Source organism: Xenopus tropicalis, chromosome 7, assembly GCF_000004195.4.
Source record: "Xenopus tropicalis strain Nigerian chromosome 7, UCB_Xtro_10.0, whole genome shotgun sequence".
In the NCBI taxonomy this organism is placed as follows: Eukaryota; Metazoa; Chordata; class Amphibia; order Anura; family Pipidae; genus Xenopus; species Xenopus tropicalis.
The window spans coordinates 96,608,947-96,753,125 of record NC_030683.2 but is presented as its reverse complement, the minus strand read 5'-3'; the positions used below and the strand labels follow the sequence as shown (position 1 = coordinate 96,753,125).

General features: G+C 39.9%; 3 protein-coding genes across 5 annotated transcripts in view; 1 reads left to right on the top strand and 2 right to left on the bottom strand.

Annotated features, from left to right (window-relative positions):
• Positions 1-7,341, bottom strand: part of smim1 (small integral membrane protein 1 (Vel blood group)) — a 9,649-nt gene extending 2,308 nt beyond the window's left edge. Inside the window, exons 1-2 of the mRNA XM_002937455.5 lie at positions 7,057-7,341; positions 2,008-2,141 (exon numbers count right to left, since the gene is read on the bottom strand). Coding sequence (XP_002937501.1) covers positions 2,008-2,114 — 107 coding nt within the window. The 5' untranslated portion in view covers positions 2,115-2,141; positions 7,057-7,341. The remainder of the gene's footprint in view (positions 1-2,007; positions 2,142-7,056) is intronic.
• Positions 7,342-11,509: 4,168 nt separating this feature from the next.
• ccdc27 (coiled-coil domain containing 27) lies at positions 11,510-32,819 on the bottom strand. Its single transcript, XM_031906379.1, has 13 exons — positions 32,697-32,819; positions 25,301-25,340; positions 24,309-24,470; positions 22,412-22,475; positions 21,326-21,492; positions 20,517-20,678; positions 18,511-18,684; positions 18,083-18,251; positions 17,456-17,586; positions 15,867-15,944; positions 15,027-15,239; positions 14,003-14,107; positions 11,510-11,880 (listed from the first exon to the last, which is right to left on the bottom strand). The coding sequence occupies exons 3-13, from the start codon at positions 24,444-24,446 to the stop codon at positions 11,749-11,751; spliced, it is 1,533 nt and encodes a 510-aa protein (XP_031762239.1). The 5' UTR covers positions 24,447-24,470; positions 25,301-25,340; positions 32,697-32,819; the 3' UTR covers positions 11,510-11,748.
• Positions 32,820-61,970: 29,151 nt separating this feature from the next.
• On the top strand, positions 61,971-133,303 carry LOC100145446 (uncharacterized loc100145446). Of its 3 annotated transcripts, none has more exons than NM_001126900.1 (13): positions 61,971-61,981; positions 78,133-78,248; positions 93,268-93,330; positions 95,695-95,824; positions 99,837-99,927; positions 117,172-117,238; positions 118,060-118,680; positions 121,706-121,842; positions 124,656-124,718; positions 124,913-125,044; positions 125,615-125,736; positions 129,793-129,887; positions 132,036-133,058. In NM_001126900.1, the coding sequence occupies exons 2-13, from the start codon at positions 78,200-78,202 to the stop codon at positions 132,200-132,202; spliced, it is 1,737 nt and encodes a 578-aa protein (NP_001120372.1). In that variant the 5' UTR covers positions 61,971-61,981; positions 78,133-78,199; the 3' UTR covers positions 132,203-133,058. The 3 variants fall into 3 exon arrangements, with proteins under 3 accessions (NP_001120372.1, XP_012821524.1, XP_012821523.1); XM_012966070.3 differs by lacking the exon at positions 61,971-61,981 and adding an exon at positions 71,035-71,115 and having other exon boundaries at positions 132,036-133,303; XM_012966069.3 differs by lacking the exon at positions 61,971-61,981 and adding an exon at positions 71,629-72,148 and having other exon boundaries at positions 132,036-133,303.
• Positions 133,304-144,179: the final 10,876 nt, after the last annotated feature.

Sequence of the window (144,179 nt, the reverse complement as noted above, 5' to 3'; positions counted from 1 at the left end):
ATTTTGGCCCACTCATCTTTGCAGAATTGTTGTAATTCAGCTTTATTTGAGGGTTTTCTAGCATGAACCGCCTTTTTAAGGTCATGCCACAACATCTCAATAGGATTCAGGTCAGGACTTTGACTAGGTCACTCCAAAGTCTTCATTTTGTTTTTCTTCAGCCATTCAGAGGTGGATTTGCTGGTGTGTTGTGGGTCATAGTCCTGCTGCAGCACCCAAGATCGCTTCAGCTTGAGTTGACGAACAGATGGCCGGATATTCTCCTTCAGGATTTTTTGGTAGACAGTAGAATTCATGGTTCCATCTATCACAGCAAGCCTTCCAGGTCCTGAAGCAGCAAAACAACCCCAGACCATCACACTACCACCACCATATTTTACTGTTGGTATGATGTTCTTTTTCTGAAATGCTGTGTTACTTTTACGCCAGATGTAACGGGACACGCACCTTCCAAAAAGTTCAACTTTTGTCTCGTCGATCCACAAGGTATTTTCTCAAAAGTCTTGGCAATCATTGAGATGTTTTTTAGCAAAATTGAGACAAGCCTTAATGTTCTTTTTGCTTAAAAGTGGTTTGCGCCTTGGAAATCTGCCATGCAGGCTGTTTTTGCCCAGTCTCTTTCTTATGGTGGAGTCGTGAACACTGACCTTAATTGAGGCAAGTGAGGCCTGCAGTTCTTTAGATGTTGTCCTGGGGTCTTTTGTGGCCTCTCGGATGAGTTGTCTCTGCGCTCTTGGGGTAATTTTGGTCGGCCGGCCACTCCTGGGAAGGTTCACCACTGTTCCATGTTTTTGCCATTTGTGGATAATGGCTCTCACTGTGGTTCGCTGGAGTCCCAAAGCTTTAGAAATGGCTTTATAACCTTTACCAGACTGATAGATCTCAATTACTTTTGTTCTCATTTGTTCCTGAATTTCTTTGGATCTTGGCATGATGTCTAGCTTTTGAGGTGCTTTTGGTCTACTTCTCTGTGTCAGGTAGCTCCTATTTAAGTGATTTCTTGATTGAAACAGGTGTGGCAGTAATCAGGCCTGGGGGTGACTACAGAAATTGATATTGAAATTGAAAATTGAAATTGATAAACCACAGTTAAGTTATTTTTTAACAAGGGGGGCAATCACTTTTTCACACAGGGCCATGTAGATTTGGAGTTTTTTTTCTCCCTTAATAACGTAAACCTTCATTTAAAAACTGCATTTTGTGTTCAATTATGTTATCTTTGACTAATAGTTAACGGTTTTTGATGAGCAGAAACATTTAAGTGTGACAAACATGCAAAAGAATAAGAAATCAGGAAGGGGGCAAATAGTTTTTCACACCACTGTATATATATATTCCAGTTTGGTAAGATTCTTTCTGGGGTTAAGTTTTCCTTTAAGGCTCATTCACATTGGTGACGTGAGTGTATGCCCCTTTACATAATGACCTTGTTCCCTGTAGCCCTAATGTTACAATATGAATTTGCCCATGCTTGCTAAATTGGATGTACAGAGTGCTTATTACACTGATTTCCCCAGCTTATCAAACAAGCAGCACTCCAAGCGCTCCGGACACTAAAAGCAGGTCTTTATTGATCCATTTAAAAACAGAACGCCTAACTCGTTTCGTGAGCGTGCGCACTTAATCATAGGCTTGGATAACTGCATCCTTTTTTCAATGGACTCTTGGACTGCACTATTTTTTCCCAATACTAAATTTCCGCAGTGGAGCCACCAGTGTGATCATCAAAGCAGCTTTCTTTTCAAATCGCCTACTAAAGTCCATATGTGATTAGTGAAGTTACTGTTCCTTAATATCCCAGGGGAGATGGGTACCCTGCACCAAACAGCTAATGGGGTTCTCCTGTAGCACAGGATGAAACAGCAGTACTTTCTCTGTAATTGGGACTGTCCCTACATCATTTGTAGAAGGAATTAAAGAATCTATTTGGCTGCTCTGATAACAGTTCATATATCTATGTTACTCATTCTTTACTCATTCTCACATATCTTCACATATCTGTATCACCTTCTCCATGCTGGCGCATCTGTCGTAGAGGTGTTTACACTGACTTGGTCTTGGTTGTTCTCATTCCACCTGCTGTACTGCACACCAGTGGCTTCTTGTGGCTGCATAGCGAACACTCAATACTCCCCCAAGATCTGTAACAAGGAGATTGAAAGATCTGTAAATACTGGGTAAGGATCAATAAAGTAACTATATGTACCAGTGCCCAGGTACAGGCTGTGCAGCTGCCCCCACCCTGGAGACATGAGCATCTGGCGGGACCTGAGGGCGTGCGGGCCCCTGGACTGGGGGGTGCAGGGCCCACCGGGGCTCCCGCCCCAGGGGCCCTGCAGGTGCCCCAGCCGCGTCCCCTAACCCCCCCGAAGGGCCCCCGCCTGACGTCCTCCCCGAGCGCGTATAAATTGAACGTGTCGGGGAGGAACAGTCAGTAGCGGGGAGCGCCGGCAAAGGTCGGACTGGGCCGCTGGGGCCCACTAGGGCCGGGGCCCACCGGGATTTTTCCCGGTGTCCCGGCGGCCCAGTCCGACCCTGCCTGTAGCTCAGCCCCTGGTAAGGATATCAACTCTTGAATCATAAAGTAGTTGTTCACCTTCAAGTTAACTTTTAGTATGTTATAGAATGGCCAATTCTTAGCAACTTTTCAGATGGTCTGCATTCTTTTTTTTTTTGTAGTTTTTACATCATATTATATCATTACCCTTTTCTATTCATATACCTGTCTCTCATTCAAACCACTGCCTGGTTGCTAGGGTAATTTGGACCCTAGCAACCAGATAGCTGCCAAAATTCCAAACTGCAGATCTGCTGAACAAAAAGCTAAATAATAACACAAATGATTAAACAGAATACCAACTGTAAAATGTCTCAGAATATCACCCTCTACACATCAAGGATCCCCAACCTTTTTTACCTGTGAGCCACATTTAAGTGTAAAAAGACTTGGGGAGCAACACGAGCATGAAACATGTACCTGGGGGTGCCAAATAAGGACTGTTATTGGCTATTTGGCAGCCCCTATATGGACTGCCAGCCTATAGGAGACTCTGTTTGGCAGTACACCTGGTTTTTATGCCTCCAAAACTTGCCACCAAACCAAGAATTCAAAAATAAGCACTTTATTTGAGGCCACTGAGAGCAACATCCAAAGGGTTGGGGAGCAATATGTTGCTCATGAGCCACTGGTTGGGGACCACTGCTCTACATTATGGGTCCCCAACCTTTCTTTCTTGTGAGCCACAATTAAATGTAAAAAGACTTGGAGAGCAACACAAGCATCATAAAAGTTATTGGAGGTGCCAAATAAGGGCTAAGATTGGCTATTAGGCAGCCTCTATGCACCCTATCAGCTTACAGGAGGCTTTATTTGGTAGTAAATTTTGGTTTTGTTCAACCAAAAACCAAGTCAGGAATTCAAAAATAACTACCTGGTTTGGGGGCACTGAGAGCAACATCCAAGGGGTTGGGGAGCAACATGTTGCCCCAGAGCCACTGGTTGGGGATCACTGCTCTACATTATACTAAAAGTTAATGGTGAACAACCCCTTTAAAGAAGCTATTTGTAACATTTCCAACAGAGAGCAAGTCAATAAATGTAAATTAATTAATTTTTTATGCTGAACAAATGCAAAATAATATACAAAATTCTAGGCATTTGTCTGTCTCTTATAGGGAGGAGGGCTCATTTACTAATAGAGTATAAAGTCCAATCCACTGCCATCATTTTTCAATATTTACATCAGTTATTAGATTGGTCACTAATGATTGTAACTTGTGCCTCTCCTTTTATGTATGTGTGATTCAGCTGGTGTCACAGAAAGCGTGTATAGGTGCCATACACAAAGGGAGGGATGTACTTACAGCCTGGTCAAGCCGCTAATGCTTTATGCCTCATGTACTAAAGGAAATGCAACAAGCAAATTGTCTGCCACCACTTTGTAGACCCACATATGTTGTGTATAGTGATTAAATGTGTGACTATTTTTGTGCTTAGGCTGCACCCAGTGATTGTAAAAGACTCATCTTACAATTACTTTACATACAGGGTCGGACTGGGCTGGCGGGGCTCTGGGAAAAAACGCAGTGGGCCCAGACCCTCATAGGACCTGCAGCCTCTGCCAACCCAGGCCTGATCCCCCCGTGCACCCCCTCCCATCGCGGCTGCAAGGAGGAAGTGTGGTACGTGGTTGGGGGGAAGAGGGTTGACATCAAAAGTGTAGTAGCTCCCAACTGGGGTATGGGGGCCCCCAGGCAGCAGCCCCAGTGGGCCCTAGACACCCCAGTCTGATACTGCAAACATTAGTAGTTAATGACAGACAGTTGGTAAATGGCTATAAGAATGGCAATGCTTCGTGACAGCAATCTTATCTTTTACACTAGGGGGCACATTTACTAATCCACGAACGTCCGAAAAGCGTCCGAATGCGTTTTTTTCGTTATGATCGGTATTTTGCGATTTTTTTCGGAAATTGTCGCCACTTTTTCGTAGCCATTACGCAAAATGTTGCGACTTTTTCGTAACGTTACGACTTGCGCGAATTGTCGTGAATTTTTCATAGCCTTCGCACCGAGTACGAAAGTTTCGGATTCATTCAAGCTTCAGTATCGTGACTTTTCTTGGGCCAGGTTGGAGCTGCAGAGTGCCATTGAGTCCTATGGGAGGCTTCCAAAATCATGCTAAGTCTGAAAGTTTTGCCCGCAGTTTATGAGCGCTCAATACGAAAAAGTTGCGACAAGATACGAGCAAATCGTAACGGCTACGAAAAATTTGCAACAATTCACGCAAGTCGTAATGGTTACAACAAAGTCGCGACGATTTACGAAAAAGTCGTAACGGCTACGAAAAAAAATCGCAAAAATACGAAAAAGTCGCAAAATGTTCGTTTTCCAATCGGAATTTTTGCCATTCGGATTCAAATTCGTGTCTTAGTAAATCAGCCCCTAGGGGTTAAAAATACACAAAATCTTGTATTTATAAGAATAATGTGCACAAAATGCAGTACTAGTATAGCAGGAGACATGTAAGTATCACATATATATATATTGCACTAAAGCCTAATTCAAATATAAATTGGACTTTAATCACATATTTCTAGACACATCTATAATCAATGACAGCGAGTGAGGCTGGATTTATCATAAACACTTGTTTCAAAGATTAAAGTCAAAGATTATCCTAAGGAATGCAGGAATGTGGGATAAACTGCTGGAATTTATCTGCCGAATGATCCCAGAGTATAAACTTGTGTCTGTAAGGGGCTGCTGAACTGAAGTACAATGATAAAATGTTCAATGCTGATAATAAGAACAGATTAGACCTGCAATTGTGGTCACACTAAAATAGAAGCAAATATTGTGCTCATTGGCGCCATTCATTAATAGTACTTGTGTCCAAACATGCTTCCTGCACAGAATAGTTGTGAAATACGCCATTGCGTCTATCCTGCCTCTTCTGTTGACTCGTGACCAAGTGCTCCTCTTGGCACTGTGGAACCCTGGGTGCACCGGCACAATGGCAGTAGGTGTAACTCCTCGCTGGACAGCAATTTTATTTTTGGAAAAAATGCTGCATTGTGGGTAATAAACATGGAAATTTGTGCATAAAGATGTGCTTAATACCGCACCAGGATAAATAAAGTAAAAAAAGGGGTGATTTACAAGGTGGCATGTAGTGTGCAAAGTGCAACAAACAGGCACAATCTGCGCACTTTGCATGTTGTCTTCCAGCCACAATAAATTGCCTCGGGTTTTATATGACTATTTCAGAGACCTGTGCCCCCCCCATGGATAGAATGCTGCTTGTGTTTGCCACATAGGCTTCCCACTTCCTATCCCCTACCTGTCCGCTAATTGTTCATCATTCAGACTTGCAAGTTAGAGAGTGGTGAGGATTTTTTGTCAATGTTGCACAAGGTGCAGAGCACAGCCGGCTCCCAGGTACAAGGGTTTTTTGCAAGGGGTGTTCTGTTGTAAGTCTTAATGCGCTTGCACTTTTGCCCAGGGTTTTAGTAAATGCCCCCATTTATTAAAGCTGGGCAAGTTTGCACCAGTGCTAATCAGAAACGTGATTATTCATCTGGCAGAAGACTTTTCATGGTTATTACTGATTGACTGCAATGGGTTAACTTCACTGGCCCAAATTTCCCCCTCCCTTAGTATACTGGTACCAGTGTTTTTAACTGATTATAAAATTGACCAAGTGATAGGGAGAACAGAGCTGATTGGCTGATTTAAAAGACGCGTAAAGTCTATTTCATTGGTGGGGGCCAAAACATTATGCACCCCCCAGTGAAAAAGATCACTTTTTTTCCCTTCAGGTTGGTGCTCCTGGACCAGTCTGTGGGAAAAACTGTATCAGAACTGCTTCAGCACTATACTATGAATTACCTATAACCATTGCTATATTAGACATATATATATATATATATGTATATGTATGGCTCCAAGAATATCTAGAATAGCCAAAGCAGTTAACCCCTTAACATTCAAGCTGGCTTCCAAGAATTACTCAAAGAGCCACAAAGCATTGCCATTTGTCTCATGTCAGCATAATGGTGCGCACATAAGTTGTTGTTTTTTGAACACTTTAACACACGGGGGCTCATTTACAAATGGAGTGCCAATTGCTTCTTCCATTAACCATTAATATTTACCTAGCAGGTCAAAAATGAGAGGAAGTCAGTGGCTGAGCACATCTGTGTAACACGCCACACTTTGTACACAAACAGCTACAGGCATTCCTTGGGCAGATTTCCTTGAACACCTGGCCTGCTCCTTATTCCTTATGTGCACGGCCAAAGGCACCCACTCTGATCAGGGCACCCGGTAACTAATGCCTGCCATGGGGGCGGTGACAGTAACAAAATCCTACACACAGTTTGCTCACCATATTGGGCACAAGAGGGGTAACCTGAGCACTCTAAGCAAAGAGGGCACAGCAGTATGGCAGCAAGGCACTATTACACAGTATATGTGTCTAAGAGACAGATCTGTGTGCAGGAAGTGACAACTTTGTCTAAAAGAGTTGAGAAAACAGTTAAAGTAACTTCTTACCTTACAATTCTTCAGTGGAATTGGTGCAACGGAGCAGGGACGAGGCACAGGGGAAAGATTCTAACGTTCTGACTATGCAGGGCAGATAAACACTACAGCATATGACTGACTTCCATGCACTGCCAAGCTGACTGCCCGCAGTTCCTTTCTGGATATTTACCAAAAAAAAAACCCTTCCAATTCACAGTTTAAACCAATGGTGACCCTGAGAGCAGCAGCAGCATGTGTTGTGTAATAATGGGAGGATATTATGAGGAGAAGGGGGGTGGGGAAGAGCAGAGAATGGAATGAAGAGAAGGAGGCTGAGAGGGGGCTCCCTGAAAGGGCCAGATATCTGTGCCAGTCCCTCAGTGCAGCAGGGAGCAGCTGGCAGCACACGGAAAGCTTTAACCCTTCCACCGACACAGAGATCTCCTGGGATCCGTAGTGCAGCACAGTGAAGCTTCAGCGCTGTAATCCTGGAACAAACATGATGGATAATTATTTGCAGCATGGCCTGGGGTTGTGTAACCCAGCGATAACTTTTATTGAGTGTATTATAAAGCTAAGAGATAAATCATCTGGATAATGAGGACTACAGTTATAAATGCCATTTATAAAGCACCATAACATGGATAGAGATGCTGATAACAGCCACCTTACATAAATTGTGAAGTGTTTACTATAATGGTTTGAGAAAATATACACAGCAATGGCTGGGTATGCCAATAACATGGAATACACAGGTTTCATGGGTCTGTATGGCATGTTTGGTGCCTCAAAGAAGACTTAAAAATGAATATTCCCTTAATCTTGTAGGCAGTAATGAATAATATATGGTGCTGGTTTCACTCAGGGCTAAAAATTGTCATTAACTTTAAAAATGGTGCCTGTATTGGAGTTCCCCGTAGATCTGCTACTATCTCTATTGTGTTTTAAATGAAGGATGGGTGTGTAATAACAGTCCTTGTCAAAAGTACAATAGGAGGGGGATAGCCAGTCACAGCCCAGCAGTCACACAAGCAAAGACAGGCTTCAGTTCCCTATCAGGTCAGCCTAGCTACTGATTGGTTCCTATTTTACAATGCAGTGTGGTGAGTACCGCCACTCCCCCTGTACAGCCTGGGAGAGGAGGCAGCAGGAAGTGGGTGGGGCTAGTAGGGTTTTTGCAGAAATTTTCAATACATCAAACAAAACTTTTTTTTAGCACATTCCTTCTATATTCAAATGTGGGGGTAAAGTTGTTACTTAATAAAGTGCCCCCAAGTTATGGGCAAGGACCTTACTGGCTTCAATATTACCTGACATGGCTTTATCTGTTGAGATAATCTCGAAACTATTGAAATACTGATACCCCAATATTTTTCTAAGTGGTGTCTTGACCAAAGGTAGGACCTCAGATGGAGCTCTAGCTTAAGAACCATAGTGGCAGAGATTGTCCCATGCAAGGGGAAACATACAGTTCAGTCACTGCTGTGCTGTTTAGTTGAGTTGGGTGGACAGAGCAGTTGTAGAGGCGCACCAATTCTGTAACCATATACCTGCATGAACAAGTAGAAGGATTGTCCTGTTTAATACAATGTTCTCCCTACAAAGACATATTGTGTTTCTGATTCTGCCCTGTGGGAATTATATCTCACTCAAGTAAGATGTTTGCATCAAGTGGCCATATATAACTTTCCTACATTGAGATGGATCTGGTTTCTGAGTGAATTCTTAAACTATAATTCAAACTGGATCTAAGCAGTTGCCAGATGATTTGATCTCCATGAGACTCCATAGAGATAATTGAAGATATAAATATTAACACAACTAACTTTATAAAAGCTAGATTACTTGTTAGACACAATAGTCGTAGGTGCTATCTATCTATCTATCTATCTATCTATCTATCTATCTATCTATCTATCATCTATCTATCTATCTATCTACCTATCTATCTATCTATCTATCTATCTATCTATCTATCTATCTATCATCTATCTATCTATCTATCTACACAATGAAGGTGGTCCTTAATTTCATGGCACCAAGCTGTAGTGATTTATATTACAGAGCCGTGCAGCACACAAATGGGGTGTTCACCTTTAAATAAACATTAGCATGTTATAGAAAGTGATATTCTGAGAAAAATTGCAATTGGTCTTTGTTTTTTATTATTTGTGGATTTATAATTATTTAAATTTTTGTTCAGCAACTCTACAGTTTGGAATGGTTACTATGGTCTAAATTACCTTGGCAATGAGGGAGTAATTTTACTGAGAGACTGGAATATTAATAGGAGGGGGGCAGAATAGAAAAATAAATTATAAAAAGCAAAAATAACAATAAAACTGGAGCCTCACATAGCAATATTTTTTTGGCTGCTGGGGTCAGTGACCCCCATTTAAAAACTGGAAGGGTCAGGAGAAAAGGGCATATAACTAAAAAATGATACCAACTGAAAATGAATGAAGACCAACTGAAAAGTTGCTTAGAATTGGCCATTCTATAATGTACTAAACGTTATCTGAAAAGTTAACCACCCCTTTGAGTCACAACATTTTCTAGTGTGACAGACGGAACTTAGTCCACATTGCTCTCCAGTTTCTGCTTTAATCTCTGTTGCTCTGCTGGTAGTGATTCTTTAAGTATACCAAACAGTCTGTTTTATGTTTAGCTTCTCTTTAAAACATCTCTATCCATTAATTCAGTTACTCTTGGTGTGCTTTATTACTAATTCAATTAACTCCTGTGTTAGCTTGTATTTCTCTGGCGCATTCTAGCAGATATATTTTTTTCTGCCAAATTAATTAAATTATTTAAACAACTGACTAATGAACAAGAGCTACTGTATGTTATCAGATATATGAATAAACTCTTGGGCCATATCAGATGACTGTCAGTATCCTGCAGCTCTATCATGTGACATTGCTTTATAAACACAGAAGAATGAATCCAATAGTTATATAAACCAGAGAGGATTATACAGACCCCGCCATGTATATAACATAGTTACATAGGAAGCACCAGGGTTACATAGAGGAATGCTGTAATAAGCTGCTTAGCAGGGGGACCTTTCTAGCTTTGATTTGAACTTTCAGAGCATAGCGTTTTTGCTGTTAAAATGTTGGCTTTGAGATTTCTCTTTTTAAATGAGTGGTAATTGTCACCGGAGGAGATATGCTACAATTGTGCAATGTGCCCACCCTGGTTACCCCCTTTCATCAAGACTCCTCAACATATTCTGTATACTATTGGCAAGAGAAGTATGGGAAGTAAAGATAAAATCTAATCAGGGCGGTAACTAGGAATAGGCAGAAGAGGCGCCTACCACAGTGATTAGGGGTGGGTAAGCACGTACCTCTTCTGCCTACCCCTACTCCACACTATTTTGCCCTATGGCCCCACCATTGCTTGACAGAGTGTGCTGCCCCCCCATAATGTAATTGCACATGCACGGTTCTTGTGTGTATGTGTGAATGGGGGTGGGGGACTGGGGTTGGGCAAAGTGCCTGGTTGCTTTAGTCTGCCCCTGGAGCAGGGCTGTCTCGCTAGAGGGCTGCAGGCTGGATGTGGACCTCCAAAGGATTTTTATGGCCCCCAGTTTGGCTCCATAGACTTAAAGGAGAAATAAAGCTTAACTAAAGAAGTAGGCTAAAAATGTTGGACATTATACTTTGGGCAACCACAGCCCTTTAGCAGGGAAGATCTTTGCCTGAAGATGCCCCAGTAGCTTCCTATCTTCTTTTCTGCTGATTCCCTGCACATTCTCTGTGCTGCTGTCAGTTACTGAACTTAGGGACCGACACACAATATACTGATTATATAGAATAGAAATGTCACAGTATAAGGCCGATAAGTAATTTATTCAGATTCACATTAATTAGTAGCTCTGAAACCAGTGTAATTAGCATCAGAATTTAATAATCAGCCCTTTAATATCAACTTCTAGCGAACTACTAGCGAACCTCATTTTCTGCTTGCCAACCCCTAAGCTTAGCTTCTCAACAGCTTATGAATGCACACTGAGCATGTGAGTGTCACTGACACTTTCCAAATCGGGGAGCCCTTGTAACAACTGTAAAGACCTGGATCATTGCTGCTATTCACATGCTGAAACTTTAGGCTGGTGCAGTAAGTTCTCTATATAAAATATACATTTTTTTTAGGGTTCCGTTCTCCTTTAACTGTATGACATTATCATTTTAATTTAATCCAGCCCTCCAAGATGCTGTATGAGAAATAATCGGGCCACTACATGTAATAAGTTGGACAGCACTGTTATAGAGCAGTCTTTCCCAAACTCTTGTGGCTCTGAGAGGTTGGGGCATTCCTATATATAATATTAATTTCTAAATATAATGCAAACGATAGGACATTTCATAGCTAAAGCAACTCACTTGGTAGGATGCAACCCCTTTAACCTATTTCTATTTCAGTATTTCCTGTGGAGTGAGGAAGCTGAGATACAATAACTTCACAGCACGGGGGCTATCAAAAAATAAAAGTTCATTTATTTAAAAAATGTACATGTTAAAATAAACCCCTAGACCTTGTGATTTGATTTGTAGGTACATGAAATTGCAGTTCAGAACATCACAGATAAAAGATTAACAAATTGAACCAAATAATGTACAAGAGCCTAGATCACAAAGCAACAAAGCAGAATTTACTAGGAATGACACCCAGAGCTGTGGGGACCCGAGTCAGAGGGTTACAAGGACATTTGTATCACTGAAGTTTTCTCCTTGTGTTTGAGGCCGACTGCTTTGGGGAAGTGGTCTCATTCATGTAAAGAGAAGGGACTTTAACTCCTTTCTGCTTCAGTTGTTGATGGAAATCTGATCGTTCTGTTATAATCCTCTGCAAACACAAAGAGGGGGTTAAATTTCTATAATATAAAACAGTTCTATCCAACTTCTGTGGTGCCGAGGGCTGGAATTTCTCTAGCATACAAAGTGGAGGGCCACTAATGGAAGCCATTTTTGACCACTCCCCCCTTTTAAACCGCACCCACTTCAAACCACACCCATGTTATCACAAGACCATACCCACATTATTGGTGGTAGTGCAGCAAAAACCCAAATGCTTGGTGATCACTACGAGGATATCATTCATATGTGAAAGAATTATATTATGACATATTAAGACATGCCCTTAAATTCCTCCTCCCCTGTGGATAGTACAGCAACCCCCAGCACATAATTACACACCTTAGGGACCATTTAATGGCTATTTCCAACTGCTAACAAACTCTCAGAAAAAAAGCCCTGCCAGGTTCACCTCCCACAGGCAGCATAGGGCAGGCAGAGTATGGCACATACAGGCAGCATAGGGCAGGCAGAGTATGGGACATACAGGCAGCATAGGGCAGACAGAGTATGGCACACACAGGCAGGGTAGGGCAGGCAGAGTATGGCACACACAGGCAGGGTAGGGCAGGCAGAGTATGGCACACACAGGCAGGGTAGGGCAGGCAGAGTATGGCACACACACAGCGTAGTGCAGGCAGAGTATGGCAAGCACAGGCAGCATAGGGCAGGCAGAGTATGGCACACACACAGCATAGTTCAGGCAGAGTATGGCACGCACAGGCAGCATAGGGCAGGCAGAGTATGGCACACTCAGGCTGCCTGTGTGTGCAACCCATATACAAGGAGGTTTTATCTCCGCTCAGGTTAGGGTTGCCATCTGGCCAGTATGTAGCTGAGTAGTAGCACACAGAGTAGATCATTTAAAGAATGGGTTGAATGCCTTTTTAGTAGCCGAAGAAAATCAAAGGCTTCCAATGTTGAAATTAGTAAGGGTTTTGTAATACTTCATTGTACAAAGGTCTGCCAATCTGTGCATGCATTTGCACACTGGCTCTTTAAAGTTACACAAAAGAATTTCTTTGCAGTCTCAGCATTAAAATAATTTGAGGGAACATTGCCCCTGAATAGACTACCTGGCAGAAAATGTATCAAGGTAACAGTACAAGTGATATACAGTATAAAGACACTGTTTTGAATAAATCTATCAGCACGCAGCAGTTCTGGGTATGGTGATGTAGGGAGTTTTAGTAACAACTAAAAGACCCCAGTTTGCTTGGGCACCTTTGATTTTCATTTTTAATCAAGTTTCATTTTTAATCAAGATTACTGCAATCTCCTACTAACCGGCCTCCCAGACTCCCACCTCTCTCCCCTGCAATCAGTCTTAAACTCTGCTGCCAGGATCCTCCTGCTCTCTCCAAAGAAGGAACCTGTTCAGCCTCACTTAAGCTCTCTGGCATGGCTGCCTGTTAAGCAATGGGCAATTCAAAGCCCTCACTCCTCTGCTCCTCACTACATTTCTTCACTGGTCTCCCTGCATGTTCCTGGTCGTCTTCTCCGCTCCTCTCAGAGCCTCCGTCTTTTTACACCATCCACTCCCACTGCGCTCTCTCGTCTTAAAGCTTTCTATCTTGCTGCTCCTTACCTCTGGAACTCTATCCCTGAATCCCTCCGTAGGGAACACTCACTCTCTTTAAGATTAAACTCAGCTGTTACCTTCTCAAGCACTAAAACATTATTTTGCCCAGTCCTGCGCTTAAGGGCAAACGCCCATACCTATTGCACTCTTACCTTCCAATTTGTGCCTGTATGTTACCCAACCACTTAGTCTGTAAGCTCTACGGGGCAGGGACCTCCTTCCTACTGTGTCTCTTACCACATGGCACTTACTCCCTGTGTATTTATACTTATTTATTGTATTTATTATAACACTTTTCCTCCCTGTGTGTAATTCTGTATATTGTAAGATTGTACAGCGCTGCATACTCTTGTGGCGCTTTATAAATAAAGTTATACATACATTCAAGTTTGGGGCCCTAGCCTTCCTACGCTGTATATTTCCTTGGCCTCCCAGCAGTAACTCCAGCCCTGCCCCTTTCAGGTCATTACTGAACTAAAATCAAAATAGCATCTATCAATAAATACATAATGCTTAATGCTGCTATTGTTACCTGCATGCCTTCTAGGATTTCATTATCTGTCATTTCCAACTGCGAACATTTAACTCCCGGAGCGCTGTATGTAGCTTGAATTATTTTGGTACGAAATCTCTCAAACTGTTATTCAGGGAAAAAAAGAAATCAAATCATTCAGTTTGTTCTGATTCTGTTCTTGAATGTCTGGTTGATATTGATTTTTTTAAATTAGACCCTTTACAAGTTTTGATAATTTTGTTATAAATGTCCCTATTAGGAATGTTATAGAGATTGAATGCCATTGCAGTGGTCCTTTAAATGGTCCCTGTTGGATATACAGTATGTAACTTATTGGCTTTTGTAATCCAAAACAAAGTGTGTCTATTAGGTTTGGTAAACCCTGCCAGAATTCTCAAAGCAAATTCTCAAAGCTCAATATCACTCAATAGCATATCAAAGTGTGTTTTCTCCATACTAGCACCCCACGCTAATCATGTGAATTTTGAATGAACACTATTCCATAGTTTTGGACATTATTTGTGGGCACCTCGAAAAAAACTCAGCACTACTGAAACAAGGAGCAGTATGGCCACATCTCTGGGTTACGCTAATAGAAATTTTTTAAAACTTGGATATTCAGCTTCCCTAATTGTATCCAAATGGTGCACTCAATACTCCACCCTCCAAAGCTATTTCTTTATCTTGTTTTACGTCTTCCTGATCTCTCTATTTATTCTCCTATCTCCTCTCGCTCCCACTTGCCAAGATTCTCAATATTATGAAACTTGGAAAAACAAGGTGCTTTCCCTATACTTGGTCCAAGGTTCTCTGTACTTCATTCCAAGTTTTATTCTCTCTCATTTGTTCTGTGTTACAAATGAAGGAAAACTGTCAGTTATATGGCAGGGCACCAGATAACATTGGCATGCGGCCTGCATCCAATTCATATCCAAGACAGAAGTCCAGTCAGGGAAACTGTGCGTTAGATTAAATGTAAGCACTACTACTATGTATTCATGACTGCAGCAATGGGTCACAGAGAGAGTAATGTTGTATTTACCCTAGACTGGAGACATTCCAGGGACACTTTTATCTGCTGATTCGAGCACAACAAATCCTCCGACTTCCTCTGAATGTCGGCTTTTTCTTCCTCGCTTTTTTTCAGTCGCATCTGGAAATCTGTGCTCTGCCTCTGTAGTCTCTGAACTTCATGCTTTAAATCAGTAATCATGTCGTTTCTTTTGCTCATCTCCGACTTTAATTCTGCCACAAGCTGCAACAAAAAATCAGTTCATAACATGCAATGTTATGTGACAGTAATTCACTGTGGTCTTACTTATTTCTGCAGCTTCAGTGCTGATACAGATTAACCTTTCAGTATATTTCCATAGAGCCTGCCACATATGTACAGTAATTCTTGGCCAATCCCTTTGGATATTGCATTGGAAATACATATAGTTGGCCAACATTTACCAATCTAAATTTCCAGTTTTACCACATTTGGTAATTCAAACCAAGATGTTCTACAGATTCAGCAGAACTGGGAAATTTTATTACAAGGTACAGTAATCACCAGCTATACTGAGATCCCTGTCTTTCATCAGTTTATCCAATTTAATTCTGAGTCACACAGCAGACCATTAATTTTGGCAACAAAAACTCATTGCATACACATATTTGGGCCACGCCATGCCCCGCACTCCCGTCAGTTCCAGACCCTTGCTACCCTTATTATAGGGTTTGGGTAAGGGATCACTGGTGGTGATCTACAAATTTGCACTTCATTATGTGTAAGGTTTTTCTGTTCACACACCATTTCATGGGCATATAAGCCAATTGATGTGTGTATATAGAGCACATTTGGGGAGTTTTTTAATGCTTGAATGGAATTCTGGGTTACCTCTCTTATGTTGTAGTTTTCCTTTGACATGGTGGCCATCATTTCTTCATGCTTTCGTTCCTCTCTCAGGCTGGAAAACTTCCAAGAGAAGTTCACATTTACAAATCAAGCAGAATTATATTGTCTCAAATTAATAGAAGAAACAAAGAATAAATACACCATATGGCCAAAAGTATCCAGACACCTGCCTGCCCAACATCTCATTTAATAGGACGTTGGTCTTCTTTTTGGTGCTATAATAGTTTCTACTATCATTAGATGTTGGTGGATCTGATTCCATTCAAGCTTACAGTGTTGCTCTGGGATGCCAAAGGCCCTCCAGAGAACCTGATATCAAGGGACCAGCTGGGACCCTAAAACCTTGTTTTTTATTTTTAAATTGAGAATACCCAGGGTATCTCCATTTGAGATTGGTCATTGTACAAATATAAGTGATTAATATAGCCTAAAAGCAACTATTTTTTTACCTTCTAGATGCTAAATTCTATGGTAAACATTTTATTCATGGAGATATCAGAGCAACCAGAGTCTCTGATTCAAATTAAATACATTCAGGACTAATTCATTGCAGCTATGCTTTCCTGTGTGCACTGTTGGTTGCATTATTGCCAGTACAAGCTATGTGAGAGCACAGAGCAATGCAGTGAATACAGACAGACTGCAGAGAATAACACTGACAGAGAGACAATGTGCAGGATGAACATCTCTATTTCTGTGCTGTTTTAGCTCTTGCTCTGCCATTTACACTGTGCAAATTCTTTCCTAGGAACTCCCTTGGCAGCTCTATGGAATTAACAGCCTCCCCAGATTCTCCTGCTTATCGGTGGCAATAAATCTGGCTTCAGTCACTTCCCTGACTCCCTGACCTCATAGCTTACAGACTGCTAAGCTAACTCTTTCCTGGGAATAAATGTAACACAAACAGAACCTGAAAAAAAGTAAAAAAAGAGTTATTGACAGGAGTAGGCCAAGCCGACCAGGTGCCCTAGGCAACCGCATCAGCCCGGGATACTTTTGCTTGAGCACCATGGAGCAATCCTCTTCTTCTGCTTCTTCTTTCTTCAAAATTCTGGGGCCAACGCATATGCAGCTGGGTGAAAAAGTTGGCTTTTTTCTTTGTTATGCGCATGTGTACCCACGCCAAGAAAGAGGAAGCAAGAAAAGGATTACTTGCACAGAAGTGCCCAGGGCGAGTGCAGTTTTCTGCTAACAGGAGCACCAACCCAGGGTATCAGGTAAGTGATTCTAATCACTGGGGGTGCTTAACATTTAGCATGCCCCAGAGATTCAAGCTTTCCTTCTCCTTGAAATAGCCAAATCCAATCATAAAAAGGCGTGTCAAACTAATGGCTGTACAGCGCATTCTAATTAAAATAGCCTACCTTGACATATTGGTGAATATGTTTTATTTGTACAGTGCACTAATTACTTCTTACAAATGGTATCTCCCGACTAATATTAGTAAATAAGAAACTAAAAACAAGTTAGAGAGCTCAGTGTGAAAAATGTCCCATGCATTTACAGGTTTACAGGTTTACAAGTAAACTGCATCTACAAAAATACAAAAAACTATATTTTCCCTTTAATACCTTTAAGGACATGGCTTGAAGTTGCATTTCCCTCTCTTTTGCTTCTTTCCGGAAAATTTCTTGTTCATCTAGAGCTTTGCGGAGCTGGGACTCCTGATGGGACAGAAGTTTCTGCAGAGACATATTAGCACCTACAAGAATAAACATGTAGAACGGTGAGGGGTTTTGCTTTTTATTTTTTAGTAAAAGCCAAATGTGTTTTTTGGGGGGGCAGATTTGTTATGGTTTCTCAGGTCAGTGCCTAAAAGCAATATCAGAAATTATATCCATTATTATTGTGATTTTTAGCACTTAGTTATCGCTGGGTATAGAGTAGCCCAGTACCCAAGATACTGTACCCCCATTCCCCTTTCTAGGAGGGATTCTGTGCAAAATATTAAGAATGGGACATATGGAGCTGCAGCAAAAACTGACCTTAAATTAAGACCAGAAATAACCAAATATGGGAGCAAAGGACTAGGGAAGCACTATTATTAGTCTTTTTTTTGCTAATTTCTTTTTATCATTTAATTTATTTTTGGCTAATCTCAGCAGGTGATTAATGATATATATATATATATATCTCATAGCAAACCTTTTATTATAGTAGATTTTTTTATACATATAGTTTTGTAGGCATCTACCTACCTTTAGCCATTTCATAGTCTTTCTTAACAGTGTCCAGCTCATCCATTAATCTATTTATCAGCGGTTGGTTATCTGAGCCAATAGAATATTCTTCACCACAATCATGGACTTGCTGGGTAACTTCAGATTGAAACATATGTTCTTCAGGACTGCTCTTCTTATCTAAGCTCTGCAAATGTTCAGTATAAGAACAAACATGAGCCTATGTACTCCACCGGAACCCTTGGTGTAAGCAAAGGAGATGGAATAACTCAGTTTAATAGGAAACCTGCCAATACTAGTGTTTGTATTTGGGAAAAGCTTGCAAACTTTCTCCCTACATGATAACTTACTGACCTGACTTGTAATGATGGTGACATTGCTATGCTACAACACATTACTTGTACTTTGAAATAATCTGAACCTTTGAATAAACACTTTGTTCTTACCTCTGTATCTAGCTGTGTCAATAGCATTGCTGTTTGTTGTGTGTCAGTCATACAAACTGATAATGACGTTGAATGGGCATTTTCTCTTGGACTAATGATTACATCTTTTTTTCTTGATGCCGAAAGTACCAGTTCATCTGTTACTTCATTGTGTTGCTCTCCGACTCCATCTTCCTGGAAGATATTAAATGTATTTACCATTTATACTGTATTTACAGTATATTCAGTTTAGTATTTAGTTACTAGATGTACTTTCCTGTTATTGTCTGCCATTGAACCCTACTGCCATGCCATGGTATCCCCATCTCTCTCACTCCCACTCATTACTTTGTCATCTGTTTTGATGTTTTTGTTTCTTTAAACAATTCATTATGTCCTTTGTGCTGTCACTCTGTTTACATCCCTGCTAATCATACCTGTCACCTTTCCCCACAGTCCCATCATCTGACAGCACAGTGACCGGGGTTATGGAAGCAAATTCAACAAGATCTATGCATGTGTACGTGAGTATATATACCCATTTGTGTGTATATATATTCATATCTTTATATATATTTTTACATAAATAGTAATGGGACATGTTATGCAGAATGCTCCAGACCTGTGGTTTTCCATATAAGGCATCTTTCTGTAATTTGGATCTATAAAAATGTACTTAAACTTTCATTAAAACAATAGGATTGTTATGCCTCCTATAAGGATTCATTATATCCTAGCAGGCATCAAGTACGAGATACTTTTTTTATAATTACAGAGAAAAAGGAAATCATTTTTAAAAACGTGAATTATTCAATTCAAATGAAAAATGGAGTGTTTTGGAGACAGCCTTTTGGGCTAACGGGTTCCCATAATAGATCCCATACCTATATATATATATATATATATATATATATCTTGACAGACTACCACATGCACCAGGATTATGTACAAAAAATTTATTTTATATATAATATACAGTATTTTTTCATTTTTGTTTAGAATTCATTAAAGCTACAAAACACATTGGTAAAACAGATTCTAGTTCATTATTTACAGCATTGTTATCCCCTGATTCTGTCTAACAGCTTTCACTTCTCTCATCCTTTGATAAAACACAATCATCTTTATCTAAATAATAAGCAAAGGTACAGTGCCCTCTACAGGCAATGTAGTAGTAGTAGTAACCAGTGCCTATTTTGTATCTATCATGGAAAGGTGAATATGATGTTAAAGACTGTCAGTTGTTTAACTTTATATTAACAATTTAAGATTGAAGCCAAATTCTACTTGATTTTTTTTTTTTAGCATAATACAATAAAAATTAAACTTTCCAACATACATTCATTCCAGAATGCCATGCTTTACCAAGATGATGCTAAATATACATTCAATGTAACCAAAGAGTTCTTTAAGCAAAATGGAAACATTGATTAAGTGGCCACTTGTACAGCAGGAGGATGAAATCCGATTGAAAACTGTAACAGACAGCAACAAAAGGGCCAAATGTATTTCCATTTGAAAAAAAATCACTGAATTTCCCCATGATTTCCCTGTGAAAAACAAAGTGTAATAATTGTTATAATTTACTCTCAACAGAAAATTTGCCATAGAATATTGTCCTTTGGTGCACCGTAAAAAAAAAAACCAATTTTGTCCTGAACCCTGAACCATAAATACAGTAGGACCCCCATTTTATGTTTTTCAGGGGACTCAGAATATACTCAGAAGTACTCAGAATATATAAGCACAGGTGTCAGTTTCACTTTGAAGTACAATATTTACAATATTTATAAATTCCAGTTCACACATAAATAAGAGAGAACCCCAGCAAGATAAAAAAAAAACGTTTACGTTCATAGGAATAGGAAAAATGTTCTGATTTCCACTCCAGTACAAAAACTCAATTTTTTTCCACAATATCCCATCCCTTCATATTCATTTATATGCATGAGAAAAGGCGTTAAAGTCAAAGTGTTCCCTGGAAGCCAAACAAAACAATAATGTGGGGATTTGCAGCCCTACAGTACCTTTTCCATTCGGTCCTGTGGAGGATTTGTCAGGCCCAGTTCATGCTGGAGTTGCTGTACTTCATTCTTCAAGATAGAAATAATCTCTTCCTTCCTTTTGCATTCCACTTCATATGTTGATAGTCGACTAACCTCGGAGCCCAGCTTTAACAGGTAATTTTCCTGGAAAAAGATAACATTTTCATTCCATCATATCATATGTAGACCACCAACCAACATTAGACCTGCGCCAACACCTAGGGGCACATTTAGTAATCCACGAATCCGAATCACGAATGGGAAAAAATCGTATTGGAAACGAAAATTTCGTAAGATCGCAAATATCACGAAAATGCTTCCGAAAAAATCGTATTAGTCACGACATCGTATTGGCGATCTGAAAGTCACGAAATTTTCATACCGAACAATTGTAAACAGCGGTAAAATCTTTCCGATTTTTTCGTGCAAACGTCCGAAAAAGTTGTGCGTCGTACGAAAAAGTTGTGCGGACGCCCGAAAAAATCGCTCGTGCGTTCGTGCTTTTGTAAATGTGCCCCTAGAGTGCCTATGCCTAAACAGTCTATTTTATTCATATAGAGTCAATATAACCGGAATCAAAGCAGAGCTTGGACTAAAGTAGGCAGGGTAACCCAATGCTCTAAAAGCAGAAGACAGGCCAGGATAGGGCATTTTTTCTAATTGGTCAAATAGAGGCTTCAGAGGGAAGAAACTTTTATTGAACTAACATGATTTCACACACACTGCGACATAATAAGAATGGCATTCCCTTTTCCTGTAGAACATATGTGGAACAGATAATCTTGCCTTACCTTTTCATGCAGCATTTCAATATACCATGGTGTCTTCAGCTCTACAGAGGTGAGGTAGGTTGGACCCCTAGGAATTACATTGCTATGTACATCTACTGAAGAAACATCTAATGACTTGCTAGGCTTAAGGTGGTCTCTGGGGCTATGAGTGCATGGAAGACTTCCATCTGAAACAGAGAAAATACATGGAAAGGTGTTTATCTAAAATAATGCTCCATAAACAGACTCTGTGCTTTTAAATAGGCAACGCTGTGGTCAAAAACCACAGACAATCCAAGCAAAAAGAGTGTATATTCCCCTTTCTGTGTATAAACTGGGTAGAGTTTTTTTTCAGTTCTTCTACAAAACAGATACATAATGCTATTATATTATCACTATAAGTATATAATATAAGGGGTTCATTTGGATGGGATGAACTTGATGGCTTTGGTGTTTTTTCAACCCAAATTAACTATGTAACTAAGTAATATGGTAGAGATCCGTATAGCTGTAGACATGTCTGACCTATGTAAACATGTTCACTGAATCCGCAATTCATTTGCAAATTCACATTTCAGCTTTGTTATATCTATTTTAGCAAGTGGCAATAAGGATGGCTATTAGATGGCGTTATGCTTTTACTCAGAAGCCTTTACTCATAATTCCTACACATTGGTATAAGGTGTATGTAAAGCAACTTCTCCCTCCCAGATAGAGGTATATTCACATATATACTCAATACATAATTTAAAAACATCACTGCATGCCAAAAACATGTAGCCATCATAATAAATTCCTATTTTACCTTTATAATGCAACGTTATGCTTCTATCTTTATTCTTCATCTATATTTTGGTGGCATACCTTGAGCTGACTGGGCCTCCCACAAAACATCTTTGAGGGGACCCAGTGCACATATCACCATAGAGGGCTGGGGGCTGGGAGAGGGAAATACTGTACATTAGAACTTGCCTCGTCCCTGCATAACCCTGGGGTCTGCTGTACAGTATATGGTAGTTATACCACTGCTATTTTTGGTAGCCAGAGTTGAGATACAGGGAACTGTGCCTGGTTTTTAATAAAGAAATAACTGAATAACAACTTTACCTGTTGGTTTAAATGCTGGAGAGTCATTGAATTGAAAGCTGTTGGAGGAGGATCTGCTGGACATCTGTAAATCAATAAGATCAAATAAAGTGCTGATGCCAGGCAAAAATAATAACTGGAGGAAAAGCTATGGGACTGCAAGAATGTAAAAAAACCAGTAACAAGGACTGGTTGAAATAAGAATCAAATATTTGTAAACAAAAATATATTTTTGTCAAAAGAGGATTTTTAATTTATAGTCATACAAAGGAAAATAGGTTCATTTGAACATATTTTACAGTTACTATGTAGGTTTAAACAAAGTAGTGATGCACTGATTCCAGGAATTGGTGTGGGAAGCACAGGGCTGTGTTTTGCGGCGCTTAGTACAGGTATGGGATCCCTTATCTGGAAACCCCTTATCCAGAACATTCCCATTTACGGAAAGGCCATCTCCCATAGACTCCATTATAACCAAATAATTCTAATTTTTAAAAAATTTTAAAAGTACCTTGTACTTGATCCCAACTAAGATATATTTAATCCTTATTGGAGGCAAAACAAGCCTGTTGGGTTTATTCAATATTTAAATGATTTTTAGTAGACTTAAGTTATGGAGATCTAAATTACAGAAAGATCCCGGGTCCCAAACATTCTGGAAAACAGGTCCTATATCTGTGTTCAGCAGAACCAAGTTTTAAGTGCAAATTGCTTTTATAAAACTCCTAAATGATTGATTTATTTAAAAAAGTAAAATAAACAAATGAATCAGATAAAAGTGAGTGTAGAACTGGCCAGACCGGGGATAACGTTGACGTAGTTGGCCAGCTTAAAGGGATTCTGCCACGGTTTTTAAGGTGTCGTTTTTATTACTGAATTACAGGTCATTGTGCCTGATTCTGAGCTTTCAGAAAGAGCCAGCATTGCGCAAAGGAACTGCTTTCAGGTAACTATTGTTTCTCCTACTCCCATGTACAGTAACTGGAGGAGTCATAGCTGAACTATTACTAAAACTATTGAGTGCTATTCTCATATCTACCACTAGGTGAGGCATTGGAGCATTTTTAGCAATGCTGGTATTGGGGAACTGTTATCTGGTTACCTGCCCCTTGTTCTGCTGATCGGCTGCTTGGGGGGAAAGTCGGGGGGGGGGTGATATCACTCCAACTTGCAGCTCAGCAGTAAAGTGTGACTGAAGTTTATGAGAGCACAGGTTACAGGGCTGGGGGCACCTGGGACACTAAGAACATGTCTAGCCCCACATCAGATTTCGAATGCAATAAAAAAAATCTGTTTGCTTTTTTGAAAAGATTTCAATGCAGGATTCTGCAGGAGAAGCTCAATTAACTGATGTGTTTTGTAAAAAAAAATATTGAGAAAGTCAACATCAATCAACATGAAATCAGAATCTCTCTGATAGCACATACTCGGGCAAATTTTTAAAGGCCACTGAAGTTAACTTTTAGTATGTTACAGAATGTCCTATTCTTAGCAGCTTTTCAAATAGTATTTGAATTATTTTCCTCACTCTTCTGCTTCTCTCCAGCTTTCAAAGGGGTGCACTGACCCCGGAATCCAAACAAAATGATTGCTCTTTGAGGCTACAATGTTATTGTTACTGTTTATTATTTATCTTGCTAATTAGGCCTTTAGTATTCATTTGCCTGGTTCAAAATTGCTGAAGTTCAAAATTTGAGAGATGCTGAAAAAATAATGTAAAACAATTCAAATACTACAAAAAATAAAAAAATAAAGACCAGTTGCAAATTGTATCTCCGTCTTCATTATACTAAAAGGTAATTTAACGTGGTAATACCCTTCTAAATAAAGTATGAAGGAACCAGCAAAATTAAAACATGTATACTCCAACTTTCACCTAAAAAAAACGAAGGAGCACAAAGTGTTATAAAAATATTACTTCATTTTGAATGAATTTCCCATTGTCTCCAGCTGATCGACTGTATTTTTCCCTTCTGGTATCGGACTTTGGGATTTTCCATACTGCAGTCTGGGGTCTTCGCCTTCCCGACCAGTTTAGGTCTTGAATACTTTGCATTTTCAAACCAACCTAGGTTACAGCCTGTCAGGAAACAATGAGTTGAATGAAACTACAATAAGGATATTTGCCAAACAAATGTAAATTACACCAAAAACATTGGAGCAACAGTGTGTTCAGGTATAAGTAGGGTTTCTACCTTTGGCTTTAGCAACTCTGGTTAGGGGGGTGTGGTATTACATTACAGGTTCGAGTGATGTCGAGGATGGGCTGTGACGTTGAGGGCGCTATTGTGTGGTGATTGGTCCTGTCTGGTTTTCCTAATCTAGAAAACCGGGCAGGCAGTTTTGACATGGACACCAGGCAGGTGACAACCCTAGGTATAAGATCTGTTATCCAGAATGCTTGAGATCTTTCTGTAATATGGATCACCATACCTTAGGTCTGCTAAAAATCATTTAATCCTTAAATAACCCCAATAGGACTCTTTTGCCACCATATGGATTCATGCAGCTTATTTACCATCACTTACCCTAGTACTGTTTTCTTATGATGATGACATAAAATGAGGCGTGGAGCCCATGGAAAGTGGGGCTATAAAATGAGGGCTACATTATATCATGGGCCTTCGATGGTTTTATTACCTCTTGCTTTCTCCTGTTCTCTAATATATGTAAACATTTGGGGGGAGTATTTATTAACATTGAAGACAAACATCACCAGTGATGTGACCCATAGCAACCAATCAGATATTTGCCTTTGTTTTCTAACTTGTAGGTGACCACTTAAATCTAATTGCTGATTGGTTGCTATAGGCAACATCACTGGTGATGTTTGTCTCCAGTGTTAATAAATACTCCCCTTAGAGTAGTTCTATGTTTCTCTCGAGAGCCATATAAGCTTGTGCTGCTTACCTGCCATCAGCTTTTCTATCACTTGAATGTCCTCATTGCTCTAAGTAAATATAAGAAAATACAGTATTATTACCACATAAACAACTCTAAAATAAAAAAGAAGCAGTAATCATTGTGAAGGAATGAGAGACCAGAATGCCTGACTACTGCCTGATACTTATATAAAGGCCATGTTACGTAGCCTTTTCACAAGGAAAAATACATTGTTGCAAGAAATATGGTCGGGGAGGATAAAAGGAAAGAATTACCTTTTATTTGAAGCCGAATTACCAGTTCCATTTTAGTGTTTACTCTGTGAGTCTTACAACTAAGTATACTGTATACTGTTATTCCAGATTAGTGCCAAGGAGACTTGTCATGTAAACAGTTGCACAGGTATCCGTATCTAGGAAGCAGACAAGTACTGTAATCTGAACAAATTGTGCTAAGAAGCGTTCATGTCATTAGCTGCAAACGGATATGAATGCAGCTAGGACTGGCCATTGTCAGCATTGTGCTCTGTAGACTTGGGTAGACAATGAAAAGGTTGCTATTATACAAATTGTTTAATGTAAGTTCCACTGATGTAACAAGGCATAACAATAGCACTGAGGATTAAATATTACGTTTAATTGTATGAAACAAGCAATTTGTCCTGGTTTTGTTTGGATTTTGAACACGGTTTTATTTGCATGTCATTCCAAATGCAGTGCAGTCTTGCATCTAGAGCAGAGATTTCAGATATTTTTATTTTAAGCCTATCTTTGTGGTTAATCTTAGGCCGCATGGCTCATAACATGGTTACAGATATATAAATAATTATTATTATACATATTATTGGCAGTTTTGGGCAGAAAAAGGAGAAAACAGTTTGTGATTCTCTGCTCTAGAAAAAAAGCATGCCCTTCCCTAAAGAGCAACATAACTCCTCGCTACGTATTCCATTTGCCCACAATTAAAATACTGCCCAGTGTAACACCGATACCTCATTTTATCTCGATGGCTGAACATTTACTGCCACACAGGATCTTCTTGCTAGTTAGAACTATAAGATATGCTCAGAAAAAATGTAACTGTTTTGTTGTCATTTAGGAATATAAAATGCACATAAAATGCCCACCCGGGGTCATGGGGGTCTGCTGTACGGCAGTTACTCCGCTGCACTACACTATATGGATCTTCCGTCACAATAAACAGGCAAAGCATTCCACAGCCTCAGGGGAAGAACGTGCTTATGTTGCCTTCTGTCCATTGTTCATTTCTGTGAGAAATAAGATCTCCTGCTATCTGTCTATAATGTCCTCTCACATATTTGCGAACGGTTACCATGTTACACCCAAGCGCCTCTTCTCAAGAGGAAACAAATCTAACTCCAGCTTATCACTGTGCCTTCTATGGCATGGTGCCCATATGTGAAAGTTGAAGCCTTACCAGGCAATATTATGCTTTTATCCCTTGAGTCAGTGATTCTTTATATATATCAAAGTGCACTAATGTTAAAGGAAAACATATGGACAATGCAAACAAGTTTTCCTGCAAACTAGTACTTAGCTACTCATCCAATCCACCGGTGGAGAAATGAGTGTGCATTATATAGTTTGCCCCACTGTGCAGTATATGTAATAAAATGTCTTCCTTCTTGTGCCAAAGAAATACACCTTAAAGCCATAAAAAATGTGTAGTGTGCAGTGAAAATGTGCAATGTAACAACTGTCCGAGGAAGAATACTGCATTGTGAATTGTCAATTGTATATGGAATTAAAACACATTTACTTTATACAGTTATAAAACATACACAATTCATTCGTGACGGGCCAGTCTACTCATAATCAAATAATTCAATCTTTATATAAATATATAGAACTCTTAAAGTTTTCATCATTGGACAAATAAAATCACCACTGTTTTGACCTCCAAATTTCTTCAATAATTTATTATCATATGTTTCATCGATAAAAAAACAGTTGCAGTTGTAGTTCAGCATCACTCTATTACTGTGTAGCTTATCTGCTGTCCATAAATTGGTTTTTGCGCAGATTGGTTCCAGACAGAATTGGGATAAACTTTTCTTTTTTCCTTCATTCTTTTAAAGGAATACATACAGAGTGACACATCACTCTACTTTAAAGGGGAACTCACTTAAAAAATAGCATCAATTCTATATTTTTATTCAAACCAAATGGCTCCACAGTGTGAAATTTAAATATACATTGCTGTTCTTTTTGCAGCAAATTATTAACCATTATTAACCATTTGGCCCTCCAATGGGAGAGTGTAAGGAGGAATGTAAAGACAAGAACTGTGGCTGATGGGAAATTGCCTGACTGGGTGACACCTTCTGATATCCCTAACCTGACAACTAGGCCAGGCCAGGGGGATGCCCTAAGACAGTGTATTGTATATCTTTATTTATAAAGCGCTACTTATGTACGCAGCACTGTACAGTAGAAAACATTAATACAAACAGGGTGTTAATAAGATAATAGATAAATACAAAGTATAATAATAAATACAGATAAATACAGCAGCAATAAGTTAAGAGTCGAGGACACAAGAGGAAGGAGGTCCCTGCCCCGTAGAGCTTACAATCTATATGTTACCCAACCAGTGGCTCAGAAGCAACATGTAGCTCACCAACCCCTTGGATGTTGCTCTCAGTGGCCTCAAAGCAGGTGCTAATTTTTGAATTTCTGGCAAGGCGGCAAGTTTTGGTTGCATAAAAACCAAGTATAATGCCAAACAGCCTTCTGTGGGCTGACAGGAACCCCCAGGAACCTCTTTTATGTTTGTGTTGCTCCCCTACACTTTTTCCATTTTAATGTGGCTCACGGGTATAAAAGTTTGGGGATCCCTGCCCTAAGAGCACTGAACATCATTTGACATTTAGTTAGACAGTTCTCAGTTTAATCAAGTGAATCTATATCTATACAGTTTCAAATTATTGTCATCAGTATCATCATCAAGCACAGAGACAAAGCCGGCATGAGGAGCAGAGTGCAGCTTACCCAGGGGCGCAAGTGATTGTTAAGTGAGCACTAAGGGGAGCATTCTTGTACCCCTTAGTTATCTAGCACTTGTGTCCCAGAGTAATGTAAATGATTCTTAGCATTTATCATGCCTACTTTGAGTTCACTCTATCGTTTAGCCAGTTCTTTATCTAAGTGCAAAAAGTGTGTTCCAGTCCAATATTCATTCAGTAGCGTTCTGAGCAGTAATGAGCAAAACACTATAGAAATCAAAATAAATTCTTTTCACTCCATTCTGCTTACTCCTCTAGATGGCAATTAGTTTGCCTGACTGGATCTATTGCCCATAATATCATGCTGGCACATTATGCTGTGATTTGTAATGTTTTTCTATCAATTAATAAACCTTCTGTGGTGGCACCACATTAGCTATTCTCTAGTTATTTGTTACAATGCCTGTGAGAAATAAGGCAAGAGGACTCAATGAGGACCAGGGACGTAGGTTTTTTTTCTTTACCTACTTCTGGGACATATATGATATCTGAGGCTTTGACTGCACAAGGGAATAACTGATAGATTTAACAGTGGTAGGTGACAGAAAGAACTGAAATTCTACAACCAATAACCACAGGATGTTGCCTTTTCTGTTTCTAAAGGTGTATGCTTTACCCATAACCAGCCAGTTGGGGAGGGCAAAGTTCCAATAATTTTGCATACCCTTTCTTTAAAAAGTACTGTGGGCCAGTAGGACTATCCCCACTATGAAGAGCTGTGCTGACTGAAGCACTCACGTATATTTTTGCTGCATTAATGCTTTAGTACTCATGTATATTTCTGCACTCCTCCCCTATAGGAAACCCTTAATGCAAATGATGGGGTTATAAAGTAGGGGTGTAGAACAGAATATGAATATCTCTAGACCTTATTCTAGTGGATATTTCAAATAATCCCTCTAGTTTGGCACCCCTACCCCACTGCCCATTGGTTAAAGGGAAGGTTCAAATGCGTGAGCTCCCTTCCCCCATTAGGAAACATTATTCAAGGCCAATGCATTATCTGAATATAAAGTGCAACACTCCAGTGTAGGCTGTCTGTAAACATACATACATAGTTACATAGTTACATAGGGTTGAAAAAAGACCAGAGTCCATCAAGTTCAACCCATCCAAGTAAACCCAGCACACACAACCTATACTTACCAATCTATACACTCACATACATAAACTATACATACAACCACTAATACTAACTGTAGATATTAGTATCACAATAGCCTTGGATATTCTGATTGTTCAAGAACTCATCCAGGCCCCTCTTAAAGGCATTAACAGAATCTGCCATTACCACATCTCTTGACTTGGAAATGGCATGTGTCTGCATTTTGGTTCATATATAATTCAGTTAACTATTAATTATGTTTTCCACTTAAATAGCCAAATACAAAGCACTAAAGGGGGAAAAGCTTGTACAAGCAACTAGGTAACTGGGCAGAATCTTGTTATTACCCATTTCTCTTGATGTGTCGGAAAAGTTACATTCCAGTGATAAATTGAAGATTGCCCACGTGGGCAAGGCCCACATTATCTATTGTATCTGTTTGACAGTTATAATGTACCCTTGTAATCACTGAGTAATATGCTGGTGCTGTATAAATAAGCATAATAGTAATAATTGTAATGAAAAGCTGCTACAGATTTGTGTAACATACATTGCCGTCATCAGATAAAAGTCACTGAGAAACTTTGATGTTATCAGCAGGATATATGTAACATTGAGCAGCTAATCTGTAACAAATACCGAAAGCAACATAAGTTAGTAACAAGTACACTTTACTAGTTAAATAGGGTAAATAGGTAGGGTCCACAGAACACTAGCAGCTTCACTCTCAGGATATAATATAAGTCATATCACTGCAGTGCTGCCATGGTAACATAAAGGAGAAGTAATCCAAATGTTGGTAGACCACATTTCCAACCTAATTTAGTGTTAAAATAGATAAAGCTTGCTGGCAGCTGTACCACCACAAACGATTGATTCCTAAAGGAATAGTTTCTCTTGTTTTTTTTTCATGTGATTCAAGCCTTTCTAATTCCAGAAGTCTTGGAATACTCCTGTGGGTTACATCATAAATTAAGTCCCAAATTATAAACTGAAGAGGGGTTTTTTTTACCTATAGCTGTCCAATCCACACAGATACTTTGGCAGTTATTTAAAGTTATTTAAAATTGATGTGGGTCATAAATAAAATTTCATAAACATGAACTGCCCAGTTTAAAGAACATTATGAACTAGGGAACAGCCAGTGTCTCACACACTCACTATATCTTCCTAACCAATTATTAATAGTAACAGAGGCAGAAAGGCAGAAATTACTAAATTGAATGCCACAAATAAAACTCAGGCTCATTTTCTTACAGATTAAATCCAAGAGTGAGGTGTAGTTTAGTAACAGTCGTATGGTCACAGACTGAACCCCACTTGCACTGGGAAGGAGCAGAGAAATCCAATTTTTGTATATAAATAAAAACAAGCAAAGGATAGAAAAGGTTGAGAGGCTGTAGTAACACCTGACAGAGCTCTGATTATCCATAAGACCTAGTCCCACAATGGCAAAATCTGTAGAGGCTGATGTAAGATGCCATAGACAGTCACTATTTATTGGGCTGGTGGGGGGGCGGTTTTGGCCTTTGTTTACTTCAAGTTCCAGGGCCTATTTTGAATTCCATTCTGAGCCTAATTAGGACATATTGAGATCATATTACTGTAACACTGGCAAGTTTGTGCAGAGACAGCATGTTTAGCAAACAGGAATCCTTCAAATCACTAATTGACTCCCCCATACCTGACCTGAAAAGGCAGGGTTGGCAGCCACCATGTCTAACTGCTTTACTTCCTGTCCCTGGATCTCTGAAGCTGATGTGTCCTTTGGCTTCCAGATGGCATACTTCTGTTTAGAGATCAGTGCCAGGGAACCAGGGACAGGAAGTGAAGCTGCTAGGCATGGGCACTGCCAACCCAACTGTGCAGCATTTTCAGTTCAAGTACAGGGGAGCAGGGCTACTCTGGGCTGTCCTGTGTTTGGAAGAAGAGTCTGTGCAGGGACCTTTTGGTTAAATATGGGTTTATGTCTCCTTTAAAATATTGACCATAGGTCTCCTTAATGCAAGAAAATCCTCCACTGAAAATCCTGCCTGTTGTAGTTTTAACCATCCCCCTGGTCTTGGTTTGTGCCATCATCCCTATTGACTTTAATGTACAACAATTCTAGCGAGATCTCAGAATTATTACTTTTAAATAATGAAACATTCATGCCAACCCTCTGTATGCACCCAGGATCCCTGTCTTTAGCTATGTGTACCCATTTGCTAAGGAGATAAATACCTTAATCAGCACAGAATCTAATCTTTGTAATGTTTCTTGGCACAACACCTTGTTCTCCCTGAGTGGTGAGTATTTTGCCCTGAATTGCACAACACATTAACTAAAGTGCAGACAGAATTCAGTATTGCTTCTGAGCTTGAGGTAAAGAGACTTTAATTTTAAAACATTTGAGAGTGAACCAATTGTAATATATATATATATATAAAATTACCTGAATACTAATAGATGCATCTCAAACTCAAATTTAACACAATCAGGTGAACTTGTGTGTCATTTCCTTTATAATGCCTATACTGCAAGTGATTACAGTTCTATCTATGAATTTGTCAGTGATAATACACCCAACCATTGGTACATTCATAGAATTCACTAGGCTGAAACACTGCAGTAACATGTACCAGAACTCCAGCCTATCACCATACCACTGTGGAACCACTCAGTATTATAGAATATCCTGAAATATTGTTATTGCAAGAACTGATTAACAACTTTGATAGGCATAATTGGTCAGTATAATATATTTAATGCACTGGGGAGGTGGGGGGAACATGTATTTGCTGCACAGATACTATATATATATTTTTGGGACGGTTGAATGGACAGTTGAATGGCAGCAACGTTAATGTCATTTTATACAGCAAATACAATCATATGAATTGGTCCCTGTCTAGAACACATATATAGGCCAAAATAAAAAATGAAATAAACTGGTTGAATACATAATGGTAATAATATTAAGCTTTTAATGCACTTATTTTATTTTTATTTTTAAAAATAAACAACAAATCTGAACAAACTAAATATCTGCGAAGTTTAAGATTAAATAAAAGTGTAAATCAACATGTCTTTATTTTATCAGATACAATTTTTGCTATGATTTGGGTAGTGTACATCTGCTTACAGGCTAATTAATACAGTCCTTGTGTCCCTGATATATATAAGAAAAAAAAAACCTGATCTATTTGTTGCTGGTAGATGGATCAACTAAATTGAGTTCCTTGAAATGAAAAGCACTTTTGCATTAATTCTGCCATTGCTTTGCAATCACTTCATTGACCCAATCAGCTTACCTTACTGTGCCTCCAGTGAGTGTATCCCAGGCATAGTGCCCTGCTACTGAGGGTATGGTGCTATCTCTCCGGCAGCCCTGTGTACAAGTGAAAGGGAGCAACAACACAGAGTGGTAATTATGAAGTACATGCATAGTAACTCCCACGTGCTTCTCTCCTTTCATTCCCATTCTGCACATTACTTTCTCTGAATGGCAGGGCAAAGCCTGGAGATTTCTGTTGCCTGGAGACTGACTGTTTGCCTGCAGGAACTAAGCATTGTCCTGAGCCTGCTAGGTTTTTACTGCGGGACACTCCCTCCTGGCGTAGAATGACTGACACAAACAGTGATCAATAATAGCAGCCAGCAATCACTCACTCACTACTCATTTCACTCCCTACACCAGCAGGTGTTACCCTGTATGTTATGCTGCGCCTTCCTCTTCTTTCCTGTTCCAAATCAAGCACTTTTGCACCTATTGCCACAGAGGAACCCTGGAACTACTGTTACATCTGATCCAGGTGCTAGCTCCAGGGTTCCTACAGTAGCATGAGTCAATAGGAGCAACAAAGATGCGTCAAAACGACCAGACCCACACTCAGACCCAGACTGGCAATCTGTGGATCTGGCAAATGCCAGAGGGGCTGCTGTAAGATGCCATAGACAGTCACTTTTTATTGGGCTAGTGGGGGACCTGCTTGGGCCTCTGTATACTTGAAATGCCAGGGCCTATTTTGAATCCCAGTCCAGTCCTGCTCACACATCACTCTCACACTAAATGCCAAAAATAATATCTACTAGAAAATGACATTTTAATATCATCTACGTTGTGTCGATGTGCTCCACAAGTTACTTTTGACATATAAATGCAATTGCATCAGGCACAACTTCTCCTAGCAACCTCAACAATGCTGGAATTTTGGGATAAATTGCAAAATACATAGTGATTGCATTGGAAATTTGCATTTTGCTCACTGTGTTGTGAATAAAAATGACCACTGTTTTATTGAGTTCACGATCCTTGCAGAAAACAAATAGACAAAAGTTTTAGCAGAAAGCAAAATAAAGGGTAGTTTGTATTGTGGGGGGGGGGCATTTGTGTGTGTTAGTATGTGAATATGTGTGTGTGCTTGTGTGTGCCTATGGATGGCAGGAGGGGCTATTCAGCACTGAACGTTGGGCAGCACCTACCAGTAAACAGAAGACATGCACTTTAGGGGCTGCACAGTCTGTGGGGCAAAGATACTGTGTGGTCTATTTTTCCTGTTCCCCCTGACATACCAGCTGCAATGTGTCCAAATTAATTGGAATAATGTACTTTTTATAATTTATCTTGGGCAGTGGACACAGCACCCAAACTAACATTCATTACAAGGGTGGCATTAAGGTATCACTGCACTCAGGGAAAAGATCTCAGTGGTGGGACCCCCACACCTACACAAGAAATTAGATTAAGTAATAACCTCAAACAGGTAAAGTGCTCAGTTCTGGAAAAGTCACAATCCACCAGTAAATATATGTTCCACTAATGAAATAAAAATGCCCATGCCATAACCAATATTTTGGTAGCAAATAAACAAAGCTGTAATATAATGAATTGCTACACAGCACCCCTAGCACCTTATGTTAAATGAAAGGCTGTAGGTACTGACCCCCCTAAGCATATTATATACAGTGAAAGATAAAGGTACAGGCAGGCAGGTATTACGCCCCAAGCACACTATATGCAGTGACATATTAACACACATAAGACACACATCCACAAGTTCAGCACTGAAAACCTGCCTAACTGCTAGCTGCTCCAAAGTATCCAGTGAAAGACAATATTATACAGAAAGCACATACAGTGCAAGGCATTCGGTACTAACAAAACAATAACATTTATAGTGAAAGGCAGTGGGTACTAACACCCCAAGAACATTTATTGTGAAAGGCAGTGGATACCAGTGGGAAACAGTACCAGTAATTACCAGTGGGTAACAAAGAACCCAGTGTGCCTGTCACCCTTACTCTGCTGTAACCACCTATCACTGTACAATTTTTGCATTTTCATTAAAAACAACTCCACATGGAGTATGAATATAACACTTGACTAGTTAAAAAAATAGAAAGGCTTTTTAGGGCCAGACAAGAGTTAATTATGTTATGGTGGAGAAATTGCACAGGCAAAACTAAACATGGGCTGTAGTGATGGGCGAAAAGTTTCGCCAGGCATGGATTCGCGGCAAATTTCCGCGTTTCGCCATTGGCGGATTGTTTCGCGAAACGGATGAAAAATTTCGGCGCGGAAAAATTCGCCGCACGTCCAAAAATTGTCGCCGGCGTCAAAAAAGAATAGTCGCGGGCGACGAAACAAGAGCCGCGCGACGAAACAAGAGCCGCGGGCGACGAAACAATAGCCGCGCGCGACGAAACAATAGCCGCGTGCGACAAAACAATAGCCGCGGGCGACGAAACAAGAGCCGCGCGACGAAACAAGAGCCGCGGGCGACGAAACAAGAGCCACGCGCGACGAAATAATAGCCGCGCGACAAAACAATAGCCGCGGGCGATGAAACAAGAGCCGTGCGACGAAACAAGAGCCGCGGGCGACGAAACAAGAGCCGCGCGCGACAAAACAATAGCCGCGCGACAAAACAATAGCCGCGGGAGATGAAACAATAGCTGCGCGAGAAAATAATAGCCGCGCACTACATTTTCGCCGTTTCGCGAATTTTTCGCCGTTTCGCGGATCTTTTCAAAGATTCGCGAATTTTTCGGCGAAGCGAAACGGAACAGATTCGCTCATCACTAATGGGCTGGAGTATTGGTCTAGATAAAAGCAGTGTCTTCAGCTTTTGCACTTTTTGGCCTCTCTGAGGCTGGTTCTTTTTTTACCCCCTAGGCTAGTATTAGGGTTTTCCTAATAGAAACAGGGTGTAAATATTAAATGGTTAATGAATAGTCTATGGAAGTAAATCAGCCTGGCTGAGATTGCCCCGTTATATGACTAGTATAATATTTTTAAAAATTAATAGGGCACCAGTGATACATATTATTAAAATCTTTAACATGGAGGCTGAAGGGTAGGGATGGGTTGAATTAGCTATGAATGAATGAAGCTCTGAGTGCTTTGATGGCAGTGTGAGAGGACAATGCCTAGAACTGTCCTAAAGGTGCAGATGAAAGAACTTCCCTTGGAGGCCAATGTGCATTACACACTGCTGAAACTATTCAAACTTGTTACTGGGTTTAGTTGATGTTGGATGACTTGATCTGAAACTTGAAGTACTGCAATTCCGCAATAACGTTTCCGTATTTGATAAAACCATACTGGCAAATTTTGGGACTTGGTGGCATCTGTAATTGCATTAATATACTGTAGCTGCCCTATGTTACCCCTGACAGACTCAATATGGAGAATATCATTATCAAAAGTGTGGTGCATACTGAGAGCAGTGGTAAATAGTGATGGGCGAAATGTTTCGTCAGGCATGGATTCGTGGCGAATTTCCGCGCTTTGCCATTGGTGGATTGTTTCGCGAAACGGATGAAAAAAGTCGCCGCAGAAAAATTCGCCAGCGTCAAAAAAGAATAGTCGCGGGCGTCAAAAGAATAGCCGCATGACGAAATAATAGCCGCGAGCGACAAAATAATAGCCGTGCGACGGAATAATAGCCGGGGACGATGTAACAATAGCCGCAGGACAAAATAATAGCCGCGAGCGACAATTTTTTTTGTCGCACTACATTTTCGCTGCTTCGCAAATTTTTCGCCGTTTCGTGGATCTTTTGAAAGATTTGCGAATTTTTCAGCAAAGCGAAATGGAACAGATTCGCTCATCACTAGTGGTAAATGCTGGGGAGTCAGAACAGTGCAGACAAAATAAACAAAAAACAAAGAGATTAGGGGAGCAATCCTTAAGCAGTGTGACTGCTGTAATTTAATTGTATTGTAGACTACTAAACACAACACGTTTCAGGCCTTGCATGCCCTTTCTCATGTGCAGACAATATAAAGAGCCAGACAGATACTGCTTTCAGTGTCAATTTATATAAAATTTTCTTTCTTTATACAAAAAGTGTTATAATGCTCAGTCAATTTTTCCTAGGGTAAGATACTGCATTTCAGTTTTTCTGATTACATGTGTTGTGCCTTAGCAGCATGTAACAGTAAAGTCTGCAGTTATATCTTTGCTATTGGTTTTTCCAACAGGTGAGTCCTAGTTGTGATAAGCCGAAGAGGCATCAGAACAAAATTTAGAGAACATTTTAAAGTTTGAGAACTTGAGAATACGCTTGTTGATTGCAGCACATGGAAGAACTAGATAGGGCCACTTGCTAGCAGGAGATTTCCTTTGCACTTCCACCCACCTCTAGTATATATATAAACCTGCCCCTGGATAGATGGTTTTAAATGAAGTGGTGATGGTAGTTACAAATAAAAGGTTTTGTAGAGATGGAGAAGTGTGGGTTTTGGGGGAGTGGAATGTGGAGGATGTATAGGGTGATAGATGTAGTTTAAACCGAATGAGACAGATGGGGAGAGAGGGTTGGGAACCTAGGCAGGAAAATTAATGATGAAGGTAATATTGGAAAGAAAATGAGGTAAGATAAATGGTGTTGATGAACTTTGCAAAGGCATTGCTTTACCCCAAAACCACCAATGCCTAGGTGTCTAATCCCCCCCCCCCACCCCCCCATCTCCCTTGAATCTTGCACTGATATAACACAGTCAGCGCTGGATCAAAAAGGCATGTCACAGGTCTGTGTGCACAAAGGCCCGCAGCTATTTGCACACAGCCAAACGCAGCATACAAAGTGTGCAAAACAATGCCTTATTGCTGTTTGTTTTGCACTTTGCATGCTGCTTTTGGCTTTGCAAATTAGGCCAGAATAGACCTGTATTGGTATATTAACACTAGGGGGTGCCAGTGAGAAAAATTGCAACGCTGGTTCACAAAAAGAAAAGAACAGAAAACCTTTGCGAATTTGTTCAATATAATTATTTGTTACTTACTTGTGTTCTGATATTGTTTAAAGAGACACATCCTTATGTTTTCCAGACTGCCCTTTTAGAGAGCACAGTACCCAGTCGGGCAGGAACTGCTGCCCTATCCTTATTTTTATGATACCTCTTTATACAATACATTTTATTATTATATATCCACAATAAGAAATTGCACTTAAAATCAAGAGCATCACTTTGAAACCCAAAAGGTTTCTAAAAAGGCCAAGAGATTAAATGATGAATAAAAATGTTACTGGTTCCCATTCACAGAACCTAAACAGGGACATGTTTTGCTATCAGACACACAGGTTCAAATAAAGCTGTAATTTATGGGCCATTTATACTCCATACATACAGAAAACCAATGCAACTTAGGCCACTGTGTTTATTCCTGCCTCTTCAGCTACCGACTCCTGTACACTAAAACCCAAGACTGCATGTAGGCCTTACATTTGCCCGTTAGCTGCTTAAATGAGCCCCTTAACTAAGGCTAGAATATCACTTGTATTAAGCAAAAGCAGTGTTTCTTTAATATATACAAAAGTGATAGCGTAAAAAACAAAAGTAAAATTTGTATTTAAATATTCAGAGTACTTAGCTGTAACGATTCTTTTGCACAATCTATAGACTGTACCCTTTAATCTTTCCATAAAGGGCCCATATACTGGTAGGAGGCCTGAAAACAGCACTAACTACCCTGCACTGCCCTTCACATAGTACAACTATAGGTGGCTAGGCCTCATTCACTGGGTAACATTTGCATAAGCTTCATGTAGGACTCCAGAACCTACACCTTCCCTGTTCTCTAAAGGCAACCAACAAAACTTACACTCAAGCCCCTCCTGAATCTTAGTCTGAACCTGTTTCTAAATAAACAAAGATTCACAGTTATGATAAGCATACAGGCTGAGTTGCAAATATTGCAAATCCCCATCTCAGAGTACACTGGCTGCTTGTAAAGTGGAAGCTGGAAATATGGGAGCCGAGTAGGCATTTTTACTAAGCTACCACAAGATGTCATCATTCTAGTATAGATTGAGGTTCCTCACAACAGCCAAACTCTAAATAACTCATCTATTAATGCTGAATAACCTACAACATAGAGTCACAGCTTCAAAAGCTGCATATGTTCCATACAACTATAAAAATGATCAATGAGCAAAAGCAACAACTGTTATATTTCTGCAGTCAGTAAAAATGCTTGCTGTGTGTTTTACATATATTTTTGATGCACAGGAACCCTTGAAAAAACTTGTCCTTTCCTAATACAGTATGGCCATGACTTATTTAACTACTCAGACTGGATCTAAGCCTAGTAAAAAGTAGATCATTCAGAAATGAAACCTAAAGCTAGGAATACAAAGTTCTGCTCGTTCGCAGGCAGTATAAATGGTGGCTATGTACTAATTGCAAGGTGGGTGGCAAAATAGCATCCTACTACCCAATTATTAAGGTGAAGCCAGTTCCCCTTCAAGGGTTTAGGCTAAAAGCAGTTTTATATCAACAGCGTGAACCCCCCCCCCCCCAAAAAAAACATCTTAGGAGGCATCCAGAGCTCCTTCAATTGTTTTTCCACTGGCAATAATGTAAATCGAGGTCGGAAAATCTGGTAAGTATGCAGAGTAGCAAGATGCCTCTCGAGGAAACTGCAAGCAACTTTGCAACAAAATGTCCCAAAAAGAGAACTATAAGGTTGGGGGGGCCTAACTACACCTCCCACCACACCCCCCAGTAGTTCTGCTCTTGAAATGTCCTCTGTGTCATTGCTCTAAATTAAATTCACCTTGCTGGTTTATCCCCCCCCAAGCCATCATAACAACTTTCACCCCATTAAAGGGGTGGTTCACTTTTAGTATGTTATAGAATGGGTAGTCTACATTTTTTATCATTTTTGAATTATTTGCTTTTCTTTTCAGATTCTTTTCAGCTTTCAAAAGGGGCTGCTGTCCTTGGCAACCAAAAAACTATTCCTCTTTGAGATATATAAGGATAACCTATAAGGATAAGGGCAGCTTCTTTTATTGACAGCAATAGAACATCACATGTATGTATGTATGTATAACTTTATTTATAAAGCACCACAAGGGTACGCAGCGCTGTACAATCTTACAGAATACAAAATGACACACAGGGAGGACAAGTGATATAATAAATACATACAATATATATATATATATATATATATATATATATATATATATATATATATATATATATATATAAGTGCCATGTGGTATGAGACACAGTAGGAAGGAGGTCCCTGCCCCATAGAGCTTACAATCTAAGTGGTTGGCTAACATACAGGCACAAACTGGAAGGTAAGAGTGCACCAGGTATGGGCATTTGCCCTTAAGCGCAGGACTGGGTAAAATAATGTTTTAGTGCTCCAGAAGGTAACAGCTGAGCTTTTTTTTTAACTCTTTTACTGCCAACGACGTATGGGATACGTCATGGCAGTAAAAGGGTCTAAATGCCAACGACGTGTCCCATACGTCGTTGGCATTTAAGGGCTGCTCTCTGCAGTGGCGGCATGTGCCGCCGCTGCAGAGAGCTTCTATCGATGACAGCCCCCCTGGGCAACGTGCCAGGGGGGCTGTCATGAGGGTTCTGCGATCGATCTGGTAGCAGGACCCTCCAGGAAGCTGCAGACGCGATCGCATCACGTCTGCTGCTTCCTTCTTCCCCCCCAGCGCCGGCCCACTGAGGAGGAGGCGATCGGGTCTTCAGGACAGGTAAGGACTTTTTTTTTAGTTTTGCATTTACACACTTACACACACACACACTTACATACATTTATACACACTTACATACATTTACACACACTTACAGCACACATTTTAGCAGTTTTTTTCACACTTTTATACACTTATTTACACTCATATACACACTTACACACTATAACACAACTTTTACACATGTATACACAAACACTTTGTTTTTTTTGGTTTTTCATTTTACCACTTTGTTTTTAGTTTCTTTTACCTAAAAACTGTTTATTTTGACAGCGTGACTATTGGATCAGATATTCTGACCACTAATTACACTGTTATGTGACTTATTTTGTTGTTTCACTGATTTGCACAATTTTTGTGGTTTTATCGCATTTTATCCCTGTATAAGTGTTCCTAATCTGTTTTTAACATAGCTTTGCCAGGTGTAACTTTGGTGTACAAAAATAACTTTGCCTATTTTGAATTCATCAGAATGTGTACTTTCCACAAATATATGGTTTTCTGGGGGTCTCTGTATAGTTAGGGGTGGGTTACTGCACATAATACGCTGTCAGGGGGCTCTGTGTGCAAAAGCTGAGTTGGCAGGCGAGAAATCCATATGCGCTATTTTCATTTTGGGGTCAGTACATACCGCAGACTTGGGTATATCTATGCATATTGGGCATCAAACTGTTCAGTAGGCCTCTGGTGTTCCTATTTGGGGTGACTTGCCTTTGTATGCAATAAATTGTGTGAGATAAATGCGGCAAATTGCAACATTTTCAGGCGATTTTCTGAAATGTCATAAAAACCAATAACTTTAGGAAAGCTTTGCAGATTGGTACTTTGGTGTAGAAAGGACTCTTTACCCTTGTTGGATTTGTCAGAATGTGTACTTTCCAAAAATATATGGTTTTGTGGGGGTTTTTGTATAGTTAGGGGAAGTTTCGGCACATAATACACTGACAGGGGGCTCTGTGTGCAAAAGCTGAGTTGGCAGGCGAGAAATCCATATGCTCTATTTTCATTTTGGGGTCACTACATACCGCAGACTGTGGTATATCTATGCATATTGGGCATCAAACTGTTCAGTAGGCCTCTGGTGTTTCTATTTGGGGTGACTTGCCTTTGTATGCAATAAATTGTGTGAGATAAATGCGGCAAATTGCAACATTTTTAGGCGATTTTCTGAAATGTCATAAAAACCAATAACTTTAGGAAAGCTTTGCAGATTGGTACTTTGGTGTAGAAAGGACTCTTTACCCTTGTTGGATTTGTCAGAATGTGTACTTTCCAAAAATATATGGTTTTGTGGGGGTCTCTGTATAGTTAGGGGAAGTTTCGGCACATAATACACTGACAGGGGGCTCTGTGTGCAAAAGCTGAGTTGGCAGGCGAGAAATCCTTATGCGCTATTTTCATTTTGGGGTCAGTACATACCGCAGACTTTGGTATATCTATGCATATTGGGCATCAAACTGTTTAGTAGGCCTCTGGTGTTCCTATTTGGGGTGACTTGCCTTTGTATGCAATAAATTGTGTGAGATAAATGCGGCAAATTGCAACATTTTTAGGCGATTTTCTGAAATGTCATAAAAACCGATAACTTTAGGAAAGCTTTGCAGATTGGTACTTTGGTGTAGAAAGGACTCTTTACCCTTGTTGGATTTATCAGAATGTGTACTTTCCAAAAATATATGGTTTTGTGGGGGTATCTGTATAGTTAGGGGAAGTTTCGGCACATAATACACTGACAGGGGGGCTCTGTGTGCAAAAGCTGAGTTGGCAGGCGAGAAATCCTTATGCGCTATTTTCATTTTGGGGTCAGTACATACCGCAGACTTGGGTATATCTATGCATATTGGGCATCAAACTGTTCAGTAGACCATAGGTGTTCCTATTTGGGGTGATTTGCCTTTATCTGATCTTTATCAAGAAATTGTGAGAGATAAATGCAGCAAATTGCAACATTTTTATGCGATTTTCTAAATGTCATTTAAATCTGCAAACTTAGGAAAGCTTTACAGCTTGGTACTTTGGAGCAAAAAGAAATGTTTACCCATTATAGATTCGGGGGGATGTGTACTTTCCAAAAATATATGGCTTTCTGGGGTGAGTGTACTTTTTTTGTAGCATTATCCCACATAAAGGATGTAAATGTGTAGATTTTGCAGGAGCTGAAATGATACATCATATGGGGGTATGTTCACATTGGGGCCCCTACATGCCACATACTTAGGTAAACCTATACATATTGGGCATCAAACTGTTCAGTGGACCCCTGGCGTTCAAATTTAGGGTGTTTTATCTTGGTACCTAACACTATGTGGGAGATAAGATGCTGCGAAGTGGAAGCTTTGAGGGGATTTTTGGAAATGTCATCAAAATTGCTAACTTTAGAAAAGCAGTGCGGCTTGGTATTTTGAAGTAGAAAGACATGGGTACCCATTTTAGATTCGGGGGAATGTGTACTTTCCAAAAATATATGACTTTGTGGGGTGAGCATACTTTTTACTAGCTTTATCCCACATATAATGATGTAAATGTGTTGATTTTGCAGGAGCTGAAATGACAGAAATGATAGATCATATGGGGGTATGTTCACATTGGGGCCCCTACATGCCACATACTTAGCTAAACCTATACATATTGGGCATCAAACTGTTCAGTGGACCCCTGGCGTTCATATTTAGGGTGTTTTATTTGGTTACTTTATGACCTGTAGGAGATAAGATACTATAGACTGGAAGCTTTGAAGCAATTTTTTAAAAAAATCACAAATTTTGATAAAAACCAATAACTTTAGGAAAGCATTGCGACTTGATAGTTTGGAGTAGACAGACAGTTCTACCTATTCTGTATTCCCCAGAATATGTTCTTTCCAAAAATGTACAATTTTCTGGGATAAACCTTCTGTTAGTGGAAATTTTGTCCTTGAAATCTAAAGTATGCAGCTTTCTGGAGCAGTGTTTTGGAAATTTGGTAGTGTACTGCTGGGAGTTTTTGACCTATACAAGTGACAAATCTCCATAAAACTATATATATTTGGTATTGGCACGTTCAGGAGACATGGGACTTTCCAAATCAGTTGTATATTCGTGCATAAAATAATTTTTGTTTCTAGTATGTGTGTTTATATTATGGAAAAAATATTTTTTTGCATTTTTAGACATTTAGAAGCCTATATCTTGTTACAGAATTGGAATTAAACAAAAATTCTAACATATTTTGAAAGCTTAGGTTGTTCTGAAAAAAACGATATATTGTTTTCCTGGGTAAACTAAAAGTCCCCCCGAGGAAAGGCCCCTAAAGTGAAACAGTGCAAAATGTTCAAAAACTGTCTGGCAATACAAGTTCCGCTTTGACCAAAACAGCTGGCAGTAAAAGGGTTAAAGAGAGTGGGTGAGTGTTCCCTATGGAGGGATTCAGGGATAGAGTTCCAGAGGTAAGGAGCAGCGAGATAGAAAGGTTTAAGACGAGAGAGCGCAGTGGGTGTGGATGGTGTAAATAGACGGAGGCTCTGAGAGGAGCGGAGGAGACGACCAGGAACATGCAGGGAGACCAGTGAAGAAATGTAGTGAGGAGCAGAGGAGTGAAGGGCTTTGAATGTTAGTAGAAGGATTTTGTAAGCTATCCTTTGCTTTACAGGTAACCATGCAAGAGAGCTTAAGTGAGAATGAACAGGTTCATTCTTCGGAGAGAGCAGGAGGATCCTGGCAGCAGAGTTTAAAATTGATTGCAGGGGAGAGAGGTGGGAGTCTGGGAGGCCGGTTAATAGGAGATTGCAGTAATCTAAGCGGGAAAGGATAAGGGCATGGATTAGTGTTTTAGCTGTTACTTGTGAAAGAAAGGGGTGTATCTTGGCAATATTTTTGGAGGAAAAAACGGCAGGTTTTGGCAGTGTTATTAATATGGTTAGAGAAGGAGAGTGACTGGTCAAAGATAACCCCAAAGCAGCATGCAGAATTTAAAGGGTTGATGGTCATGCCATCAATAGTAATGGTGAAAGGAAGAGGAGGGCCAGGTTTGGGTGGGAAGACCATGAGCTCTGTTTTAGCTAGGTTAAGTTTGAGCTGGCGTCGGTTCATCCAGGAGGAGATAGCCAGGAGGCAGTTACCAATCTGGGTTTGAACATTAGTGGTTTGTGCAGGGGCGTCTAAATATATCTGGATGTCATCTGCATATAAGTGATATTTAAGACCAAAAGAAGAAATAAGGTCTGAATCAGATGCAAGCACAACAGGCATTTCTGTATGAAAAAGTTCTGCAGCACGGAGACAGAAACAAGAGATCATCTGCACTCACATGAATATAGGAAAATTAGAACACATTTTGCATAAACCAAATAAAATGCCCTCCTTTTAAACAAAACAGGGATTGTTTGTTCATATATTGCAATATATTCAAGCTGCCCAATTGCGTCAACATCATCTCTGGTCTGATTCATTAACAATAGTTAGAAATACAGAAACAAAAGATTGTTTGCATAGAGCATAGATATTGCAATATATTTAAGCTGGCCAACTACGTCAAAGTCATCCCTGGTCTGGCCAGTCCTACACTTACCGCACAAGATTATTATTATCATTATTAATTTTAGTACTGCTTTAGGGACTTTAGGTCAAATTTATTATTATTTTTTTCTAGAAAATTCCGCTTTCAGTGTGGAGGGAGCAATTGCACTAACAATGTCTTCCTTATCCCAGTTTAGGTGCAGTTGAGGTAAGTGTAGGGGGATAAGGAGTGACTTCAAGGCTGCTTCCTCAGGTCGAAAGAGCCGTGCAAATTGCCCTTGACATTACCGACACTGATACAGTTCTTATTACTAGTCCCAAGCATGGAGCAACAGCCTGTCAATTTAAAAATAAAAAAGTCGTTATTATTATGGTAAAAGCATCAAAGAAACATTATGGGCTGAACCCCACAACATACCCTGTTTCGTGGCCCTTAGCCACTTCCTCAGAAGCTGAGTAACTCTCACCTGTTTAAATAGTCATACAAAATCCTCCCATAAAAACAATTAAACCTTGCCACCAACAGTCATGTCTCTTATTCCAAGGAAGATAACAAAACAGGTGAGGAAAGGGAAAAATATTTTTTTTCCCCCTTCCCGTCCTTTTTTGTTATCTTGTTGGAATAGAGAGAGACTACCAGTGAGTGCTTATGTATATATTTTTCTTACTGAACATTGATACAGTTCTTTCCTGCATTTCAGTGTCTTCATCTTGCACTGGCAACACAAGCAGTTGCCAGTCTGTGATCGATTCTCTTTGCAGTTATCTGTTAAAAAATAAAATAAGAATAACTTATTTATTTCCACAATGTCAGAATCGGATCTCAGCATTTGTGGGTTTATTTGCCTCTCTGCAGATTTTGTTGTCAGATTAACTGGCTTGATCTGCCCATGTGTGCCAATATGTGAGATAATATACCATGTACTGATAATTATTAAGTCTATTAGTCACCCTCAGAACTCAGTGAAATGTGTACAGGAACTCAGCCAATGGAGTTTTATTGTCACAACAACCTTCTCTCCCTCATATGTGGCAGCATCAAGTTATCTAAATCCCCAACACAACAGAGTTTGTCCTTTCAGGCATAATAAATCTTAGAAATTAGAAATGTTATGCTTATAAAATATCTGAAACTCAAACTTACCTTCTCTCCTTCCATAAATATTAATCCAAAAATCCAGTATGTTGCTTTCGTAGATGTGTTACACAGAAGAGCATTTTTTTTAAAAACCCTCCCCCCACCCACGTACCCACCCCTTTACCCAGTAGCTGTGGCTTTTTGTCTGATCTTTAGCCTGGGATCGGGGTCATTGCAATGCATTAGTAAACTGGAGCACAGAACCGGAGCCTATTGTTGCATTGCACCACCACCCCCCAACCCAGTGTTATAGTGACAACTAAAAAATAAAGGTGCCAACAACTGCAGATAACACTAGACTGAGGGGGGTATGGGAGGGTTTTTAATTTAAAAAAATGCTCATCTTGAACACCTAGATGCTCCAGTATCAATCTTCATAGAGCCCCATTTCTTTTGTGGTTCCATATTATCAAGGTAAGTTAAAAGTCTTTAAACTCCCGCTCAACAAGTTTCAATGCCGGTTTCCATTCACTATCTGACATTAAAACCTGTTTTTGTCTAGAAAACATTCTTTCAAAACATCCTTGTTTTTTGTTTTGGGGAATGAATGGGGGTGTTACTTTCTTCTCTGAGAGGGCATCAAAGTCCAGTTTCTTTAAGATGGAATATGAATGTTAAATATGTTACTATAGAGTGCTTAAAATATCATTGTTCATATGTATAAATCAGCAAGCAGACATGTAGTCAATTTAAAAAAACATAAACATATTATATGTCTATTTACACACAAAACACACAAAATAAATATGAAAAAAAAACCCTGAAGATAATATACAATCTTTAAAGTGTTTAGTCCAAACAATCCTTGAATCAAGAATCCACTGGCTATATCAGTTGTTCTTAAGAGGGCCACACAAAAGATGCAGCCATTGGGGTCTCATAAGCATCAAAATCCTATGCACTGTTTCCTCTTATGACTACGGTTACCCAAGATGTCTAAAATATAAACATACCTTAAAGAAAGAACTCTCCATCACTTCTTCGGCATCTCGATCGCTTGCTCCAAGACGCTCCATAGGGTCTTTTTTCAGAAGCTATAAAATATATATATATATATTGTTATACACAGATAACTCTGTTACCTAAATTAATTAAACTTTTTCAATAGGAAAGTCCCGTGCCAGCTTGTAAAAATATCAGTCATTTTCCTCTAAATTACTTATATTTGACTGTAACAATATGAAATTAATGACGTCCATAATATTAGCATTACTTGTCAACATAATTATTAGGATTTCTGAAGTTGATTGTATGTCAAATGCAATAAATAAAAAAATAAAAAACTATAAATAAGAATGATTTGCATTGATATCTAAATGGCTGTTATCACAATACTTTTGTTTGAAATCTTTTGGATAAAGTAGTGTTTCTGTGCCTGAAATACCATTTATATTGGCAAGTTATGCTGATAACTTACTCCTTGTATTAAACTGACAGCGACTACACTCAACACACTCGGATACGGTGGCTCCTCGTTTTTGATTTTTTCCAGTACTATTTGCTTTTGTCCTAGGAATGGTGGCTGCAGAAGTAAAAAAGTAAAAAAATGCATTTCCTTTAGATTATTTCAATTATACATAAACAACTGGTAAGTAAAAATTACTGAAATAATGAATTATTATTTTTTGTTATTGGTCCTTTTTCAAGTGCAAGGAAACTCTGATCATATAGATAACACAACTCGCTAATTAATTTTGCTAACTGATACTTACCACACCACGAATCATTTCATAAATCACGATTCCTAATGCCCACCAGTCCACGGATTTTGTGTGGCAATCCTTTTTGACTATTTCAGGGGCCATGTAATAACGGGTTCCACAGAAGGTATTAGTTATGCCTCCATAGGTCTCAGCTTAAATTAACAAAAAAAGAAAGTTAATTAACATCAGCATCTCATTGGGGGTATGCTAAGTCACAAACACCCCAAATTCAAAAACTAAGTAGATGAATAATGTTTCTAATGGCCTATACATTTCCAGAAAATCTTGCCCAAAGATATTTTTCTACTTTCCCTTTGCATACAACTGCTGCTCGATAGACCTCATAAATGACTGGGCCCAGGGCAGTTGTACTTGTTTAACCCCCTACAGACAAACGTGCATCTTACTTTTCTTGGCAAGTCCAAAATCAGTGATCTTCGTGTATCCATCACTGGCTATCAGTATATTTTCTGGCTTTATGTCTCTGCATTAATGAAAATAATATTATTAAATTGGTACAAAAGGGGGATATTTTGAGAAGGAAATATAATTATGAAAACACATTGTAGAAAAGGATTAGCAATAATAATTATGGTTCAAGCTATATTACCAATCAGAACCAAATAGATCACCAATCACAACCAAATAAAACATGTGTCTTTGCTAAAAAACAACATACCCACTTAAATGTCATCAGTACTTACCTGTGAATAATGTTGTTTTTGTGTAAGAACTGCAGTCCTAACACAATACAACCAGCATAAAATCTGCAAAATAAAAACAAAAAGACTTGTATCAATTCATTTACAAAAATACAATGGCATTATAATAGCGGGATAACAACACATGGTAGTCAAGTCCACATATATGCCCCACAGATTTGGTGAAGAAAAATCCTACCCATAAGGTACTCCCTAAACATTAAATACAACTTACACAGCTTTCTCTTGTGGAAAGGGACCCTCTTCCACTTGTTTGTACAAGTCACCTCCAGCACAATAGTCTATTGCTAAGCAAAGGTGATGCTCAGTCTGAAACGATGCAAATAAGCCAACAAGGAAAGGGTTTTGTTCCCTTGTTGCTAATTCAAGGATATTCTTCTCTAGATGAATTCTGAAAAATAAAGAAATGTGCACGTTAATTTCTATCCATTGGTTTAATATTGGCTTTCCATTCAAGTAGTCAAACTGCATAATGTCCAGCTCACATACCAGTTGACTGGATCATAGTCAAGTTGGTCTGTGTTTGACCACCTGAATAGAAGTAAACAGACAACACATATCCATGTTCATTCCTTTATTACTCACCTCTCAGCATCTAAAGTTGAAGTTATGCCTTCCTTTTTTAAAGCTTTAATGGCAACTGTTTCTTTAGTATGCTTGTGTTTTGCGAGGTATACCTTGAGTGATAGAAACAGAATGAATGAAGTTACCATAAATATGCTTATATAGGTCAATCTTATTTAATTACTGAACCTTACTACTCACCTTCGCAAAGCCTCCTGTACCCAGTAAAGACTTTAGGTCATAGTCCTCAATAGATGTCCTAGAGCTTTGTTGAACGCTGAAAAGAAATTGAAATAGTTTAAATTTTAAACCCCCATTCAACTTTAATTTCTATATGTATGTATGTATATATATCTACAGGCTGAGGACAGTCGACTACATCTCAAAGTAGTCAGCCAGATCAGTAGGAGAACAGGGAGCCAGGCTTAGGTAACTGTTCCAAACTATATTATTACACTGAAAATCAGGAAAAACCTGCATATTTTTTAACTGATGAATATTGCAAAGTTGCTTAAAATTACTTTTCAAAAAGCTTAAGTTGTGTTTGGGTGGCATTCTCCTTTAATGATATTCTATAGCTTACTCTGTAGCTCTATATACTAGCCTGAAATGCAATCAAAATCTAGATTCACTTTGTAACATACCTAATCTCTTCTTTTGCATTATCTAGGACAAGAGGTATTCCAACAGTGGCTGAATCCACAGGCTAGAAAAGGCAATGGGACACTGTTAGTTGAACTGATTTATGACTATGTTCCTCAAGTGTGCATGCCATTATACTGACTGAGAGACTCACAGCAAGAAATCAGATGTCTGATATACTGTATGATACCTGTGTACTCATTTTAAGCCTCTGAGAAGTGTAAAAGCATTCTTATTTATAAAACAATATACATTCATGCAAATATACACGCAGCACCTATATACGTCAAATCAACTTTACAATTTAATCTAGCAGCCTTTATAGGACGCAATTCATGCCTGATTTCTAGGCTTCAGCGCATACATGCTAGCTTGCAGATCAAGATTTTTAAAGACTCACTCCTCCTGTTTCAGTCCATTAACCAACTAGGTACAGATAATCTGCATAATGTCTCAGAGAAAAACTATAATTATATTCTACTTACACGCTGAAGACCATTATCTACAATTTTAGATCTAACATCAGAATTCTTCTTTTCGCTCTTTTCTGAAAAAGACTCAGATTTTTCTTTCTCACTGTCTGCTTCACTTTCTAATTTCTCCTTGTCTGGTTCTTCAGACCTTACAGGAGTATCTTCAATGCTAATAGAGACCTATACAGATGAAAAAGGCATATGAAGAATAATGTTAATGACATTTACACACAAATGCATTCAAATCCACTGTCCACCATCTATAGCCACTTTTACAAGGCGTATTTCTTCCAACATAAATGTGTTCCCTCTGTTGGATTCCCTTTAACTACTAAGTTATAAATCATCTGCATCTCAGAAAAAAAATCTAAAAATATGTCATACTTACAGGCTGAAGGAAAATAGTCACAGTGTAAACAGTAACTTTTGAAGTCTTTTCTTTCTTCTCACAAGTCTTTTGATCGTCTGAAAAAAAAATGATAACCATATTAATTTATAAGTGGTTTAAAATGAAAAGTAGCTGTGAAGCAGGGTTTAGAAAGATGGGATAGAAACTAGCACAAGACTAATAACAATACAAGGAACCCAGTGTAGCTAGTAAAATGGAAAACAATATGGAGGGCTTTTTCCCAGTCAGTTGAAGTGTGTGACTTTTGTGTATATTTCTGGGCTACACACCTTTAGAAATAGGTCACCCAGAGCCTATAAACACACTTTTATTTAAACTAAAATGGTTTATTGACTTTTTCAAACATTGTAATACAGTAGAAATGAGGACTTTCGGTCCCAGTGAATAGAAACATAAAGGGATAGTAAGCATAATCAACAAATGTTACAATAGAAAACAGATATGAAAAGAAAAAAAAAGACAGTAATTAAAATAAAATAAAGGTAGGCGGCTGGGTTTTGGATAAGATATTTTATCCCTGGGCTATAAACACCCTTTTATAAATATGTAAAGAGGACCATTCAGTCTAATTAATCTTCCAGAGGTACAAAAAACACCCCAGGATTACTTTCACTAGAATTCAATTCAACTCCCAGCATGGTTTTTGACAGTAGGGGGAAATCCAACTAAATGCATTCTGTGTCTTTTTCCATTGGCAGAAATACACAATCATACAGGCCCCTACATTGTGAGAGCTTGTTCATTTTAATGATTAATTATTATTTTATTATTAATTATTTTATTATTAATTAATCATTAAGTAATGGAGGGGTGCACTATAAAGGAAATCATAATCATAAGTAATAAAAAATATCATAATATTTTTGCAGTTAAGGTCAAAACAAAACTAAATAGTCATTAATTGAAAACTGTACCTAGAGGGATTTCATCGACACATGAAAATGAATTATTGCTTTTCTCTTTTTCTTCACTGGTGTCGGTTTCTTTAGTTTCTTCCTTTTCACTCACTGATTCCTTACTGTATTCTTTTTTATTTTCTAAAATTTCACTTTCTTCTTTCTCAATTTCTGATTCCTTATTTTCTGATTTCACAATCTCTGGTCCTTGAGACCTCACAAAAGTAGCTTCGCTGCTACTGGAGTCCTAAAAAGATACAAAAATACATTTGAAAAATATTGTAAAATTACTTGCACACACTAATGAATCCAAATCCTCTGTTCAGTATCTTACTGCTTGTTTGAACCTGTTTTTAATATGCAACTGCAGACATTAATAGTTTATGTTGATAGTGCGATGTTTCTGTTATTAGGACACTAGTATCAGTATGATAATGGGGTGTCAGTAACAGAGATGGCAATTTGCTAGATATGTTTTGATATTAATTCACTTACACTATCCTTAGGCTCCTCCTTCTCATTACTGATAGGTTCCTGTGATGGCTCATTGTCTATGGCTGGTACAGCTACATAGATCGGATAGACTTGAATATCTGCAAATGTAAAAAAGGACATTATCTCATTGTTATTCATGGGGTCTTGTGAAACATATCAGGTCCTGTAAGTAATTATGTTAAAAAAAAACAAACAAACAAACCACCATCCAGGTGAATACACTACTACATGATAGGAATAATTGTTCAACAATTCAATTGGTAAATGAGGCAGCAATGACATAAATAAAGAGATCTGTCTAGAATAGGGTAATCTGCAGAAATGTGTTGTTTCAGGTGCTATATGTGCTAAAATAAAAATGCCTCATTGCAAATTGTCTTCGAAAACAAGTGACAGTCACTTCATTCTAACAATTCATTTTAAAATAAATTTTTAACGCAGCTGGGTAGTAGTTATAAAAATGTTGTCATAAACACTCAGTAACCATAAGGCAAGAAATGTGAAAAGTAAACCAAATTCTCGTCAAAAATTACCAGGAAAATTCTCCGGTTCTTGATCCGGCGCAACTGGAATCTCTTGAGGTTGTTCAGGAGTATTATCCTTTTGTTTCTTCTTCTGGAAAGATAAAAAAGAATGTTTCAAAAAATATATAAAATTTCAAGACTAAAGTTAAAGAAATGATCCTGCATCATCTCCATTATATTCTTTCCCCACTCCCCTATTTTTTTTTACTAAAACAGGGAAGCCACAAGCAGGTGGAGTCCCAAGCATGGAATGTGCAAGCAGAATTGCCACAAGGTTGGGTACATACTAAACTGGTGATTTCCACCCAGAGCTTAGTCAGAGGCAGAAAAGGTTAGTAAGCTAAAGCAGGACTTCTGTATCTACTGTGCAGCGCTGTGTACATAAATAGCGCTTTATATATAAAGATATACATACATATACTCCTATAAACAAATAGAAAAGCACCACCTAGCTCACAAAGCTAAGGTAGAGACAAACATAATGGGCTTCTTAGTGCAGCTAATCCCTGTCATAATCAAATAAAATGCTAGAAAAGGTTTCCATGACCTTACCTTTTTGCAACATCCGCAGATGCTGTTTATTGATTTAACAAATCTTCGAAACATTTTTTCTGTAATAAAATATAACATTTTAAATTAAGCAAAGTAAGAGACTTCCTGAGAGAATTCTAAAACCTTACATCTGATAAAAGTGAAATGCTTCTGTTTGCTGCTTATGCAATATAAGCTATAGGTGATTCACACATTAAAATGGAATTGCTGTCAAATAAAAGAGCTGCGTAGCAAAGCTTATTTGTACTGGGTTATTGCTGAAAGCTTGTTGGGCCACTGTTTGCCAAGCTTCAGTTCTCTATGAACTAAACATCAACCTATAAAGGCAAAACCTAAATATAATCTATTTTACCTGGCCAAACCACATAGATAGGCAGATTTATCAATATTCAAGTTTGAAGAGGAAAAAACTTGATAAAAAAGCAACAAAAATTCACTTGACTTTTGTCACAAAAAACACAAATACCAGTCACATTGTTACATTCAGATTGAATGAGGCTGAAAATATCGACTTTTAGAATAAACTGGGAAAAAATGTTTGTGATTTTTTTTTCAATTCAATAAATAAAAATAATAAAATATTCAATAAATAAATAAAGGTTTTCAAAACATATTCTCAAGGATATTTGCAAATAATTTTTTTTGCCAAGTTGTTTTTCAAATCAAGGAAAACTTGTGTCTTGAATATTGATATATTTGCACTTGTGATTAATTCCAAGAAATTACATTTATTTAATAATCTCCGCAAAATCAATATAATCAGATAGACCAAACCAAACGCATAATGGGGCAGAAAGCAGTAAATCCCATATGTTCGGCGATACATAAGTCATCATAAAATGTAGAAGATGGCTAAACTAAAAGGTGCACTTATTTAGTAAATTTCAAATTAATCTTGAAAACTGGAATTGAAAAACAGGTTGGCTACTGCTATTACAACTCCCGTTGATGATTAATTTTTATATTTAAGTTTTCGAGTTTTTTGCTCTTAACAAATCTCAAAATGTTTAGTTTTGGAAACTCAGATTCAGGTTGGGCTTGAATGTTAATAAATCTTAAATCTTTCCCGAAGTAATGCAGCCAATATTAAATCAACCCAGTGATGTAAAATAATAATAAAAATATCTGTACTACAGTATTAAAGCTAAATAAACCATCTATAATGATTTTATATTAAATAAATCTGTTACATCTCCCAATAGAAAAATGCTTTATTGATGCTAACTTTATGACAAGTACAGTGGATTTGGATTTAAAGGAGAAGAAAAGGTACAATCACTGGAGCTTGCCAAAATGTTAGGCACCCCCTGTGATTGTAATTGTTTACCTTATACCCCTAATATTTTGGCACCCCCCCTCCAGTGATTTTACCTTTCCTTCTCCTTTAAAAATTGGAATCAGCATCGATTTGTTAATAACAATTCAAGAAGATATATACTTCCACATATACTTACAGAATAGGTGGTTTCTAAAATTAGATGGTATTAAATAAGTTGTTGATTGCTGCTGACCAGATGCTAGAAGCACCTTGGATCAGAAACCAAATAGCAATGAGAAAAAAACTGACTGACTGAAACACACTGACTGAACTTCATTATGACATCACTGGTTGCCATGGTACCACACTTCTTGGGAATACCACACACTAAGGGGCACATTTACTAATCCACGAATCCGAATGGGAAAAATTCGGATTGGAAACGAACATTTTGAGACTTTTTCGTATTATTTGCGATTTTTTCGTCGCCGTTACGACTTTTTCGTAAATTGTCGCAACTTTTTCGTAGCCGTTACGACTTGCGCGAATTGTTGCGACTTTTCCGTAGCCGTTACGATTTGCTCGTATATTGTTGCAACTTTTTCGTATTGAGTGCTCGTAAACGGCGGGCAAACCTTTCAGACTTTGCATGATTTTGGAAGCCTCCCATAGGGCTCAATGGCACTCTGCAGCTCCAACCTGGCCCAAGGAAAGTCACGATACTGAAGCTTGAATGAATCCGAAACTTTCGTACTCGGCGCGACGGCTACGAAAAAGTTGCGACAATTAGCGCAAGTCGTAACGCTACGAAAAAGTTGCGACAATTTACGAAAAAGTCATAACGGCTAAGAAAAAGTCGGGACAATTTACGAAAAAATCGCAAAATACCAATCATTACGAAAAAAACGCATTCGGACGCTTTTCGGACGTGCGTGGATTAGTAAATGTGCCCCTAAGGGTTATTTATAAACACTGGCCAAAATTGCTCCTGGGCAGTAACACATGGTAACCAATCAGATGTTTGCTTTTATTCTTTTACTTGCAGTTAGCTGAAAAATGGTAATCATTGATTGGTTGCTATGGGCTACTGCCCCAATCAAATATGTCCAGTGTTTATAAATGAACCCCACTGAGTGAACGTCATTAAACTGGTTGCCATAATATTGTGCTTTCTGGAACAATCCATTTATCCACCCAAACTATGTTTTTATTAATTTAGTTCTGCTAAATAAATTGCTTATTAATACTGAACAACTGCTAAAAGCTAAACATCAATGACAAAAATACTTGCAATCATTATGACATCACTAGCTGCAGTAAGATGACTTTGGGGCCCATGTCCCCTGCAAAAATTACTGAAACTCACTGGTGCATACATATAAGTTAAAAAAAAACCCTGCTGCATTCAAAAGGGGCAATTCACAAAGTAATGTGCAGTGTGCAAATTTGGACACACTTCACTATGTTATTACCACCACTGGTTGCATGTTTATATAGGGTTTGTCCAGTTTGCAGAGCAAGGAGATGTGTGTGGGGGGTGGGGGGAGTGAATCTAGATTTATTTCCCTGCACTCAGGGGGAATTTTTTTTCTGATCTTTCCTTGCTTCAAAAGATTAGAGGATTTTTGGGCTTGTTTTTGTGCAACAAGTTGAAAAAATGTGCGACTTTACTGTGTCTTTTCCCAGATGTATTTGATAAATGTCAGACATTCGTGGAAATCAGTTTATTAGAATTTTTAAAAATAATAAAGTTTTAGTAAATCTGCCCCTAAGGGTTTAATTTCCCCCACAAAGAGGTCAATGGAATTTTGACAATACAAGATGGGGATTAACTCAGTAGCTAGACATCGTAGAGGTAAAATGGGGAATACCCAATAATTTCATACTCTTTAAAAATATGGGATACATCTAGAGATACCTAAAAATATATGGCTCTTCATAAAGCTGTAACTTGCTTTTATACTGTATGTACTGTAGATTTTTCTCCAAGCAACTATAACCCCATTTTTAAATGGTGGGTACAAACCGCACCAGATTTGTTACTAAGGCGCCCAGAGGCTGCCCTCATTCCCCACCCCCCCTCAGGATAGCGCATGCAGAGCACTGGGGACATGACAGGATGAAGTTTTCTGCACGTTCTGTTTCCACTGCTCTGTATGCAAGCCAATTTAGGAGCGGTCGGGCGGCATGCTGCCCATAAATTTGTCACCCTAGGCCCAGGCCTTTGTGGCCTCGCCACAAATCTGGGCCTGGGTACAAAGTAAGCTTGATACTTTATATTATTTTATCAGATTCAGTATAATTATTTTTTTCCAAGGCATGTATGGTACCCCGCAGCATTAATGATATATGCAAATAAAACATTATATTAGATCTCTGTGCATAAAAAACAACCTCCCTTGCTAACAATATTTATACACTTATGTCTCCAAATCATCCACCAAAAGTGCCATATGTGATCATTTAAACCATCTGACTCAATATGAAGATATAAGGTTTGTTTAAAACTAGTAATGAGACCTATGCTTTCATAATGACATATAACTAGGTATACTTAGAGATTCTGTGAAATGCTCTATAATGTGATAACTCAGTAGCTCCTTCAAAAAGTAAATCATCAGAAGAACTTAGTGCCAGAAAAATAAGCTAAATGATACCCCTTATTATTATTTCTATTGTGTTTTATTGTGAAACTGGTCTGTAGTTGGGAATCTGATCAGCTATTATCATGGCTTTTGCTTTAGCCTATAGCAGTGCTGTCCAACTTCTACGGTGCTGAGGTCCGGAATTTCTCTAGCATACATGGTGGAGGGCCGCTAATGGAAGCCAGTTTTGACCACTCCCCTTTTTGAAACCACATCTACTTCAAACCACACCTATTTTATCACAATGGTGGTAGCACAGCAAAATCCCAAATGCTTGGTCCTTACTGTGGGGATATCAACCATCATTCATATGTGAAAGAATTATGTCATATTAAGATATACCCTTAAATTCCATATGCCTCCTCCTCCCCTGTGGATAGCAGAGCAACCCCCAGTACATAATTACACACCTTAGGGACCATTTAATGGCTATTTCCAACTGCTAACAAACTCCCACAACAAACCCCTGCCAGGTTCACCTCCCACAAGCAGCATAGGGCAAGCAGAGTATGGCACACACAGGCAGCACTCTGCCTGTCCTATGCTGTCTGTGTGTGCCATACTCTGCCTGTCCTACCCTGCCTGTGTGTGCCATATTCTGCCTTCCCTATGCTGCCTCTGTGTGCCATACTCTGCCTGCCCTACCCTGACTGTGTGTGCCATACTCTGCCTGCCCTACCCTGACTGTGTGTGCCATACTCTGCCTTCCCTACCCTGACTGTGTGTGCCATACTCTGCCTGCCCTACCCTTCCTGTGTGTGCCATACCCTCCCTGACCTATGCTGCCTGTGTGTGCCATACTCTACCTGCCCTATGCTGGCTGTATGTGCCATACTCTGCCTACAGTACCTATGTCTGAGGTGTGAAGAAGTGAACAATGGGAGTGATTACAGTCTGAGCCTGAGGTGTGAACACTGCAGGGGGTGAACAATGCAGGTATTAAAAGGTGTGAAAAACACAGGGGATTACATTTTTAAACAATACAGAGGGATTACAGCCTGAATCTGAGGTGAGAACCATGCAGGGGGCCAGTTAATCTCAGTACTGATACCATTTAATGCTTATCAAGCTCATCAAAGCAGCCAGACAGGTGGGGGGCCACACAGAGGGGGGTCGCGGGCCGCCAGTTGGACAGCACTGGCCTATAGGATAAACCCATTTCTTTTGTTTATTTGTATCTGTATGAGGCAATCTCCTCAACCCTAATGATTTGTTTGTTAAACCACACGGTGACTCTGCATAAACTGATCAGAAAACCCTGCACTACACTGATGAGCCTCAAGAAAGGTGAAACCGGTCTGTAGTTAGGAATCTGATAAGCTATTATCCTGGCTTCTGCTTTAAAACCCAGTGGGTGAGATTTAGCCTATAGGATAAACCCATGCAAATGGGATTTCTTTTAGGAACCATCACAGACATAAGATCAAGACCAAAGCGTGTGAAACACCAGTGGGACAACACTTCTGCAAACATGGGCACAGGCTTCAGGACATGAAGGTGTTAATTCTAAAAGGGAACTTTGAAACTGAACGAGAAAGTAAGATCTATGAATTCAAATGTATGGAGTTATTCAACACATTAAGACAGGGCCTTAATTTGGGGTCAGGTTTCATGTCACACTATCTGACCTGACTGAATCTAGACCCCTGGACTATTTACAACCCATCCTAATAAACATTAATTACTTTTATTATCTTCACGGGTTATCTCTATCTATCTGTAACTTCCTAATTTATTGCTTGTGAACACTTCTCTCTGATCTAACAGTATAAATGTTGTGCCATTCCAGTTTTCATTTGTATTTTGCCTGACGAAGGGGCCTTTAGAGCTCTGAAAGCTTGCAATGTATTTTTATTGTTAGCCAATATAGGTATCATTTCTACAATACTCTTGTATTTGTGTTTTTTATATTATTTTTTACACTGGCTAACAACGGTACTACAGTTTTTATTTCAGGAGTTTGGAATTCATTCCCAGAATTCCTTTTGTTTATTTGTATCTGTATGTATGTATATCTTTATTTATAGAGCGCTACTTATGTACGCAGCACTGTACAGTAGAATACATTAATACAAACAGGGGTTATTAAAATAATAATAGATAAATACAAAGTATAACAATAAATACAAGATACAGTTGCAATAAGTAAAGAGTCAAAGACACAAGAGGATGGAGGTCCCTGCCCTGTAGAGCTTACAATCTATATGGGAGGGTAACTTACAGACACAAGTAGGCAAATATAAATGCTGTAGGTCACAGTGGGTGACACTACAATAAATGCTAGTTCCCAGATCAGGTGCTGTGCGAGTGCTCCAAAAGGTAATCTGTATAAGGCAGTCTCCTCAACCTTAAAGGTGGCGACACACGTTCCAATCGGCCACTAACGTTCAGGGCTGAAACGGCAGATATGGAGGTAGAAACAATAGGATTTCTACCTCCTTCTGCTGATTCAGCTCTGAAGGCAGATTTTGCTCTGGCGCCTGATCAAAATCTTTTAACCCACCCTATCGGCGAGTCGACCTATATCAGCAGCCTCCTGTTATATTGGTCACCTCGCCGACTTGCCATACACGCACCGAGTATGGCCAGCTTTATGATTTGTTTGTTAAACCACACCATGACACTACCTAAGCTGATCAGAAAGCCCTGTACTACACTGATGAGCCTCAAGAAAGGCGAAACGGGTCTGTAGTTGGGAATCTGATCAGCTATTATCCTGGCTTCTAAATTTAAAACCCAGTGGGTAAGCTTTAGCCTAGAGGATAAACCCATGTAAATGGGATTTTTTTTAGGAGTTTGGAATTCATTCCCAGAATTCCTTTTGTTTATTTGTATCTGTATGAGGCAGTCTCCTCAACCCTAATGATGTGTTTATTGTGTTTTACAAACTGTTGCTGCATTGGGTCATTCATGAATATTTTGAGTGAATGGCTCATAGTAACTAGGTTCTGAATAAGGGTTTACCCCTTAAAGGAGAAGGAAAGGCAAAGTCACTTGGGGGTGCCAAAATGTTAGGCAACCCCAAGTGACTTTAATCGCTTACCTTGTACCACAGGCTGGTGTCCCTGTTAGGAGAAAACAGGACCAGCCCGGGGTACCTGGGGCGATGCGCTTCCTCCTTCCTTTTGCTGTGACTATGCGGTAGGCACATGCGCAGTAGAGTGAAAAGCTGACTTCTCTGTTAAAGTTTGGCTTTTTCACTCTACTGCACATGCGCACACGAGCGAAGGAGGAAGCGCTACAGCTACCCCGGGCTGGTGCTGTTCTCTCCGTACAGGGGCACCAGCCCGGGGTAAAAGGTAGGCGATTAAAGTCACTTGGGGGTGCCTAACATTTTGGCACCCCCAAGTGACTTTGCCTTTCCATGTCCTTTAATAATGTGTACTACTATAATATCTTTACAGAAAACCCTGCAGAAGTGCTCTTAAATAATAAATAAATACCTAAGGAAACAAATAAGTAAACTAATTAGTCCTTTATATCCTGGTAGAGGGTTCAATGTGAAGCCCACGCTGTAAAGAGCCTGTTTTATACTGTGTAGCACACTATATTTTTACTATAGGGAAACTGAACACATTTTCACTCCCTTCTTTGTTCAGCCAAGATGGAAACTGCATATTATGAACTGCAAATGAATAACTGTCCACACCTGATCAGTTTTATTTCACTTCATTTGTACAAGCAAACACATTACCTCTGTCAGTGGCTATCAGTACTCCTAAGCTGGATAACCCCATTATTTGCAGACCCTGGATATTGTTATTGTGAAAATATATAAATATATTTGAAAACAAATAAATACAGCAGGTTCTGGCTGTTTATATTGCCTGCATTCTATCCTAAGGTTGCCACCTTTTCTGGAACAAAATACCGGCCTTCCTCTATTCTTACCCTTTTGCCCTATTAATAACATTGTCATCAGGGATTGTTTTTACTGCCCCAGTTGCAACCCTATTTTATCCCCTCTCTTAGCACCTCTTCCTTCCCCAACCCCCATGTGCCATTATGTCACAAACCCCAGAGCCCCAAAAACCCACCCAGTGTATCTCCTCCCCTCCCCATGCACCATTCTCTCACTGACCCCCATGTGCCTAAATTAACTCCTAAATCCTGCAAAATATTCTCCCACATCTTTTACCCCACCACCAGCCAATAGCAACCCCGTTCTCTCCCAGAACCCCCAGGTGCTTCATTTCTTTCCTGTCTTCTGCCATTCCCAGCTCCTTTCTGCCAATGGCACAGTGTTACACACACAAATCCTTCTGTATCTGCTTCCTATCATCTCTCAGAAGGTACCACACAGACAGGAGCCCCATCCGTGCGCTCCTCCCTAGAATGTAGCGCCGCCCCTTTTCCTACACAGGTCAGACTCAAATAGACCGGTATCAGAAGTGGGCGGTGCATCAAGCAAAGGAAGCAGTGAATGACAGTCTGGCCGGATAGTAGGCGGGCAAAAGTAAAGTAGCGGCTTTGGCTTGATTGTCTTCCGTTACTGGCTCGGCTACTGTTTTTTTAATTTTTATAGAAAAGGAGAAAAGGAAGTGGATGAGCCGCATTTACCTGTACGAACAATATAAATAGATATAAACTAAGCCTGAGAATACCAAGGGCAGCTAATCTGGGGTGGGGGGACTCCGGTTTTTCCACTGTTGCCAATGTCTTTAGACGCCCGTCTGCCCTTCTTGTAATATTAACCAAGCCGAAATACATTTACAGCTCAGCTGTCCATTCTGTAATTGCGTTTATGTAGTGCCTTAGTGCAACTGACCGTATTGTACGTAGTGCCTTATTCTGTGATCTTCCCATTTTTACATGCACCAAAACATAGGTATGATGGTTTGGGAAGGATGTTGTGGGGGGAAGTGTGTCCCAGCGCGGCCTCCGTCTCTCTAGCTCCTTACATTGTTGGAGATGAGCTGTGAGTACTAGCAGGAGCCGGTGGGAGGAGGAGGAGGGTGGGGAAGGAAGCCCAGTCCGCCCAACAGCGCGATCCTAGGGAGGTGAAAGCAGTGGGTATCAGCCGGCGGCCCGGCCCAGCAGCACGAAGCGAGCCTTGGGACCCGCATACAGGTACCGCTTTATCCCGGGATGGGAATGGCTCGCTGTGCGCATGTTTAGCCTGTCAGCTCCCACTGTCAGCACCAGAGCATCAGCGGCGCTTTGTCCTGAGAGGCAATCACTGCATGTACCGCAGCCTCTACTGCTGCATATCTTCCATCTTCCTCAGGGAACCATAGCCCCCAGCTTTCTGGGCTCTGCTCGCCTTATCCACTTTTATATGAACAAAATTCATACTGAATTGCTGTACTCCGGCAACATATGTTATGTGCACAAACCTACTTCAGGGACAAATCCTTGCATGATTCTGTTTGTGCCACCGAGCCCTTTGCCTTCCACTGGTGCTGCATGTACAGGGACCCGTCACACTGCCGTTTTCTAGCATTATACTCTAGGCGCAGGGATCCACATTGCCCTTGTGTTACAAGGATGTACAATTCTATTGTACAAGTATATTCTCTAATATTTGCTATTACTTACATTGCCTTTCTATAGCAAGCAATCTTATGTACAGGAGGCCAAACAGGCTTTATTCTGTATGTGCAGGGGTCCACATTGCCCTTGTATGTATGTATGTATGTATGTATGTGTTTCAAGGATGTACATTTGCTTAGTCTATTCTCTAATATTTACTATTACCTACATTGCCTTTCTATAGCAAGCAATCTTATGTACAGGAGGCCTGTTGTATGTGCAGGGGTCCACATTGCCCTTGTATGTATGTATATATGTATGTATGTGTTACAAGGATGTACATTTGCTTAGTCTATTCTCTAATATTTGCTATTACCTACATTGCCTTTCTATAGCAAGTAAACTTATGTACAGGAGGCCTCAATGCCAAACCATTCTGTATGTTCAGGGATCCACATTGCCTTTGTATGTATGTGTAATGTAGGTAGGTATAAGGATGCACAGTGTCTTTCACTAGTATTATTCTGTATGTGCAAATATCTACTTTGTCTTTCCATATACAGTTTGTATGTACAGGAGGCCTCACTGCCTAACTGGCATTATTCTGTATGTGCATGGATCAACATTGCTGTTGCACAGCATATGCTCTGATGAATGAGGGATCCAGCCAATACAAAAACACTAGGCAAAGGCAATGTGGATACTTGATTGCACTGAATAATAATAGGCGGCATTAATGTGGGTCCCTGCACATACAGACAAATGCTAGAATAAGGGAATGTGAAACATCACAGAAACACACAACGGGGATCCCTGCAGATGCAAAACAATGTTAGGGAAGGCAATCTTGTGCACATCTTCCCAAACATTGAATATATTTTAGAAGGCTGTGGTAATCCCTGCACATATAGAATGCATAAAACAGTGTGACCTCCTGTAGATTAAGACTGCTGCTATGGAAAGTAAATGTGGCTACACCTAGAATAACACTAGGGAAAGGTGCAGCGCACCTTTAAGATTTGTGATTTTTAGAGAGTGAGTTTTAAAAGCAAATTCAGAGTAACCTATATTAAATAACATATGTATACGTAAACATAAGCCTTATTCACACAACTCGTTCAACTGGGCCAGGCAGGCTGATTAGTTAAATGAAAATATGCCCCTTTAATCTCAAAACCAGATGGAAGTGATTACAGTATGCAATCAGAACAGATTTTTTTTTTTGCCTGACATTGTTTGTTGTAAATATTTACAATGCCTAGAGTTTACCCAAAACTTTTTTTTATGTGGAATTTCAATAATTTCTGTATAGGGGAGGAGATGGGTTATGTGGATTCTTCTGTCCTTTGTCACTGATCCCAGCAGTTCACTTGCATGCAAAGTTCTAGATATGTATACAAATACTTTACTGTATGTGTGTGGGCATTAGCAGATGGATATGGTTGCAGCTATCAGCAGCTTTGCTCAATGCATTTATCTTGTTTATTTAAAATGTAACTAGTTGTCTTATTTTGGCAATACTGATGTTACCCCCAGTTATTTCCTTTTTCTGTACAAATGTGTCCAAACAATTATAAGGAATTCCTGCGTAGAATGCAAGGATCAGACACAGGATCAGCCCAAGTTAAAAGTAGCTTTGAACATGTGATTTAGCTTAGAGTGACAATATAATTTATTTCTAAACAAACTTTATTTTCATAGTAATATTCAGTTAAACAGATTAACAGAGGTTAGCATTATTTATCTTCATATTTGATTTTTTTTATACCAATGGGAAAAAACACATTATTCTGACAAGGTAAAATCCTCTGCCAAAACCTTTACATAAGTAGCCTTCACTTATCAAATTATCTTTTACAATAGCAGAATTCTGCTCTGCTGTTTTAGGACTATTGTTTTTCTCCCTCATAAATCTAACACTGTTTAAGTGCAATGTGCTTTAACTGAATCCTCTACCCCAAAACCTGATGCGTAATGAAAGACACTCTCCCCTATGCATTCAAAGGGATTATTCACCTTTAAATTAACTTGTATTATGATATAGAGAGTGCTATTTTGAGACAGTTTGCAGTTGGTCTTCAGTTTTTATTGTTTGTGGTTTTTGAATTATTTAGCCATTTGTTCATCAGCTCTGCAGTTTGGAATTTCAGCAGCTATTTATTTACTAGGGTCTAAATTACCCTAGGCAGTAGTTTGAATAAGGGACTTGAATACGAATACCAGAAGCCTGAATAAAAAGATAAGTAATAAAAAGTAACATTAACAATAAAATTGTAGCCCTACAGAGCCATTATCCTTTGGTTGCCAGGGTCAGTGAAAAGAGTAAGGAAAGGAAAAATAATTATAATACTATAGAAATGAAGACCAATTTAGAAGTTGCTAAGAACTGGCCATTCTTTAACATACTTAACTTGAAATTAAAGTACTCCTTTAAATGTATTTGTGAATGCAATTGTTTATTTTATTTATAACTCTGTACTTCTGGTTCTGACTCTGAAAACAGTATAGCAGAATCAGCTAATTAAGGCTAATGCCAGACGAGGCGTAGGGCGGATATTTTCAGCAAGCGGAAAAGCGCTTGCTGAAAATTCTGCCCTACGCCTCCTACATGCGCCTGCACCCGAATGAATAGGATACGCTCGGGTGCAGGCACATGTAGCCATGAGAACGTAAAAACGTGAGAGTTTTAAAGTCTCGAGTTTTTATGCGTATTTCTGCTAAATGTACCTGCACCCGAGCGTATTGTATTAATTCTGGTGCTGGAACAAGTAGGAGGTGTAGGGCGGAATTTTCGGCAAGCGCTTTTCCGCTTGCCGAAAATATCCGCCCTACGCCTCGTCTGGCATTAGCCTAACACCTGGTGAAGAGCTGATTTCTGTGACACTGCTTCAAGCTAAATACAGAAAATAGAAAAGGATAAACAAACACTGATTTCAGTTGCAGTTACATTTCAAATAACTTTATTAGTGTATGCTGGAAAGTTTCTTAGATTTTCATTTTCTTTTGTTATACAAAGAACAATTTTGGGTGAAGGTTCAGACACATTATTGTTGTGAAACGATTAAAATCAGTCAGAGGATGGGATGATCAGATAATCGTTGTTAAACTAACATTTACTGTGCCTTTATTTTGAAGGGTTGGGTTAAATGCAAAAGTAAACAAAGGAACAGACAGCCATCGGTTAATATATGTATGATCTTGCAGCCAGATATGACTAAAGTTTTCTCACATATGGTTAACCATTGATGGATGAATAAAATTGTTTGCAGGGTGGCGACAAAATATGCCTGTGGATGGCCAGCTTTACTGAAATAAAATAAAATCTTTTAAGGGGTTCAGTATCAGGACTTGTGATTAACTTTATGCCTATTGTGTTAATCATAACAAATCTAGGATTTTTGTTATTTCTTGAGCTAAACAGTGCATCAGGAACATTAAAACTGCTCTAGACAGTAGTCTCAGAGTATGTTCAGCATAAGTCCAGTTCATTGAACTCACATTGAATAAGCGGGCTCTCTGCCCCTTTAATGGGCATACTATATGGAGTCACTGGTTGTTTACATATAACAAAGAGATCATAACATCTGTTATTATCATGAAATTGTGATCTTTTGAGTTATTTATTATCATTTAAAAGGCTCTTTTTATAGAAGGGCATATTGCTTTTTTATCCTACCTTGCTTGAACACACAGTAGACTTTGGAGCAAAATGCTTTGAAATAATAACATTAATGCACTGAATATTGCCACGTGGGGCGTTTTCTCAGCCTGCATATAAGCACAGGCCGAGAAACCTCCCCCCCCCGCTTCAATTTGCATTAAGGTGTGTCTGTACCCACACACTGCTTTTGGCCTGGGTACAGACAGAGCGGATTTCGATTTGAAAATGCATATTCATGCTTGCCACCGAAATCCGTTGCATATGCCTGCACCCAGACACACCATAAAGCAAAGTGGAAGGGTGGTTTCTTGGCCTGTGATAGCTTCCAGTGTGGCAGTAGCCTTAGGGCAGTGGCAGATGGGGAGATTAGTCGCTCCCCGTAATGCCATCCCACCGGCTAGAATGTAAATTGCTGGGTCGACTAATCTCCCCATGTGCCACTGCCCTTAAGTTTACAGCATACAGGGCATTGGCCTGCTGTAAACTGGTAATTTATACTATATGTAATAGACTGATAGCAAAAACAATTGGTTGTAGCAGGTGAAGATTGTTATATTGACCCAAATGGAGTACCCAGCTGCCAAGCTGGAAAAGATGTTAGGTTAAGGGAGGGTGAGTGCTAATAAAACATATATAAAACAGATTTATTAAACACCCGCTGCAGTTTGGGTGTATTTTTTTGCCCATAAGCACTTGTTCCGCAATAAACCTATAGTGTGAAGAATTCTGTACACAGTAGCTGGTTTTTTGTATACCCTGGGGGCTGGATGTATTTATGCAGGTATGACATTCTCTAAAGGTTATTCTCCTTTAAATTAAGATAGGCTTTACCAAACAGTACATTGCCCTTGGGCTTTTCTTTGTGAACCAACAGATCACCATGATGTGTACAATACTGTAAGGGAAATTTTATATTGCCGTGCTTTCTGCAAAGAGAGACTTAGCATTCTGACATTTGTAGCTGCCCGCTGTATCTTCCCAGACATGTGTCTTTATAGTATTCAGCATTAGTCCATTATATAGCACCAGCAAGTTCTCAGTAACCTGTGTATGTTACTGTTTTGCCAGACTTCTGTTTGCTATCATTATATTGTAAAGCACTGTGTAATGTAGCATATTTCACAGGGATATGATACAACTTGCTTTGCCTTGTGGCACCACTGAAAGCTTTGCAGGATTCACACCCTATCATGTAATGCCAGTAACTGACATCATTATTTTAACTTGATTCTTGAGCATGTGTTTTCCTTGCAAGCCAAGTACTTTGTGGGGGTTTGTCACATAAAGCACAATATTTAGTGCACATGTTAATAGCAAACCTGGTGGATTCTTCATTGGGGTAGAAACTCCACTTTCTGCCTGATCTTGAACCTTCCTTCTGACATTCTATTAAAATGCCCCATATTGGCCATGTGTGCAGTGACAGTCACTGGCATTTATCTGCAAGCAAAAGATCCTTTCACACCTGACATTAACATAAAAAAAGTTATTTATTTTTTTTGTTATATTAAAGTTCTGATTTCATGCATTAAAGACATGTAAAGTTTATTTCACTGGGGGTACCAAAATGTTGGGCACCACTTACCTTTTTACCCATCCCCATCCCACTGGCATTATTAAATAGTTAAGCTGGGTTGAAATAAGGCCAAAGTCCATCAAGTTAACTTTCCAAGTGAACCCAGCACATACACAAACCTATACTGACCTATCTATAGACTCACATACATAAACCCATACTGACCTATCTATACACTCGCATACAGACCCATACTGACCTATCTATACACTCACATACAGACCCATACTGACCTATCTATACACTCGCATACATAAACCATATATACCAACATCAATACTACCTGTAGATTTTAGTATCACAATAGCCTTGGATACTAACAGAATCTGCCATTACAACATCACTTGGAAGGGCAATCCCCAACCTCACTGCCCTCTCCCTGTGAAAAACCACGTACGTTGCTTCAAATGAAAGTTCCGCTCCTCTATTCTAAAGGGGAGGCCTCTGGTGTGCTGATCATTTCTATAGAAAAACAGAACACCCCCTATCTAACCCCCTTTTCTAACAGAAAATCCCTTTAATGAAGATCATGTCCCCTCACAAGCATCTTTTTTTCCAGAGAAAACAACCCCAACCGTGACAGTCTAACCTCATAGCTTAAATCTTCCATCCCCTTTACCAGTTTAGTTGCAGTCTCTGCACTCTCTCCAGCTCATTAATATCCTTCTTAAGGACTGGAGCCCAAAACTGCACTGCATACTCATGGTGAGGCCTTACCAGAGACCTATAAAGATTTTTCACGGTTGACTAATCTTGATGTCTGCCATCACCCACATAGCTTTCCAAGCTGGACACATCTAACTGAAACTCCCCTGTGACTAGTGAGTAGTGCTGGGAACTTTCAGCCAACTACTTTCACTTGCCCATGTCAATTAGATAATACCATGTGCTTACCCTACTGGGAATAGCTGGTGGTTTTTGAGTGATTACCTCAACATTTATGTAACCTGTGAGGAATTTAAAGTGATGTGAACTTGATCCTCCAAACAGGATCATTATTATCTTTTATTTCTATAGCAGCAGCATGTTATGCAGCATTTTACAGAGATTGTTCATCGCTGCTAAAGTGGAGTTTAAATCTAATGTGCCATTTAAAGTAAAACTATACCCCAGGACTGGATACTTAACCAACAGATAGTTTATATTATTTTAAGTAACCAATTAAAGAATCTTACCAAACTGGAATATATATCGGTAAATGTTTCTCTTTTTACCTTATGCCACCATTGGTGGGGTTACCTCAGGACTGCTTCTGCCAGGAGGCAAGGTAAGAACTGTGCCTCAGGCAGCAGTGAGTGGCCAGTTACCAGGGGTGGCAAAAATCCGCCTCTGGTAACTTTAAGAGGCAAATTTTTGTTGCTAAAAATAAAATTTGCCTCTGCTAGTGAAGAGAGCGATCTCTGAGTGATGTGCCCCCACCCCGGACCCACTCAGCGCTAAAGTTCTAAGCGCAGAGCAGAAGAGAGGGGTGGCATCGCGGCTGCTAACTAGTTAGTTTTATCAGGAGCCAGTTAACCTGCCTGTATGTTTTTGGAGCATGGGAGGAAACCCACAATCCCTGCAGATTCACTGACCCTGGCAGCCCATTAACCAGAGCTCTGTGAGGCTGCAGTTTTATTGTTACTTTTAATTACCGTATATACTCGAGTATAAGCCGATCCGAATATAAGCCGAGGTACCTAATTTTACCTAAGAAAACTGTAAAAACTTATTGACTCGAGTATAAGCCGACACCCCCAGTTACATGGGAGTAGGAGAAACAATAGGTTACCTCAAAGCAGTTCTAATGTGTAGCGCTGGCTCCTTCTGAAAGCTCAGACCCAAGCACAATGCACTGAGATGGCGCCTACACACCAATATTACAGCTACAAATACATTTGTTGGTTCAAGAACACAATTTTATTTGCTATGTAAACAGTGTAAAGCATGCTGTGGCTTCCCTTAATGGTACAACAATGTTATACACCATTACATAAACTGGAACTTCCTTAGGGGCATCTTTACTTCCACTTTCTGACCAGACCACATTATTAGCCCAATTATACACATACAATATGTAACCACTTGATATAGCAATTTAGCAATACAGACAGGCAGGTCAACAAACGGATAAAATGGTGTAGAGGCATAGTTGAAGGACTGTCTCATCAGCAGGGTCTGGGGGCGTATAAAAAACTCATGGTGGCGATTTGGGACATCAGTGCCCGATGAGACACCTACAGAATGGCCACCCAGCACCCTGCTATATTTCAGTGAGACCCAAATCAACTCCCGGTGTGCAAGTGAAGCAGCGGTACCTTGCGGTGTGCCCTGTCAGCAGCGCCAGAGGATCCGTAAGCCCAGCATATTTACGCTGCTCTTTAAATAAGCACATTGTTGCGGCAGCGCTCCTCTTAATTCCTACCTGTGTGTCTGCAAGGAGCCGTCGTGTAATCGCCTCGCCAGCTGCCGCATGACAAGGGTTAGAGGAACAGAGCGCTCTCGGCAGATTACAATAAGCAGCACACCCGACAGCAACAAGACACCACAACACCACGGTCTGGTAGTTTCGCGCTGCTTGGCCGGTCCTTAGAGGGACAACCTCAATAAAGTCCGCGAATGGGTCCTTCTCCTGTGTAGGCAATACAACGCCGAGTCCGAGCGCTATCTGGCGGGAACGAGCAGCTGCGAATCCATTTACCATATATGCGCGTATATGCTCGAGTATAAGCCGAGGGTTCCTTTTTCAGCACATTTTTAGTGCTGAAAAACTCGGCTTATACTCGAGTATATACGGTACTTGTCTTTCTTTTTAGGCCCTCTCCTATTCATATCCCAGTCTCTCATTCAAACTAGTGCCTGGTTGCTAGGATAATTTGGACCCAAGCAACCAGATAGCTTCTGAAATTCCAAACTAGAGAGCTGCTGAACAAAAAACTAAATGATTCAAACCACAAACTGCAATTGCAAAATGTCTTGAAAAAGTTAATTCAAAGGGGGACAACACCTTTAAAGATGTGAGTGTCACTTTCTGCGACACTCACACAGGCAGACCTGGATCATTGTTTCCATTGAGATGCTGAAACTTTAGGCTGGTGCAGTAAGTTTAAGTATAATAAATATGGTATTTTAGCCATATTCATTTTTAGGGTTTATTTCTTCTTTAAAACCATATTTAGGAGCCTGGCACTCCTAAGAGCCAGTATTTCTAACCACGGATCTACTATTGAACTTGTTAATCTCATGTTACACTTACTGCAGGAAGCTTATATCTGGGATGTATAGCAGACTGGCATCAAAGGACAATCATTTGAGGAAGGCATTTCTATTTAAATGTATCGTAGCAGTCTTAAGGCCAACTGGTTTGGTATGGGGGAAGAGCAAAAAATGCTGCCCAGCTGCTCCGACTCATCCAGCTTAATCAGTAGTCTTAATTGCCCCTGTGCACCAGCAACAGATGCACAGACTGCCAAGTGTCCCAGATGTCTTGAACTACTGCAAATGTGAAAGCGATGAGTAAGGCTTAGTAGCGGCGGTCTTAAGCAGGAGTTACTATAGCATCTTTGTTTACTTTTCATTTTCTTCTGAGCCCTTCTGTAGCACTGGCACATTCAGAGGCCGTGGCTAGAAAAGCTTTATGCAGCACACTGGTTCTTTACCTGAATGGTTTAAGTGGTATAAAGTATACAGCTGGTCCACTGTTAGGCCCAGTTATTATCAGTCTTTTGCCAGTTTATGCTCTACTTATAAGTCCAGTTAGAGTGTTTTGCATAGAAACTACATATTTACTGGGGGCCAAAGATCTTTCCTCATGTCTAATACTTAAGGCATACATACAATATGCAGTAGTGATGTGTGGGTTAACCTGCATGCATGAGTAGCATACACAGTGGGAGGTAAAAAGCAGGTTCAGCTTGCTTGGGTATGGGCAGGGCTGCTATTAGGGGGGAAAGGGGGGACTGTCTGCATCTGAAGGGGGGCCAGCTGCATTGCAAAACTTACACCAATTGCATAAATTACATACACATTTACTTCAAGACTTACAAAATTTAAACAATTCCTGCAAATACTTGCTTATCAAGCAGTTGCAATGCTGAGAAGCTTAACAGAGGCAGGCAGTGTCAAATTCCACTGACCTCTAATGAATTAAAAAACTTACTGCAAATTCAACTGATCTCTAATAATTAGTAAGTTTTGCACACTAAATATTTTTATTATTTATATGATCTACTTTAGAATAGTTATTTTACCTTACAGTAAGATCATTGTAAACAAGACATTTTCCATAAACATACATTGCAGCCACTTTTTGATGGTGGGTCTGGGTACGGGTCCTACAATGGCAACATTCTGTGGGTTAGGATGAGGTGCAGGTTGATATTTGTCCTGATACTCACATCACGAATGAACAGGCAATCGCACTATAAAGTGCCAGACTTTTCCTGCTTCAAGTAATGCAAGTTGTAATAACTGCGTCGGCTCTTTGATGCATTCCTCGCTCCGATGAACTGTATCCCCATCATTGTGATCCAATATCACCCACCTCGAGGTTGGTACATTGGGAAAAGATCCACTCGTTTGGTGATAGCATAGTGGGAGCCATGGGCAGAACAAGAAAGTATTCAGTATATTTATAATAGTTTATATAAACTATGTTTCTTAGCTACAGCAATTTTCACTATGATTGCGTCTGTAAAATATGTTTTTTTTAAAAGGTTAATTAAGTGGTAGTGAGCTCCCTTTTAAATGAAATTCAGAGCGTGATTTTCATGTAACCTTTTTTCCTATGGATGCTCTGATTTGATAGCTTGTTTGGTTTCTGGATATACCCTTCTGTGATGTTTGAATTTAGCCCTCAAGCCAACTGATTTTTCACAGAGAACATCAAAAGATGACTAACACATTTAATGCACCTATATGGAATAGAAGAGCTAATAAGGAACAGATTTCAATAAATGCTTTAGTGGGGTAGAAAGGAAGAGACTGCTTTATAAGTAAATTCTAAATTCCATGTGTTCAGTTTACACAGTATGTGTAACACAGCTGCTCCGTTCATAGAGTTGCTTTGAACTGATCTAAGCAATAAGTGTATTTCTACTTCAATAAAATATCACCTTTAGTTCAGTGTTATGTATGGTACTTAAGATAAACTGGGTAAATAAATAGACTGTGCACAATAAAAAATATTTTTAATATAATAAGTTATGCAAAATTGTACTCCACTTAAGGGCTGGAGTGGTTGGATGTCTAGCATAATTGCCAGAACACTACTTCCTGCAGCTGTCTAACCTGTACCTAGTCAGTAACCAATCAGTGCCTGGGGGGGGGGGGCATAATGGACATAACTGTTTGCTTTTGAATCTAATCTGTGTGCTAAGGATCAAAAGCAAACTCAATGAACAGTTATGTCCCATGTGCTCCCCATCAAGTCGTTGATGATACATACCTTGATAGGTTACTGATATGTGTTACCCCCACCTCCTCCCGGTTCTGGTAATACTAACCTTGCTTTGCTGGCTTTCGGACTGGGAGATCATAATTTGCTTATGACGTTAATTAACCCTTGTGATTATTTCCCTTGTATCAAGCCAGAATGAGGTGTGGTGTGATGTGATATTGTGGGTTGGAGGTGAGGTTACAGTGGCCACTTGATTGTAAATTAATGTATTTCTATTGCGCCTTTCTGGCCCCCCAATCAGTTCTTTCTGTGGTTTGCCCGCTTTATTTTTTATACCCATTTGTCTTTGTTATGCTCAATCTTCCCATAACCCTATTTATGTTTGAATAATAATGTGTTTGTGTATGCTGCTATATGTTTCTTTGGAATATTTCAGTACTTGTACTTAAAGGCAACATACACATTAAACCCAGGCCAAATGAAAGGCCAAAACTAGCAAAGCTGTTTGCACTTTCTTCTGCCTAGCTTTTATAATGTTCCTACATAACCTCGAGTCTTTCTAAACAAGGGCATGGAGCATGTACAGTGTTGCAGGTGCAGGCAGGCACAAAGCACAATAGATAGATAAGGTGTTGGCATCATTGTTGATGTCTGGATTGAACATGGTGGCTTCTAAGAAGCAAATAATTCCCTGGTTCAGGTTGGAGGTACCATTAAAGGAGACATATCGTATAAAAATTAAAAATGTACCAGTGAATTATACTTCTCTAAATATAGAAGGATTGTGCTTAAAAAAGATTTTTTGGAGGAATTCCCCCAAAACCCCACTAGTCACACCCATCTGTTACACTTCCTGCTGGCTGAATTCTCTGGATGTGCAGGAGAGCCGACGGCTCTCAGTACTGGCACTGCAGGATAGGAACCAATCAGCAGCTAGGTTGACCTGAAGCCTAAAGCCTGTCTTTGCTTGTGTGAGTGCAAGGCTGTGATTGGCTATCTCTCTCCTGCTGTGCTTCTACCAGGGACTGTTAGGACACTCTCAACCTTCATTCAAAACTCAGACAGAGAACTGATAGGATTTATAGGGAGCTCCAATAAAGGGGCCATTTTTGCAGATAGGTTTAATTTTTAGCCCAAAGTGAAACCAGCACCATATATTTTTTCATAATTGCCTACAAAATGTTTTTTTTATATTTATCCATTTTTTTATTCATTTTTTGCCATATCCATTTTTTTTTACATTTATTATTTTACCTTTAAAGTGGCTACACACCTGCAGATTTAGCTGCCAATTCATACCCTTCAGACTGATTCGGCAGCTTATCTGCCAATGTATGGGTTCCTCTAACAGGCCCACCAACTGATATCTTCCTGAAAATCGTCCAAATGTTGATTGGGCAGGTTTGACTTTCCTGTCCCTCTCCAAACGAGCAGATATTCACATGTATGGCCAGCTTTAGGCATTATGACTGCTGGTGTCTACATGCCATTTAAACCACTTTCCATGACACAGTTTGCAGGTCTGAGGTGATAAAAAGTGATTTGGTTATTTTCTGTGTTAGTCTGGTAAAAATGCCCTTTTTTGTAAGTTGCATAGAACAGCTTTTTGTGATTAAATATTTCCATGAATAGAGATTTATAAACACACAATTTTACTCTGCTTTTTCAAATTTTTTTGAAAAAAAATATTTAACACATTTTATATTTCCTCAGATTGCCCCAGATAAACAGACCTTAACTGAATGCACAAACTACTCCTAGCCAAACACCTATTCCAGACTAGAGGGCTGGCCTCAGGGTAAGAGCTGCAGGTGTCATAAATGATTCTTTGTTAGCTTGAGAAAGGACCAGGAGGTCCGAAACGTTGCTGTGTCTGTGCCATATGTACAATAAAGGCGGTTTTATGAAAATGAAATGGGAGTGCTGCAATTTCGATATATTTAAGTCTCAGGGTAAGATAGCCAGAAAGAGGACTCATGCTCAGTTTAAGTTGGACAGGAAGTGGAAACCAGGTAATTTCCCGATCATTATTATATAGTTCCACTTGTTTGGTGAGGATGGTAAATAACATAAAGACAAATGGCTATAAAAAAAGGAAACTGATGTTATTTTAAGTTTTTAAAAGTTAAAAATATAAATAAATAAAAAGAGCATCCAAGCAAAATGCATTGCTGAGTGAGAAGAGCATAATTAGGGAAATGCTTGTGTGTTTATTCCTTTGAATGATATAGTATGTGCAGCCCAGCTGGGAATATGCCAGCCTTTCACAGCAGTTCGGCAAGTTTTTCTTTTCTTGTTAGAACACGTTCCTTCATACAGCAAATTATTTTAGTCTTGCTGCTAACGTGTCTTAGCCTTCATAGCTGCTGGATATAACCTGAGAGACTAAAATAGACAATGTTTTCCTTGTTTTCAGGCTTGGGAAGAATTCTTCCTTTTCATTCTTCTATCTATAGCATCAAGATTGTTACCCTACAGCAGTGCTGTCCAACTGGCGGCCCGCGACCCCCCTCTGTGTGGCCCCCCACCTGTCTGGCTGCTTTGATGGTTTACCTTTGAGTAAGATTTAAATGGTATCAGTACTGAGATTAACTGGCCCTCTGCATGGTTCTCACCTCAGTTTCAGGCTGTAATCCCCCTGTATTGTTTAAAAATGTAATCCCCGGTTATGTTCACACCTTTTAATCCCTGCATTGTTCACCCCCTGCAGTGTTCACACCTCAGGCTCAGGCTGTAATCACCTGTTCACACCTCAGACATTGTAGGTACTGCCAGGCCTATGCTGCCTGTGTGTATGACACACACAGGGAGCATAGGGTAGGCAGATTATGGCACACAGGCATCATAGGGCAGGAAGGGTATGGCACAAATGGGTAGGGCAGGCAGAGTATGGCATACACAGGCAGCATAGGGCATGGAGGGTATGGCACACACAGGCAGGGTATGGCAGGCAGAGCATGGCACACACAGGCAGGGTAGGGCAGGGAGGGTATGGCACACAGGCAGGGTAGGGCAGGCAGAGTATGGCACACACAGGCAGCATAGGGCAGGTAGAGTATGGCACACATGGGTAGCATAGGGCAGGCAGAATATGGCACACACAGGCAGCATAGGACAGGCAGAGTATGGCACACACAGGCAGGGTAGGGCAGGCAGAGTGCTGTTTGTGTGTGCCATGCTCTGTCTGCCCTTTGCTGCCTGTGGGAGGTGTACCTGGCAGGGGTTTGTTCTGGGAGTTTGTTAGCAGTTGGAAATAGCCATTAAATGGCCCCTAAGGTGTGTAATTATGTGCTGGGGGTTGCTGTACTATCCACAGGGGAAGAGGAGGCATATAGATTTAAGGGTATGTCTTAATATGATATAATATAATTCTTTCACATATGACGGTTGATATACCCGCAGTAAGGACCAAGCATTTGGGTTTTTGCTGCACTACCACCATTGTGATAAAATAGGTGTGGTTTGAAGTGGGTGTGGTTTAAAAAGGGGGAGTGGTCAAAACTGGCTTTCATTAGCGGCCCTCCACAATGTATGATAGAGAAATTCCGGCCCTCTGCACCACAGAAGTTGGACAGCACTGCCCTACAGCACGTCTCAAACACCAAATATGGCCCTTCTGGCTGTTTTATGTGGCCCCTGGTGACTGTGACTGACTGTGCAGCACCAGTGGCCTGACTGCACTGTGACTGTGCCTGACCGTACAGTATCTTAATAAAAAAATTTGTCCGGCGACCTTGTGTCGCCTGTGTTTTAGATTTCTAGCTTACTAGCAGCCAATAGGCTCATGGCACAGTGCACCCATTTCTTCCGGCTTTCTTTAGCCAGTGGTCAAATGAATGAGCCTGACGTTAGTATAAACTTCTTGTGACCATCGGTTTCCAGCCAGTAGCATGTTTTCAAGCTATATGTGCCTGTAACTATATCCTTCTGAAGAGGCTATCCACAAGTCCGGATGATTCCCTATATGTAGCCAACTGTGCCTTAACACTTGTTGATAGTTCTGCAGCAAGTAAAAAATGGTAACATTGGGTGAGTTGCTGGTATAAAATATGAAATGTGAAAATTTGTATATATGCTAGTCGTAGGGGCCGATTCATTAAGGTATGAATCACGAAATCCGATCATTTCTGAGAATTGAAAATGTCCCAAAAATCCTTTGTGTTTGAATACGAAAATTTTGTACTTACGACCTGAATGTTCTGAAATTTTCATAAAGAATTGATCGTTTGCGAATGGTGATCCCATAGTCACAATATTTTCGTATCCCAACAATCGTAAACGGCGCTAAACCTTTCTGACTTTGATACTTCAATGCATGATGTGGTAAGCTTTCCTAAGGACTCCATTGGACTCTGCAGCTCCTACCTGGCCGAAGGAAAGGCACGATACTGAGGCTTGAATGAATTCCGAAACTTTTTGCGAAAAAAAGTTTTTGTCGCACAAATTATCGCAAAGTACGAAAAAGTTGCAGAAATTAATGAAAAAATCGCAGAAAATATGCACAGTTCTAAAACTTACAGTGTCTAGAGTGGGTAGAAAAAAAAACGGGTCACTCAAATAATGTCGCTTGTGAGTATGGAAGCTAGTGGGTAGCAGGATGGGTTTGGATAAAGCTGTAGTGGGCCAAATGTTTTAGCAGTCTCCCTTATTAGGCTTAAGCAGGTCTCTCCATAGTAAATTTTTGGATAGCTTATTTTATTCAAAGTCATGCATGCATTCATTTAGTTATACATCTAGTACAAAGTGAACATTAATGGCCTGTTTTGCCTTCCAACACTTTACAGTACAACTACTTATTACTCTCTCAACAATGTAAAAAATTATAGATTTAAACAATTGTTTTGTGTTATTTTGTAACTACTGACTTAAATCCACGTAAACAAACCTCTCACTCCCTTTTTGTGAGACCAATAATTCTTGGCCGCGTAGCTGTATGGTTGCAGTTATATTTTTAGCCACACAAGTGTGCTTTACAAAGACACATGCCAGTGACCTGCTGCAGGCAGTGTTCCTACCTTTCAGCCCTAAAGGTGTTGTTGACTTACAACTATCTTAACCTAACATGAATAGAAATGTTTTGCTAGACTGATGTTCAGATTGCCTGAAATATAACAACACTTTTTTTTTCTTTGCAGCTTCCATAATCAGGTTTCATAGATGTGAATTAAGGCACTACCAGCCAGTTGCATTAAATAGCACAATATGACCCACATTCCAATAGACAAATCCAATCTTCCCCGTGTAAATGATGGTAAGTAATTGCAATTGTGACTTTATTTTGCTTTGGCACCTACTAGCATTTCTAGACAGGGGAGATTAAAGAGAGAGCCAACAAGCAACATGACTTCAGTAACTTCACTTTAACATCTCCATCATCTTCTACTTGTAAACTGCCGTGTTTAACATTACAATTTACAAGAATGATTACTGAAATGCTCCAGGAGATCTAATCTTATGTTTATCTTCTTGGCTGGGTAATGAATTGCTAAAATTTAGTTTTAGTAAAATTAAATGATTCTGGGCTGCCCCTTACCTGGCAGGAAGATCAACCAGATGTTAGTGCAATATGGCTAAACTTCTGTAATTCCATCAGCTCATTGCTCTGATCACTAACACATTTTTGTGATCCACATTCAGCCAATTTCATTTGAATAGAAGTAGGAAAAGTACTGTGGCCTTCTGTATCTGCCAGTGGCCTCATCCACTTGCTGATAAGAGGTGTCAGCATTATATTTTCAATGTAATGACTAACAGAGGGGCAACAAGATAACAGGACAGTGTGTCCTGATTGCTAAACAGGAGCATACACAGTGGAAGCCATTCTCAACCTAGCTTCCACCAGGCATGCTCCTGATTTTTGATTAGTTCTAGAGACTGGAAAGGAGATGGTTAAACATAGTTGCCTCCAACCTCACTGCACTGCTCTTCAGTTGACTGTTTTTAGAAGTCTTTCTAGTATGGTTTGGTTGGGGAAGGGGGACCTGTGAGGGTAGCTGGTGGTTACAAATGCATTGGGTGTGAGGTTTTCTGTAAATGCTAAGTAAATTATAAAAAATGTAGGAACTGCTGAGTTCCTGCTGAAGTTCGGTTCTATTAACCTGAATGCATAAGGCTGAATGTATTATTATTATTATTATTATTATTAACATTTATTTATAAAGCGCCAACATATTCCGCAGCGCTGTACAATAAGTGGGTTTTATACAGTGGACATACAGAGTAACATATAAAGCAATCAATAACCGATACAAGAGGTGAAGAGAGCCCTGCCCAAAAGAGGTTACAATCTACAAGGAGAAAGGGTTGAGACACAAGGTGTGGGAATGGGCATGACCAGAGTTGTGAGAGGGGTGGCACAGGGTATTGCTAAACTAGATTAGGGTAAACTTCTCTAAATAAATGCGTTTTTAGAGATCTCTTGAAGGCAGAGAGATTGGGAGAAAGTCTGATAGATTGTGGGAGCGAATTCCAGAGAAGGGGAGCAGCCCTTGCAAAGTCTTGAATGCGAGCATGTGAGGAGGGGATGAGAGAGGAGTTGAGGAGCAGGTCAGTAGAGGAGCGTAACAAGCGGGTTGAATGGTACCTAGAGATAAGTTCAGAGATGTAGGGTGGGGCAGAGTTATGAACTGCTTTGAATGTGAGAGTCATTAGTTTGGATTTTATCCTGGATGGTAGGGGAAGCCAGTGCAGAGATGGCAGAGTGGCATGGCTGAGGAGGAGCGGTTGGAGAGGTGTATGAGCCTGGCAGCAGTATTCATTATGGACTGGAGTGGGGACAGTCTTTGGAGGGGAAGGCCAATTAACAGAGGCAAGATATTATAAGAGAGTGAATAAGAATTTTGGCAGCATCTTGGGTGATAAAGGATCGTATTTTGGAAATATTTCTTAGGTGAAAGTGACATGATTTGATAAGTGATTGGATATGAGGAGTGAAGGACAGGGCAGAATCAAGGATAACCCCAAGGCTAGAGATCTGTGCACAATTTCTAATGCCATTTCTTGTGGAATTTGCTTTTGGTTTGCAAGATATGATTTAACATTGGTGAGATATGTTGATGCAGTTGCTAACAATAGAGAAAGCAAACCGCAGGGTCTCCTTCCTCCATTTAGCAGGTAAATCTCCGCTCTATGCCAGCTCCAATGTAGGACGGGGGGGCGGGATTTACAGGCCGGTGGAGGGACGACACGTCAGGGCGAGGGGACTGGGTAAGTTTGGTACTCTGCGTCGGGCCACTCTGAAGATTATTTTTTGCAGGGTCGGCCAGTGTAGAGTAGTTACGCCACTGCACATTTGTAATATATTTTCTTAAACAAAAAATTATTTTTCTGTCTTGTTATGCTAATTTCCAGGATTTCTATGTTTCTTAAGGAAAAAGGTTTTGTGTTTCTATTTTGCTTTGAAACATATATTCATCTTATAGGACACTTGTATGCAAGTTTTTTTAATGAACAACTGGCATATCAGCCAGAACATTAGCAATTACAGTGATATAAAATTATCTCCAGTTTTTTTTTCTCTGCTGCCATGGCTCTGTGTTCCATTAGTTAAGTGATCTATCGTCTCGTAATGTGTCAGGATCCAAATGTGCTTAGATTACATGCACCAAATCTATTTGCAGACACATGTTACCAATCTGGAATTTGTTTTGTGGTTTCTATAGCAAATTTAAGAGGTAATAATTGGTGTTGTTAATTGATTATATTTTGGCAAGTTTGCACAAATGAAGATAAATATATAACAATTACACTTCTAACTGTAATTTAATATTAAAATATATATGTATTATAGCTACTTATCCTTGAACTGCTGTAGCAGGTATCCCAAGTTCTGTTATATATTATATACAGAAATTACGGCACTGAGGCTACAGAAAGGATAACGACCAACTAATTATGGTGTTTTTAATTTTTTTTTCAATTATGCATGACTGCCAGCTGTGATGTTAGGGAGACAGTTTTGGATTAAAAACTGTTAAAAGGAGAAGGAAAGGTAAAAAAGTAAGCTTTATCAGAAAGGTACCAAAAGAAACATAGGAATTCTTGTTTCCTTTTTTTTTGTAAACATGTTCTTGGGTGTCTGAGTTCCTCTCTCAGAAAAATCCTTCATTCTTGGGGCCAGAGTCTGTTCAGTTCACTCCTCTCTCCCCTCTCCTGCTCCCCCCTCCCATAAGAATTTATAAAACTAATCTTGGTTATAACGGCTAGAGCTGCAAGCAAGAAGCTATGAAGACCAAGCTAAAATGGCAGCTGCAATATTAAACCAAGAAAGCTTCTAGGGCTCTTTACTTATGTTTGATAAAGCTTTCTGCAGAATAAATATAGCATTCTAGGTGGCACTAAAGTGGCAAACCTATTGGCAGTAAAATGCTTTAGTTTAGTTACGGCAAGTTAATCTTAAATCTCACTATAAAATAAAATCAGAAATAGAAACAAAACAGTATAAAATATTATGGAGCACACTGTCAAAATTAAGATTTTTAACTTTGATCTCATAAAACTGCTGAATGGAAATCAGATATATGTTGACACACCATGGTGCAGCTGTTTGTAGTTGAACACTTCCAGTTGATTCACATTAAATGCATGAATGTGGCTGGGATTTGACTACGCAGAGGAATTGATCTGCTTCAACTGAATTGTAACTATATGCACTGAAGTGGTGTCCACTATGTGTTGAAGTGGTTGGTACAAGTAGAGTTCCTTCACTGGGGTAATTCAGCCAGCAAAAAAAACATTGATAATCCTTCATGCCACCTTAAAGGAATACTGTCATGGGAAAACATGTTTTTTTTTCAAAGTGCATCAATTAAAGGGGTGGTTCACCTTTAAGATAACTTTTAGTATGTTATAGAATGTACTATTCCTAGCATTTTTGCAGTTGATCTTGATTATTTATTTTTTGTAGTTTTTGAATTATTTGACTACTTCTTCTACATTAGTGATCCCCAACCAGTGGCTCGTAAGCAACATGTTGCTCACCAACCCTTTGTATGTTGCTCCCAGTAGCCTCAAAGCAGGTGCTTATTTTTTAATTTCTGATTAGGAGACAAGCTTTGGTTGCATAAACCAGGTGTAATTGCCAAACAGAACCTTCTGTAAGCTGCCAGTCAACATAGGGGCTATCAAATAGCGAATTATAGCTATCATTGGCACCTCCAGGAACTTTTTTGATGCTTGTGTTGCGCTCCAAAACTTTTTCCATTTGAATGTAAAGGTAAAAAAGGTTCCTGGTGGTGCCAATAAGAGCAGTAATTGGCTATTTAATAGGCCATGTGTGGACTGGCAGCCTATAGAAGGCTGGTATTATATTGGGTTTTTATGCAACCAAAACTTGCCTCCAAGCCTGGAATTCAAAAATGAGCACCTGGTTTGGGGGCACTGGGAGCAACTTCCAAAGGGTTGGGGAGCAACATGTTACTCACGAGCCACTGGTTGGGGATCACTGATCTACATCATACTAATAGTTAATTTCAAGGTGAACAATCCCTTTTAATAGGGCTTCTATACCAGAATCCTGCATTAAATTCAATTTTTTTAAATTTAATTTTAAAATTTCACATGAGGCAGCAGCCGATCAGCAGAACAATGGGAAGGCAGCAAAGATAGCAGCTCCCAGTAGATATCAGAATAGTACTCAATAGTAAGAAATCCAAGTCCAGCTTGGGACTCCTCCAGTTACATGGGAGTAGGAGAAACAATAGGTTACCTGAAAGCAGTTCTAATGTGTAGGGCTGGCTCTTTCTGAAAGCTCAGACTTGGGCACAATGTATTGAGATGGCGCCAACACACCAATATTGCAACTAAAATACATTTTTTGGTTCACGAATAAAATCTTAAATGGTAGAGTGAATTATTTGCTATGTAAACAGTGTAATTTAGAAATAAAAAGTACCCCATAAAAATCATAACAGAATCCTTTTAAAGTACAACTAAGGGAAAAATATTTTATGTGCCAAGGCCTTTTAAGTTCTGAGCTATTCTCAATAGTTCTTTTTTTCTGAATTTGTGAAAATGTGGCAGTTGACAGTTGAGTCCATTTACATCAATATTTATTTATTACATACCAGACATATAGAATGTCTAGTGTTGTTGATATCTACTGTGGTGTAAAAGTATATCCAAGGGGCAAAACTTATAATGGCTTTGTCATGATCATTTTATGGGAAAATACCATCAGTCCAACCACTCCCAGTCACTTTTTTTTGTAAATGAATTCCTCAGTGTATGCCTTTTGACTCACTTTGAAAACATGTCTGTATTCTCTCGCAATAGTCACTCCTGCAAGCGGTTGCTTCTATCATTTTTTTTTCAGAGAGAAAAGCAAAAACATAGCACAGCAACCCCCAGCTCATACTTAAACACATTAGGGACCATTTAATGGCTAACAACTCCCAGAACAATCCCCTGCCATGTTCACCTCCCCCAGACCGTATAGGGCAGACAGTATGGCACACACAGGCAGGGTAGGGCAGGTAGAATATGGCAGTATAGGGCAGGCATAGTAGGGCACACAGGCAGTACTCTGCCTGTACTATGCTGCCTATGTGTGCCATACTGTATGGACTACAGTCTGTCTGAGGCTTTTGTGGCCATTAACGTGCTGAAACCGGAAAGAGCCTTCCTCAAACTGTAGTCACAAACTAGGTGGCATAGAATTATCAAGTGCCATTGTACGCTATTACTTTAAGGTTAAAACCTGAAATGGAACCCGGAGCTCTGCCCCAAAGAACAGCCTCAGATCTGTATTTTTTGTGCAATTTTTTTTTTTTTATCAGAGAAAATAACTCCAATTTTTTTTGCAATTTATTATGTGATAAAACCACAACAAATCCGAAAGAAAAACGCACCATCTTTTAATATAATGTAGAAGTCAATGGCAGGTGTCCTTTTTACAAATGGAAGATCTTTCTTTGCTTAGTGGTTTTAGTCGTTTGTGGGTTTTTTTGTTGCATTCATTTGTGTGAAAATATGAAAGTCACAGTTTCTGCATTTTTTTTGGTTTTGCTTTTTCAGTTTTGGATCTTTTAATATATGACTAGGGGGCTAAGACACGAATTCCAACCGAATTGGAAAAATTCCGATTGGAAAACGAACATTTTGCGACTTTTTGCGATTTTTTCGGCGACTTTACGACTTTTCGGAAATTATCGCGACTTTTTCGTTACCAATACGTTTTGCGCGAAAAAACGCGAGTTTTTCGTAGCCATTCCGAAAGTTGCGCAAAATCTGGCGATTTTTTCATAGCGTTAAAACTTGCGCGAAAGGTCGCGCCTTTTTCGCAAGTTTTAACGGTACGAAAAAATCACCAGATTTTGCGCAACTTTCAGAATGGCTACGAAAAACTCGTGTTTTTTCGCGCAAATCGTATTGGTAACGAAAAAGTCGTGATAATTTTCAGAAAAAATCGCAAAATACCGATCATTACGAAAAAAACGCAATCGGACGCATTCGGCCCGTTCGTGGGTTAGTAAATGTGCCCCTAGGCATTTGTGATTTTGTGGAAATTAGTTTAGTTGTGGTTTAAAAATCCAAATGTTTATAAATGTCCCCTTTATTCTTTTTGGTGAATTTTTACCGTTTGCATTATGTATGCAGGCAGGTAGTGTTCTCCTGGCACAAATGTTCCCTCAGCATTGCCCCGTATGTAGAAATACAGTATGATGGTTCTGTACAGAATCAATGCTGGAAACGTGGTGTCATCATGAGCATCTGAGATAAAAAAAAAACAACTGCTATTTTAACAGATCAAGAACCACAGCTTCCTGGATGAAAATATGATATCATTGTGAACAGTGCTAGAAATTTAAAATAGTAAACATGCGTCAGAGCTAAATTCAGAGGAACATTTGTGTGGGTGAATTCATAGAGAAGTTAATTAACCTCCCCCCCTCCCAAAAAGAAATTATTTTTTGCTAAAGTGACACAACATGTTGACACGTGACCATGATTCTGCCAAGGAAACGACATAAATACCGTGTAACGGATGGCGAGCATTATCATACATTTATAATTCTTCTTATTGTGAGCAGCTCTGAAAACTTTTCTTCATTATTATATGTATTTATGTATTACACTGTTTGGACTAATCAACCAAGAAATTGCTGGGCCTGTTTCCAAATATTTTAGACTGGTTCAGTTGAATTGATTGGAAGAACAAACAAATTAGCTGATGCTTTTCTCGTGCAAAGGAGACACTGGCAGACCAGAATGCTTGTCTCAATAGAATGATATAAAAAGGTAGAGCAGTCTGTCATAGCTGCCTGTCGACAGGCTTCTGCTGAGTGCTGGTTGGGCAATTAATTCAAAACTGGCTATTCCCTTTCAAAGTTCATTCACAATATTGAGACGTGTCGAGCTAGTAAGGTATGTGTATCAGACTACCCCCTGACCTGAAAATGTATGGGCATGCCTCACACACCCAAGGCTGTTTTGTTGCATTAGTACAATCTGAACACATCTGGCACTATATATTTGTGAATATAGTTATTAAAAAGTAATATAGAGAACTTCAGAATTAGAATATGATTAGTCATAGGGAAGACTCAATAAATACCTAAGTGCATAAATAAGTTCTTGCAGAAATCAAAGTAAATTCATCCCATAAAACTAACAGAACTATACAGAAGAAGCAGAATTTTACCTTTATGATTTCAGTGGTAATATGACTACTGAATACAGCTGTGTCCAGACTAACAGCACAAGAGGAGGTATTCACTGTAATTTTATGGATAGTTAATCACTATCCATAAACCAGTTGGACTGGCCCGGCGAGACACAGGGAGAAAACAAAGTGGGTTCCCTTAAGTGCCGTGACAGACGAGGAGATTAGTCGGCGCGCGATAAATCTCCCTTGTCGTGGGCAAATCATCTTCCCGATATGCCATCCCATCGACTAGAATGTAAATCGCCAGTGGGATGGCATACGTGGCGTCGGAATCGCCGAAGTTTCCTCTCAAGGCAACTTCGGCAATTTTGGGAAATCGTCGCACCCCATATGTCATCCCACCGGCGATTTACATTCTAGCCGGTGGGATGGCATATCGGGGAGATAAGTTGCCCACGACAAGGGAGATTTGCTGCGCAGTGACTAATCTCCCTGTCTGTCACAGAACTAAGGGGGTTTTATTGCCATCGCCGAGACCTGCAGGACTGTATGTTCAGGCTCTACTGCACATATGCTCTACTAACACAAGGCCCGCGGGCTGAATCCGGCCCACCTGGCTGTTTTATGTGGCCCTAAGTGAGTGTGTAGGACCATCCAGTGTGATCAATTTCCATTTTCCTCACATAGTAACTAAGACTAAGGGGGAGATTTACTAATCCACAAATGCCCTGAGCGTATTTTCCGCGACTTTTTCTGCGCTTTTGCAACTTTTTGTACTTTGCGACAGAATTTGTGAGACAAAATCGGATTGTGCTGAGTTCGAAAGTTTCAGATTTTTCAAGCTTCGTTATTGTGACTTTCTTTGGGCCAGGTTGGAGCTGCACAGTGCCATTGATTCCTATGGGAGGCTTCCAAAATCATGCACAGAAGGATCAAAGTCGGAAAGGTTTCCCTGCATTTTACGATCGTTTGGTACAAAAATTTTGTGACTTTCGGATTGCCAATACGATATTATCGTGACTAGTACGATTTTTTCGTAAGCATATTCCTGATATTTTCGATCTTAAGAAATTATCGTATCGTAATTTATCCCATTCGGGATTCGAACTTGTGATTTCATGAATTTGGCCCTTAGTATCTTAACAAAAAATTCGGCACGCGACTGTCATTCAGCAAACCTCTTCTACATAATATCCTGCCTTGAATGCTCCCGAAATATTTTATAGTAATGTTAAAAGTACAAGTTGTGCTTGTTTGCTAAGCTTATTTGTGTGGGAGGGGAAATTATTTCTGAGTAGCGGCCCAGAACCCTAATTCCCACAGCTCTTATAGAGATGATTTATTCTCTTTTGTTGAGTGAAAACCAGCTATTCTTAGAAAGGCATGGAATCCCGGTTTGTAGTTCTCTCTTTTCTCTCTTTTTATGTTTGGAATTCTTTGAATATTAACTTCTTCTAACAAATATATATATATATATATATATATATATATATATATATATATATATCCTCTGACTTAGAATGTGGTATTTTTTTGTGATCACAGATAAGAGAATTTGCCTTTCATGCAGACTATAAGCATGTATCTGGTCATAAAATGCACCGAAGATTGCTGTTTTCTCATCAATGAAACCAGTCACTAATTTGCTTGTTATTGCCTCTCCGACGAATTACATATTTATTGCAGATGTATATTAGTGTAATTAGGGCTCTCCCCACAAGTAACGAAACCTGAAATACAAGCAACTCTATGTAGAACTGTGAAAACACAATCTCAGGTCCTGCCTGCAGGAGGCAACTTTGCGAAAACCAAAGCGATGCAAAGGGCTTTCCACCAGCGACTCCTATTGTTGCCAATGGAAAGGCATTTTGGAGTGGTTAGTAACACTCTCCGTGGGACATCAATCTTAAGCAACTTAAATTTCTACAGATAATTCAACAGTTAACACAAAGGTCTAATTCAGTCTTTACACTATGGGACTATTTTATCATACATTGTTTTTATGAATGGGAGAAAAAGCAATGTTTGGTCCTGTTATAAATTTTTTTTAATGGAGGCCTGGAAATGTCATGTTGTCAGTATTTCAAGTTATCTATATGCGTGCATTAATGTTCATACAGTGCTTGTTCTTTTTTTAGAGCCAATTGGTAAGCAGATAGAATGCTGACTGTCAGCATGTTGAGAGCCTATAGTACACAATGGAATTTAAATTGTGTTAGGTGAGGGGAACATTTTTTTTTGAAAAATGACATAATATAAATGGGAAAATGCTATATAAATGAGTACTTTTATTAAATGCTTAATTGATTGTTAGTTTTTTCTTCAGAAGCATTCCAGCTTGGAAGCAGGGGCTTTAATACCAATAGGAAAATGTCTGAATAGAAAGATAAAGAATAACAACAATAACATTGTAGTCTTACAGAGCAGTTGTTTTTTTGGCTGCTAGGGTCAGTGACCCCAATGTGAAAGCTGCAAAGAGGCAGAAAAGGAAGGCAGATAAGGCACAAATCAGACCAGCTGAAAAGTTGCTAAGAATAGGACATTCCATAACATACTAAGAGCTAACTTCAAGGTGAACTGCCAGTTGTGTCATTAGCCTAAAGCTAATACATGGCCTGACTAGGTTGGATAGTGTGTGAGCTGGGCTTGTACAGTATATGGCCTATTTACTTCCCCTTATTAAGTTTGGGTGCTATTCCATTGGCTACACTGAATACTTCCTTTGTATATTTGCTGTCTAGCTCTGATAGATAGGAGTATTTCAAACTGGGCTTTGTTGTTGGCTGCAGTTTTAACCCAAATATGCAACAATTATAAAACAATTTTATTAAGGAAATCCCATGTGCCTTTGCTAAAAAAAAAAAAAAATCCAGCAAGCCATTACTTGAAAATACAGTGGGCTGGCAGTAAGGGGGTGCCAGACTAATAGGGGCTTTCCATTGATTCAAATGGGAATTTATCTGCAGTTAATGCCCTCATTTTTTAACTGTATGACTGGCCCGGTTGGTTTGAGGCCCTATTTGTGCACATACCCCCCAACTGTTCCCGCTTTCCGCAGGACTCTCCCGGTTTTAATAGTGCATCCCGCTGTCCCAGATAGTTCATTCATTGAACTATCCAGGCAGCGGGATTGCCCCCATAGACAGTACCCCCCCCATAGACAGTACCCCCCCCCCCAATACACTGTGCCTCCTTCTTCTCCCGCTCCTTCTTCTGCGGCTCCTTGTTCGGCGGCGATAGGCCCTTTTATAAGGTTGCGCCCCGTGCGTATTGGGGGCACTGTCTATGGGGTCAATTGGGGGTACAGTGTATGGGGGGTACTGTCTATGGGGGGTACTGTCTATTGGGCCATTGGGGGCACTGTGTATGGGGGGGGCAAAACTGGTACATAGTTATAACTCACTTATAACTGACTGCCTTCTCTCTATATTTGTATTTTATATGTAGGAGTTGCTATATTGTTTTCAAATGTTGGGAGGTATGTTTGTGCATTTGGTCACAACTTGGTTGCCTTGCATTTAGCCAATGTGGTGGATAACTATAGATAGTTAGTCAGTCAGTCAACCTGAGTATCAAACTGTGTTGGCTGGGCACAAGGCATTCTGCCTTTGTCTACTATACAAATGGAAATGTGTCTTTTGCTGAGACGGTTTCCTTGGTTTGGTGCTTTGCCAGTGGCTGATACAAAGTGCCAGTGTTGGCTGAGTTAGGGAATACAGCTGCTTGGAAAACAGATTAAGCTGCAAGGAATCTCTGAGACTTTGGAAAATAATCTTTGCTAAAAGTGTTTAAAACAGTCTTAGGGCTAACACTGATGAGTGTTTTGTTGTTTTAAACATTGCACATGTATTTCCAACTTTTTTACATGAATGCCTCTCTTCAGAGCTCTCTAATTGTAGACATGGGGGTCTTCTGAAACCGTTGTTGCAGGGATCATACTTCCAGTTAATGCAGAGGAACAGCTTTAGAGTGCTGGAAGCTGGCTGAGAAGGCACAGATAGTATTGTTCCATGTCACATGGTGCTGATGGGTGTTGTCACCTTGTTTATGCCTGTGTAAATTCAACATGGTTGGGCACACTGTGATACTCCAGGTGTAGGTGTAATTATCCTCCTACCCTGCCTCAACAGCTGAGGGCTGCTGTTGGATACAGATGTAATGCAACAGCCACAGGGAGGCATGCATGGAATACATTGTAAACTACAGATTTGTTTCTTAGCAATAATGACAACTAGTAATCTATTCTTACTACAGCTACTTTGGAGTAGTATATACTACACTGGAGGAGTGTAATTGCATTTTCCAAAGGTTATAGGTGATTATATTTGTATGCTATCCACTTAGATGCCTTCCTGTGAAAGCATGAAAAGCTCAGTATATCTATAATGGTGGTTCTTATAGGATATATGTATCCATAGATAAAGTAAAGAACTGTTTCTTTGCAAATATCTAGAAATTCAGATGTATGTAATTGTGTTGCCTATTATTTGTATACCAAACTTGTAGTTCACAGTCATGTGATCAGAATTTGGAGTTCATTATGCAGGACATCAGCACTTCACGTAGAAATATTGTGTGTAGCAAATATGGATATGCAACAATGCTTTTTATGTTGTAATTTTGTGCTGTGATTGCTGTTATGTGGAGTTTCCAACTTTTCTTTTAAGTAACTCATAACTCTACACCTACCTGTCCATCTAATGGTTGCCGTACATGTACTGATATTACCCGATAATCGGTGTGTGTATCGGAGATGAGGTGACAAAAGCCTTGGATATTGGTTGTCTCGTCAGTTGGGCAGGATAGAAAATTTTTATCGGGCACCTTCAAACATCAGCAAATGTTAATGCTGAATCATCAGGGGAAGAATTCTTGTTTCTACCCACGTATGTGATGATTCAGCTTTTAACGTTAGTGTATTGGATGAACTATCTTTCCTGTGATCAATGAAATGAAAAATTGTAATGTGTAAGGCTACCTTTAGAGTCTTCCTGTGGTTTAATATGAAAGCAGGAAGGGGTAAGTCCAATTATTAGGGAGGAGAAAAGAGCTTGAATATTGGTAGCTAAAGGTGTATTTGCTTTGTACAGTCAGGGTGGAGTTATAGAAGATGTTTAGCACCCTCTCCTAATGAATACAATGTACTGTGGTCCACACACAATGTTAGAAGGTTAAACTTGTTTGTTGCATTCAAAATTAATGTTAAATCAATGCTGATTTGCTGATATTTTTGGCTGTCTTAGGTGGCTGCTTACCTCTTTTTAATTTATAATTCCTGTTTGTGGCTATCCTAGGAACTTTTGAACTTATAACTAGCCACTTCCTGTTGGAAGCCATCTTAAGTTCTGGAATGCCATCACTTCCTGTTAGTGTCCATATTGTTTAGGACAGCTACTTTTTAGAGGCCCATTTATCAAAGTCTGAATTTCGGACTTCTAAAAGTACAATACGAAAAATTCGGATTAAATCCAATCTTTGCTGATGTGCACTAAAAGCATGAAAATGTTGCATTGTGGTTGTACGAAAATATTGTGGTATGATCCGAAAGTTCCGAAATTTTCATATCAGAACGATCGTAAAGGGCGGGAAAACCTTTCTAGCTTTGATCCTTCATTGCATGATTTTGGAAGCCTCCCAAAGGACTCAGTGGCACTCTGCAGCTCCAACCTGGTCCAAGGAAAGTCACGATACAGAAGCCTGAATGAATAACGAAACTTTCGTACTTGTTGCGACAAATACGATTTTGTCACACAAATTGTCGCAAAGTACGAAAAAGTCACGGAAATTAATGGAAGTATCGTAGAAAATATGCACAGTTCTAAAACTTGGAAAAAATACAAATTTTTAGTATTTGGACTTAATAGTACTTTAATGAATAGGGCCCCTAATGTGCCTTAGTAAGGTGTTGTTAACCAACTTTCCTGTATGACCCGTCCTGTTTACTATATTATGCTTGTCTGCTGCCTCCTGTCCCTGGCCGGACTCCACTTAACCTTATGTCTGTCCCTGGACCTTGCAAACTTTGCATGACGTTACTTAAAGTGTGGTTTGGCGACCCTCTCACAACACAGAAGGCCATCTTGTAAACAGAGTCCTTATTGCTGAATGTCTTATTTTGCAACACTGGCAACAAACTGTTTTGGGTGTTCCAGCTAATGTCACTTTGCCCACTTATATTTTAGTTGATTATAAACAACTTTAGCCACACTTTGCTTCCAGCCAGTGATTTCACTACAGTTGACTCTATCATGTACTACAGTGTTTAAGACCCCCCCCACACCCTTCTATCCTTCTATGAACAGGGTAATGCTCCTTCAATTTGGTTATATGAATATTTTAACTGCTGTGTGATTGCAAAGTGAGTGTAAATGGCAGTTTTATGTATGTTCCATGATCTCACTGTATTCTCTGGTGGGCAGTGTTTAGCCAAATATTTTCTTGATCTTTTAATTACTACATTTGGGCATGATCTCACTTAACATCTGCCTTCAGCTAGTGCAGCTGAAATGTTTATTTTCAGAAGAACTTAGCAGAGCTGTGGAATTTTCCCATAAATCTATTGTTTGTTATTTTTCTTATGTTTGGTCAGCACCTTGTATGCCAGGGCCATTTGATCTTAATGTTGAGCATTGTGATCCCAAACATTTTTGTTGTATTTCCTGAGCAGCAACTTAGGAGCGGTTGGGATCAGTGAGCCCATAAACACACACATAAATGCAGAAATATCTTTATAGGATTGTTCCATCACAGGCACATTAGTATGTTGGGACTCTAGGAGGGACTTATAAAGTTGCATGGGGGTACAATTTACTTTTTTGATACAATATACTTCACTTCTATATACCTCAGTTTCCTTAAATGATGGAAGAGTCTATTAAAGAGGTAATTCACCTTAAAGTTAACTTTTAGTAAGTTATATAATGAGCTATTCTTATCAACTTTTCATTTGGTAATTTTGTTTTATAGTTTCTGAATTATGTGCTTTATTCTTCTGCCTCTTTCCAGCTTTTAATGGGGTCACAGGCTACAATCTCTCCTATTAATATTCCAAGCTCTCACTCACACCACTGCTTGGTTACTAGGATAATTTGGATCCTAGCAACTAGATAGCTGCTAAAATTCTACGCTGGAGAGCTGCTAAAAAAAACCAACATATAATAAAAATGAAGACCTGCCTCAGAATAGTGTCTGCATTATACTAAAAGTTAATTTAAAGGTGATCAGCCTCTTTTCATAAAACTTTAAATGCAATATTACAGGTGACAAGTGGTACTGCAAGTGACAGAGCAATCAGTTTATTTAAGTTCTAATAACATTTGAACAAACCATCTCCCAGATACAGTACACATTGCAAGGGCAGCTTTTGTTTTAATGTATAACAGCCAGTTTAAGCCTGGTCCTGAGATATTTGCTCTGTACAAACACAACAAGCATTTGCTCTGTACGAGCATTATTATATTTGCACATCGGTGAAGGAATGTTGAAGCAGTCCTGTCATTTTTTGTTTGTTCACGTTACAGTCTGCTGCTGGCCTTTCACGAGTCTATTCACTTTCTGCCATAATGTAAATAATTAGTGTAGCAGATGTTTTTGCCCATTAAGACACCTGCTTTATGATGCTGATATCTCCTGTTTGCTCATTGCTTCGTCATTTTATGTTTTTCAGTTTGCCGTGACTTTGCAGTACTGGAAGATGGTGCCCTGGCTCACTGCTTGCAGGAACAGGAAAGTAAGTTAAACCGTTGAATCCTGAACATTTTCTATGTTTTCTCTTTCCCATCTGCCTTACAAAAGCTTGTTGTTAAAGGTGAAAGGTGAAAGGATCCCATTTAGTAAAGAGTAAGGCATTATGCTTTGTATGGTCTCATGTCACAGATAGAGTTTATGGCATTGTGTTCTTATTTGGTTGGAATCATACAGTACAAATTAAATTGATATACAAGCATAGAATCTGTTATCCGGAATGCTTGGGATCTGGGGCTTTCCAAATACGGGGTCTTCCAACTTGGATCTCCATGCCTTAATTCAGCTAAAAATCATTTAATAATTAAATAAACCCAAAAGGATTATTTTGCCAGCAATCTGGATCCATGCAGCTTAGTTAGGAATAGAAACAAGGTACTGTTTTATTATTACAGGAAAAAAAGGAAATTATTAGTAGATTAACTTTCTTAAAATATAGTCTATGGGAGATGGCCTTTGTGTAATTTGCAGCTTTCTGGATTACGGATTAAGGGAACACATACCTGTAATATTCATTGTGTGTATGGGTATAAGACTGGTCTAGTTTCTCCATCTTGCTATAAAATTGAGCTCATGTAATTGTTTTGCCAAAAAATGACTCTTTCATCTGTATGAAGTCATAGGAAATATGACTTCATACAGCCCACGTTTATTTTGATTTTTGTAGTTTACGGTCAGTAACAACTAAGGTACTCAAGGCTGCTTATCCTGTTATTAAAGGACACACCAACCCCAAAAAGAACATTAATTCCCCCCAAAAAACATAATTCTAAGCAACTTTGTAATACACATTCATTCAAATTTGTAATGGTTTTTTAGTTATTTGTATATATAATTGCTAGTAAAAGCAGTGCGTGTCATTTTCTATTCTCTGCCCTGGTGGCTCTGGCTTTTGAAACAATATAATAAACCGGCAGACTGACAGAACTTAATACAGATGGGAACACTCTGCCTTCCAACAAGTGATTGTGAGGCAAGTGGGGTCAAGTTATTATAAACATGATTGATGCTTCATCTAAAATGTTTACTTGAGAAATGTAAAACCTTGTACAGGTATGGGATCCCTTATCGGAAACCCATTATTCAGAAAGTTCCGAATTACAGAAAGGCCATTTGCCATAGACTGCATTATAAGCAAATCATTTTACATAGTTACATAGGGTTGAAAAAAGACCAGAGTCCATCAAGTTCAACCCATCCAAGTAAACCCAGCACCCACAACCTACACTGACCTAGCTATACACTCACATACATAAACTATATATACAACCACTAATACTAACTGTAGATATTAGTACCACAATAGCTTTGGATATTCTGCTTGTTCAAGAACTCATCCATCTTAAAGGCATTAACAGAATCTGCCATTACCACATCTCTATGAAGGGCATTCCACAACCTCACTGCCCTCACCGTGAAAAACCACCTACGCTGCTTCAAATTTTATAAAATGATTTCCTTTTTCCCTGTAATAATAAAACAGTACCTTGTACTTGATCCTAACTAAGGTATAATTAATCCTTATTGGAGGTAAAAGAAACCTATTGGGTTTATTTAATATTTAAATGATTTTTAGCCGACTTAAGTCATGGAGATCCAAATTACGGAAATATGCCTTTTCCAGAAAACCCCAGGTCCCGAGCATTCTGGATAACAGGTCCTATACCTGTATATTTAATTAAAGCCATATTTATCCGAGTTTGCCTACTAGAAATACTATGAAAATCTTTTATAAAAGTATTTTCCTAGAAATATTGCCCCTTCCAAAAAAACATATTGTTAAACATAATTAGTGAAATGGTATAAATTAACCTTTTAAACCAGGACTAAAAGTCATGTTGAGGTAATTTATTCTTTTCACAGTCAAAAATTATATAGTCTTACTCTTACTGTATTTTATAAATTAGGTTTAGAGGGGCGTGCTCACAAGATCTAAGATTGTACAGGTATGAGGTCCATTATCTGGAAACCCATTATCCAGACAGCTCCAGGGGGAAACCATCTTCCATAGACTAGATTTTAATGGAACAATTCATATTTTTAAAAATGATCTCTTTTTCCTTGTAATAATAACAGTCCATTGTATACTAAGATATGATTAATCCTTATTGTAGGCAAAGCAGTTCTATTGGGTCCATTTAATGTTTAAATTATGTTTTAGTATCAATTATAATGATCCAAATTACAAAAAAACCCTTATCCAAAAAACATCAAGCATTCTGAATAATAGGTCCCATACCTGTATAACCTAAACTCATGATAAAACCTCATTAAAAGAATACCTATCTGTGAAACTGGAAGTGCGAGACGTTTGTCCCTACGACTAACTAATACCCTTTCAATTGTGCAGTTGAACAGCATTATGCCTCTAACATTCGGAAGAACAAACTTGTTCAGAAGGACATTCGAATTGCTAAAAAGCTCCAGGATGAAGAGGATCTGCAGTGCAAAGTCTTCAGCATAGAAAAGCAAAAAGAAATGTAAGTAATGAGCATGTCAGTTGTTTCGTACTAGGTCTGTTAGGTTTTTTTATGATGCTTTGGTACATATACTTTTGCCATGTGTAGCAAGGAACACTAACAATTATATGGGATGGGCATAGTTTATATTCTGTTTTTTTATGTGGAATCTGACTGTATGGCACTGAGTAGGAATGCACCTGTTTGATCAGCTTAAGCCTGCCCACAAAGTGTGCTGTCAATGGCATAAATAGAAACATAACCTTTTTTATATGTAGGCTGTACATGAGTGGGAGCAGCAATGATTGATCTGAAGAGCCAAACCTAATGATAACTTCTAATGTTCAGATTTTAGTGAATGGCTTGATTTATTCTTATCAAAGGTTCAATTTCCATTTATCTCTTAAAGGAGAATGAAAGTCATTTTGGCATTTTACTGTCAATAGATTAGCCACATTAGTGCCACATTAGAACACTATATTTATTCTGCAGAAAGTTTTACCATACCTGAGTAAAGAGCCCTAGAAGTTCCCTCTGTTTGTTTAAAGGAGAAAGAAAGAAAACTAAGTAAGCTTTATCAGAAAGGTCTATGTAAAGCCATAAGCACTCACAGAAACGCTGCACTGAGTCCTCTGTCAAAAGATTTGTTGTGTCTGTTTTCCTGTCCAGAGACACAGAGTACTCTCCTCTCTCCCCTCTCTCAAGAATGCTAAGAACTCCACCCCCCCCCCCCTTAGAAATGTGGTTCTGAGCCAATCAGCAGGAAGCTTCCTCATAGTCTTACAAATTGAGCATGTACATCGGTCTTGCTCTTGGTGCAGGAGTGAGGCATTATCTGAACTTTTTTTTACAGAGCTCAGCGTTTTTTCTTCCTGTTTGGCTTCTGATCATCTGAAAGGGAGAAATATGGGGAGACTTAAGGGCACTGTTGAGAGAACTGGTATGCGTGCAGCTTGAGATTAACTCTTTATTAGCCTTTCCTTCTCCGTTAAGATTGCAGCTGCCATTTTAGCTTGGTCTCATAGCTTTTGTGTTGCAGCTCTAGGGGCTTGTAGCTCAGATCACACATTCTGATGGGAGGAGGAGGAAATTCTACTAAATTCTTATGGGAAGGGAGAGAGGAGAGAGCTGCACAGACTCTGGCCCTGGGGAATGAAGGATTTGTCTAAGAGAGGAAGTCTGATACCGAAGAACATGTTTACATATTTCTTTCTGTGAGTGCTTATGGCTGTATTTTACATAGACCTTTCAGATAAAGCTTTTTTTTTTTTACCTTTCCGTCTCCTTTAAGGCAACATAACAACAAATAAGAGGGGCCTACCCATCCTGGACCATATTGTCTACCAGAATCTCACCAGAAAAAGGCTCACTCAGACTACACACATTAGTATTTTATTGTAGCAGCACCCATAAGTAAAAGAAACAACACAAAGAGCAGGAAAATAAAATTTTATTATAGCAAGAGAACATACCTGTGATGCCTTAGGAGAAGGTTTAAAAAAAAATGTAATACAGTAAATTAATACTGTCCTGAGAAAATGTGTTTTTTTCAAAACGCATCAGTTAATAGAGCTTCTCCAGCAGAATCCTGCACTGGAATCCGTTTTTAAAAAACACAAACAGATGTTAAAATTAAATTTTAAAATTTCACATGGTGCTAGCCATATTCTTCATTTTCCGGGGAGCCACAGCCATGTGAATAACAGTCACACTTTACTGCTGAGATGCATGTTGGAGTGAAATCACACTCTCCCAGCAGCCGATCAACTGAACAATGGAAAGGTAGCAAAATAGCAATTAGATATCAGAATAGCACTCAAGTCCGGATTGGGACTCCTCCAGTTACATGGGAGTAGGAGAAACAATAGGTTTCCTGAAAGCAGTTCTGTAGCGCTGGCTCTTTCTGAAAGCACAGGCACAATGCACTGAGATGGCTGCCTACACACCAATATTACAGCTAAAAAAAAACACATTCGTTTGGTTCAAGAATAAAATTTCAAATGATAGAGGAAACTATTTGCTATGTAAACAGTGTAATTTAGAAATAAAAGTATACCATAGAAATCATGACAGAATCCCTTTAAATATATTGAATATATTAAGCCTTTTACTCTTTCCCTGTAGTACAGGAACAATAAGAGTTACAAAGAACAGGTTAAAGGGGATGTTTATTGAAAAACTGTTTGCATAATGAGAGAAATGACCGTTGAGTGAAGTAATGTATATTGTAATGTTGCTTAGTTACATTTCATTAAGCAAAAAACAGTTTTTGGGTGGGGTCCCCCTATAAAAAAAACTGTTTTCTAAACCTCTACAGCCAAATGCTGCCTCAGATGAATAAAGGTTTGAAAGGAACTCCACAAGTCGCAGCTTGGCAGAACTAACTGGGGAAGCATCAACCGTTGCAGCCTACAAAGAAAAGACAGCCTTGCCAAATAGTAATGCACCAATTTAAAAATTATTTCACCCTGATCCAACTCTACCTAACCCACCCTAATCCAACTCAAGCTCGACCCAGCCTCACATGCCATGCCAGTTTATATACCCGCATTCAGCCCAACCTATCTCTGTTATCTAAGGGGGTAGGGAAAGTGTGGAGAGGTCTGTGGCGGGGTTAGTGGTTGTGGGCTTAAGTGCTATAGCTTAAGCCCCACCTATGGGGCAATTGGTCAGTATGAATGAAACCTGACCCGTGGGTTTGGCCTAAACAGGTGCATCACTACTGCCGCTACACTACACCGCCAAAGTGTGCATTTTGCCATTTGGAGCTAGACATCTGGTTACTCTCTGTGCCAGAAAAATGGCTTGTATAATTGATCTAAAAATGGTAGATTTTTAAGGTCTCTGAATTTGGCAAATATTCCAATTTATAAAAGAATATCGTTTTCAAATAAGACAATAAAGATTTTCCCAAATCTAGAAAATGAAACTATCTTTTAATGAAGATGGTTTTGGCAGAAGGTAAGACTATTTTGGGATTTGAAACCTGCAAACTTCCAACTCCTAAAAACCCATTTTAGGATTTAACATTCAGACACAGAAAATTAAATGTTTCAAAAGACTGTAAGCAATCTTTATTATAGAGAGTGTCCGTGTCATGGGTGAACATGCAGAAAGGATTTAATTTGTGTTTACTATAAATCAATTCTTTTGAAGTTGTTGCCAGTATGGGCGTATACAGTTTTATTTGTAAAGAATAAAACTGCATAAACACAAGCACATATTCTGATTTCACCCAACATTGAAAACTAGACAGCACTTCTGCCTGTACCCATCTTAGATATTTGCTACACATTTTAGGTAAATAGTTGCATTTTTTTTTTATATTAAGTGGTTACAGTAACTGTAAGTGGTTTGCAATCAGAAATTACCCAACTTCACATAAAGAGAGTGATAGATCTGTCTGAAGCACAAAACAAATTTGTTGTTACACATACATTTTTATAGCCAGTTCTTTTGACTCTCCAAATTGTTGTCCCGAAAGTGGGGCCAACTCATCAGATGAGATTTTCTAACCTGCTCCATTGATACCTGGACATTTTCAGTGGATATTAGTTGGGCATGCTGTCAAAATGACCCATACAGAGGCAAATAAGCTGCTGACTTCATTGTGTGATAGGACTGTGGGGGCACAGATTGCACCCCTGACCGTGGGTGCTAAAGCTTCTTGACCTAGTTCTGCTTTTTTCCTATAAAGTTTTGAAAATGGTACATTAGTACATTATTAAAACTTTTCTCTGCTATTGTTTATTAAAAAAATGTTTATAGTATGGAGGAACATCAAGTAAGTTATGGACAGGCAGATTGCACCACTCCAAGTGCCAAAAAACAAAACTTTTCAGGATTTTGTGTCATCGAAGCACAAAGGTGTATGTTGCATTTCTGCAAGTGGTGCTTTGCTAATTATTACCTGTCCCTGTTTTTAGCTATATCAAATAGAGTATGGTTTGGTTGTTATTTTATATGAATATCCTCTTGATGACCTATTTGTTTTAATAATCTGTTGATCGTGTAAGAAATTATTTATTTTCAGTGAGGAACTTGACTCAGAATATGCTCGTGTCATTCAAGAAGAGCTACAAAGAAAAGCCCAGGAGTGCTTGCAGAGAGAAGAGGAAGACAAGGTAAGAGAAGCCAATGTGCAGTGTGACTAATTATATTTCTTTTTGCAGAGATTGTAATGTTGTTAGTGATTTCAAAGTATGAAAGGGCATAACTTACACTGACATATCCTGCTTTCATAACCTGCAGTTTTCAAAAATGTGTAAACATGATAAATCCACTACTTAATGCCTTAACAGGCCCAGTCATGATGCTATTGCACTTGCTCATTCTAGAAAGGATAGAACAGACACTGTTTGAAACTTTGAATTGGGAGCATGGCATAGGAGCCATTGGAACATGACAAATGGCTCTATGCAATTGTTTGTTCTTTGACTAAAGTGTAGAGTTTACCAACATACCTTGTATTGTTTTGTCATCTGTGGTATGCCTGGAACTCAAGCAGGACATGTATAGTGACAGATGCAGTATATTCAATGTTTGAAACAGGTAGACCAAATAGTGGAGAGACTTGTCTTACAGTAGCACATTGCCAAGGGTTTAGACAGGAGGTCAGACGGATGCAGGTTTAGACAGGCAGCGAAGGTTCTTGTGCAGATAAACAAGCTGGAGGTTGAGGCAGGCGGCAATCAACAAAACCAGTAACAGGCCAGACTGAAGTATAGTCAATCTCTAAAGTGACCCTAAGAAATATTTCCAAATTAGTTTCCTTCAGTCTTGTAATTACACAATCACAGAAAGCAGGCAGGTGCCATTTTGTGGACCTGTTATTAAGACATGCTTTGTATCACCCCAAAATCTTGTTTACGTGCTAGAATGGGGGACCTGATACCCATGCACTGGCTACTCAATTAGGTGATAACGAGGGAGGGGGAAAGTGAGTGCTGAATGGGAAAAGAAGGCATAAAGGCGGGGAAGGCAATAGATCATTGACAGCTAGGATTTTTAAATGCCTTTATAATGGGTATGGATGTATTAATAAAAAAAAATGGAATCTGAGTTTTATGTTTAATTTAAAAATAACTTTTATTATACGGTTTTTCAGGTCCCCTTTAATGTGCACCAACATTGATGCACACAGGGTCAATATGCAGTAGGGATGCACCAAATCCACTATTGTAGGATCCGGCTAAACCCTGAATCCTTTGGAAAGATTTGGTCGAACTGAATCCAGATCCTAATTTGCATATGCAAAGGAAGGGTTAACGAGAACCATGTGTGAACCTTGTGACAAAAAGTCAAATGATTTTAAGGATTTGGATTTGGTTCAGCCAGAGGCATGGATTGATGTCTGAATTCTGGATTCGGTGCATCCCTAATATGGTGTGTGTGGTATGCAAGCAAATCGGTGAATTGGTAAACTTACCCATATTCATACACTCATACAATCGTGTACACAACTCACGTGCACTCATACATGTATGTTCAGACACTTACAACCACACCTGCATACGTACATCAAACAAAATATGCTTATGCACTAACTCACAACCAAACTGTTACACATAGAAGCACATACTGTAACATAGACTTTTAACTAAACTTCACATTTGCATACACATTGCATTTGGGTTAGAGGATCCCCAGCTCCTGAGACTGACCAAATTTTTCTTCCAATTTCTGTTTCTTTGTTTGTCATTTTATCCTCTAGTCTATTTCAGTCCTTTTTACCCCTCCTACAGGCAAAATTACAGTTTATTTATAGCAATTGTTCATGTTCTGTTCTTCCCTACAAAGAATCCTCATGGGAAATAGCAAGTATAGCGTAAAGTTTCTACCTTTTCACTAGAACACCAACATGAATAAGAAACCTATTTTCTTTTTAAAAAAATTATTTTTTGATAGGTTTCTTTGATTTAACATAGGCAATTTTGATGGACAAAACTAATTTGCACAGCATCTATTGGACAGGTGTCCTATGTATAAAGTTATTTGGACCTGCTTGTGTCATTGGTTTGCAAATCAAGCCATGGACAATAATGGACTTAAAGGTTGATCCTGGACATTGCTCTGGTTTTATTTAAAACCATTGCTTTTGGGTAACTCTAAAAAGTTAGGTTTTTGGGGGACAGAGCTGATTTTTGTATTAAGCATCTCCATTTAAATTTGATATGGAGGATATAAAATGTATTCCCCAGACATGTTACATCATAAGGAGAATGGACCTACAGTTAATCACAGCCACATTCCTGTATTCTTGACCACCCTAACCACTCTCTCGAACCGAGTACTGCTGAGGAAATGCCTGCTTATGGGGAGCTTCTCTGGCCAGAATGGCAATATTAGAAGCTATAACAGGTGTTTCTGTTATATCTGGCTAATTTTATAGGTTATAAAATGCAAGCTTTCTGACATGCCATACCTAAAGAAGAGACATAATCAGTCCCAAAAGCTTGCATTTTATAACCCACTTTAGTTAGCTAATAAAAGGTATTACTTGCTCCATAACCCATACTGAAAGGGAAAAGTGCTGCTTCAGAGAACAAATTACACTACGCACTTATGCACTGTAGGTTCCCTGACTATAAATGGTAACCCACACATCTCCAAGTTACTGCACTGCTGCACAAAACAGGCAGACCTTTGTGCTACAAACCGCACCTCAGAAGAAACAGTTGTTTTAGAAGTATGCTGGGAATTTTCCAAGGTTTACAGCACTGTACTTGGTCAGAATTTATGTAAACTTTGTTTTTATTCCTACACCACATATTTCTTCTTTTTATTTTCAGATGAAACAGTTTTCTGGGAGTTTTAGTGAATTGGAATATTCTTGGCAGAATACGGGTATTACTTTATGGAATAGGTCACTGAGATGGAAAAATAATCAGCTTCTTTGGCTGTTGCTGTGTTGCGTACTTGTACTAGGCTCACCTAACAAATCTATCTATATTGGGGTTTTTTTTAGGAACAGTTTACGTGTTTCACTTATACGTGCTCAGGGGAGGACGTCTGGAGGGGGGTGGTGGTTGGGGGACAACTTGGGGGGTACGGGGTCCCTGGGGCGATAGCCCTGGTGGGCCCTGCACCCCCCGGTCCGACCCTGTATATATTCTTTTAGTAAGATGCCTCGAAGGTAAAATTTCTCCACACCTCTTAGGCTTGCCGAGTCATTCAATCTCTCCCTCACTGAAATTTTACAGCAACTTTATTTCCCTGCTAAAAACTACACAGATTCTCTTAAAAGGAGAGGGACTTCAAGTCCCAGAATCCATCACTACAACCTGGAACAATGAAAGAGTTTCATGCCTCTGCCAGCCTCAGAGGTGGGGTGAGGAAATGGTCTGCGTGAGTCAAAGACAGAGTTTCATGGTTTCTTTTCAGTCTGTGAAAAAAAAAAAAAAGTTATATTTATTTTTGGAGGTTCAGTGTTTATGCACCTGCACCCTATTAAAATATAAAAATGGGGTATTTCCCCCCTGTAACTGTAACTCAAAAAGACTAAAAGCGAATGGCAGGAGCAAGCGGACCCAAAACGTTAACTTTTTTTCTGGTGGACTGAGGTGCTTAAGATCTTGTCAGGGGTAACTGCTGTTTAGTCATTTTCTGTGAATTATACCTCAGAAACAGCTTGAAGAGTGCACTGTGGGCATTCATAGAACATGATTTACACAATGATGTAGAGAGGCGGGATGGCAGGAAACCATTTTTTCTCAGAATGACCCTAAATCACCTTAGCCATGCAGCACTTCAGAGAAAATATGAAGCTGTTACAAGAATAAAGTTAGAGGAAACTATTAGCGTGTTACAGGGATTTAGTCACTTGGTGGGCATTATGTGCCTTTAGATTTCCTCTAAAGCAAAGGTATTCATGACCATGTATATGTTGGCCAAGGTGGCCATTGGTATATTGGTATATATTGGTTGGTATATTTAATAGAACAAGAGCTGGATATAGTGTAAAAGACACAGGCCCTGGTGAATTTTTATTAAATAAGAGTAAGTAAACTGCAACTTCTCCATCCAGTCTATATGCAGTTTGGATATCCCTGTGCTAAAACCTAGGGTCCGAAATACAAATCATACTGTTGTACATGCCCAGGCAATGGACCAAACCGCAGAGAAATGCTCCTTTTGCGCCACAGCTGCTGTTATTATTATTATGAACATGTATTTATAAAGTGCCAACATATTCTGCAGAGCTGTACAATAAATGGATTTATACATTGAACATACATAATTACATTCAAAGCAACCAATAACTGATTATACAATCCCCTTGAAATTAGCATGGTCATTGGCCTCTTCTTTTGCAGTGAGAGCACAATGGAAATGCGAAGACATACTTAGATGCTGCAGATATTGTTCCGGAACAAATGGCCATGCAGTGAATGAAATGGTTTTAGTTATTGTACCCTATGGTTAGTGGGAGTCATATAGTGGTCAGCAGGGAAATGGAATGCTGGAACCAACAAGCAGGTAGCTTGGACAACATGCAAGCAAAAATCTGGTAATGAACAAAGTTTGGAATGGGTCAATATGAACTTTAGCCAGATTCCCTAAGTAGACAGACAGATCCTGAAAGGAAATAGAAATACTCTAATGAATAACTGGAAATAGATTCCCACATGCAGGCACTAAAACTGCCAATAACAATTAGGCTCACGTCACGTGGCATAGAAACAATCCACTGGCAACACATTTTTTCAGGTGGAAATCTGCAAGTGACTGCACTGACAGGCAGAAAACATGGTAAAGATTGGCATTTTTTATGGTAGTTGGGAATAAAGGCTGGACTTTGACTTTTGCCTTGGTGAAGTAAAACAAAATTACTTTTTTACATTGTTACAGGTAAAAGTAACTTGCTTTGTACTAGGACAGCAGTATTCCTTCAAGGGAAGCTCTATATGTGATAAGACACACAATAAATATGTTATGTTGCAATTTATCTTGACTATCCAGCCTGGTCCTAGATTTCCTCTGTTTTTTCCCCAAAGTTAAAGTCTAGCTGTGCTGTGAAACAGAAAGATTCACTACTTATTATTCTTTCCCTTCCTGCAATTGTTTCTGTGTCCTCCGTATGCAGGCAACTGGAACCACATTGTGACTTGTCTGCCTTTAGCCATAAAAACACTATGATTCACAGGAAGTGTATGTTTTAGTAAAACAGCTTTTAAATTCTAGCTAATTAAACCTATTTGAATAACTTCTAAACATAAAATTATACCAGTGACACATTTCAGGTGTTTCGCCAACATGATCCATAAAGGGCAAGAATAGTCATATAGGTGTTGTTTGAGTTTATTTTACTGCATAGCGGCACACCACAAGGGATCTCTGGAAGAACAAGCAAAAATGGTAGATACAGTGGCTTGCAAAAGTATTCGGCCCCCTTGAACTTTTCCACATTTTGTCACATTACAGCCACAAACATGAATCAATTTTATTGGAATTCCACGTGAAAGACCAATACAAAGTGGTATACACGTGAGAAGTGGAACGAAAATCATACATGATTCCAAACATATTTTACAAATAAATAACTGCAAATTGGGGTGTGCGTAATTATTCAGCCCCCTTTGGTCTGAGTGCAGTCAGTTGCCCATAGACATTGCCTGATGAGTGCTAATGACTAAATAGAGTGCACCTGTGTGTAATCTAATGTCAGTACAAATACAGCTGCTCTGTGACGGCCTCAGAGGTTGTCTAAGAGAATATTGGGAGCAACAGCACCATGAAGTCCAAAGAACACACCAGACAGGTCAGGGATAAAGTTATTGAGAAATTTAAAGCAGGCTTAGGCTACAAAAAGATTTCCAAAGCCTTCAACATCCCACGGAGCACTGTTCAAGCGATCATTCAGAAATGGAAGGAGTATGGCACAACTGTAAACCTACCAAGACAAGGCCGTCCTCCTAAACTCACAGGCCGAACAAGGAGAGCGCTGATCAGAAATGCAGCCAAGAGGCCCATGGTGACTCTGGACAAGCTGCAGAGATCTACAGCTCAGGTAGGGGAATCTGTCCATAGGACAACTATTAGTCGTGCACTGCACAAAGTTGGCCTTTATGGAAGAGTGGCAAGAAGAAAGCCATTGTTAACAGAAAACCATAAGAAGTCCCGTTTGCAGTTTGCCACAAGCCATGTGGGGGACACAGCAAACATGTGGAAGAAGGTGCTCTGGTCAGATGAGACCAAAATGGAAATTTTTGGCCAAAATGCAAAACGCTATGTGTGGCGGAAAACTAACACTGCACATCACTCTGAACACACCATCCCCACTGTCAAATATGGTGGTGGCAGCATCATGCTCTGGGGGTGCTTCTCTTCAGCAGGGACAGGGAAGCTGGTCAGAGTTGATGGGAAGATGGATGGAACCAAATACAGGGCAATCTTGGAAGAAAACCTCTTGGAGTCTGCAAAAGACTTGAGACTGGGGAGGAGGTTCACCTTCCAGCAGGACAACGACCCTAAACATAAAGCCAGGACAACAATGGAATGGGTTAAAACAAAACATATCCATGTGTTAGAATGGCCCAGTCACAGTCCAGATCTAAATCCAATCGAGAATCTGTGGCAAGATCTGAAAACTGCTGTTCACAAACACTGTCCATCTAATCTGACTGAGCTGGAGCTGTTTTGCAAAGAAGAATGGGCAAGGATTTCAGTCTCTAGATGTGCAAAGCTGGTAGAGACATAACCTAAAAGACTGGCAGCTGTAATTGCAGCAAAAGGTGGTTCTACAAAGTATTGACTCAGGGGGCTGAATAATTACGCACACCCCACTTTGCAGTTATTTATTTGTAAAATATGTTTGGAATCATGTATGATTTTTGTTCCACTTCTCACATGTACACCACTTTGTATTGGTCTTTCACGTGGAATTCCAATAAAATTGATTCATGTTTGTGGCTGTAATGTGACAAAATGTGGAAAAGTTCAAGGGGGCCGAATACTTTTGCAAGCCACTGTATGTATTATTGGTTCCTTGTAGCATGGACAGTCCCAAGTTGTGGACCCAGAAGGAGTGTGGATTGCTGGAAAGGGAGCTTAGGGTGTGGGTAGGTTGTGTTTCAATGTAACTAGATAGGATTTTGGTGGTATAAGGGAAAATATTTTCTGCTCTTTTTCAAATGCAATATTTATAGTAATAAAAAATTGTATCAAAGGTGTCAGAACACCTTTACTGTTCTATATACCTGTCCCTTTCTTCTCTCCATCCTGCTTGTTCTGACCTTTGAAACAATGCAGCAGAAACCAGCTGTTTAACAGACATGTGACTAAGCATGCAAGGCTGACTCCTGCTACATTGTTTTAAGAGACAGAACCAACAGTGCAGAAAAGAACAGCTAAATAATGCTTTTAATAGCTATCATGTTTACAAACATGACATGTTTTTCATTAATGACTATATATGGGAAAGTTATTTATATTACAATTCCTTTCATTAGGCAACATTTTACTTTGGGGTGTGTGTTCCTTTTTATTGCAATGAAATGTAAGAAGCACTGTTGGCCTTAGTGAGTGGAACCCATTCATCTTTGTAACATAGCTTGGTTGCTTCACTTGCTACATTCCTGTAATGCTTTTTCCTGGCAGTCTTTTCATCTGAGACTCACTGATTATGTAACTGCTAACCACACTGGTGAGACAGTCTGCAATTACCCAAGCCCCTCTCTCCTACCGCAGCAGGGGAACTAGAAGTCTATAAAATTACTTTGACTTCATCCAGTTATTTTATACACATTTTGTGCCTTTGTTTTTCATTTGGAAGTTGTGAAAATGACCTTTGGGCAAAACCATAGAAATTCCCTGTAGCAGCAGACATGAAACATGACCACAATGGTTAACCAGAATTTGAGTCACTGTTGGGAAAAGCTCTCTTGAAAAATACTGTACTACTTTTTTTTTTTATTTGCTTATTTTTGCATGCGGTTCCTGGTTACAGTAACACTGTTGTTGGTTCTTCTAAGATTCTTCATGGGTCCTGTTCATGTTATGCAGACATTAATGGAGATACTGGATAAAGTATGGTGGACATTGTAGGGTTCAAGAATTTATTAGTACAGGTATGGGACCTGTTATTCAGAATGCTTGGGATAATGGGTTCTGGATAAGAGGTCTTTCCGTAATTTGGATCTCCTACCTTAAATCTACTAAAAAAATTATTTAAGCAGCAACTAAACCCAGTTGGATAGTTATGGTTCCACTAAGGATTAATTATATCTTACTTGGGATCTATTACAGAGAAAAAGGAATCCATTTTAAAAATGTGTATTATTTGATTACAATGGAGTCTATGGGAGATATACTTTCTGTAATTCGGAACATTCTGGATAATAGGTTTCCGGATAAGGGGTTCAATACCTGTAACAGCGCTCTTAAATATAAATCTCTTCCAGAGGGTTTGAAATTTTTTTCCTCTTTTATTAAATAGTATGTTACAATAAAAACTGCACGTCTTATATGGACTCACTTGATTTTATATACAAATTCAGCAGTGCATAAAAGACATTCGGCTACAGAATAAAGGGTAACATACAAATTCAGCAATATATAGAGGGCATTTATCTACAGAATGAAGGATAACATCTTTCAAGGTTTACACTTAAACAACGTGCCAGTATAGCCAATGGTTAGAAAGAAATCTCCATATACTAAAAATTATAACAAGATATAAGCCCCAAACAGTGAAAAACACTTTAAAAGGTAAAATACCAAAACCTGGCCAGGTATTCCTAACATCACACCCCTTTAGTCAGACTTTGATATAGTAATATACTCACTGAGAGAACATCTACACATTTCTAATTCAATTCCGTAGCGTTGGGGTTACGGTAACCCTACGCGTTTTGTGCATGCACGCTTTCTCAAGGGATCAGTGAAAGTGAGACTTTGGCCGCATTGCATCTATAAATTCGAGTTTGTTAATCACCATTAGATAAAGTGGCCACTTGCCATTTTCATCACACTGAACAACTTACATCCCACCTTGAAATACTTATTCCATTTAAAGACAAAACTAAAATTGCATCCACAAATAAAGGCAAAACTAAAATATATATATATTTTTTTTTTTGCATCCACAAATCACACAATAAAAATGCCAAAGTTAGAGAGGTAAAAAGTTTACATGCACAAATGTAATTTTTTTTTTTTTAATATTTATATTTTATTGATACCCATAATATTATAAGAAGCTTTAAATACTATAATATTCATTCAATCCAGCTGGAGAAATTGTATTCAAGGTATATATCCAAAAATTGACGGTATATACCTTGAATACAATTTGAGAATGTATGCATTCGCGAAACGCGTAGGGTTACCATTACACCACTGCTACTGACTCGAATTAGAATTTTGTAGATGCTCTCTCAGTGAGTGTATTACTATATCGAAGTTTAAGGGGTGTGACGTTAGGAATACCTGCCCAGGTTTTGGTATTTTACCTTTTAAAGTGTTTTTAACTGTTTGGGGCTTATATCTTGTTATCATTTTTAGTATATGGAGATTAAGTGTAAACCTTGGAAGATGTTATCCTTCATTCTGTAGATAAATTGCTGAATTTGTATGTTACCCTTTATTTGTAGCTGAATGTCTTTTATAGACTGCTGAATTTGTATATAAAATCAAGTGAGTCTGTGTAAGACGTGCAGTTTTTATTGTAATAAACTATTTCATAAGAGAGGAAAAACTTTTCAAACCCTCTGGAAGAGATTTATATTTAAGAGCGCTCTTACTAATAAATTCTTGAATTGTAGATTTTGAGATTAACTTATTTGTTTATTTTACCAATACTTTGTGGTATCTGGCAGCTCAGTAAGTAAACTGCTTTTGTTCTAATTCACAAACGCTGGGTGTTTTCTTTCTGACATTGTAGAGTTAATAATGTTTCTTAAATGCCATGCCCAATTCTTTACATGCACTATCCTGTATACCTTGGGTGTCTCCTTTATTTACTTGGATTTCCCAGTATTTTCATTAACACATGGCCCTTGGTTTCATGGGTTCTGATTATACTCTCTCTCCATGTGACTGACTAGCAAGAGAGAGCTCCATAGTCTTCATCATTCATTGCACAAGGGACTGCCATGTGGCATCTTGCAAAGTGGGTATTATATGAGTAGGGAGGTGGAAAGGAGCACCAAGGAATTTTACTGAGCAGGTAGGGTTTAAGTAGTGGGCAGGAATAGGGGAAGGAGTGACCATGATGCCTGCTTGGCTATGTAAGTGAGAAAGAAAAGAGCAAGCTTGCCTTATACAGGTATAGGGATGGAGGAGTGTTGTTAAGGCCCTTTGACAAGTTGGGTTTATGTAATAAAAGGCATTAACCCCCATATGTAATTAAAAGCACTAAGTTTGCTAATGTGCTGTAACCTACAGCAACCAATAAGATGTTTGCTTTTAAACAGGTGACCAGTAAATACTACCTGCTGATCAGTTGCTATCGGTTACTGCACCTGAGCAAACTTGATGCCTTTTATTATATAGCTCCATTAGTTTGCCCAGTAGCACTAACCCATAGCAACCAATCACCACAGTACTGGTCACTTGTTTAAAAGTGAATATTGGTTAGTATTAAAGGTTTTGCTCAACTTTACTTCAGGCAGTCAAGTGAGGGTTGGAGTTGGTCCTGTTGGCAGGGGGAGCTGTTTCACTCTCCAGGTCAAAGTATTTCATAATTTCATAATTCGGTAATTGCTTAGTGCTGTCTGGATCGTTTTTTGTTTCTTGATTTTTTTTTTTACATAATGATAAAGTTGCCCCTTATAAAGCACATATTTTCTCTTTTACACAACCATCAGAATCTTGACATATAACTAAATATACTGACAGATCCTATGAGAGTACTTTCTATATATTTGTTTGAGAAGTCCGTGACTCCAAGCTTCTCATTTGCTGCCCTCTGGTGGCATTTTGCTGTGATGTTGTTGCAATTCTGGTTGGTAGGAAAGCTTGCATTTCTTAAATGATTTTTAATATTAATGGATAACTTTTTTAATTGTACAAAAGCACCTTATCAGTTAACACTTGGCCATTTTATACCAATAACTTCATACATTACATACTGGTTAATCTCTAGCAATATATAAATCAATGCTAAAAAAAAAAATCCAATGAAAACACGATGCAGTTCATTTAGACAGGTTTTGAATTTATGGTATAAAACATCCATGTAATGACAACCGGTGGGGGTAATGACAAGGTAGTGTGGAGGGGTTCCTGCCTGGTGCCCCCCATCATTGCGCCCTAGGCAGTTGCCTCTTCTGCCTACCCCTAGTGAGCTCTTTGTACTGTGGGGCACATTTATGCTGGGGTTATTCTGCTTTTCAGATTATGCTATCATGTGGTATGCAAGCACCAAGCCACACCTGTGGGGATGCATTGGGATTTTCCAGATCAGTGCCCAACCTCAGGGCTAAACTACACTAAAGATTTGAATCAGATTTTGTGGAGATTTTTCAATCTTGTCACGCAACAATATTTTGTGTGATTTTCCAAAATCTGATCCCCTGTGCTATAAGAACTAAATTACATGGAAGATTTTGTAGTAAAATGTCAGATCGAAAAAAAAGGTAAAAATTACTGGGGGTGCCAAATGTTATACACCCCTCAGTGACTTTAATCGATTATCTTTTACTCCGGGCTGGTGCCCCTGTAAGTAGAAAACCACACCAGCCCGGGGTATCTGTAGCGAGTGCTTTCTCTTCCTTCTGAATCCCGGGGCTGCTACACAAAGACAGAAGAAGGAAGAAGATATAGTCGCTCGCAGGTACCCCGGGCTGGTGCGATTTTCTTCTCACAGGAGCACCAGCCCTGGGTAAAATGTAAGCGATTAAAGTCACTGGGAGGGTGCATAAAATTTTGGCCAGTAACTTAGCCTTTCCTTCTCCTTTAACAGCATTGTCTGTTTTGTAGCTTGGACAGTAGGTGGCTACAAGTAGCTTCATGTGTCATTGCCATCAGATCTGATCTTGTCAGATGTAAATGCTGTGTTACCCACAGACAGGGAGCAAATTTGGGGCTGCAAATCAAGATGTATGGGGGCTGCTCATTGCAGCAATTATCACATCCACCTAATGACATATTCACTTGCCCTTTAACAGTTGCTTGTGTTTCAGGTGACGTTACTACTACAGACCGAGGGGGATTTCCAGCTCTTCCTATACAGCGCACTACTTTCACTTTAGCACCGTTTGCACTAGTCTCTTGTCATTCTGACTTCTACAGCACGCACTCACACTTGCACCCTCGCAAAAACCTAAAGGTCATTCTGAATTTCCCCTGGGGGTGGAGGACCTTTTTAATCTGACGTACCCTAAAAACACAGGAAATAGGGAGTACAAATTAACAGTGCTTGTTGTCTCACCCTGTGCATCAGTGGGAGTCAGTGAGCTCAGTAACCTTAGAAATACCATGCCAGTAAATGTAAATTATACGCTGGAATCATAGATACCAAGTATTGAAATCTAAAAGTAATGCTTATCGCAATTAACTAGTGAATGTCTGAGCTCATCATTGGGCCGCGAGCTGTTTTCTTTGCATGGTACTTTCTAAATGCTCACTTGGAATTTCCAGTTTGTGTAAATTTCCTGGGAGAATTAATGGCATTTCTTCTTGAAATTCTGGAAAAGTGTTTATCAGATCTGACCATTATAGACATGCTGTTTGTTTATTTTAACATAATTTCCTCTAATCCATTTGATTTCCTTGAAAGGGAGTTGGTCATTTTAAAGCTGCAAAGAATCGCTTCTATGAAAGGCCATGTTGTTCCTGGCCAAGCCCTAGGCAACCTGGCCCGCTAAGTCTCTCCTTGCCCCCCATGTGTATGAGTAAATGAGTGCATTTGCGGAACGGCACTCGCATGCGTGAAAGAGTGCACTTGCGCGTGTGTTGCCTACGGGGGCTAGGTAAACTACTGGGGGACAAGGTCCCGGACCTGGGGTAGGCAACAGAAGTGGTATGTGCCTAAGGACCCACTTATTGTTGAATGCTAGGAACGTGCCTCTTCTGCCTAGCCCTTCTGTCGACCATGTGTACCCTTCATCTGGTCTATTGTTTTTCTGAATAACTAATCCTGAACTGAAACTTTTCTTTCTATGAAACACGATTTACTGATGGTGGCAGTTTAAATTATTTTAGTCCATCCTTTCAAGTGGATTTCTTCTGGGCTGCGGGTGATACTAGTGCAGCTCAAGGACTGCTGGCCTCCGTCCCAGGTTCAGCTGGTGTCTGTCTTTTGCCCAATACAGTGCCCAAGGTGCTGACTGGTGAATGAGCCTGACTCACTGGCTGGAGACAGGCCTTCAAGGAGGCCATACACATACACTGTGTGTTTGTACAGTTTTTGATGCATACAATCCTGGTCGATCTATGTACATGTCAATGGACTGGTTTTGAAATGTCACCTTCCTATGCTCCATGTTGGCAAGTGCGTGATGCATCAGCAAGTAGTGGAGTCCCAACTTCTTTTTACTTCCCGCTGTTCTGATCATTAAGGCTGTTGGTGCAAATGAGCAGAAAAGTGGAACAATGATGATACTGTGTATTAATGACCTCAACCCTAAAGGTGGCCATACACGTAAGGATCCATTCGCCTGGCGAGGTCACCAAGCGAGCGCATATCCGGTGAAATCAGGCTAATTCAGTCGTTTGGCCCTGGGGCCAAACGATCGAATTAGGACCCCGGTAATAGGCGCAGTCGGTTCGGGGACCACATCATCGAGCTTATGCGGTCCCCGATCCGATTACATTTTTTAACCTGCCCAAATGATATGGCTACTTTAAGTCACTTGGGACAACAGGAGTAGTAACTTTTAGTTACATAGGGCTGTATTACCTTAGAAGCAGAATGGCAGCCCTTTGCTATATGTTTGTTCTAGGGGCAACATACTGGGGCTTTTGCTGGACCTTTAGGCTAGTGCTGTGTTCATCTGCAAGCCAAGAATGCACCTCTAATGTGCCTGCACCCAAAACCACAACGTCAGTCCGGGTGTAGTTGAGTATGCAATTTGGTGCCAAAATCTGCTCTGTGTGCCTATGCCGGGCTGACACAATTCTGGGTGAAGGCAGAACAGAAAGCTGTTAGGAGTGTAGAGCTGAATTCCGTCTGGTGTAGCACTGGCCTTATGCACCATACGCCCCCTACCCGTGCCTGCACCGAAATGAATGGAATACGCTCGGGTGCAGGCACATATAGCCGATATCGGCATAAAAACATGAGAGAATGCAAAGTCTTGCGTTTTTATCCATATTTCGCCTACATGTGCCTGCACTCGAGCGTTTTTCATTCATTCTGGTGCAGGCACGGGTAGGAGTGTATGGCGCATATTTTCAGCAAGCGGTTTTCAGCTTGCCGAAAATATACGACATTCGCCTGGTGTGGCATCAGCCTTAAACCAATTGTGAACACCTACATACATTTAATTGCCTCTGGCTCTTTTAGTGGTGACAGATAATGATCACGTCTCACCCAATGGTCACAAAGTACTTCCAGCTCTAACACATGCCTGCAGTGTCACACAGATATTACTCATCCAGTTCAACCCTACCATACTCTCTTCTGCTTTATTTAGGGACAGGACCCATCTTTCCTGTAAATCTTATTTATTGTATTGGGCATTTCCATAACAGGAAGTTTGTGTGTGGTCAGCTGGAATGTGGCACCCATGGTTAAGTGCATTTATTGGTTTGCAGTAGCCGCGCCTGCCCATGATGGCCAGTGTAGTGGTTTTGCATTCACTTCAGTAATTTTTGTTTTGCTTTGTTGTGTTATTGGTGTTCTTCTTTTGTTTGTTGAAAAGAGCCTTGCATGTGCCAAAGCCACAGGAAAAATAGCACATATAGTCATAGGTCAGCAGCTCTATTTCACTGTCCTGCATATGTGTGATAACTAATAGAAACATAATAAAATAAGCCAGCACCTCTCCCAACCATGGCAGAATTAAAGGGGTCTTTGTGGTCATATAACACCATTTACTATTCTAACAATCGGCCGTATGCACGTTTATATGTTGATTTTGTGTATATATTGAGTTAACTCTTACCTCAGATGCTGAAAGGAAACCATCTCAGCAATTAGGTGGGCCCCAGGGACATTGACATATGATGTACATTGTATGAGATTAATCGCCCACTGTTTCTCACCCCTCTTCACTTTAATGTGAGCATTTTCCACTGTGACTTATAGCTCAGAATACATACACTTTATGGTTTAATATTCTGACACTTAGGACTTTTGAAGCCAGTATAACAGACTGACTCCCTCATGTGCTTTGTAATCGGAAGGTCAAACTCTGCTTAGGTAAATTTACATCTACGTCACACTGCGTGTAAAACACAAGCATTTTGTGGCTCAGAGCCAGAATATCCTTTCCCTTTTTTCCTTTTTCTTTTTTAGAAAAGAAAGTAATAACTATGTGGTTATTAGCCTTTAAAGGAGTAGTTCACCTTTAAATATGTTATAGAATGAGCTGTTTCTAGCAGCTTTTTTTGTTTGTTTTCTCCTACACTCCAAAAACATACAGGCAGTTCAATTGGCTTCTTATAGAATTTTTCCTAATTTGTGTGGCTGCAATAGGAACCTCAGATTGTAAGCTCCTCTGGGGCAGGGGCTGATGTGAATGATCTTTGTAAAGCACTGTGGAAATGTTTTGATCTATATCAGTGCTGTCCAACTTCTGTGGTATCGAGGCCCAGAATTTTTCTGGCCTATGTGGAGGAGGCCCAATAATAGAAGACAGTTTTGAGCAGAGTATGGCACACACAGGCAGGGTAGGGCAGGCATAGTATGGCACACACAGGCAGGGTAGGGCAGGCAGAGTATGGCACACACAGGCAATATAGGGCAGTCAGAGTATGACACACACAGGGAGCATAGGACAGGCAGAGTATGGCACACACAGGCAGTATAGGACAGGCAGAGTATGGCACACACAGGCAGCATAGGACAGGCAGAGTATGGCACACACAGGCAGTATAGGACAGGCAGAGTATGGCACACACAGGCAGCATAGAACAGGCAGAGTATGGCACACACAGGCAGTATAGGACAGGCGGAGTATGGCACACACAGGCAGCATAGGGCAGGCAAAGTATGGCACACACAGGCAGATCAGGGCAGGCAGAGAAGGGAAGGAGACAGGGAAACCTATCATGTTTAAGTAAGTAACTGATCATGACCACTCCAACATGAACAGTTTGTACTGCAGTTCATTGAGTGACACATACAGTCTGAAGTGTGAACAAGTAAACTATGTGGGAGCCTATAGTCTGATGCCTTACAGGTGTGAACAATACATGGTATTACAGGTGTGAACAAAGCAGTGGCCAGTTAAGATGGCCATATCCGTACCGATTATGCGTTTAGGGCTGAATTGCCAGGTGGAGGTAGCATTCCTATTGTTTCTACATTCGTATCTGTTGAGTCAGCCCTGAAGGTCAATAGAGAAACGAACAAATGGTCGCAGGAAAGATCATAATTGTTACATGTATGGCCACCTTTAATCTCAGTACTGATACCATTTAAAGCCTACACAAAGGTAAGCAGTCACAGCAGCCAGACCTGGGGGGGCGAGACGGGGGGAGGGGAGCCAGTTGGAAAGCACTGATCTATATTAATACCAGAAAGTAAATTTAAAAAAATACACTGACACATTTCTTCCAGCAGAGAGGGGTCAGTAGGCACTGTGCCCTGTTTAGATTGCTGCCCTTGCCTTGGGTGCCAAGGTTTCATGACTCAGCACTGGTTTTCATTTCAAAGAGTGCATTTTTGAGAATGCAGCTTTATAGGAATGACTCTCACAGATCACTTTCTGATACAATAATTAAGAATTACAGCAGCTCTTGAATTTATGAAAGGAGAATATGGTTTTCCAAAAGAGAAACCGCTGATTTTGCCCCCTACCACCACTTCTATATGTGCACTAACAGGAATGCAGTCCATCAATCACTGCATAGAAGGGACTTTGGCACAAACTGAAGGTATTGCAGTACTGTCCTCAAGCATGCTATTCTACTACAAATATTATAATATGTACGTGTATTAGTATAACATGCTTGAGGACATTACTGCAGTAGCTACAAAAGAGAGAATAAAAAAGGGGGAGGGCGGGTGGTAGAAATATCTTGGTGCCAGCCTTGTCAATGTAGTAAAGTTTGAATTAAGGAGTATTGTAAGCACTGGAAGATATTTATGTGGCAGACAATACTAGGGTGCAAGTGAAGGTCTTTACAAGGGAGCAATAAGGTGTGAGGGCATTATGGAATTGAGGATTTGTTCTAAGAGTAATGGAAATACTTGATATATAGACAACTTTTTTTTTCTTTGTGGAATTCTGTTTATATTAAGATTTCTTGTTCTGCAGGAAATAGCCAAGCGCTTGCAACAACTCGAGGAGGAGGAGCTGCACAGGAAAAGCAGGTCCATGGGAGGTATGAGAGAGACTGCCTGTATCCATGACTTAGAGGCTTAATATATATTTAAAAACCATACATCCATAATAGTATGCAGGAGTGGGAAAAGTACTTTGCTGAAGGATTAAATGCCTTGCAGTGGCCATTTGCCATAAACACCACCAGTAGAAGTATGTTTCCATACTGTACGACCTGATGTTATCCAACACACTCTGAATAGAAGTGAGAAGAGACAGCAGCCCCTTCACTTCTGGATCTATCTGCACTCACAGATAAAGTAACAGTAGATGATCTTAGTATTGCAGGATGGAGGGTGAAGTATGCCAAATTGCATTGCAAGATTTGTGCTTGTATGGTCACTTTAACTAAATTGGGAGGAGGAATTGGAAAGGAGCACTAACTTCTCCATTTTGCTCTTGCTCAAATCTATTTAACTATTCATGACATAGTAGTTTGTATTTTAGTGTCACTTCCCCTACTAGGTGGGTCAAACAGGGTCAACTGGACATAGGAACATTCAAGCTCATACCATTATTGCACCTCATGTAGCATCAAACTGACCCATTTAAGCTTCTCATCGTGTCTGATATCATGCATGCCACTTAAATGCATTTGTTCACTGTAGGAGTTGCGCAGTTGTATATCTGTCTGTGCCAGTGATGCCCAGTCAGCAACTTTTCATGAACTTCACTTCCCACACTTCTTTACAGAAGGCTGTAGGTTTAGCATCATCAATATTTCCATTTGCTGTGAAGTAAAGCTGCTTCTGTCTAAAAACTGTTGCTTTTTGCTGTGTTACACTTACTAACCTTAGCTTTGTGTTTGCATGTTTAATCAAGAACACAACAGCCTGCAGCACCCGCAATACCTGACAGCTTTGGACTGTGAGGAGGAGGAGGACGAGTACCTCTTCCAAAGTGATAGTAAAAATCAGCTTAATGCGTCCGATTACAGACGAGCACAGTGGAATTCAGACCAAGACCATAGCCTGAGACAGTGTGAGGAACCGCTCGGCAGCATAAATTCTGCTCACAAAAGCAATTTCAACAGAGTGTCCTTTGGGCAAGTTCTTTATGACACTAACCCTTCTAGAAATGGCAAATCGGCAGATATATGGAAAGAGCCGAGCTGTAGAGAACCAGTACAGGTTCCATATAGGCATCCTAAAAATTCACTGGAACGAAGCCCTTGTCATCCAAGCTGCACTGAGGCACAGCATGTCCATGATAGGGAAATGAGTCGGAAACAGGAGAAAATAAGGGGGCACAGGGATAAACACTGTAAGCATTACTCTGAGAGGTGCAGACGCTCGAGCTCAGACAGCGATGACTGTCCTGAACATTCAGTCAGGGACAAGCGAAGTCGACGTTCCCAGTGGAATCAAACTAAAGATCACCATCATCACCATCGTCCCTTGAATAACCTTTCCTCTAGGATATCAAGTCAAGTTTTAAGATCAGGTACCTAATCAATAACCAAGTGATGGTATATGTACAGGCATGCTCACTTTCTAGGCTTGCATTTGTGTGCAGGTTTGTTATATGGAGTTTCTTACACTTATTTTCCTTTAGACAGTACAACATTAGGACAGCACTACATCTAAAACATTGTAGTTTTACAGGACATTTACAGGATCTAGGTGTTTTTGTAGATAACAAGTTGTCTAATTCCTGGCAATGTCATCCGGTGGCTACTAAAGCAAATAAAGTGCTGTTTTGTATAAAAAAGGGCATTGACTCAAGGGATGAAAACATAATTTTACCTCTTTATAGGTCTCTGGTAAGGCCTTACCTTGAGGTGGTACACGGGGGAGATTAGTCGCCCGCGACAAATCTCCCTTGTCGCGGGCAACCAATCTCCCCGAAATGCCATCCCACAGCCCTAAGAAGTATATTAATGAGCTGAGGAGAGTGCGGAGACTGCAACTAAACTGTTAAAGGGGATGGAAAATTTAAGTTTTGAGGTTAGACTGTCGAGGTTGGGGTTGTTTTCTCTGGAAAAGAGGCACTTGCGAGGGGACATGATTACTCTGTACAAATACATTAGAGGGGATTAAAGGCAGATATGGGGTGTTCTTTTTTCCCAGAAAAACGATCAACGTACCAGAAACGTTGATCGTTGATGAGTTCTTGAACAAGCATAGTATCCAAGGCTATTGTGATACTAATATCTACAGTTAGTATTGATGTTTTTATGTATGTGTTGGTATAGATTGGTAAGTATAGGTTGTGTGTGCTGGGTTTACGGTTTACTTGGAAGGGTTGACCTTGATGGACTCTGGTCTTTTTTCAACCATATGTAACTATGTAATAACATTTGTTAACAGAAATAATTATCGCCAAAATTATCGCGGGAAATGTTATCGCCATATATCTCATAGATCAGACATGTAATAAACCACTTATTTGCAGTTATCCGGTGACGTGCAATAGTCACCTGCATGAATCTATGCTCATGTTGTAAATAGAGTTTGCTCTTTGAAAGTGGATTTAAAAGTGATTTAAAAGGAATACTACGATAACATTTGTATAACCATGTAGGAGAAATTTATTTGTGAGTGAGTTTGTACTGATGTTCCGTGTAACACTCAGCAAATTGTTTAGAGCACTATCCCGGTACCCCAGTTATGAATTATCCATCCTAACCAGGCCATAGACACATGGCTAATGTCTTCAGAGATGGACAATGAAGTTTAATGTCTGCTGTCTTGCAGTGTGCAACATGGCTTCCTACGGTTCTATAGAAAATAAATCATAATGTTTAAAAAAAAAAAAATGCTAAAATGTGTGAATGTTGCAGTGGATTCTTTCATAATATAATTACATTTTACCTTTAATTTCTTCTTAAGAGATTTGATCGAGTGTTGATATAAATCTCATTAGTAAGTATAAGTACTTTGCTGTGAAAAAAGCAGGGCTGTGGAGTCGGTAGATAAATTCTCCTTCTCCGACTCCTCTGTTTCTGATACTTCCGACTCCACGACTCCGACTCCTCTGTTTTTAATATGCTAATGTATTTAATACATCCAGGAAGGGGAAGGGGCACTTAAAACACAACTGAACTACTCCTAATTATTTCCCTAGAATCCCATAGCCATGTTTAAAGTTTAAGCTAACATTACAGCTGAATTACAGCAGTTTTTCAAATGTTTTAAAGCTTCAGTCTTAAAGGAACAGTAACACCAAAAAATGAAAGAGCTTTAAAGTAATAAAAATATAATGCACTGTTGCCCTGCACTGGTAAAACTGGTGTGTTTGCTACAGTAACACTATTATAATTTATATAAAAAGCTGCTGTGTAGCCACGGGGGCAGCCATTCAAGCTGGAAAAAAGGAGAAAAGGCACAGGTTACATAGCAGATAACAGACAAGTTCTGTAGAATACAATAGTGTTTTATCTGTTATCTGCTATGTGCCTGTGCCTTTTCTCCTTTGAATGGCTTCCCCCGTGGCTACACAGCAGCTTACTTATATAAATTATAGTAGGGTTTCTGTAGCAAACACCCCAGCTGTACCAGTGCAGGAATGGCTGCCCCCATGGCTACACAGCAGCTTACTTATATAAACTATAGTAGGGTTTCTGTAGCAAACACCCCAGCTGTACCAGTGCAGGAATGGCTGCCCCCGGGGCTACACAGCGGGGTATTTATATAAACTATAGTAGGGTTTCTGTAGCAAACACCCCAGCTATACCGGTGCAGGAATGGCTGCCCCCGGGGCTACACAGCGGGGTATTTATATAAACTATAGTAGGGTTTCTGTAGCAAACACCCCAGCTGTACCGGTGCAGGAATGGCTGCCCCCAGGGCTACACAGCTGTAACTATAGCCAGCCCTGAAGCCGGGGGTAACTACATAAGCTATGCTTGACTTTAACTGATGGAGTAGGCTGATTTGCCCACAGAAGTTTTCCAGGGATGTTGGCAAATAGCAGTATTGGTAGAACAATATGACATATTTTGCCACAAAGGTAACCACAGTAAATGAGCCTCTTCTGTCTTGACATCTCTTAAGAGCAACTAAAGCCACTATCTAACTTTGCTTATATCAGTTTTGGTTCTTGTGCTGCTTATTATGGCCAACAGCCCTATGCTACCAAAGCCAGAGCCTTTGTGCAGCTTAACCTATCTTATGGTTTCCATAAGTGTGCGCTGTATTGCTGTCCCCCACACCAGAGACCTAGAGGAGATGGCTGTGCCATTGGAAACCTGAAGGTATATTATGTGATCTAGGGCTACACAGCAGCTTTATAGCACATGAAGAGTCTCAATAACCAACAGCCCTTAAGAGAAATTAGGTGCACTAACTTCTGGGGCAATAAATTTGAATCATAAACCTCATATTAATTAGTTCTCTGCAGTTTTTAAAAAATGGCAGGCTATCCATAAATCATATATGCAGGAATTCATAGTGCCTTTATAGTAAATTGTAGGTGCTCAAATTTCAGGTTGTTCAAACGAGGCTTTAATTTTCTTACTCTTTGATAGGTGAAGAAGCGAGGCCAGATTTTGATACAGAACCATTAGAGTGGCAGATGGGAGAGCTGCACATTCAGAACTCTGACCAGCTCCTGCAAGATGAAGAATTGGCTCGGCGATTACAGGAAGAAGAGGAGAAGGACATAGTAAGTGCTTTAACCGTTTCTTCAAAGCACCTCTGTGATACATGGGTCCTGCATCAGACTTGGTCCATTTAAAGGAGGCATATAAAAATTAAAAATGTACCAGTGAATTATACTCCTCTAAATATAGAAGTATTGTGCTTAAAAAAGTTGTGAATTGGACTGATTTATTGAGAAATTCCACCAAAACCCCACTAGTCCCGCCCATCTGTTCCACTTCCTGCTGGCTGAAGTCTCTGAATGTGCAGGGGAGCCGGCGGCTCTCAGTACACTGCACTGTAGGATAGGAACCAGTCAGCAGCTAGGCTGACCTGATGGGGAACTGAAGCCTGTCTTTGCTTGTGTGTGCAGGGCTGTGATTGGCTCTCTCCCTCCTACTGTGCTTCTGGAAGGGACTGTAAGGACACGCCCGTCCTTCATTTGAAACACAGACAGAGAACTGATAGGATCTATAGGAAGGTCCAATAAAGGGTTTTTTTTCTATTTATCCAGTATATCTCCTTTAAATGCAATTCTTTCTTAGTTACCATTATTCTTAGCTGTTTGGCCATGACCTTTCTTTTCATATCCTATAGCCCTCCTATTGCTTTAGGAACTCATTACAAAGGCAAGAAAGGCCATGGCCAGATTTCATTAGGGTGCAACAACTAAAACAGTACAAAAGCCTACACAGAGAGATACTATAAATCTATTCCAACATAGGTACTACCTTGTGTGAAGCAGAATTATATAAATAAGGTTTGGAGGGACATAGTATGGTTGCATAGACGGTATTCCATGAATTGCCACTAAGTGCTTAGATACAGGTCGATTAATTGGCTCCTGTTTTATATTTTGAATGTGATAGGTATATTATGGGCAGAGACTGATGTAAATTACATATACAGTGGCTTGCAAAAGTATTCGGCCCCCTTGAACTTTTCCACATTTTGTCACATTACAGCCACAAACATGAATCAATTTTATTGGAATTCCAGGTGAAAGACCAATACAAAGTGGTGTACACGTGAGAAGTGGAACGAAAATCATACATGATTCCAAACATTTTTTACAAATAAATAACTGCAAAGTGGGGTGTGCGTAATTATTCAGCCCCCTGAGTCAATACTTTGTAGGACCACCTTTTGCTGCAATTACAGCTGCCAGTCTTCTAGGGTATGTCTCTACCAGCTTTGCACATGTACAGACTGAAATCCTTGCCCATTCTTCTTTGCAAAACAGCTCCAGCTCAGTCAGATTAGATGGACAGCATTTGTGAACAGCAGTTTTCAGATCTTGGATTTAGATCTGGACTGTGACTGGGCCATTCTAACACATGGATATGTTTTGTTTTAAACCATTCCATTGTTGCCCTGGCTTTATGTTTAGGGTCGTTGTCCTGCTGGAAGGTGAACCTCCGCCCCAGTCTCAAGTCTTTTGCAGACTCCAAGAGGTTTTCTTCCAAGATTGCCCTGTATTTGGCTCCATCCATCTTCCCATCAACTCTGACCAGCTTCCCTGTCCCTGCTGAAGAGAAGCACCCCCAGAGCATGATGCTGCCACCACCATATTTGACAGTGGGGATGGTGTGTTCAGAGTGATGTGCAGTGTTAGTTTTCCGCCACACATAGCGTTTTGCATTTTGGCCAAAAATTTCCATTTTGGTCTCATCTGACCAGAGCACCTTCTTCCACATGTTTGCTGTGTCCCCCACATGGCTTGTGGCAAACTGCAAACGGGACTTCTTATGGTTTTCTGTTAACAATGGCTTTCTTCTTGTCACTCTTCCATAAAGGCCGACTAATAGTTGTCCTATGGGCAGATTCCCCCACCTGAGCTGTAGATCTCTGCAGCTCGTCCAGAGTCACCATGGGCCTCTCGGCTGCATTTCTGATCAGCGCTCTCCTTGTTCGGCCTGTGAGTTTAGGTGGACGCCTTGTCTTGGTAGGTTTACAGTTGTGCCATACTCCTTCCATTTCTGAATGATCACTTGAACAGTGCTTCGTGGGATGTTCAAGGCTTTGCAAATCTTTTGTAGCCTAAGCCTGCTTTAAATTTCTAAATAACTTTATCCCTGACCTGTCTGGTGTCTTCTTTGGACTTCATGGTGTTGTTGCTCCCAATATTCTCTTAGACAACCTCTGAGGCCGTCACAGAGCAGCTGTATTTGTACTGACATTAGATTACACAGAGGTGCACTCTATTTAGTCATTAGCACTCATCAGGCAATGTCTATGGGCAACTGACTGCACTCAGACTAAAGGGGGCTGAATAATTACGCACACCCCACTTTGCAGTTATTTATTTGTAAAAAATGTTTGAAATCATGTATGTATTTGTATACTTTGTATTGGTCTTTCACGTGGAATTCCAATAAAATTGATTCATGTTTGTGGCTGTAATGTGACAAAATGTGGAAAAGTTCAAGGGGGCCGAATACTTTTGCAAGCCACTGTAATCTGCAAAATATAAATAAATCCTAAATTCTTTACTGCATATTAGGATTTACAGTTAAGTGTAGGAAATGCATTATTATTTGGGTATATAGAAACATTTTATATTGTATATTACTGGACAGTGCTGATAAACGTCTTGTTGCAACTACAATATGTGTAAATAAGCATATGCAGAGGAGGATTTTTTTATGCATGCAGTAAGCTATACCTTTGTGCTGTACCAACACTGGGGTACGAGTTTGGGTCTCTAGTGTACCCTGACTTTAGTGTCAGTTCCTTGAAACATGTTAATGAATGCATGTTAATGTTCCCAAACATGGCATTAATTAAAGTATTATATAATAAAATGGCACATTGATATAATTATATAATTTTACATAGGCCAAAATGAAACTGAAGGAACAACATGAAGACTTTAGGGCTGCTCAGGTTGCACAAGATGAGGTAAGCATGCTGGGTTTTCCCTCTGTAAATGTACGTTTTTATTTTTACATGCACTATAAATACACACTTTATATGACAAAAGTGATATATATTATTTTAATAGACTCTTATCTTATAACGCACAAAAACAGTCCACAGAGAAAATATAATCTTCATAGTTGTTATCCCATTTATCTTTGGTTGCTTGATTCTAGGAGATAGCCAAGTACATTCAGAGACAGGAGCTGAAAGCTCACAGGCGTTCAGAAGAGTTGGACCTACAAAGAGAAAGTGATGATGACAGCAGTCTCTGTAGCTACTCTGAGAGGAGGTGCATAGCACTTAAGGTATATACCCATGAAAGCCAAAACAATATGTATATATGGGTATATGGAAAGAGAAGACAAACTTTCTCCAGTCATCGCAAAGGCCTTAGGTTTCTGGTGTTCTTGATGTTGCTGGACTGCTAAATTGTGCTTTCCTGTGGGGCAGTCCTAAAAATATGTTGTTAGGCACCACGCTGATCATAAAGGGAAAATAATAGATTACAATAACAAGTTTTGTAAGTTGGGCCCCTGCTTACAATCTACAATGAACAAGTTTGTCTGCAGATGGGAAGACTCAATTCTACATTTGTATCTAGGCATACAGTTTTAAAAAGTACTGTATAATATGTATCTGCCATCATATAGCCAGTTGCTAGCTGCTATTTTAAGTCACACAGTTAATAATTCACTTATATTACCAATGGAGTTCCTTTTTTAGTATATGACAGGTTAGTCTATTCTTGTAAATGACAAAGTAAAAGTGATGTATACAAACATGAGTTTGAGAGTCTCCCACAAACCTATTTCCCCCTGTGGGAACATGGTTGAGAGGTTAAAAAAATCTTTATCTGTTCTTTTAAATCCCATTAGAATGAAGTGCCTTCTTGTAGCCAAGGACGGCTAGATTCAGAGGGCCTGTCATCACCTGCTGAATGTCGCACCCCAGAAAGAATGGACAGTTCAAGAGCAGAAGGATGTGCTGACCAGGCTAAGTAAGCTCTTTTATTTCCAGTGAAACCTCATGCTACCCGGGTCCTTTTCAAATGAAATTATTTTAAAAATATTTTTAAAAAACATTATTTTAAAAATATGAACCTACTTCCAAACCTACCTATAGGTCATGCTGACTGTTTTTTCCTAAAAGTCCTGTTTCTCTACATAAACCCTACTGAAGATCCTAAACCCAACAGTCTGGCAACCCGACTGTAGCTTCTCAATCTGTCAAAAGGGCTACGTCATAAAGTGGGAGGATTCAGCTTGTCGTTTGCTTCAAAGAGTTCCCCCTCCCTCCCTCACTCCTTGCATTGTGAACTAGATAGCAGGCAGGCTTGATTTTTCCATTGCCTGCCTGCTTCAAAGGGCTGCCCCCCTTCTGCTCTTCGCACAAAGATTTCCCGTGCCTGCTTGCTTCTAAGGGCTCTCCCTCCCCCTCCCCATTACACATAGACAACAGAGCTGAGCTTGTCATACACCGGCTAAAAGCAGAAGGGGCGTTGCAGGTTTGTGATTGGGCATATTTATTCACTTGGGAGGCATTTAAATTAAAACCCGGAAGAGGGGAACAAACATGGCTGCTGCGTGGGTCTGTAATTCGTGCTACCATAATTATGAAGCGAACAAACTTTGCAGATTTAGTTTATAAGGAATTTAAAGCTGATACAAATTAAAACACAACAGCAGGTGTAAAAAAAATTTAATTGGCTGTCAGTATCACTTTAACAGTGTATGCCATTCAAATTTCAGGGATCAGATCCAAACCATTCAGTCCACTTGAGATATAACCAGTTACATGGGGTATGTATATATGTATATAGATACATTATACTGATGCCCACAGGAGAAGCCAAGGCCTAAGTAGTTTGGCCAACATTTGGTGAATCTTCTAGATATTCCTGTACATTTATAATCTTTGTTTCCTGTCTGGTCTTTGTGGTGGTGCTTATTATAGCTATGCATTGATCTTACCAGAGGACAGGAAGCTGGGGCTAAGTGTAGGCTGGCTAGAAGTATGGGTTAGTTTTTCTGTGGAAATTTATAAGTATCAGCCTTCATAAGACATAGTTTCTATATAAAGGCACTTGTTTTACCAGCGCAGTAAGTCATGGAAACCAGTCAAACATAATCAAATCTAATTATTAATTGAATACTCATTTTATCAGTTACTACACTGAAGCACAATAGCACCTGTGTTAATAAATGTATGTACCACAATTTGTCTTATTGTAGCTTTCTCAGGACAAATGGTTCCCCGGCCCTGAAAACCATGCAGCCAGAAATGCTTTATGTGCAGTTGCATCATTTTACTGGAGTATGTACTTCAGAACATCACTGGCATACAAGTCCTTTGGTATCTTTTACTTTACCATCATTTTAGCTGAAAGTAATACAGGAATTCTTGCAGGTTCCCTCTTTAATCTGTAAACTCTCCAGGTTTCCTCTTGTTGCTGAACTTTAAGGTTGAAGACATGGGAGGCGATTAGTTCCAGGGACTTATCGCAGTGATTTAGCTGCCATATATTAATATACAAGTCAACAGGACTAATTGTTTGTGGTGCGCCGATTAGTCGATGTGATGAATACCCTGTGTATTTTCATCCTAACTTTCAGAATGCTCATTTAATGGCTACATAATGATGCTGGCCCCTTTAATTCTACACAAGCATAAGGGCCAATTAAGTGCACAGTGCTGGTTGTTTTACTTGCGCCTCAAACTGGCAAAATAATCTCAATTGGTCACTGGAAATCCAACCGCAAAATCTTATTGAGCACTCCCTAAACCTCTTTCCTAGGGTCCGATGTACTCCTGTAGCCCCTAGATCCCTGTAATGCTATAAACCTGATGATGACATAAAATCCTGGTGACTGATTGTCCCCCTGACCTCCCTCAGCTGCTGTTGTGTTATCTGGGATGTTGGGGACTATAGTTCAGTAACTGGGTAAGAAATCCTTCACATTTTTATATAAATGCATCACAAGATGTAATATCAGGCTGCCAGACCTTTCAAATGTTCCTTAGTGCAAACTAGTGGTTATCTTTTTAGCAAAATACACTTCTAAAAATACCGTTGCTCTTGTGCCCACACATTGTGGGCTCTGTGTGCTAGCAGCAAGTACTGAGCCCCAGTGGAAATCTTGCATAATATCGGCACATACATTTTTCTTAAATTTGACTGCCAAATAATCATATCATGAATGCTCTCATTAGATAGGGGTTTGGCAAATAATGCAAATGAGTCTGTGCACCCACATTTCAGGGTCGGTTCTTTTCATTTTGCCAATGTCTTCAGCTTTTGCAAAGTAAAACTTAAAGGGCAACTACAGCCTAGCAGTATTAGGCTGCAAACAGTGTACATTGTGTATGAAGATTACTGTAGGGGACAAATAGGTACAGCAGCTTTTACACAGATTAAGCATGTACATGTTACAATCACAAGGAAAGGGTTTTATATAAAAACAAAGTTGGGAAGATTCTAGAATGGCTTTTGATGCATGGTTCTTAGGGCTACAGTATCCAGGCTGCGACAGTAAAATCTGTTTAAAGAACTAAAGCTTAACAAAGACCTAGTCTAGAAGTCCTGTGCATTTTTTTGGCCCTCTCTACCTGCCCAAGGGACCCACAGACATTTAGCAGTGGAGTAGCTCCCCATCTTCTTTTCTGCTGATTCCCTGCACATGCTCTGTGCTGCTGTCACTTACTGAGCTTAGGGACCAACACACACTATATACTGTATATATAAAATACAAAATTCACATAAAAATCTGAGTAATTAATTTAGATTCTCATTACAGCAGGGGCGGGCCGAGCCGACCGGGCGCCCTAGGCAACCCGGTCGACCACCTCGCACCTGCATCACGCATCCCCCCTCCCGTGTATTTTGGCGCGCATGCGCAGATGGAACACGCGGGGAGGGGGGGTGGCGGCGGCGATGTGCGATAAGAAGCAACGCGAAACAGATCGCAGACTAGGGCGCAACGACTGGGGGGCGCCAGGCAGGAGCCTCTCCTGCCTACCCCTAGTTCCGGCCCTGCATTACAGCTCAGATTTGTGATTTACATCAGAATTTAATAAGTCAGCTTATATGACCTAATTTAATAATTAAATATAAACCTAATTTTTTCCTTGATTATCAGTGACAACCCCTAAGCTTTGCTCCTTAATAGCTGGTTAGAGCACACTGAGCATGTGCAGTGTTACTGACACTTCTAACAAAATCCAGTTTGGTGAGCTCCTTTGCACAACTGTGAAAGCCTGGATCATTATTGTTATAGGGCTGCTGAACTTATAGACTGGTGTAGTAAATTCAATATACAAAATACAACATTTCTATCCATATTTATTTTAGGGTTTAGTTCAACTTTTAAAGGCTAATCATTTCAATCCTACTCTTTTGACGGGCTTGTAGTTTTCTCTTAACTAGTTCTTATTGTAGACACCATTATTTCTGACACAGTCATGTTATTCTGTAGGCCTCACGCTAATTAATTCTGAAGTTTGATTATAAGAGAGTAATATAATAACATGTTCAAAGTTGCTTTGGTTCTAGTAACCTATACGAATTCATTTGCCTGCTATGAGTTAGTAGATCTGGTGCAAACATTGCAAACCTGTAGCCATACATTTAAAAATCTTTCCCCAGTATGCCCTAAGGTGGACAGGAACAGGCTGATCCAATCACAATAACGGGGTTACAGGCCGTCGGGGCGAGGACCACATCAACAAGCCAATGTGGTCCTCACTCTGACAGGAAAAGCAAACCTGGCCAGTCAACATCTGGGCAATTATCAGCAAGATATCAGTCGGGTAGGTCTGTCAGAGGGCCTCATACACAAGCAGATAAACTGCCAAATTGATCTGAAGGGGCCAACTCGCCAGATTAAATCTGCCCGTGCATGGCCACCTTAATGTTAGATTTGGGGTGACTGCTGTCCTAGATACATATACTGATGGCTTAGAAGGGGATGGGAAAGCAGAGTTTTTACCTTTTCGGAATGAATCGTCAGTTTTTAAAGCACCAACTAGTCATTTGCTCATTTTTTCCGTTTTGCAGGCTCAGATCACCGAGGAATATTGCCGAAGAACTTGATCCGACGTTCAAATCAAAAAGAGAATTGACTAATGATGTTTTTACAGAATGTTCGCAAGGTAATAACGCCAAGAAATTGACTAAGGAATTGACTTTAGTGAGATGCCATCATGATCCCTGACATTATTGTTAAAAATGTATTTCGGTACAACTTTATGTCTTTTATGTGTGCTAAAGTGCACCGTCCTGCAACAATAAGTAGTGTAGTTGTTGCAAACTCTCTTCATATAATGATAATCGAGTTCATAGGCCCAAGAGAATAAACTCCACCAGCTCAGTGAACAGATAATCTTGGCCAATTTGCAGAAAAAAAACTATATATATTTATGTATAGATATCTATGTACAGTATATATATTACATTCTGCACATTTCCAAGCCAATTTTATCTGCACTAAAATGATTTATTGTCCTGCCAGAAATTATTTCCACTACACTTTCAATCTGAGCCAACTTCACTGAGAGCTGTTAAATTACTGAGAAAATTAATGTGGCTAAATGCGCACCCATAAACAAAAAGGGACACTGTCTTGCAGAAAAGCATTTATAAATCAAAAGATGCCAGTGTGCAATAACAGTAATTGTCAACAGATGACAATATACATACCACAGTATCCCTCTGTGCAAGCAGAGTTACAATAAGAAAAGCATACATGCTGGACAAATGAGAAAATCCCCATGTTTTGGAACAAAGGCCTTTGACAAGGGAACCCCCATAGACCTGCGGCTGTTCATTTTGCAGTGTGCAAATGCAAACCTAATTTTTTTTTGTAGTTTATCTGGCAGTTTGATTTTGCCCTGTATTAGTACTCTAATGGATCATTTTGATGTCCTTGTTTAGTTCTTAATATAGTGGATAATGACCCCCTTTTATAAAATACAGGATATAAGATATAATAAGTCACAGAGTCTCACCCCCTCCAGATTCAAGGCTGACAGTTCTAAGGCAAAACCATATAAGCATATGTTACAGTTATCCCTTAGTGTATAATAACTATAATAATTAAATGTTTCTTACTATGATGTGATTATTACATGAATTGTGTAACTAAAGGCTGTATGAATATCATGTTGCAACAAACTGCAAGAGCCTGTCTCTCTGGGGTTTGTTCCTTACATGTCTCGCTCACCTTTCCAGACAGAGTATAATAATGTAATTTGTACTAAGGGCTGTTTTTTTAAAAAAGGCCCCCTCTGAGGCTGAGGGGCTATTAAAACCCTACAGCAAAAACTAAATAAGGACCCCCTACCCATTGGGTAGATCTTTTTCCATAAATCCATTGGAAGCGTCCATGAGGCAGAACCCAATGTCCCACTATACCCTAAGACAATTCTGCTGTCTTTACTGTCAGTTTTGTAGGGACCAATTTTGTAAGCCAAATGCTTCCTCATACACTATATTTATATCACCAGTAACTCATCATCTCCTTCTGGGAAGCACCTTGTTTCCATTCGCAAGTCATGCTATTGTGCACTGATGTGATCTTGAGGCTCTTTATTGTAGTTTCCTCATATATAATTATACAACATTATTAGATTGCCTTGTATAACCTCTTTCTCTTTATATGGAAAATCCCACAGTGTAGAGTGGCAGTACATAGGCAGTGCTGTATTCATGGGGCAGAGACCTACAGCCATTAAGCAAGGTGCAGGGCAGGAGGCAAGTGTGGAAGAATGCGGCAATTTGTAACTGCTTTTTGCACTATGCACCCTTTCTGCACTTGGTCCTGTAGTGTCAAAAAACAGTTTGCATTGCACATACACTTCACAATATAGATGAATGTAACTTTAGTCAGTTGGAGTCTGCCATTCCACATCCTCAGCACCTTTCCCAGGCTGACTGCCAGTGGCACTTTGCATTGAAGGATGCCAGCCAATCGTGCACTAGGAAGATCTTACAGGGAACTGCAGTATATTTGCCTGTGTGAAGGCAGAGCTGTGATTGGCTACATATTCCCTGATGTGCTTCTGGAGTAGGACTGTAGGGATCCAGATCTAAATCTTTCAGTTGGGCATCCATGAAGCATAGGGCCAGGTGCTTCGAATACATGTAATAGGGCATTAAGTGTTAAATTGGTATCCGTGTGTGCTGCCTTTGGAACAGCCCCAGTGTATGCCCTGTGTTGTCAATACTAAGTGTTTCTTATTGCCACTCTCTGTACATGCTTTCCATTCCATCCTGTGACCATTTTTATTGTTTTAATGCAGAGTTCCCATTATCGGCGCAGGCCAACCCTGTCCCAGTTGATGGTTTCTACGACTTCATGGATGATGGTGGCGCAGAGCCAGTGTTTATACCTCCGACCAAGCGCCAGGCGGAGAAACTAGGGCGCAGCAAACCCAAAGACAAGAAGGAAGGCTGCAAACAGCAGTGACTTTTCCTTATCCTAGCAGTCATCTTACTTATTGCCAAACCCTGTCCTGTCTCAAGTCAGCATCGTGGATCTCTTCAGTGTGCGTCAACACAAGTGGTATTAACTCATTCAGGGATGAAGAAGAAGATAATCTGATTTCTGCATTCATGTGCCTTAGGCATTTCTTGACTCTAGAGAATGGCTTTTTTAATACTGTCAAACCATGACTCACAGGTTGGGCAAATCAACGGAAAAAAGCACATATTAGCTACATATTGTCTGATCCCCAAGAGGATTGCTATTCATATTATTATTATTATTATTATAAATATTATTCTAAGCAGTGCTTTATTTACTATAAACAAGAGAATGGAATATGATAATGACTCATTGTGGCTTGCATATTTAAACCATCCTGTTAATTCGTTTTCGTTTTCATAGTGAAAATGATCATGGATGAGAAACTTGCATCAGTTTGAAAAGAAGTATTTACAACAGACAATTTTGTAATAGTATTATCATGTGTTTTATGAAAGCCCACCTTATCTATTGTACTAAACCACTGATGTACATCCTCGGCACCCGCAGGTGTTGGACTACATCAGGGATGCTGGGAGTTGTAGTTCAGAGGCTGAAGTGCTCAGGCTGGATATCAGACTCCCATTGTGCATTTTGCAATCTTGAAATTGCAGGAAATGCAGCATTCGAATGAGTACAATATTTTTATTTTAATTTTAACTTTTTGCACTGATTTTTTTGTTTTGTTTTGATCATTATTCCAATACTTTCTGGTGCTTTTGTGTATAGATTCCCAAATGCCTTTAGAATTTACTTTAAACAACATTTTTTATATAAAATACAAGCAGTATTATTTCTACAAGCTGTCGGCACCCGTTTTATTTCATATATGGCCTGGAATGGACTGCTAGTGGCACTGTGCACTGGGCAACAGGGACCCTACAACTGATAGGTTCCACTGGTTTTCTGGAAATGCTCAGTATAATATACAGCGTTGGCTTAGGTCACTGTGAGCCTTATTTATCTGTGTATTGTTTATGTATGTGAAATGGAACAGCCATTTAGTAACATTAAAGGGGTGGTTCACCTTCAGGTTAACTTTAAGTATGCTATATAGCAACTTTTCAATTGGTCTTCTTTTTTTAATTATTTGGCTTTTGCTTGTGACTCTTTGCAGTTTTTAAATGGTTGTCACTGACCCCGGAAGCCAAAAAACTATTGCTCTGTGAGGCTTCAATTGTATAGTTATTTTTACTTTTTATTACTTATCTTTCTATTTAGGCCCTTTTATATTTATCTGCCAATCCCTTATTCAGTTCAGTCCCTGGTTGCCAAGGTTATTTGGACCCTACCAATTAGATAGCGGCTGAAATTCCAAACTGGAGATCTGCTGAACAAAAAGCTAAGTAATTAAAAAGGCATATAATAGAAAATTAAGATCAGTTGCAGACTGTATCAGATTTCTCTACATCAGTGCTGTCCAACTACTGTGGTGGCGAGGGCTGGAATTTCTCTTGCATACATAGTGGAGGGCCGCTAATGGAAGCCAATTTTGACCATTCCCCTTTTTTAAACGCACCCACTTATTATCACAAGACCATACCCATATTAATGGTGGTAGTGCAGCAAAAACCCAAATGCTTGGTGCTCACTGTGGGGATATCAACCATCATTCATATGTGAAAGAATTATATTATGTCACATTAAGACACACCCTTAAATTCATATGCCTCCTCCTCTCCCGTGGATAGCACAGCAACCCCCAGCCTATAATTACACACCTTAGGGGCCATTTAATGGCTATTTCCAACTGCTAAAAAACTCCCAGAACAAACCCCTGCCAGATTCACCTCCCACAGGCAGCATAGGGCAGGCAGAGTATGGCACACACAGGCAGTACCTTGCCTGCCCTATGCTGCCTGTGAGTTCCATACTCTGCCTGCCCTATGCTGCCTGGCTGTGCCCTATTCTGCCTGTCCTATGCTGCCTGTGTGTGCCATGCTCTGCCTGCCCTATGCTGCCTGTTTGTGTGCCATACTCTGCCTGCCCTATGTTGCCTGTGTGTGCCATACTCTGCCTGCCCTATGCTGCCTGGGTGTGCCATACTCTGCCTGTCCTATGCTGCCTGTGTGTGCCATACTCTGCCTGCCCTATGCTGCCTGTGTGTGCCATATTCTGCCTGCCCTATGTTGCCTGTGTGTGCCATACTCTGCCTGTGTGTGCCATACTCTGTCTGCCCTATGTTGCCGTGTGTGCCATACTCTGCCTGCCCTATGCTGCCTGGGTGTGCCATACTCTGCCTGCCCTATGCTGCCTGTGTGTGCCATACTCTGCCTGCCCTATGTTGCCTGTGTGTGCCATACTCTGCCTGCCCTATGCTGCCTGTGTGTTCCATACTCTGCCTGCCCTATGCTGCCCCTATGCTGCCTGTATGTGCCATACACAGTACATACAGTGACACAATGCTGGCACTGTTCCTACAAGGTGAAGTGTAAAGAGGTGAACAATGTGGGTGATTACAGTCTGAGCCTGAGGTGTGAACAATGCAGGGGGTGAACAATGCAGAGTTTAAAAGGTGTGAACAGTACAGGGGAATACATATTTAAACAATACAGGGGAATTACAGCCTGAATCTGAGGTGATAACCATGCAGGGGGGGGGCAGTTAATCTCAGTACTGATACCATTTAAACCTACACAAAGGTAAGCCATCAAAGCAACCAGATAGCTTCTGAAATTCCAAACTGGAGAGCTGCTGAACAAAAAGCTTAATAATTGAAAACAACAAATAATAATTAAAAACATATTTAAAGTTTTGTCAGAACATCATTATTTACATCATACTAAAAGTTAATTTAAACAAGAACAACCCCTTTAAGTCAAAGGAGGAAACCAAAACGTAAAAACCTGCAAGCTGAGGCTCTCGCAAATGAATGAAGACTGCACTAATAAAAGACAGTGGGACATATCTAATCTTTATGGGTCAAGGTTTGATAAATATGTCCCTTTTATTTTCGGGTCCAGATATTCACTATTTTTCCTGGAATAGAGAACAATGACCATCATTATGCATTTGTAACAGCAATATGTATGTAGTACCATGATACTGACTTATTAAGTCCATAACTATTCCTTCCCAGTGTCCTTCAGCTGGAGATCAGGCTCAGTGCCCAAGCTACTGCTCTTGTGGCTGAATGGAAGCAAATCCCTACAAGATTCCAAAATCTGATAGAAAAGAGGCTGCTATACCTGCAATTGAAAGACCTGCTTTATATTTATATTCATGGTTGGGATTTGAGATGATGGCCAAATTGAAGATAGAAATGGGGCACCAACACTTAAACAAAACATGAGTGCATGTGGGTGTGCATGATCCAAAACATCAATGCAATTAAGGAAGAAAGAAGATCAAAACGCTGCACCACCCACGGCTGTATTAGTTCGTATACTCAGACCAAGTTAAAACTTATCCTTTAATTAACCATTAAAAAATGTTGAATAGTTAAAAGTAAGGGGTACGGCTCGGTGACACATTGAGGTGTCCACATTAGCACTCGGTGCCTGGTTTTGGGAGAGCGGGGGGGGGAGGATAGATGTAAATGCGGGATTAACTATACCTGTGCTGGTTTGAACGACGCACCACACCACCCACCAACATCATTTAGGACCACCACGCAGCCTTTACCAAACCATACCCTCTTCCTCTCTCCCACACCATCAACACCCACGGCGCTTCAACACCTGCCTACCCAGCTAAGTTAAAATAGGTGCCTACAACTAAGGACAATTTACATCTCGTTCCCACCCTCCACTAATGTTCAGGTCTGAATTGTCAGATATGGAGGTAGAAACAATAGGAATTCAACCCCTGTCCAACGATTCAGCCCTAAACGTTTGGTTTTGCTCAGGTGCCTTCAACGGCGCCCAATTAAAATTTTCTGTCCTACCTGATTGACGAGACAACCAGGGCTTTTGCAACATTGGTTGCCTTGTCAGTCCAGCATACACACACCAGCCGGGGGACCCGCACACCCCCAGTCCAAGCCTGTATATTAATGTGGAATGAGTTAGTTAGCTCTGGTCAAAATATGAATAAGATATTAAAAAAAAAAGCTGCAATGCAATACAAAACCATAACACGTGGGACACAACCCCCTGAATGACAATTTCCATTACATTTTCAGTTCAACTTTTTATTCTGTCATCTCATACAATGACCTCAGCACTAACCCACCACATGCCTTTCATGCTTTCCAGCCGCAACTTTGGGTGTCAGTTGTACTTATTATAGTAGCTGCACTGTGCAATAGTTCCCATACATACTCGCACAAACATCTGATGCATGACGTGGTCATGTGGTTTGGCTATTCAGTCCGACACTCCCACAGACAAAATACTGAAATATTTTAATAAAATGGGGGCTATCACCTGAAAAAATTTCTACTTCATTTGTCACTCTAGTAGTGCTGGACATTGTTCTATTACTAAATATACCCAGTTTTTATAAAAGAGCATATTGTAAAACTGCTATGAAAATGTTTTCTTTATTTTGCTGAGCTTTCTTGTCTTATTTCCTCTGCTAATAAAAGGGCAAGGTAAGAGTAAATGGTGTGGCGCTGGTATCTTGCACCTCACCCCCATGTGATCCAATCTTCTCTCCTGTTCCTTGGAACTTGCAGTGTTCTCTATCCTGACACTGGCACCATGCTGGTATTTGATGAGCCTTAAAATTCTAGGAGGCCCTGGGTGCCAATGTGCATGTATTACACCCCCACCATCTGCAATGTGCTCTGTCTAGTTCTAGCGCCTGAACCTCTCAAATAAGCACTGTGTTCAGGGCAGAGAACATCAAAAGCATTTTTCAATGAACAATTCAAAGACCTGGATCTCTACAAAAGACCTGGACCTACAAAAATACCACCCCTCTACCATTTACACTCGCCTTGTCCTTTAATTCTATTAGTGGTTTAAAATACAACCCTGCCTGATGCCGCTCTACCTATGTACACCTTCAACTGGGACCAGAAGAGCACAGTTGAGCTCCCTACATTAAAAGAGAGAAATTTCCAGTTTAAAAAATTGCTCTGAGAGTTTGTAGTGATGGAAAATAGTTCTGCCTGAGGCGCCATGGCAGAAGGGACGCTTCCAACATCTCAATGTGACATGGCACTTTCCTATAGCAGCCATTTGTTTTTTGGAAGCAGAAGAATGGAGGGTGTAAAATACACGGAAAAGTACTTGTTTCAGTCTAAAGCTAAAAGCTTTCAGTTGGACTAAACCATATTAGTGTAGCCCACTTTATACGGTGCTGCTACTTGTACCATCAAATTGTATGCTCTTGGCGCTACAGGAGCCCTGTGTCCCCGCTTACTATGGGGGAACAGGTATAGTATTACGGGCGTGCCTCCACCCAGGGTAGGTATAGGTAGAACTATAACTCCCCTCCCTGGGAAACTCTGCACTGTCCTCCTTGGACAGGGACTCCCTGCAACTCCTGGTACCTTGCCCCTCCCTTGGGGTAGCTGCTTACCAGGCAGTTGAGGATCCTCTTTATAGGAAGAGACAAGACACCGGCTGTGATGATGAACCAGATGAACTTGCTTTATTGAGTGAGGGCAGGTCTTCCAGGATATGTTACACACACAATTCAGGGTACACTTCTCCTTTACTTCCCTCTTAGAGAACCTCTCTCTCTCTCTCTGGGCTACCCACGGAACTCCTGCCAGGTGATCCTATCTAGGAGCTCCCCCCGGTACTCTCACCAGCAGACCCTCTCTTAGGGCTCCCCCCAGTACTCTCGCCAGCAGACCCTCTCTTAGGGCGCTCCCCGGTACTTACGCCAGGCTGACCCTCCACAAGGACTCACCCCGGTACTCACGCCTGAGCACCCCTTGATTCTCCCTTGTGGCCACTTGCTCCACCTAACTAGACACTACATGCCCTGAACTCCAGCGATGGATTAACACCTCTCACCCCCCTCACTCCTGGTGGGACTATCTCTGCACGTTCTTACTATCCTGCCTGTCACTCCTAGAGTGATCTATTACAGTCTACTGACTAAAACTCCAGCCTGTTGTACAACTCTTCACAGAGGGAGGTCCCAGGACTAAAACCTGCTGAACATGGGAGTCATCCCCTTTTATATTCCAACACACCACCCAGTGGTTGCTGCCTGAACTGCAGGGAAACTCCCTCTAACACATAAACCCACAGGACCACCTTAGGTGTCTAATTTCCACAGGGCCACCCTCTGTGCCTGTCTAAATGGGAAACCGCTGAAGGGGCCCAAATCTGGGGATCCCTACATTAGCAAAAAAAACAAACAAACGGCCTAAACAAAGTCCTGATCTCATCCAATAGAGAATCTGTGGCACTAATATAATGCCAAGTTGCAGAAGCACCATCTGAAACACCTCAAATCAATCTGCCTGGAAGAATAGGCTAAAATAAGCTAAAACAAACATTCAAGCACAAAAGATGGGGGTCAACCAGAAGCCAAATCAGGGAAGTTACCAGATGCCGGCATTTAATTTACATCAATGTTTTTGTCTAATTAAGTATATTTAAATAAAATGCATATGTCAGATATCCTACAGGTGATATGGGTTGGATCAGACTCATTCATTAACTCTGTACGTACCTGTATGCCCGCAGGGGTGAGAGATAAGTGCTTTACTGTTAGACCTGGTCCAGGGGTCATAGAGGCAAAAAGTGTATGTATAATAGCGGACCATAAGCTTAACACATTTCATGGCCACTTCCTCGGAAGCACCATTATTATACATACACTTTTGGTTTTAAAATGACTAAATAAACAGTGACTTTTTATATTATAGATTTTTTGGTGCTCCATATTTTTTGGATCGTTATGTGTGCGCCAACATGAAACCCACAGGTCTGGCAGGTTCGGGACAGCTCAGTGCCTCTTTAGTGTATGTCGGGCCGAACTCCACCATGGTCCACCCCAAAAACTTTACAGCACACAGTGGCTGCCTGCTATCTGCTTATTTATACAGCATATGCCTGCCTGCCCTGCCGCCTCTGGTGACATCAGAGATGGGTGGTTCAGACACATGCATATAAATGATGACAGCACAGTGGTAGGATTTGGTTAAGGAGTGAGCGTGTTAGGGTCAGGTGCAAAAGGCCAACCCACACATCACTAATTGGCAGGTCATATATTTTCAGGGGAATTTCCAGCAAGACCTGTAGATATATAAAGATGGGTGGGTGGTTGTTAAATTAGGCTTAAAGCAGAGTAAAACGTTAGATAGAGCCAAAAAGGAATTGGAAGAATGTTTAAGGCTGAAACAAGGAGTAGGAAGCAGAGACACCTGTCTAGGGCACAACCAATTTGGGAAAAGGAAGGGGCTTAATTCCAGAAAGGTTTAATTGGGGGTGTACAGCTTGTTTATTGTGCAGATCCTATTAACTATTAATAATAGTGCCACACAGGTTCATAAAATGTCTATACTGTGTTCATTGCATTCCCAACTGTTCCCCTGTGCCTCCCATGCTACATACACTCCCCCTGTATTCAGTTGTACCTAGGGGCACAGATTGCTGAGTTTGCCTTTGGTGCCAAAGCTCCTTGGCCCAGCTCTGGTACCCTTGTTTCCACCAGTTTAACCCAACCTTTCTGAAATTCACATTGTTAATAAAGGAAAACATTGTTAATAACACCAGAATACAAATTCCAAAAGTACTCCACATTGAATGCCAAAGCATACACAAATGGTATATGCACAAAACGTCTTGCTCCGTTTTTTCTTTGCTCCATCTTTGTAAACCCTGTTGGTTTAGCCTACCCCAGATACAGGTGGGGGAGCTGTCATACAGACTCCATCTATAGGAATTAATAAAGCATGAAGTAAGACTTAATTTGGAATGTAATTGCTCCCCATTCAGAAAGGTGGCGTTACATTGGTGAAATTGTGTTACTCTTACATTTTGCTTTGCCATAGTGTGGTGTAAGAAATCCTAGAGTTTACATGATTGTGAATTTGTCATTCAAACTTTTTTTTAACATAAATGAACATTTTACATATACGCCAATGTCTTCTCAATGCAGCTTTTGTGAACTCTACACAAGAACTGCCAGAGAATATTGGCCCATGAATGAATGAACAGCTTTACTTGCAGAGGGTGCCACACCCTGTAGTATTTAGTACCCAATGTTGCAGTTGCAGTAATCCAGTCGGGACAGGATGAGAGCATGCATGAGCAGCCTAGCTGTTGCAGTAGAAAGAAAGGGACGAATTTTGGCAATATTGTGTAAGAAAAAGTGACAGGTTTTGACAGTGGAGTTAATGTGGTTAGAAAAGGAGAGACTGGAGTCAAAGATCACCCCCAAACAACGCGCCGAATCAACGGGGTTGATGAGGGTGCCATCAATAGAGATAGAAAAGGGGGGGGGGTAGGACCAGGCTCAGGCGGAAAGATCATTACTTCAGTTTTTGTTAGGTTGAGTTTAAGGTGGTGTTGGTTCATCCAGTTAGAGATGGCCAGGAGGCAGTTAGGCCAGGAGGCAGTATCTTTTAAACCTGTAGTAGTGATTTGCTAGTCAGTGCCAAAAGCACATTATCTGCAAACAACGTTATGGGTTCTATTGGCAACTTGGACACCACATATGTACTCATTCTGCCTCATCAAGTGTGGTGTGAAAGGCACAGATATAGTTTTACAAAATAAATACAGTGCAACCCCACTTTTACTACGTTATTTTCTTTTTGAATTTTAAGTGTCCCTGAATTTTACACATATGTCGCGGTGCCTGGGAAAAAGTAAAATGGGGATTCCACTGTAACAGTTTTTCTTATGTCTTCCCCCTCTGTTTTGTGGGAACCATCCAGACTTGTCAGGGTTCCCTCCATTAAATTTTTTCACAAAATATTACCGTATATACTCGAGTATAAGCCAAGTTTTTCAGCACTCAAAATGTGCTAAAAAAGGAATCCTCGGCTTATACTCCAGTCCTCAATTACCTGTACTACCGGCGAATCCGTTGCCCAAGCATGCACTCACATCGCGCCGCGCCTACCCCTCCCCCGTGCGTCGATCCAGCCCCCCCCCAGCCAGCGCGTGCGTCGCACGTCAGTCGCGAGCGGTGCTCCTGTGAGTACATGTTTGGGTGACGCACGGGGGGGGTGTGCGGCATGGTGCGCCGCACCGTGAGTGCTTGTTCGGGTGACGCACGGGGGCGGCGCGAAGTGAAGTAAGTGCATGCTGGAGCAACGGATTTGCCTGAATGATAAATCAATATTGGCATTTTCATACACAACACCATAAAAATCATGTTTACAGATCTAAATCAATGTTTTCACTTTATAAGAAGTAACTAAGGCTTACATATAAATAATGTACCTCAATGCTGTTATTAACATAGCTAGCATTTTTCACCATGACAAAGGGCTCCAAACTTAGTACTTTAGGCACAGTAACAATAAATAACTCAAGTACACTTCTGTCCCAATGGGCTTTTCTACTGACTAAAAAGGGCTCCCAACTTAGTACTTTAGGCACAGTAACAATAAATAACTCAAGTACACTTCTGTCCCAATGGGCTTTTCTACTGACTAAAAAGGGCTCCCAACTTAGTACTTTAGGCACAGTAACAATAAATAACTCAAGTACACTTCTGTCCCAATGGGCTTTTCTACTGACTAAAAAGGGCTCCCAACTTAGTACATGACAAAGGGCTCATAACTTAGTACTTTAGGCACAATAACAATAAATAACTCAAGTACATTTCTGTCCCAATGGACTTTTCTACTGACTAAAAAGCATAAGGAATGTGTTACTTACTGCAGTTGTTTAATATATAAATAGCTCATATGTTCCATGTCAGGTCTGAACTGCTGAAATGTGTAAAAGTGCCTATTGTGCATCAAAAAGAGCCCATTGACTCCAGTGCATTTTTGGTGCAAGAAAAATGTCTACTGACTCTAATACATTTTAGGCTTATACTCGAGTCAATACGTTTTTCCAGTTTTTTTAGGTAAAATTAGGTACCTCGGCTTATATTCGGATCGGCTTATACTCGAGTATATACGGTATGTGTAAAATTACAGTAAAGCAAATATGAAGTCTTTACCCTGCATAAGCTGGGGAAACATGAGCAGATAAACTGCCACATTTTGAATGCTGATTCTTTCTATGCAGACAAAAAACAAAGATCAATTTAGTAATCCCAATAATATCCTCTATGTACGTTCCCTAAATATAGTATATATGTACAATATATAGAAATAATATGTTTATTACTCTGTAATATCGATACACCAAATCCAGTTTTTCGGGTTCGGCCGAACCCCCATATCCACCGCAAGGGATTCAGCCGAATACTGAACCAAATCTGAATCCTAATCAGCATATGCTAATCAGGATTTGGAAGGGTTAAATGTCACCGACTGAGAAAAATGTCAGTTTTACAAGTTTTTTTGATAGCTCTAAATTATAATTGATCTGTGCTCCCTTTGCTTAGATGTTGTATTAGAGACAACTCTAAACCTAGCACCTAGATTTTTCAGTGATTAATATCTGAAAGTTCCCTATTTCGTTGCCATTACGTTTCTATTCATTATCTTGCAAAACATAGTAGTTTCCTTTAAGCACAAAAGAAACCTATTCATATCATGCAAATCTACATGCGATAGAAACGTCTACTAATGCGCTTCTTTAAAAACAGCCCACATAGCAGTGCAGGAGTTACCGAATACGCAGAGATAAATTATGCATCTGGCACAGAGAGCCGCTTCACCTGCGCAGGTAGTGTTACCAGCCCAATATACTGTTACATTATTCTTCCCCGCCAGATGCACCTATGTATCTTTATGCAGACTGATACATACATAGCCAACTAAGCGCTACATCTCCAGTAGCCCAATGACCCGTAGTGTAACGTAGGGAAGCAGGGGCATGACAGATACGTTGGACAGACTTAGCCACACCCAGTTGCAGGTGATTCGTTGATTCATAAAAGGTATAAATGCTGGTAAACCGTTCCCGCTTCTCAATCCATTTTAGTCAGCATAGTAAAACGCCCACCCTCCCTCCCTATAGAGGTGGAGATAGAGGAGTGTTGTGGGCGGGGTGATTGAGTTGGGGGAAAACAATGGTTGGGTTAGGAGGGGAGTTTTATAGTTAAGTGGGGCTGGCATGCTTGGAACCTCAGGGGTAAGAAAGTGGATTAGGAGGTGAGTTTTGTCGGGTAGTTGGTTCCGGGCCAGAAGGGCAGCTGGCAGCGCCAGTTGCGCTGCGCAGTTATTGGATTGTTACAGTGTTTGGTTATTTAAAAGTTGGTTTGTTTGTTATACAAATATTTGTGTTATGTTTGAGATGTTTTGTTTCACATTTGTTATTTATGTTATGTTTTAAATTAAAACTTTGATTGTTGTTAATAAATTTTCTGCGGCCATTTTTATCCCAAGAATTGGTGTTCGTGTGTTTATTGGGGATGGTAAGTAAAGAGGTAAAAGGGGGTGTTGGTTGGGAGAAGGGCGGGTCAAGTTCCAACGTTACTCATGTCATGTCACTGACATTACAGCACAGTAGGACTGAGCAATGTTACTCACTGGCAGGCTGCCCCTGGGTATCCCCGGCATGACAAACCACAGTACAAACACCACGTACAGCAGCCCAATACCATGTGTCACACTGTCATTCTGGAACCCCAAAAACCTGAAGATCCACTTTAGCACCTTCAAGAGCTAGGGTGAGGCCGAGGGACAGGAGCACCAGCAGCACCGCCCTGGCACAGGCAACACGAGAACCCATGACTGCGCTCTCTTCCCTCGTGCAAAGGAAATCTGAATGTATATGTAGTTATAAAATGTAGTTTATTTTGAGTTCTCAGGAAATTCAGTATCCAAATAATTATATGTATAATCATTTTAATAAAGTTCCAAGTCACAAATCCAGGAGTACACTATAACACTGCAGAGCTTATTAGTAGGTGACTGTATGAATAATTTAATATAATA

Bases quoted from the DNA above. Each gene is read 5' to 3' on its own strand.
- ccdc27 (XM_031906379.1), bottom strand. From the start codon at position 24,446: ATGCAAAGTATTCAAGACCTAAACTGGTCGGGAAGGCGAAGACCCCAG. The intron at 22,476-24,308 runs GTAATATTTTTA...ATTGATTTACAG, and splicing joins GGAAATTCATTCAAAATGAA to ATGTCCAGCAGATCCTCCTC. The intron at 15,945-17,455 runs GTATTAAAGGGA...TTCTCTTGGAAG, and splicing joins TTCAAGCCATGTCCTTAAAG to TTTTCCAGCCTGAGAGAGGA.
- LOC100145446 (XM_012966070.3), top strand. From the start codon at position 78,200: ATGACCCACATTCCAATAGACAAATCCAATCTTCCCCGTGTAAATGAT. The intron at 99,928-117,171 runs GTAAGAGAAGCC...CTTGTTCTGCAG, and splicing joins AGAGAGAAGAGGAAGACAAG to GAAATAGCCAAGCGCTTGCA. The intron at 118,681-121,705 runs GTACCTAATCAA...ACTCTTTGATAG, and splicing joins AAGTCAAGTTTTAAGATCAG to GTGAAGAAGCGAGGCCAGAT.